The 144179-nt window shown below is 40.4% G+C and overlaps 10 protein-coding genes and 1 long non-coding RNA gene across 19 annotated transcripts in view; 7 read left to right on the top strand and 4 right to left on the bottom strand.

The window, feature by feature from the left end:
- The window catches only part of LOC311041812 (B-cell receptor CD22-like), a 10547-nt gene extending 1217 nt beyond the window's left edge, over positions 1-9330 (bottom strand). Inside the window, exons 1-13 of the mRNA XM_084052297.1 lie at positions 9126-9330; positions 7795-7842; positions 5642-5896; positions 4892-5146; positions 4140-4394; positions 3740-3988; positions 3013-3210; positions 2556-2804; positions 1899-2159; positions 1301-1564; positions 881-1171; positions 591-672; positions 95-122 (exon numbers count right to left, since the gene is read on the bottom strand). Of these exons, the coding sequence (XP_083908423.1) occupies positions 95-122; positions 591-672; positions 881-1171; positions 1301-1564; positions 1899-2159; positions 2556-2804; positions 3013-3210; positions 3740-3988; positions 4140-4394; positions 4892-5146; positions 5642-5896; positions 7795-7842; positions 9126-9180 (2490 nt within the window). The 5' untranslated portion in view covers positions 9181-9330. The remainder of the gene's footprint in view (positions 1-94; positions 123-590; positions 673-880; positions 1172-1300; positions 1565-1898; positions 2160-2555; positions 2805-3012; positions 3211-3739; positions 3989-4139; positions 4395-4891; positions 5147-5641; positions 5897-7794; positions 7843-9125) is intronic.
- Positions 9331-11960: 2630 nt separating this feature from the next.
- Positions 11961-16801, top strand: LOC311042161 (uncharacterized protein). 4 transcript variants are annotated; one of them, XM_084052719.1, is made up of 6 exons: positions 11974-12024; positions 12109-12194; positions 12591-12715; positions 13932-14291; positions 14872-14994; positions 15542-16801. In XM_084052719.1, the coding sequence occupies exons 3-6, from the start codon at positions 12622-12624 to the stop codon at positions 15595-15597; spliced, it is 633 nt and encodes a 210-aa protein (XP_083908845.1). In that variant the 5' UTR covers positions 11974-12024; positions 12109-12194; positions 12591-12621; the 3' UTR covers positions 15598-16801. The 4 variants fall into 4 exon arrangements, with proteins under 4 accessions (XP_083908844.1, XP_083908846.1, XP_083908847.1 ...); XM_084052718.1 differs by having other exon boundaries at positions 11961-12194; XM_084052720.1 differs by having other exon boundaries at positions 11961-12194; positions 15545-16801.
- Positions 16802-25501: 8700 nt separating this feature from the next.
- On the top strand, positions 25502-32212 carry LOC311042278. Its single transcript, XR_014600481.1, has 7 exons — positions 25502-25594; positions 29195-29244; positions 29521-29553; positions 30185-30199; positions 30779-30853; positions 31123-31147; positions 31612-32212. It is a non-coding gene; the product is annotated as an uncharacterized lncRNA (long non-coding RNA).
- Positions 32213-32684: 472 nt separating this feature from the next.
- On the top strand, positions 32685-47964 carry fxyd3 (FXYD domain containing ion transport regulator 3). The gene is made up of 8 exons (XM_084052107.1): positions 32685-32896; positions 43111-43167; positions 43835-43876; positions 44713-44736; positions 45165-45239; positions 46162-46198; positions 46404-46447; positions 47032-47964. The coding sequence occupies exons 2-8, from the start codon at positions 43134-43136 to the stop codon at positions 47049-47051; spliced, it is 276 nt and encodes a 91-aa protein (XP_083908233.1). The 5' UTR covers positions 32685-32896; positions 43111-43133; the 3' UTR covers positions 47052-47964.
- A 2144-nt stretch (positions 47965-50108) lies between these two features.
- LOC311042725 (uncharacterized protein) lies at positions 50109-86022 on the top strand. Of its 3 annotated transcripts, XM_084053657.1 has the most exons (4): positions 50114-50539; positions 50582-50620; positions 52239-52472; positions 81597-83203. In XM_084053657.1, exons 1-4 carry the CDS (start codon positions 50378-50380, stop codon positions 81744-81746), a joined length of 585 nt encoding a protein of 194 aa, XP_083909783.1. In that variant the 5' UTR covers positions 50114-50377; the 3' UTR covers positions 81747-83203. The 3 variants fall into 3 exon arrangements, with proteins under 3 accessions (XP_083909782.1, XP_083909783.1, XP_083909781.1); XM_084053656.1 differs by lacking the exon at positions 81597-83203 and adding an exon at positions 85516-86022 and having other exon boundaries at positions 50109-50620; XM_084053655.1 differs by having other exon boundaries at positions 50118-50620.
- Positions 86023-95010: 8988 nt separating this feature from the next.
- On the bottom strand, positions 95011-105874 carry LOC311040907 (succinate dehydrogenase [ubiquinone] flavoprotein subunit, mitochondrial). Its single transcript, XM_084051319.1, has 15 exons — positions 105775-105874; positions 104904-104984; positions 103529-103690; positions 102491-102634; positions 102109-102273; positions 101483-101631; positions 101102-101226; positions 99904-100072; positions 99264-99459; positions 98675-98846; positions 98086-98204; positions 97853-97964; positions 97532-97662; positions 96754-96867; positions 95011-95813 (listed from the first exon to the last, which is right to left on the bottom strand). The coding sequence occupies exons 1-15, from the start codon at positions 105838-105840 to the stop codon at positions 95727-95729; spliced, it is 1992 nt and encodes a 663-aa protein (XP_083907445.1). The 5' UTR covers positions 105841-105874; the 3' UTR covers positions 95011-95726.
- A 267-nt stretch (positions 105875-106141) lies between these two features.
- Positions 106142-109253, top strand: LOC311042817 (coiled-coil domain-containing protein 127-like). The gene is made up of 5 exons (XM_084053838.1): positions 106142-106212; positions 107300-107410; positions 107720-107964; positions 108545-108890; positions 109092-109253. The coding sequence occupies exons 2-4, from the start codon at positions 107305-107307 to the stop codon at positions 108872-108874; spliced, it is 681 nt and encodes a 226-aa protein (XP_083909964.1). The 5' UTR covers positions 106142-106212; positions 107300-107304; the 3' UTR covers positions 108875-108890; positions 109092-109253.
- A 1763-nt stretch (positions 109254-111016) lies between these two features.
- LOC311042061 (telethonin) lies at positions 111017-112708 on the bottom strand. Its single transcript, XM_084052600.1, has 2 exons — positions 112336-112708; positions 111017-111891 (listed from the first exon to the last, which is right to left on the bottom strand). The coding sequence occupies exons 1-2, from the start codon at positions 112467-112469 to the stop codon at positions 111483-111485; spliced, it is 543 nt and encodes a 180-aa protein (XP_083908726.1). The 5' UTR covers positions 112470-112708; the 3' UTR covers positions 111017-111482.
- A 1855-nt stretch (positions 112709-114563) lies between these two features.
- On the bottom strand, positions 114564-117966 carry mrpl32 (mitochondrial ribosomal protein L32). The gene is made up of 3 exons (XM_084051970.1): positions 117813-117966; positions 117007-117218; positions 114564-116404 (listed from the first exon to the last, which is right to left on the bottom strand). The coding sequence occupies exons 1-3, from the start codon at positions 117928-117930 to the stop codon at positions 116156-116158; spliced, it is 579 nt and encodes a 192-aa protein (XP_083908096.1). The 5' UTR covers positions 117931-117966; the 3' UTR covers positions 114564-116155.
- A 2327-nt stretch (positions 117967-120293) lies between these two features.
- LOC311042065 (proteasome subunit alpha type-2) lies at positions 120294-125316 on the top strand. Its single transcript, XM_084052605.1, has 8 exons — positions 120294-120344; positions 121213-121289; positions 121471-121603; positions 121835-121957; positions 123208-123289; positions 123707-123780; positions 124014-124071; positions 124213-125316. Exons 1-8 carry the CDS (start codon positions 120304-120306, stop codon positions 124327-124329), a joined length of 705 nt encoding a protein of 234 aa, XP_083908731.1. The 5' UTR covers positions 120294-120303; the 3' UTR covers positions 124330-125316.
- A 400-nt stretch (positions 125317-125716) lies between these two features.
- Positions 125717-144179, top strand: part of atad2 (ATPase family AAA domain containing 2) — a 20116-nt gene continuing 1653 nt past the window's right edge. For 3 of the 4 annotated variants that reach the window (XR_014600540.1, XR_014600541.1, XM_084053721.1), the window contains exons 1-27: positions 125717-126112; positions 127044-127195; positions 127945-128000; positions 128871-129060; positions 129575-129662; positions 130005-130089; positions 131251-131460; positions 131917-132037; positions 132540-132554; positions 133316-133426; positions 133888-133996; positions 134191-134306; positions 134931-135105; positions 135610-135698; positions 136550-136709; positions 137605-137695; positions 137935-138112; positions 138301-138437; positions 138539-138665; positions 138920-139106; positions 139452-139637; positions 140166-140301; positions 140789-140985; positions 141494-141653; positions 141963-142085; positions 142490-142654; positions 143124-143765. Coding sequence is in view for 2 of the 4 variants with exons in the window: in XM_084053721.1 (XP_083909847.1) it covers positions 125912-126112; positions 127044-127195; positions 127945-128000; positions 128871-129060; positions 129575-129662; positions 130005-130089; positions 131251-131460; positions 131917-132037; positions 132540-132554; positions 133316-133426; positions 133888-133996; positions 134191-134306; positions 134931-135105; positions 135610-135698; positions 136550-136709; positions 137605-137695; positions 137935-138112; positions 138301-138437; positions 138539-138665; positions 138920-139106; positions 139452-139637; positions 140166-140301; positions 140789-140985; positions 141494-141653; positions 141963-142085; positions 142490-142654; positions 143124-143765 (4207 nt within the window). In the remaining 2 variants the exon portion in view is untranslated. The remainder of the gene's footprint in view (positions 126113-127043; positions 127196-127944; positions 128001-128870; positions 129061-129574; positions 129663-130004; positions 130090-131250; positions 131461-131916; positions 132038-132539; positions 132555-133315; positions 133427-133887; positions 133997-134190; positions 134307-134930; positions 135106-135609; positions 135699-136549; positions 136710-137604; positions 137696-137934; positions 138113-138300; positions 138438-138538; positions 138666-138919; positions 139107-139451; positions 139638-140165; positions 140302-140788; positions 140986-141493; positions 141654-141962; positions 142086-142489; positions 142655-143123; positions 143766-144179) is intronic. The other variant, XM_084053722.1, reaches the window with a different exon arrangement.

Raw genomic sequence — 144179 nt, forward strand, 5'->3', positions numbered from 1 at the left:
AAAAGAAACACACATTTATAATCTTGAATAGATCATATATCAAATTCATCATTATAAAATAATTTAAAAATAATAATAATTTAGCTCTTCTCACTTCTTTGTCCGTGCCAGAGTCTTGTTTCCTTTAAAAACATGAAATATTATTTCAAAAATAAGATGTTTGCTGCAATACTGACAACAGGATATAGTTCAACAGAACAGTGGTTCTCAAAGTGGGGTTCAGGGACATTGAGGCTGTTCCAGGGGGTCCCCAGCAAAATGAGAAACAGTTTAATTTCACTATTATTCCACTGGCAAGAAGTTATCCCAAATGAGAAAATGTATAAGAATGACTATTCAGGTCATAGGTTTCTCTCCACTGTCTACACTGTAGACAGTGGAGAGAAACCTATATAATTCTACAACTTTACACTGTAGGCTCTACAGTATAAAGTTGCAGAATTGTGTACTAAATCTAATGAAACAAAAGTGTTTTCTTATGGGGGTCTGTGGTACAAAATCCTTTTTAAATAGGCATCTGCAGCCTAATAGTTATCAATTTGGGGTCCTTGACATATATTTTGAATGAGTTATGATGACATTAAACTTACCAGGTCCACAACATAACCAAAGGAAGCACCAACACTGCCAAGACCTTAACTCCAATACCAACACGAAGGATGAGACGATGAACTGCAGAGCGGTGACAGGATATTAATACAAACAGAGAAGGAAATATTTTCAGAATATTTGGTTGTTCTGAGGCATTACATATATTTTTTTAGATAAACACATCTAAAAGCTCTGTTATATGTTCTAGTAGTTTACGTTGCTTGGTTCCAGACTGTAAAGTATATCTTATTACAATCATACCTTGCGAGAAATATTTCTCTCTACTCACTGTCTGTTATGTCAATCTGCAGCAGCACCTCAGTAGAGTTGTTTTCTCCCAGTGAGTTCCTGGTCTGACAGAAGTACAGTCCAGTGTGGGAGGACTGCAAAGAGGTCAGAACCAGCATCTGTCCTGACCCTACCTGGACCAGGGAGCTGGAACCAGGAGGCCCAGTCCTCTTGTACCAGGTGTAGTTGTGTACTGGTGGGTTAGCATCACTGCTGCAGGTCAGGTTCACACTGCTGCCCTCTGCCAGACTGTCTGGTGGACTGACCTCCACCAACACACTCACTGGTGCATCTTGATATTCACATCAAAAAGACAAATAACATTTAATCAAAAACTAGATGGTATTTCAAATAATACAGTATATTCACATTAGACTATGAGTGATGGATTAAATTGCAAACATTTTGTTATTTAACTTACAGAGGACATTAATGAACTGAGGTGGTGACATTTGGGATCCATTTTTGTTTGTCACCTGACAGGTGTAGTGTCCAGAATCTGTAGAAGTCATATTCTCCTTTACCAGATGAGGACCAGAAGAGACAGAGCTGTTTCCGCTGTCTCTGTACCAGATGTAACTGTCTGCTGGTGGGTTGACATGACTGCTGCAGGTCAGAGTCACTGTGCTGCCCTCAATGACTTCTCCTGGTGGATCCATTGACACTGAGGGTATTTCTGGAGGGTCTATGGAGGAATAAATATTGAAACACTTGAATAACATTATTTGCTGAATATAATGAACAGGCAACCATAATTTTCAATAGGTTTAAAAAATAATAATGATTCATGTTTATGAATCTCTCACATGCACATGCACACACACACACACAAGCATGCACGCACGCACGCACGCTCGCTCGCTCGCTCACTCACTCACTCACTCACTCACACACACACACACACACACACACACACACACACACACACACACACACACACACACACACACACACACACACACACACACACACTAAAGTCATCAATATCATTTTTATCTAAATCAGAATTAAAAACTCACAGTGAACATCAAGAGTAAGGACTGGTGAATTGACTGTGGTAATTGTGTTCTTTGCCTGACAGTAGTATGTTCCACTATCACTGGGTTGGATGTTAAAGATGGTCTTTGTCTTCCTCCTGGCCACTAATGTGTTGCCCTTCATAATGAAGAAGCTCTGGATTGTTGGATTTGAACCACTGCTGCTGCAGGTGAAAGTGACTGAGCTTCCTTTGACAACAACTCCAGGTGGATGCATTGACAAAATTACGTTCTTGGGACCATCTGTTGGAGAAATTAATCATCATTAATCAATCACTGAAATATTTGACAAAAACACTGGGCATGATTTTGCCCAAGAATTGACATTCTTGGGCACTAAAATCATCAATAACATAAATGATCTAAAAAGCATTTCTTATCATCTCCACCTCTTTCTCTCTCTTTCAGTCTCTTTCTACACACACACACACACACACACACACGCGCGCGCGCGCGCGCGCGCACACACACACACACACACACACACACACACACACACACACACACACACACACACACACACACACACACACACACACACACACACACAATGAAGTAATCAATATAATTAGATGGAAATTATATTTAAAACTAAAGTCATCAATATCATTTTTATCTAAATCGGAATTAAAAACTCACAGTGAACATCAAGAGTGAGGTCAGGTGAATTGACTGTGGTAATTGTGTTCTTCGCCTGACAGTAGTATGTTCCACTATCACTAGGTTGGATGTTAGAGATGGTCTCGGCCACTAAAGTGTTGCCCTTCATAATGAAGTAGCTCTGGATTGTTGGATTTGAACCACTGCTGCTGCAGGTGAAAGTGACTGAGCTTCCTTTGACAACATCTCCAGGTGGATGCATTGACAAAATGACGTCCTTGGGACCATCTGTTGGAGAAATGAATCATCATTAATCAATCGCTGAAATATTTGACAAAAACACATTAAAACCCGTCCGAACAAATGATGTTGATGTTTTATTGTCTGTAAAACAGTTTAAAAAAAAGACCCCAAAACCCAAAATATTTAGTTCACTTACACAGAACATCTAAATAGTATTGTGATGATTTGAATCCACGTTTGTTTGTCACCCAACAGGTGTACTGTCCAGAGTCTGCAGGAGACACATTCCTCTTTACCAGCTGAGGACCAGTGGAGATAGATCTTCTGTCTTTGTACCAGGTGTAGCTGTGTACTGGTGGGTTAGCATCACTGCTGCAGGTCAGAGTCACTGTGCTGCCCTCAATAACGTCTCCTGGTGGATCCATTGATACTGAGGGAGTTTTTGGAGAGTCTATGGAGGAATAAAGACTGAGACACTCAAATAACAATAATTTGTGATTAATGTGGTCATTAACCATTTAAACCCTATACTTAGCTGGCCGGGGGCCCCAAGGGCTCTATACTAAGCCCCCTCCTATTTTTGCTCTACATCAATATCCTTGCTGAAAATAGCCGCTCTACGAGCTCACAACGCGTTGCACTGTGATACATTGTGAACTTGTACATCTACTATTCCTGCTGAATGTTCACCCCATGCAGAATAGGGACACTTGGGTTAATTTGGTTAACATTACACCAGCTTTGGTCAATAATAAAACACTGGGCACTAAAATCATCGATAACATAAATGATCTAGAAAGTATTTCTTCATCATCTCCACCTCTTTCTCTCTCTTTCAGTCTCTTTCTACACACACACACACACACACACACACACACACACACACACACAATGAAGTAATCAATATAATTAGATGGAAATTATATTTAAAACTAAAGTCATCAATATCATTTTTATCTAAATCGGAATTAAAAACTCACAGTGAACATCAAGAGTGAGGTCAGGTGAATTGACTGTGGTAATTGTGTTCTTCGCCTGACAGTAGTATGTTCCACTATCACTAGGTTGGATGTTAGAGATGGTCTCGGCCACTAAAGTGTTGCCCTTCATAATGAAGTAGCTCTGGATTGTTGGATTTGAACCACTGCTGCTGCAGGTGAAAGTGACTGAGCTTCCTTTGACAACATCTCCAGGTGGATGCATTGACAAAATGACGTTCTTGGGACCATCTGTTGGAGAAATGAATCATCATTAATCAATCGCTGAAATATTTGACAAAAACACATTAAAACCCGTCCGAACAAATGATGTTGATGTTTTATTGTCTGTAAAACAGTTTTAAAAAAAGACCCCAAAACCCAAAATATTTAGTTCACTTACACAGAACATCTAAATAGTATTGTGATGATTTGAATCCACGTTTGTTTGTCACCCAACAGGTGTACTGTCCAGAGTCTGCAGGAGACACATTCCTCTTTACCAGCTGAGGACCAGTGGAGATAGATCTTCTGTCTTTGTACCAGGTGTAGATGTGTACTGGTGGGTTGGCATCACTGCTGCAGGTCAGAGTCACTGTGCTGCCCTCAATAACGTCTCCTGGTGGATCCATTGATACTGAGGGAGTTTTTGGAGAGTCTATGGAGGAATAAAGACTGAGACACTCAAATAACAATAATTTGTGATTAATGTGGTCATTAACCATTTAAACCCTATACTTAGCTGGCCGGGGGCCCCAAGGGCTCTATACTAAGCCCCCTCCTATTTTTGCTCTACATCAATATCCTTGCTGAAAATAGCCGCTCTACGAGCTCACAACACGTTGCACTGTGATACATTGTGGACTTGTACATCTACTATTCCTGCTGAATGTTCACCCCATGCAGAATAGGGACACTTGGGTTAATTTGGTTAACATTACACCAGCTTTGGTCAATAATAAAACACTGGGCACTAAAATCATCGATAACATAAATGATCTAAAAAGTATTTCTTCATCATCTCCACCTCTTTCTCTCTCTTTCAGTCTCTTTCTACACACACACACACACACACACACACACACACACACACACACACACACACACACACACACACACACACACACAGAAGTAATCAATATGTTTAAAACTCACAGAGAACATTAACAGTGACTTCAGGTGAATTGTTTGAGGCTATTTCGTTCTTTGCCTGACAGTAGTATCTGCTACTAGGTTGGATGTTATATATGGTCTTTGTCTCAGACCATGCCACAGCAACTTTGTCTTTGAAAATGATGTATTTCTGGAGTGTTGGATTTGAACCACTGCTGCTGCAGGTGAAAGTGACTGAGCTTCCTTCGACAACATCTCCAAGTGGACTTACTGACAAAATGACATTCTTGGGACCATCTGTTGGAGGAAACATGATTTGTGGTGTTAAACTTCAAACTGATGGAAAAAGCTTTGTGGTGTAATATTCAAGAGTGTTGTTTAAGCAAGGCACAAGGCACAAGGCACAAGGCTACATACACACACACACACACACACACGCACGCGAGCGCACGCACGCACGCACGCACGCACGCACGCACGCACGCACACACACACACACACACACACACACACACACACACACACACACACACACACTGAAGTAACCAATAGAGAGGTTTCCTGTTAGTAAACATGAGAGGAATATGACCGCGCAGCTGCGGGGGGAAGCCTATGGGTGCGTTTGGAAATTACGCACCGGAGCACACTCGCCTATTAGTTTGTATTGGCCAGTGCGCTCACTGCCGCTCAGGGCTGTATTTTCGAACGCGCCTTCACCCGGGCATGCGCAGATTGCGCATTCTGCTCTGTGATGACGTCGCGCGGAAATCCGTCTATATGTTTAAAACTCACAGAGAACATTAACAGTGACTTCAGGTGAATTGACTGAGGCTATTTCGTTCTTTGCCTGACAGTAGTATCTGCTACTAGGTTGGATGTTATATATGGTCTTTGTCTCAGACCATGCCACAGCAACTTTGTCTTTGAAAATGATGTAGTTCTGGAGTGGTGGATTTGAATCACTGCTGCTGCAGGTGAAAGTGACTGAGCTTCCTTCGACAACATCTCCAAGTGGACTTACTGACAAAATGACATTCTTGGGACCATCTGTTGGAGGAAACATGATTTGTGATCTTAAACTTCAAACTGATGGAAAAAGCTTTGTGGTGTAATATTCAAGAGTGTTGTTTAAGCAAGGCACAAGGCACAAGGCTACACAGACGCACGCACGCACGCACGCACGCACGCACGCACACACACACACACACACACACACACACACACACACACACACACACACACACACACACACACACACACACACACACACACACACACACACACACACACAAACACATGCACACTGAGCTTCCTTTGACAACATCTCCAGGTGGATGCATTAACAAAGTAACATTCTTGGGACCATCTGTTGGAGAAATGAATCATCATTAATCAGTCGCTGAAATATTTGACAAAAACAGATTAAAACCTGTCCGAACAAAAGATCTTGTTGTTTTAATGTCTGTAAAAAAGTTAAAAAAATACCCCAAAACCTTTAGTTCACTTGCACAGAACATCTAAATAGTATTGTGATGACTTGAATCCAAGTTTGTTTGTCATCAGACAGGTGTACTGTCCAGAGTCTGCAGGAGACACATTCTCCTTTACCAGCTGAAGACCAGTGGAGATAGATCTCTACATCAATATCTTTGCTGAAAATAGCCGCTCTACGAGGTCACAACGCGTTGCACTGTGATACATTGTGAAGTTCTACATCTGCTATTTCTGCTTAATGTTCACCCCATGCAGAATAGGGACACTTGGGTTAACATTACACCAGTTTTGGTCAATAATAAAACACTGGGCACTAAAATCATCAATAACATAAATGATCTAAAAACATTTCTTCATCATCTCCACCTCTTTCTCTCTATTTCAGTCTCTTTCTAAATGTAAAACAAAGTATGATACTATGGACAATACATAAACTGTATTTATGCTCATGTCATGCAATGCTTGTTATCAGTAATCAAAGATTGAAGTTATCTGACAAAAACACTTGAAAAAACACAGGTGATTGGTATTTCCGTGCCCGATTACTGCAGTCATGGTGAGGACACTCACCATGACTGCAGTAATCTCATTCCTCATCAGTCGTTCTCAACCTGTGGGTCGGGACCAACAGGGGGGTCCCCACATGATTTTGGAGGGGTCCCCAGATGGCAGTGAAGTGACAATTTAAGGACTTTTAAGACCTTTTTAATACCTCAAAAAAAGAAAAAAAAAGAAAGGAAGAAAAGAAAAAAGACCATTACTGCATCAAAAGTAATCAACAAACTAAAAACTCGTCAAACATTGGCAAAATTGTCAAATAATATAAGAATGAGGCAAAACATTCGAAAATAGTCCATCTACAACCTCACAACGCCTCGCATTGCGAGGCGTTGTGAGCTTGTAGATCTGCTATTTTCACAATATTTATCTGTGAGTCAAACTAAATGTAATGCCTCAACTCCTACATTCCAAGTGCTTGTCAGGGTAGGGGGTCCGCAGTTCAAATATGATTGTTTGGGGGGGGGGGGGGGGTCGTGGCCTGAAAAGGTTGAGAACCACTGCCCTAAATGACCAACCTGTGTAATGTATATAAGCCCTCAATTTCTGCCCAGGGAGAGAGAGAGAAAGGAAACAGTGTGTGAGGGCCACGGGGCATTCTGAATCATGTAGAATAAGGGATCCTTACACCAGAACCGGAACTACACAGGTTATCGCTGGAAGGGTAACAACCCAGAACTAGACCACTCTCCTGTGCTTTTGTCTCCTCAGATCTATGGCTGAACCACAGAGGGACTGTCTGCCCCAGACCGGGAAGAATTTAAGTAGTTTTCTCCTGACCCCCGTGTCCAGTAAAGACATAACCTTTGTGTCATGTCCTTCATCCAGGTGAGCCTTGAAATAAAAGATTTCATTTTGATTTCATGACACCTTTAAAAAATACTCTTGTTTACCTGATACTAGACTGGTTAGGTTCTCTCCCGACCCACCTCTACAAACACCTGTAAAAGACAACAAAGAAACAGCTGTCAAAACGTTTTTATTCCCAAATATACATTTGTCATTGTGAATAAAATAAAACATAAGATAATAATTCTGATGTTCTGGTCACATCCTATTTATCAAGTTGTTGGATATAATGTAACGTGTCAAATAGCTGAATGTAGGTATTGACCTCAGGATGATAACATAAAGGAATACAACTGTCTGTCTGTCTGTCTGTCTGTCTGTCTGTCTGTCTCTCTCTGTCTCTCTCTGTCTCTCTCTCTCTCTCTCTCTCTCTCTCTCTCTCTCTCTCTCTCTCTCTCTCTCTCTCTCTACATGGTTGAATTGAAATAGGCTCTCTCCCCTCTCCCTCCCTCCTCACTCTCCCTCTCTCTCCCCCTGTCCGACTCCCTCCATCTCACTCTCTGTCTCACTCCCTCTCTGCCTCTCTCTCTATGTGACGTCAGAGACAACAGGAAACCATTTCCTAACAATGTCATATGTGCATGTCCATATTGGGGCATACTGTCTGCATTATTATTGCATTGACAACACATAGTGAATGTTTATCTGCTATAAGCGGCCACAGACAGACACGCGGATGCGCAACTTGAACTATATCAGTGGTGAAAAGTAACTAAGTACATTTACTCAAGTACTGCACTTACAATTTTGAGGCATTTTTACTTTACTGGAGTATTTCCAATTTTCAATACTTTTACTTTTACTCCACTACATCTCAGAAGCAAAGTTACTTAGTAGATTTTGATTATTATTACAAAATATACATTACCCACTTCAGCCATATACATTTCGTCCATTTGAAAATAGACGATCTACAAGCTCACAATGTGTCGCGATGCAACTCATTGTGAGCTTGTAGATCTGCTATTTTCAAAATATTTGTATTCATTTGAAAATTTGTGAAATGGGACATTCTGCATAATGAGTACTTTCTACTTTGGTACTTTAAGTACATTTTGATACCAATACTTTTGTACTTTTACTCAAATACATTTTTAATTCCCGACTTTTACTTGTATTTCCACATTGCAGTATTGATACTTTTACTTAAGTATAAAATGTGAGTACTTTTTCCACCACTGAACTATATATAGTAGATTACTTGTTTGAAATTGACACATTTGATTTTACTTTGCCATTTCAAAGGCATTTAGAAAATCTCACACACACACACACACACACACACACACACACACACACACACACACACACACACACACACACACACACACACACACACACACTCAATATGAAACTAATTTCAAACTCTCATTACCAGATGAAATCAAAATATGCAGGAGGATCACACTGATTGTCTTTAGAAGCCACATGGTGCCGTGAGGTGAAAAAATAGCCTCAACATCAAGGACCTGCAATAAAAGACACACTTCAGAACCAACAAATGTACTGTACTCTCTGTTCTGTAATAAGCTGTGAATAAATATATGAGCATGCTGAGTCTCAACAATGTTAATATAAACATTTTCATATTCAAACTACGTGTGAAAGAATGTGGTTTCATTTCAAGTTTGTGTGCATTGTATTTGGACCACTAATTCACTTTCATCTCTGAGTCTGATCTATTTGAATTGAAAGTGAAAATTGAAAGTGATGTCATGCTACAATGTCAAATATGTGTATAAGATACATTCCAGTCAATGAATATAAATAGTTAAGTTACAGTGAGGTAATCCAGTTGTACTCACTTGTCTCCGAGCTTGTCTGCATGTGTCTGTCCAGTATGAGTCATTAACAGTCAGCAAGACTTAAAGTACTGACAACCATGTCAAGAACACACAGTCACAAGTAAAAGGGAAGTAGAGGTGAGAACCGCTAGAATGTGTTGTTACCACTCTTCCTCCCTCTCTTTACCCATGTAGTTACAGAGTACAGAACAAATGCATTAATTTTAGCTTTACTGCTGACTTCCAGTCTTGAAGGACAAATAACCAAACATTTTTTGGGGGTTTACCATATACCTTAATGTAATCAAAAACAATTACACAAACAACATTAAGCCATAATGGAGCCTCTGTTGATTGTCATTCTTGGCCCAACATCTGGTGTGACTCTGCCCTGAACTGACATGAGTCCTACCTCTGTACAGATGGTATTGTTCTGGTTTTATTTTGGTGCAGTGATGGAAAGTAACTAAGTATATTTACTTAAGTACTGTACATAAGTACAATTTTGAGGTATTTTTTACTTTACTGGAGTATTTCCAATTTTCAGTAGTTTTTACTTCTACTCCACTACATCTCAGAGGCAAATATTGTACTTTTACTCCACTTCAATTACTTGAAAACTTTAGTTACTAGTTACTTTGTAGATTTTGATTACAAAACATACATAAACCACTTCAGCCCTATATATATTTCAGCCATTTGAAAATAGCCGATCTAAAAGCTCACAATGCGTCACGATGCGACGCATTGTGAGCTTCTAGATCTGCTATTTTCAAAGGATTAGTCTATCTTTTATACATTTCAAAACTTGTCATATGGGACATTCTGCATGATGAGTACTTTCTACTTTTGGTACTTTAAGTACATTTTGAAACCAATACTTTTGTACTTTTACTCAAGTCAATTTTGAATTCCGGACTTTAACTTGTAACAGAGTATTTCTACATTGCAGTATTGATACTTTTACTTAAGTAACAAATGTGAGTACCTTTTCCACCACTGTTTTGGTGTTGGCATCACTATTGCAGGTGAAAGTGATTGAAACTCTTTCAAGAACTTATGCCCCAGGGCCTTATAAGGTCGTGGGGAGGAGCATCTTCTTTAGCAGGTAGTGATGCAGCCAGTCAGGATACTTGCCAATAAAGCACCTGTAGTGGAGTCCATGCCAAACCTCTTCAGCCTGCGGAGGAAGATCGTGATGATGCCCACGGAGTGTGACCAGTCTGTAGATGAGAATAGGGGCGTGTGCTCCCTGCATCCTGCTGTAGTCAGCAATCATCTTTGTTTTGCTGACATTGAGATGGAGGCTGACGCCACAATTTAATTTTTAAGCATTTATTTGAAGAGACAGTTGAGAGAGACAGGAACGAAGAGACTGTGGCGTAACACGCAGCAAATGGTCTGTCTGGTGGGGAATTGAACCAGGGAGGTATTTGAGCCCAGGTCGGGCCAGGTCCTCTACATAGCATTCTACTGGCGAATAGTGACAAAGCCCTAAACCGGAAGTTTATGGAATGCACTGGAGTCTATGAGCATTTGTAACTATTTCCAGTTTATGAACCACGTGACCGGCGCTGTTTCTGCCCCCTCATTGGCGGAACTCTTTAATAGGCTCTGATGCACCCCAATCACTCGTCTACCGGGTCGCCCCTGGACTGTGACTCCTACACACCACATGTGCATCCACAGTATTCAGTGTTATTATACAGTACTGTTCACTTAGCCACCACTACTATAGCCACTTACATGACCACACTAATTACAAATATATATAGCCATATATGTATAGATTACAGCCTCACAAATCTATGATTGTGCAGAAATAATTTTATTTGTGTTTGAGATGTTTTGAGAGTTTGTTTCTGGAGTGTTTTGATGCATTGCCAAAGGTTATTACACATAACCTGAACTTCACTTTATTTTAAGTGGTAATGTCTGAGCCAGAATCTGATCATTTTCAGAGGGTTATTCAAATATGGCCTAAATATATATTTATATTTCCTCTATTTGCATGACACCCACTACTATAACTCTAAGATAAATGTATTTTCCCAAATATTTCAGAATCAATTAATTTATGAATTAACAACTACTGTGTAAGTGATATTTGTATTAAGCCGGCAGAAAGTTAACAAAGGTGGTGGTCCCTGGCTCAGCCTTGCATTGCATAGCCTGCTTTGGAAGTTAAATTTCTTTAGGCTCCTCATCATATAGTCAAATGGTGGACATAGAGAAGGGGAGTGGAAAAACAGAAGGAAAATAGAGAACAAACGGAGTGAGAGAAGGAGGGGAGACATAGCACTGTGGTTGGCTGTCAACTCTTTCAGAGTTATTATTGGCTCAGGTTAGGCCAGCTCAACCTGTTTATAAAGATTTTCCTTCAGTGAAATCTTACTTTCAAATCAGTTGACTGGGAAGTTCCTTGATTTGTTTGTTAATCTCCTTTCCAGAGGGTTAGAAAGAGACACACACAGAGGGACTATATTATCTGTACGTGTGTAGATAGCAAGAACGCATACATTTATTAAGTTTGGAGTGTTTCTTAAATGTGTCAAGTATTGCACATTTCCACAGATTGTAAGGTTTGTCTTGAAGTGTCACCATCAACCAGGAAACAGGACATTTTCTGGGACCAGCAGAGGAATTCCATTCACATTGTGGTCAGTTCACATGCCCATTTTTGCATCAGGGCTTTAGGATATCATCTTCATTTTTCAAGTTTTATTTGAAAAGAGATTGTGTGAACAATGCCAAAAAGTTATAATATTTTAAAGGATCACAGTTGTATGTAAGCGTTTAGATTTACATTTTAAAGAAAATATAGCACTCACAGCTGCCTCAGAAAAACAAATGTTTCTTGTTCAGTTACTCAGAAATATGTTTAAATTGACAAATGGCAGCATGATATTGATATTGAAAATGTATAAGACTCAAATGATGAAATAACATACAGTTCATTTACAACATAATGAGAGGCTGTAATTACAGCACCTGACAGCATATTATTATGTCAAGTTTAAGTAAAGTTTTATTCACCAAACCTTATCAAACTGTAGAGGAAACCTATGGAATAGGACAGGAGAGAACATGGAGAAGACGAGGAGAGGAAGGGTGACAAGCAGGTGTTCAGCTCTGTGTGTGTTGCTGATGGCTCTGCTTCCACTTCCATTACACACCTCAGGTAAGACACAAATCTACACAAAAACGTACACATGAAAGTCCTCCATTTGTAACTCTTGATAGTGTACAAATGTAACCCTTACGGATCCATTTGGTTACATGTGTACACTATCAGAGTTAAATGAACACTGAGGACTTTACTGTGTTTTTAAATGTACTGTATGTGCATACATTGCTGTAAAAATATAATATACTGCAATTACACACAACACATTAAAGCAACCGTCAAATTGGTTACTTAAATAAATGTGTTAAGAATAGAAAGGTATTACAAAATGAATTGACCAAACTATGAAGCAAAACAAGCAACTATTGCTATAATATACAATTAACTCTTAATTAGCTTTTACACATTTTGAATACATTACATTACATTACAGTCATTTAGCAGACGCTTTTATCCAAAGCGACTTAAAGTGCATTCAAATTTAACATACTAGGTAGGCAGGAAAACTATTAATCACCAGAAGTCTTAAGTGCATTCTCTTCTAAAACAAGCAACTAAGAGTATACCTAGCGCTACGGTAAAAGTGCAATATATCAGCTAGCTACTTTCTTAAACAGATGAGACAAATAGGAAAATCAAATGAGCTAGAGCTAAAAACCAATAAGTGTATCAAATAAACAAGATCCAATAAAACAAGAGCTCGTACAAATAATTGACAACAAATAGGCAAGGCTAAGGGTCAAGGTAGTGTTTCCTGAAGAAACAGGAAGAACAGGACAAACCAAGAATAGAACAATTTTAAGTATTGTGTAGCATGGTCCTCACTTTCTACAGTACATGGTCCATTACCAAAACAATGAAAACATATTATAACCTGTCCTTGTAAAGTAAAGCTTGCACTCAAATTGTTGTTTTTCCATCTACAAGTAAAATGAAGGTTAAATGACATCTCCCTTAATTACACCAATTGTGAGATTTACCCTCTTTTTCAACTATATTTTGGGTAAGAGAAAGGGAGCTACTGTAATTCTCCTGCTATCCATGATGAAAATGATCAAAGTACCCCTTCTATCTTTCCGCTCAGACAATCCAGGAGAGAATTCAATTTGAAATTGCAACAATTTTAATATAGTGTACTGTGTGCACTGTTATTTCATGTATTGATGTTTCTCTCTCCCCTCTACCCCCCACCCCCACACACTCCTACTGTATATTCTCACTCTCTCAACAAACCACATCCTCCACTATTAACAATGTATAAATTACCCAGCCCAAAACACCACCAACACATCCACTAGCATCAACCCTTCTTCAACAGGGTACAGCACCCTCCCAGGTAACCTTACCGTGGCGGCAGGGGACCCTGCAAAGTTCCGCTGTGGAGTGTCCCCGGTCCCATCCAACCTCACGCTCACCCTCTATGGCAGCCATGGAAACCACAGCCTCACCTGCCCTGGAGGGGACATAGATGACATCCCCCAGGCTCTCCACGCTAGTTGTAAGGAGGTCAATGGGGAATTGCTGGCCCTGTGGACCATCACTGGAACATCTTACTCTGACAACTCCACATGGGTTGTGTGTCAGCTGCCTGGTCACCCTGACGCACCTGCTGCCTTCCTACGTGTTTATGGTGAATACTTCTTCTGTGTCCTCGTTTTCCAATTGAAACGTATTGTAACGACATTCTATAAGATGTCTTCTGTTGACCAGAAGCATGCTGGACATCTTGAGGAAGATCAAATGAGTCATTAAACAAAATGAATAGAATACTACACAGTGAGATCCACAGAGTGTAAAGTGTACAACTGGATGATACACTTTTACATTTAATACTCCAGATTTTACAGTGTATTTAGATATTATTAGTATTTAAGTACATGAATAATTCCTTCATAGATCCTGTCTCTTTAAGCACTCATCAGAAACTAGCACTAAGCAGCCAGGCAGAGGGAGTGGATGGCCTTCACAAATCTTTCTCCACCTAAGCTCCTACTTTTATGTAAAGCAGAAGTTGAAACCATTCTACTTGAAAGACATTACTTACTGGCTAGAGTCAGTGAATGTGGAGGAATGATACCTACTATTTAGTGGAACAAAACAACAAGAAAAGCTGGGACGTAGACCCACACCACACATGTATGGTCACCATCTCACTGTTCATCCCCCTCTCTCCTGCTTCCTTACCCATAACCCCCCACTCCTTTCCCTAGAGAGTGGACGTAACTACGCCACCCTCATTGGCTGTGTGATCGGAGGATTCTTTGGTATCTTGCTGGTCTTCTACTTGGCCTACCTGATGGTTCAGAGATCTGAGACGTTGCAAAGATTGTTCGGTAAGTTGCGCTTCAGCATAAAGCAGTGCCGTATGGGATAAAGTTATAAGTTGTACTGACTCTACTGTCTTGTTAAAATGTGTTATTTTGAGTACAAAGAGAGAAAATGCCAACAACCCTCTATGACACTGTCACGCTCACGGAACCATTTTTGTGGGTCACGAGTAAATATCCCTTTTTCCCTTTCCTACAATGTTTTAATTATTGTAATTAGCAGATCTACAATCTCACAATGTGTCACGATGCGACACGTTGTGAGCTTATAGATCGGCCATTTTCACTAGTCTTGGGTCCCAAGAAGAAATGCATTTTCTCTTTTGGGTCTTGAGCTAAAAATATTGGGAACCACTGCAGTATGAGATGTCTTATGAAAGATGTTTTATGAAGTGTGTGTGTGTGTGTGTGTGTGTGTGTGTGTGTGTGTGTGTGTGTGTGTGTGTGTGTGTGTGTGTGTGTGTGTGTGTGTGTGTGTGTGTGTGTGTGTGTGTGTGTGTGTGTTGGGTAGAGATTGAACATATACTGATGTATAAACTGTGTGTGCCTGCAGCAGGAAGTGAATCTGAAGAGGATGATGATGAAGTTACAATCGTCTCAAAGGATTAGAGAAACAGGCTCAGCAGGATGTGATAGGATGAGTATAATGCTTATAGCCTACGGTATCATATGGACACTTATTGCACTTTGTATGTCGCTCTGCATAAGATTCAATCTCGATTCAATCTCTGGATTAAAAACAAACAGAATGGCAGAGAAATGCAAATGTATCTCATTAATCGAATAATAGCTTGGATATGACAAACATCTGATGCTCAAAAATGTACAATGTGTTACATTATGAAACAATCTCCTTCCTAATTTGTTTTTGACTCAATGCGTAATTTGAACCAAGGCCTGTGGGTGGCATTTTAATATTTCTGCCTGAGGCTGGGACTACAAATACAGGAAACATCTGCCTCATGCCCTATGAAGCCTGATTTATACTTCATCGTACAATGTTGTCACATGCATTGAAATAGCTTATCTACAGTACAAGCTCACAACACGTTGCATCCGGGTTGCGTTGTGAGTGTGTAGATCTGCTGTTTCTGGTGCACAACACTGTAGTACGATGGATCATAAAATAGGAATGAGGGCCCACAGTATGAAGTGCAGAAATTGTGGGCAGGAAATATTAATAAAGTGCACTACTTCTTCAAGCTTACTATCCTTGGCTGGAACATACTGACCTTGCACTGTGATCGAATGCTTTAAAACTGTACACTGAAAAGGAACATACAATATAATTTGTTTTTTAATCCTATTCCTGCCTTCCCCACTTTGGTGATTTTATCTTTCATCTGAGTCTGGATCCGTCAGATTCAGATCCCTCTATAGGCCTAAACTCATCCAAAAACAGCATTGTCTGTAATTATGTTCTGAATTCCATGAAGAATTGATAGTTACGTAAATTGAAGATTTTCATGTATGTGTAGCACTGGCCCTTTAAGGAAAGTGCATAAAGAGGGGTGGGTGGCCAGGTTTGTGGCCTCCTGTCTAGCCAGAAGCCTGGTTTGAGTGTTTGTGAGAGAGACCTGGAGGCATGAGGGGTACAGACTAATTCCCGGTAAGACAATTTGAAACGAATGACAAGGTTTTTATAACTCATTGTAACAATAGTATATATATAAGAGTTTAGATAGGCTGACAATATTAGGCCTGTTGTTAATTATACTAATATATATCTGTACTTCCAGAAGCCTCCAGGTCCTTTGAGCAGCAGTACCCTGTGGCTGTGCAGGCCTTTATCATTTGGAGCCATGAGCATATATTGACTATTTATATATATATATATATATATATATATATATATATATATATATATATATATATATATATATATATATATATATATATATATATATATATATATATATACATACATACATACATACATACATACACACATACACACATACACACATACACACATACACACATACACACATACACACATACACACATACACACACACACACACACACACACACACACAATTTAGACTGAGTGCAATAGGGTTGACTGAGGACAGAGCTATACTGGGCCATTAAGTAGCATTGCATGATTTTGGTTTTGCTTATTTGTAGTTTGTTTTGATTTGCATATTTGCGGATTTGCTTTTGGTTACTTATTTACTTTATTTTCTATTGGATTTGATTTGTTTAATTGCTGTATATTTAGTTTAGAGGCCCAAGTAGGCCCCGAAGCCCTTACCCTTATTGCCCCTTTGCCTCTTGAGTTTAGTCCCTTTTGCAGAACTCTAATACTAACCGCTTTCTTCCTTTCTGTATTTTAACCTGACTATTTTTATACCAACTGTTACCCTTATTGCCCCTTTGCCTCTTGAGTTTAGTCCCTTTTGCAGAACTCTAATACTAACCGCTTTCTTCCTTTCTGTATTTTAACCTGACTATTTTTATACCAACTGTTGAATAAACTTGACACATTTGATACATCAGCCTCTGGTTCTGTTAATTCTGAACCCGTACCTTCCTGGGGAACCTTACCTTGTTCAGTCCTATATATCTCTATATGGTTAATGTGTTTAAAGGATCCCTCACTCCTATATGTGTGGGTGGCGTAGTCATTGCTTTACATAGCCCTGCTATGTAAGATAGTTAGACTGTAGTTTCAAATAGAAGGGATGTTTGGGCATAAAGTTTTTTGTTCAATTCATTCTGTTAATTGGAACTTATTGAACTTATGGAACTTATAACACAATATTAGATGTTGACAAACTACAGCTCAGGTAAGGCCACATTATCTCAAGGAAATCTTAGAGGTCCCATTTGTAATGAAGAACTGTATACTTGCATTACTGGAAATTGAGAGAACAAGAGTTTTTGCAAGACTGGCTATTCTGTAGACTATTGCATGCATATATACTTGTGTTGAAAGATGTGCAGTTCTACACAAATAAACAATTTAAAAGCAGTCAAGAATGGACTCAATATTAAGATTTGTAATGATTACATGGTCTGTATATAGGAGATGTTCGTAAAGACCAAAGGAAACCCCCGAATCCACACAAATTAACATAATTTAGGGGGTAAGAAAGGTGTCTGTATTAACCCTGCTTGCAGCGCTCATAAAAGCAGACAGCAGTTCACTTGTTTGGCCACTAGAGGGTGGCATGTATTTGTAAAATAGTACGGCATCGAGAGAATCAAGTTATTAAACCATCATTATTGTTTTCTTTTGTATATATGACTTGTTTTTAAAGTGACTGATAGAGCTTAATTTAGTTTTCAACAAGACTGAGGTCAATCCCGTTTCTATTTAATTAACTGAAAACCTTAAGCAATGTAAATTAATGTCTTAATGTATTACTTTGATTGATTGATTGAATACTTTATTAGCAGTTTGCAAAAAAAAACACAGGAAAGTACAGTTCAATACAATGTCTGCTAAGAGTTATTTCAAAACCATTGTGGTCCTTTGTACAGACAAATATGTGACAAATATACACTACTATGCAAAATATAACATACATTCTTACAACAATATATTACAAAACTTTAACAATGAATAAATCCCCTTCCTCAAACAACTGATTTATTTTGTTGTTAATCTTTGCTTGTTTGCTTGTCTTTTACTTTTAGACCTCTATAAGTGTAATTTTCTGTTGGCCTTGCACATAATATTTGCTTGTGCAAAGAAAAGCAAAAAAACTAAATGAAGGTTTGTTGAAAATGTCTGTAATGCATATCCACAGAGCTACTGTATGTGTAGCTTATATTTACAGAAGAGGTCGCAACACTGTGTGTGTGTGTGTGTGTGTGTGTGTGTGTGTGTGTGTGTGTGTGTGTGTGTGCGCTCAAGCTGTTTGAGCAGGATCTCCTCCTTGGTCAGTAGGAATACACTGAGGACACTAGCTGAAGCGCTCATCCAATGCATGCACCTCATGGTAATCTAGCACCACAAAGGCATTAAAAACAAAGCTTCAGACCTCTCAAAACAAACTGGTCAGGTTACTACTAGGCCTCACATCTAGAACTCACCTAACCCCTGCTCATTATGCTAGGGTGGGATGGCTCAGGGTAAAGGACAGAGTAAAGCAACTCGCAATGGTCCTGGTCTTCGAGATACTCAAGAGAACAGGGATTCCCATGTACCTGTCAAACTACTTCAATAACATGAAAGACGCACACAGGCACAACACCAGAGGGAGCTCCACTGATCTCGTTCAACACAGATTCGGGGTTGGGGGGTTGAATTCATTCTATTGCTATGCCACCAAAATGTGCAATGCCTACTAACAGACATCAAAAAGTGTGACTCCCTACCCTCCTTCAAATTCAAAACTGCCATAAAAGAGCACCTGTCTGCAATTTGTAACTGGTCCTAGAAAAGTCTTCTAAGCTTAACACCAGGAATGACCCCCCAACTGTTTACTGTACATACCGGTATACGTTTATTGCTACTAGCGTTGATGATCTCTTGTATATTATTGTATGTCTTTAAATGTCTTGATGAATTGAATACACAGACAGGACCACAATGGAAACAAGCCTTTAGGGCTTTTTGTATTATCATTTTATCAAATCGTACCACTGTACTATTTGCAAACCGTTAATAAAGTATTCAATCAATCAATCAATCTGTGTGTGTGTGCGTGCGTGTGTGTGTCAGGCTTTGTTCTTTTCAGGTGTTTTACGTATGAGAGAAAACAGGACCTGCCTTCACTTTACAGCCTTGGCTGCTAGTGTATCAAAGCTTATGCCTTTCATTTACTGTACATCATTTTATCGTTGTTTTCCTATGCTTTAGTACACTGTAAAGCTCGGCTGTTTTGCCCTTGGCCTGCAAGTTCAGTGTATGAAAGGTTCTTCCTTGTATACACACTGTGTCATTGAATGTGTTCCTATGGCACAGTTAACTCTGCAAAGTAAACAGACATATGTGTGTTCAACCCCATATATCAGACTGCAGGGTCTCAGTCTACAGCTGACCACCGCCGGCAGAAATATACTGGTTATATAGGTCATCTTTTCAGATTTCCCAATCTCTAGCTTCCGCTAGCTGATTTAACTTGCCTGCTCAGTTTAGTCTAGACTCATCATCATCGCACATGAAAGGGCCATAGAGTTATCTTTCTTGTAACAGATAAAGAACCTAATTCTGGTTACTCTCAACTGAGGCCACCATGCAGGTCCAAGCCTTGCCTCACATCTTCCCAACAAGACATGACTCATGATGTATTGGTATGTTGTCTAATCATTTTTGCCCATGTTGTAGATTATGTGCAGACATAATGATTGCATAAATAATCAGGGAGTGCCTGTACCCCTACTGTACAAATATATTTTCTCACACATTCAGAGGATGATAAGTGGGAGGTGTGAATTACAGTATCCTCCTCATGTCTCTCCTGTTATTTGAGGGTCTGTGATCATCTGCCAGCAACATGAATACACAATTAATTTTGCAACCACACTGACACTAAGATTCTCCACATTCAGTTTGAATTCAATAGCCACGGTGGCAAGTAAAAACTTCACACGCCACCTGCCTGTTCCTTAGGAAACACTCACATAATGGAATAGTGGAATCTATACTGTAAATAAGTCAGCAGTAATATCACATTTAAAACTTAAGCTCACTGTGCCAGAATACACTTGTGTCTTTCGACTGATATTCATTTAGTGAAACTTAATGGCCTGATTTTGTCGACTCAATAATATCAAGAATAGAACTTCAGTCTCTTCCACACTATGGGTTACTTTTTAAAACGATTCAGCTATCAAACTGTTACTGACATATGGTGGACAACACTGTTTTTGCTGTTGCATGCTGGGCTGTTCACTACAGTCAGTCAATCAGCAGGGGAGAATTCCCTCTCGTCTCGTTGATTCAACAAAGGTGGTATGGAGCAATGTGTTGACTCAGCTGCTCAGTAACACCATAGTTCACTCCAAGGCAGTGCCCAGCCATACAATCTGCCTCATCATACATTATCTCTTTTTTTGCAATGTACAAATCAAATGTAGGGGGGGGGGGGGGTATTTCATTAGAAGGAGTAGGCCTACTGTAGCTAGTGGGAAATAACCTTACTTAAATAAAACTTTTAAATCAAACAGTCTGTGGTCTCTCTGTTGTCAGTGAAGTCACCATAGGTTTCCTACAATCAAGCCGTAACCCACTATCCCTATCCTTATTTTGGGTTAGGGTTAGGGTTGTTTTGGGCATGTCATTATAGGCGGGTCACAATGTGATGCGTACGTTGTAAGCTTGTAGATCAGGTATTTTGGCTATTCATCAATCATCATACAAAACAAGTATAAAGGGATTAAGTGGTTAATAAGTCTCATGCTGAGACTTGGTAACAATGCTGTCATGGGGGCTGGCCATCCATTGCTCCAATCTGTAGAAAGTTTGAGAAACCAGTCTTGTTGTAGTATTCAGATAAGATCAAAGTAAAATGTAGACTACACACGAGTTTGCTACCTTGAAGCGTTGTAAAGACGTCTCTTCCACCATGTGTGTGTGTGTGTGTGTGTGTGTGTGTGTGTGTGTGTGTGTGGGTAGTGTCCTTCACAGGTTCCTACTAACTGATTGGATTACACCCTGTTGCTGTGTAAGCTAACCTGTTCTCAGCCCTTTAGCGTCTGTTTAGGGACAAACACACTGAATAGCACAGCAATAGAGGTGTGTGTGTGTGTGTGTGTGTGTGTGTGTGTGTGTGTGTGTGTGTGTGTGTGTGTGTGTGCGTGCGTGCGTGCGTGCGTGCGTGCGTGCGTGCGTGCGTGCGTGCGTGCGTGCGTGCGTGCGTGTACACACACTGATAACCTGCATTGTGAGGAGTGTGCTCTTGTGATGACCTTTTGCAGCAACAGAATCAATTTGACATGCAATACCTATCAATACCTGAGGAACCAAAAGTTAAAGAATAACAAAGTTAGGATTACAAGTCAAACAAGGACAAAAGAGTTTGTAATCATTCTGAGGGCTAATTTATTTTGTGTCACAAAACGGTGTCAATCAATACAAATAACGTAATATGGCAATTAGGCTAAACTAACCCTGTTGACTGCAACTCTATAGATCAGTAAGACAAATGCTATAGCAGGCCAAACAATTATGATTCATAAATTGAAAGGATACACAGCACCTTTTCCATAGGACAAAGATATTGGATCCGACTGCATGTCTTTGTATTATTTTGCTGAAAGTTTGAGTAACTTTTGTATTTGCGCACCACACCACACCACACCACACCACACTCAGAGTCCCGAAAAAGCAGCTCTGATCTCCCCCTGAGTTGGTTTGGATGACTGGACTACTGTGGGTGCATTTATGCTTGGATTTTAGCTGACCAAAACCAATAAGCACTTTAGAAGCCAGATGTAAATAAACGTCAGTCTCTAACGATTGTCATTTGTATAAAATCCTATTGTATCACAAAACAGGACAACAGTACAACAAACTGACTTTCTGGGATGCCTGTCTAGTGACGACCAGCCACCATTTTCTTCCTCCTAATCCAATCATTCCAATCCCTGTCGCTGCTAACTCCTACTGTTGGTCTGAGGAGGGTGTGTACGCCACGTGCCTACTCCTCTACACATGGGCGTCACCAGCCATGTATTTCCATCTGTTAGTGAGACGGGAGAGCATGAGGTTCACGCTATCTTACACAGTTTCCCTCCCCACCAAACTAGGAGGAATCACTAGTGCAGCGACAAGAATCCCCTGCCAGCTTCCTACTATGGAGTCAGATCAGACTCCATATTCTACTGACAAACCACCTCTGCCAGGATTTGAAACATCCAGATGCCCACTGGAATATGTATTAAATGCTTCTAAAAATGCTTTAATGTTTCGAATGTGAATACTGCTGGTTGGTCCACGTGTAACATGAGCAGTAACAAGTAACAAGTAATGATCAGTTACTGTGCAATGAGCCTGGGTCATGTGAGTGCTGCTACAGATTTGACAATGTTTTCATTTAAACAAGCATGAGCCTACAAGTTTCTGGGAATTCTCTAGTCTGGGTCATCCTTGGACGAGCCCTCCAGTGAATTGATGTGTTAAAACTCCTTGATTGAGAAGTCTTCCTGGCATCCCAATTTTGGTCATGTCATAAGGCAGGGAAAGAAGATCAAAAAATGTAAAAATAATTCTACAAGCTCACAGCGGCTCATGGTGCGACACATTGTGATCTTGTAGATAGGCTATTTTTTAAATCATTTAGAATATATTTGTGTGTAAGTGGTTGAGTAGAAAGTGCTGCCTCTCTCTCAGTTCTAAGGCACACGCCATTAGAACAATGTGACCCTCAAATTCCATGACAGAAACAAACTCACAAACAATAGACATGCTCAAGACAAGAGCACACACTAACACTCCTTGGCTTGAACGACGTCTACAACTCCATATTGTCTCACTTCTTTGTGTTTCTGTCATCACCAGTTGCCTCTGTATTATCACTTGTCGCACACACACACACACACACACACACACACACACACACACACACACACACACACGCACACACGCACACACACACACACACACACACACACACACACACACACACACACACACACACACACACACACACACACACACACACACACACACACACACACACACACACACACACACACACACTTTAACCATGTGTGTGTCTCTTTCTCTCTGTCTCTATCTCTAGCACTAATTTGGAGGTCGGTGCATGTCTTTGCTCTGTTGCTGTGTGACTGTGCAAGGTATAAATAGTCCCTGATAGCAACACTACCTCGGTGGTTCATCATACGCGCACACACACACACACACACACACACACACACACACACACACACACACACACACACACACACACACACACACACACACACACACACACACACACACACACACACAAGTGCATGCACGTAGGCAAGCACACACATACAGATGTATGCAAATACACTCGCAAAATCACACATTAGCATGTGTTTGTACTGATTTACAATTACACAAACGGATACATTCATGTACTTTACAGGAGTAGTTCAATCAATTACACACCCTATGAAGCCTTGAATTCATGGAAATCTTTTAGTTTTTGTCGCATTCCATCAAATAATTGGCCCAGGAATGGGACAAAAAACAAAGAATCTCCATGAATTCAAGGCTTCATGTGATGTGTAATTGATAGTAAATAAGTCTTTTTTTGTGTGAACTACCCCTTTAATCAACACGACATTGCAAGGAGATTGTCCACACATGCGCACGCACGCACGCAGACACGCACGCAGGCGTTCATTTCTAAAATTCTAGATATCAGGAAGCCCTTTTCAACCAAGGTCACAACTTAGAAGTAATACTGATAGATAAATAAAACATCTCCCTCCTTCCTGGGTTTAGCAGAAAAGAGAGGCCTGTCAACCATCAGACTAACTACTCTTCTTGAGTTCAAGAGAGAGATGCCTGGAGGGACAAATAGAGAAGAGGGGATACAAAATGAGTGAAGAAAAGAGAGATGGATGGAAGAGGATGAAGCTATGAGCAGAGAGACAGACAGAGAAGGGCAGAAAAGAGAGATTGGAGTCACAGAAGTGTTTAACTCTACCTCATGTCTGTCTGTCTGTCTGTCTGTCTGTCTGTCTGTCTGTCTGTCTGTCTGTCTGTCTGTCTGTCTGTCTCTCTCTCTCTCTCTCTCTCTCTCTCTCTCTCTCTCTCTCCCCCCCCCTCTGTCTCTCTCTCTCTCTCTCTCTCTCTCCCCCCCCTCTCTCTCTCTCTCTCTCTCTCCCCCCCCCTCTCTGTCTCTCTCTCTCTCTCTCTCCCCCCCCCCTCTCTCTCTCTCTCTCTCTCTCTCTCTCTCTCTCTCTCTCTCTCTCTCTCTCTCTCTCTCTCTCTCTCTCTCTCTCTCTCTCCCCCCCTCTCTGTCTCTCTCTCTCTCTCTCTCTCTCTCTCTCTAATAATCAGATGTTTATTTCCTGTATCTGTTCAGACTCCAGCCTTCAGGGGTAGAACATTAAATCTCATTTTATCATTGTAGTTTTTGTCTTCATACTTTCTATAATAAATCCCTGCCACAAGACCTTGTTTTTAAGTCACACAACACAACACAACACAACACAACACAACACAACACAACACAACACAACACAACACAACACAACATCTTTCAGTCTTACAGAAGGGTTGAAAGATCCATTTAAAAAGGGAAATATACAATTAAACTGTCAGTCATTAAAAGGCAATCATGAAGTATTGTGTGTAATGTGTAGTTGCTATAATGAAAACAAATCTAATATCTCTATTTTCTCTCTCTCTGGTGCATGTGCTTACACACACACGCACGCACCCGCACACACACACATAGAAATGTTTGTGGAATAACATACAGTGCCACTGGTTACCTACAGTATGCACACATCCCCTCTCCAACCTGTGAGCGTGTGCACGCACACACATACACACACTCAAACACGCACATGTTTCCATCCAAAACAGAGGGGAGGGACAGATCATATCAATCCAGGTAAAAGTCTAAAAGAGATAATTTTAACTCAACAGTTTCTCAGGACTCTTTCTCTTTCATCCACACACCTCAGCACCTACATCCAAAGCTCAGGTAAGCACTGTGCAAGGTGGGATGGTTTTACCTCCATGCAAGACTAGAATCTGAGGACACTACTTATCCTTTTTCATTTACAACTTTTCTGTCTGTCAGGATTGTGGTTAACTATCAGTCCTGTCACATATAGGCATTTAAATAATGTGCTATATGGAGAAAATACGTTATTATGCTTGTTGTGATGCCACCATATTGGGTATTAGAAGATTTACTGTAGAAATCCAACTTGCTTTTCAAATGTTTTTGTGTTATTTTAAGTTTTATGTATTTGTATTTAGGGAGTGCCCATGTGGGCAGGGAACACGTTGGTTTTCAGACATATTTTTTTGCATGTCTCTGCTAAAGAGATTTTGTGTCTATTATTGTGCCTGAAGACCAGAGTAAAAGTGGCAGTTCTTTATTGTATTTTGTGAAATGAAGGTAGGCTAATAGGAGAGGGCAATGGCTGATTGGTTCAAAAGCACAGTCGTGAGATGTGAAGGACATACTGTACAATCTTTGACCTTGAATGATGTCATTATGCACTCATAGCTACATGGCCCTGCTTTTAAGGCAGGTTCCATGTTCAGTCTACTGAAATGTATTCATGTAGCACTTTCAATTGAATAACCACGCAGTAGTTGTGTTGTTGGAAATGGGTACCTGCATAATGATGTATCAAGCAAATGTCTATAGTTAAGAACAATGATAAAACTCATGTTACTAACTTTGCCAAGAGACGTAGCTACAATTGTTGTGTTTTATTCTAATTTTATGAATTGTGGTATGATGGGACAAAATCAGTGTGGATAAGGAAATGGGCAGTTTCACATTACTGGAATATTCTCCATCAATTGTGCCCCCTCTCATCCAATTGTCATTGACAAGTTAAACATTGACTGATGTCAATCACACACACACACACACACACACACACACACACACACACACACACACACACACACACACACACACACACACACACACACACACACACACACACACACACACACACACACACGCACACACAAAGGTAACAATGATGACCTTCATGTTCTTTTACCAAAGACTTAAGTAATTTGGGAAGAGGACTTTTTTTTTGTCTTTTTGGACGTGTTACAAAGCTCCATAAAGGAGAAATAATGTGAAAGACTATTTAGACATACTTTAAATACAGTACAGATACAGTACAATGTGTATCTTCTCTACAGAACAGTGTTTCAGTGTATCATGTATTTTCAGCTGCATCTGAGAGACATGCCAGGGAAGGACCTATTCCTTCAAAGTAAATCCCCTCTTTATTACAAACAGCTGGATTACAATCAGAGACAGTTAAAAGAAAAAAGACAATGTGCAGAGACAAACTGGTTGAAGCCAGAGTGATGCAGAGCAGGCCAGAGTAGACAAGCATGTGATCTCCAAACCATGCTGGCTGTTGTAACCCTGCAGGTCCTAAGCTGCTCCAAGGTCAGCTAGCGGTTACATGGAGGTTGTTTGAGTTGTGGGTCTGACATGCTGGTTTCATGCTTGTTCATTTTATTTGCATGAAGGATAATTTTCACTTTCACTTGACAAAAGTTCAGTATTTTCAATTGATATAAGTAACTTTGTGTGACAAATTATAAATGAAGCCTGAAGCTTAATTTTTAGTCCACCGCAAAACACGTTGACAGCATGCAACACTTACTACAGAGACAGAGTATAGATTAGGCATTCAAACAGGTTGGGGTCATATACAAGACCCTACATGGTCTCAAAGGGATTCTACTGTTGCGCCTCAGCCTTAAACGGCCCGTCCGGTGCGTCACAAGGGTAGGGACAATAGATGCATAAGAGAAGAACCCTGGAGCAGCACGGACAATTTAAGCCTTTTATTGATGCAGTGCAAGTAAAGTGTTGACTGGCGTTTCGGTCTTTCGACCTTCCTCACTCTGAGGAAGGTCGAAAGACCGAAACGCCAGCCCCCCTAAGTGAATTCATTAAAAGGAAGCCTGAAAGGGGAATCAGTACCAGAGCAACTTTGGTCAAAATGTCCTCTCAGTACAGGGTTGTGTAGCCTTCCTCTGCGTATAAGGGATTGTGCTACATTTCCATCTTTTAAATTAAATCAGAAAAAATGGTCGCTTGAAAACCAAAGCTGCAACCATTTGTGATCATGTTTGAGTTTTTTTCTGGTTGTATGTTTTGTGTGAGGACTGCGGATGAAAATTAGCATCTTTGCTAAATCCGGTGTATTTACGTCCATGTAACGTCCATATGCTCTGTCCTGTCCAAATAAACAAATAAAAGTTTTTAAAAAATGCCTAAGAAGCGACGGGAGACACTATTCATTTGTAAATGTACATTCTGTATTAACACATTATTCATGCACATGAATACATGTAATACAGTATATTGGTGTACATGCCTTGAGAAACTATGTTAATCCCAAATTCAGGGAACTGCAGCTACCAGCATGTTATAGATTTTGAAGATACAGTATATTCCCAATTTTAACTGTCAGTTTATAGAATTACGTCATGTAATTGTTTATTTCTTTGTTCATAAGGTTGTCTAAGAGGCAGCATAAGCATCATATCCTAATCATAGCCACTTAAGCACTATATACAGTACTTGGTTGTATGACGAATGGCAAAAATAGCCGATCTACAAGCTTATAATGTGTTGCGATGATTGTAGATGTGAGATAATTATTCACTCATTTTTTAATTGTTGAAGTGTCTTGAAACTTTTCACTTATAATGCCATGCTCAATATAGGGACACCAGTTTAAAAGTGGTTAATCAATGTGGCATGAAATAATTGCAAATAAAAAATACGTACAGATGCACTGTACGAGATTGGATCACTTATGGAAAGGTTTGTCTGCAGGCTATCTGAAGGGAGGCTAGAGTAACGTTGTCTCCATAAACAAAACAACGACCCACTGTTTATTCTCCAAACACCCTGAATGCACCCCTGCTGATGAAACACTGTCCTCCCTCACACCACAGGAACATTCCTCCTCTGTATGGGAGGAGCGAGGGAGAGATCAGATGAGAGGAGCAGAGGAAAGGAAGGAAGGGGTGGGGGGGGGCAGTGAGAGGAGGACTTGGGGGAGGGAAGAGGGATGTCAGGAGTGGAGAGAGTAAAAAAGAGAGGGATTAAATGAATGAAGGAGGGAAAGGGATGAGGAAAAGGAGACAAATACGATCAAACTCAACTCAAACTTTATTTATAAAGCACATTCACAACGACCAAATTTCCACCAAAGTGCTGTACACGGTCAGAATAAAGAACAAGACTGACAAAAGACAAGGAAAACCAAATTAAAACAAAAAAAACAAAAAAGAGGCATAACAAATAATGCATTACGAACAGAAATAAAAGGGCTAAAACAGCATTGCAGAGTTATAAAATGTACACAATCAAACAGAGGTCTGGATAAATGGATAATTGAGAGAAGTGACATAAGAGGGTCAAGAGATGGGAAGCAGGCTCAGTTCATATAAAAAAAAACAGAGGGCATGTGGTAATGCAGAGATGACTGTATGCATTTAAAACAACATCTGGACAGGACTTTATCTGCTTGAGTGTTATGTTAAAATCAATCACCCATAAACCTCTCTTCCTCTTCAGACAGGTTGTGCTGAAGATGGGACAGTTCTCTGTATTGGCTGTGCTGGCAGGTAAATTCATTGGTTATTATTACTGGCATCACGACAAGGTTTTATATCTGCAATTTGGCATTTTCTTTAGTACAACTCACCACTGTATATCAGTTATGCTGAAAATATTACACCTGGAGGCCATGAAAAAATACTAGTAGCATTGCAACATGTTTAAAAAATAAATGTCTAAAGATAAAAATCTGTTTTGTTACTGTTACTTCGGGACACTGATGCAAAGAAACGATCAGCCCCTTCAGTGAAATAACATGTATCACTTGCCTCTCTATCTTTCAGTTCTGTTTGGCTTCTTCGCTGAAACTGAAGCAAGTAAGATAAAAGTTCTCTTTTAATCAAAGTCAAAGAAGCATTTGTTGTAAGACAGGTTTGTTGAGACACCGGATACAATGTGCCTGATACTTTGAATGACTACTGTGTTTCCATAGCAATAACCCCGACCATGTAATTGCTCAAAATGAATAACTTGTTTCTCTCAAGTTGTCATGGTAGTCACAGACTAGCTTCTATGCAAGTGCCGGACCCATAGAAGATAAGCAATACTGAAAACAGAAGACAAATGTCTGCACACTGTTGATTTTAATTAAGCACCACTAAGACTGTCTAAGAGATGTCCAGACTTGTTCTACAGTCTGAAGAAGTGTGTGGTTTGTGTATTGTCCTGATGAGTCTGTCATTGTGTCTCACACACTCATTATTTGATGTTAAACCTATTCATGATCAGAACAAGAAATAAAAAGACTTATAGGTCTGAATACAGATGCTTTAAAAAGACTAAACCAGGTGGCGTTCTGGTGCTTAAGTGACAACACGTTCTATGGTTCAACAAAGAGCATTTATCTTTATACTTAATCTGTTTCCCTTCCCTCTCTTGTTTCTCTTCCCCATTTTGTCACATGACTCCTTCTCCTCTCTACCCCCATCATCTGTGTTCGCCCTTCAGGTCAATTTACTTACAGTAAGTACTCATCCATTATAGTTCATGATAAATCCTGTTCCATAAAAAACCTGTATGTGCGTGCATGCGTGCGTGCGTGCGTATGTATGTATGTATGTATGTATGTATGTATGTATGTATGTATGTATGTATGTATGTATGTATGTATGTATGTATGTATGTATGTATGTATGTATGTATGTATGTATGTATGTATGTATGTATGTATGCATGTATGTATGCATGTATGTATGCATGTATGTATGTACCTAAGTACGTATGTACTATCTATCTATGTATCTATGTATCTATGTATCTATCTATCTATCTATCTATCTATCTATCTATCTATCTATCTATCTATCTATCTATCTATCTATCTATCTATCTATCTATGGCTATGATGAAACCATTTCAGATGACAGACATAAAAACTTCTATCAGCTATTCATTCATGTTACTTTAAAGAAATGCATCAGATGCTCTGTGTGAGGTCTGCTTGAGAGCAAAATAGACAATCTACAAAACACTTTTGTTTTCACTAACTCTTCGCTAACAATGGATACAACTTTCTGTTAAAAACTTTTTCTCAATCCTCAGACTATGATAGACTGCGAATTGGAGGCCTGATCTGTGCCGGCTTGTTGGTGGCTGGAGGAATCAGTGTTATACTTTGTAAGCATTAAAAACCACACACAGCCAGACCTCTCATTTGTTTGACGACCAGCCACACGATTAAAATGTGTTACATAATACCTATCTGTTGCATCATTCTTATATAGATATCTGATTTTGAAAACTAGGCTTTGTGATCAGAGTGATAATGTTATGACTGGCACACTGCTTCTCTGCCATAACAAATGCATTAGCTAAATGTGGGGGAGATACTAAACTGTGTTGAATGGTGAGTAACCATGGTAACGCTTCCTGGTTTGTCTCCACAGATAACAAGTGCGCCAATAGGAACAAGTAAGAGACTTACTTCCCAGAATATTAATAATCGTGTGTGTGTGTGTGTGTGTGTGTGTGTGTGTGTGTGTGTGTGTGTGTGTGTGTGTGTGTGTGTGTGTGTGCGAGTGTGCGTGTGCGTGCGTGTGCGTGTGTGTGTGTGTGTGTGTGTGTGTGTGTGTGTGTGTGTGTGTGACACTGAGATTGGCTTTTCCTCCCCTCCTCTCACAACCTCTCTTGAGGCTAATTTATACTTTGCTGTACAACCGCTCACAGAAATAGCTGATTTTCTGCTTAAATAACTTACATACAATAAGACAAAGTCGTACGACAAAGTGTATATTTGCCTTTACTCTCTCTTAAATACTCTTTTGTGTTAGTTATTTCTTTCTGTTCTTTACCTTGTGCAATCCTCTGTTCTGATTTGCGCTAACTCACTTTCTTCTCTCTATCTCTCTTTCACTTGGTTTCTCCTCCCATTGTAGAAAAGGAGAGGATGACACCAGTGAAATTTGAGATGGCCGAGGGGCCACAGATGTCTGACAAACCGGTTTCTACCAAGAGGAGTAGATGACATGCAGATGGGTGGGGTGATGGTGCAGTGGGTGGGGGCTTTGACATCACACCTGTACAGGCCTGGGCAAGAAAATGTATTTGGGTAATCTGAGGTGAGATTGCTTCATCTCACCAGATGCTTGCGATGCATCATAAAATAAAAAATCTTTGCTGGCTATTTTTAATGCTCAAATGTATTTGTTTTCACCAATTTGTTCTGCATTTGTTCCAATCTGGAATGAATGGGAGATCATCCACCAAATAAACAAACAGTATTTAAACAACAAGGTTGGAGCTTAGACAATGACTTGTTAAGTCATTATTCATATTCATGCCATTTTAGTGATGTTGATGCATGTGTTATCATGGTGTGTTTCCATTGATAATGTAGGCTATGTGATGTTGATGCTGTTCGTTTTCATACCATATATAGGTTATATAGGTTATAGCCTACATGACAACCATTTCAATTTAGGGAGAGAACTGTGTGCACATCCAAAATCTGAATAAATGCTATAATTATAAACATTCTTTATTATCCTTCGGGTGTGTTTTCTTTTCTTCTCAGATATAGACAGTGAAATAATAATCACATCTTATCACAATATATTATATAGCCTACTTTGTTCACAACAAACAAACATGAATTTATTTCTCTTTGTTGGTGAATTGAATATAGGACCTCAATGGAAACAAGTCCACTGGACTTTTTGTGGTCCTTTTAGACTAAAGTGTATGACTGTACTCGTGCAGTTTGCATTTCTGTTTAAAAACATATTAAATCAATCAAAATGATTCTCCACTCCTCCTTCTATCAAAATCTGACTCAGGATCCGCTTCGACGCCCAATTGTCCATGTCTTAACCGTTATTGGTTGCATTGCAAAACCGACCGTGGATCAGATTGTGCAAACAACTTTTTAGTAGCTCCCACGGTGAAACTGCAGTAGGCCTAATAAACTCAGCCCCTTTCTAAAGGCAAGCCAACCTGTTGAACGTCACACAGACACAGTCACAGTCACACAGTGGAAGGGAAGGGTGTTGGCACACTGCTGTGAGAGGAGCTCAGACAGACAGACAGACAGTATAGAGTTGTTACTCGCGCTAGTACTTACTTACTGGTATCATTCTGTGCGTTGCAACACGCCCGAGATTTCCTCATTTCATTTCATCCCAACTCGCAGGATCTCCTGTCCGGATTCAACGCTTATCGGAGGTAATTTAAAAAGAAAAACCAGTGAATGCATAGTATGCTAAATGTCCCTCTTTTTATTCTTCTCTTGATGCTGTTGTAATGTTTTTTTTGATGTACCGTCCGTGTTAGTTTTTCCAGGGGCACGATGTTGTCTACCAAGTTTATTTCAACAAGAAAAACATTATTATTCTAATAGTGTATTTCCTGGTTTAAAATCCATCCCACTGGTTTTAGGAAAAGGAAAAGTATTTTCTAGAAGCGGTTGTTATTTTGGTTTTCTTGTGGATTCGGTACAATATTTGTCACCATAATTGAATGCAACAATGAGTGCGAACAAAAAAACAGATACAGGATCAGGATTCAAACTAGTCATCATTGATTGAGTATTGTACTGTAGGCTACACGCAGTCCAGCGGTGCTAAGCTTGCGTCGCCAGGCTTTCCACAAGGAGGAAAGCAAAGCGGTGCCAAGACAGACAATGGAAGTGCGTGCGCCAGCCAGCGTGCCAACGTGCGTAATAGAACCCGAGCCTTGAGCCTGCGCTTTGAATTATATACTAATATATGTACTAATTATACATTTAATTAATTATAAATTCATTAGATAAAGTTTGTATCGCCTTGAAGACGGTTTCCATCTCAATTGGCCTACACTTAGCAACGTGTCAGTATGTTTGAGATTCTAAGGAAGAAAGTCTCTCGCATGCTCTGAACGCAGAGTTGCCAGATTTTGGGAGAGAAATAAGAAATCAACAGGTCTAGGAAAACAAGCCCAAAAGAAGTGACATTTAGGTCACACGATAAACTATATTATACTGTATACATTGGCTATCGCGACGCGTTGTGAGTTTGTACATCTGCTACTTTCAAAAGAATCTTGGGAAAAAAGTGATACATTTAGAATATATTTATTTTTCAGAGGGGGGGGGGGGGGTCCTCGGACAATAATTTGGGGGTCCTTGACATGAAAATATGTTAGAACTACTGGTTTAAACAACTAAACAAATTAGGAAGCAAGTAAGCATGCCCAAAACAAGCAACTACACAGCCTTAAAAACTGCAATCCGAAACTACCAATATTTACAAGCAACTTCACAGAAACAGAAGCCCAAAGTTGCTTATAAGCGGACATGGCAACACTTTCTGAACGTTGTGCGGTCGGGCCAAGGAACGGAAACTGTGATATATAACCGCGTGATGTCGTGTGGCGCTGGCAGTGCCTGATGACATTGACGTGATCATTTAGATTTACACTGATGTCTTAACTTTACCATGATGACTTTCGTGACATATCAATTATAGAAAACGGAAGAAAAATACAAGTTGCCATGCATAATGGCATCATATTCACAATTTAAATGAAATACATTTGAAAAGATTTGATCTGCTCCACATTCTGAATTCTCAAATTGCTCCCAGCCCTGCCTCACCGAAAATGTCTAATACACAGTCCCTAAGAATAGCTTGAGGAACCATTCAGTGGACAGGTCACAGGTAGCGCCATCTTGAGAGGTTTTAGCTATTACTTTTAATGGGGTCACGTCACATTCTCTTTCTAGTTAGTAGGCCTATTGGCACTAGATTAAAAGAGCAACTACTACAAGTACAGTTTGAGTAAATAAACAATCTTAACGTCATTGTCAACAGCTAGTAGCTTTCATAGCTTAAGTCACTTGATAAGCACATAGCAGCTAGTTCTATGAATTCAATGCTAACATTGTAGGCCTACTTGTGTTTTAGTTTAATTTGAAGTACACGTTAACGCTGTAAACACAATTTGGTAAGAGTCCCATAACAAATATTTAACAATAACTACGAGGTTATTTGCCTGAGAGTCATAGGTAGCTAAATATTTTTGGGGGTCACATTAATGTTATAAGCTAACCTGTCAGTAATACATTTAGTAATGATACTCATCATATTAAGTTAGTAATGCTAGCCCATATATCTTCTTAACTTGTTGACTGAATCAATGCGACCAGCAGGCGACAGCAGGACAGTAACAGGTGATACAGGGACACTGTGAGATCTAACAGGGGTCATCCCTGTCCTTCGGGGTCCTACGTTCCCAGGATCCTATATTTCCCCATGTTGCGTATAGGCCCATGTCATTCCCAAGCCAATGTTTTTTTTGGGGGATTTGGGAGCGCTCGTTTTGGTTCGCTCAACAAGGCAGGTGCAGTGACAAGGAGGCCTTGAGGCTTGCCTTGTGAAGGTGCGCAGCTTGCTTGAGCTGGGCTGTTCAGTGTTTGCACTCGTTCACCTGGCGACTCGCTCGGGTACGCCTCACAAGTATCAAGATCTCCCGCGTCAATGGGCGGCACTGTCCAAGTTGGCAAGCAAGCCATGATGGACCGAATAGATTATCACATCATGAGCCCAAACGAGCACGCCCTTCGCGAGTCCTGGGGATCATAATATCCTGGGAATATAGGACCATTAAAATACTTACGATACTACATTCTGCTCAGCATAAGAGCAAAATGTTGTGGTCCCCTGCTTGACAAAGGGTAAATGATGCATTTACAGTATAGCACTTTTCTCTGAAACGTTTTATAATGTGCATTAGCCCATTCACCCATCCACGGCGGCAGCAACCATGCAAGGTACCAGCCTGCTAATCGGCCATAGTTAGTGGTTCAGTTTCTTTCTGAGGACACTTTGACATGCAGCCAGGAGGAGCTGGGAACCTTCCAATTCCCAATTGGCCACTCTCCTGAGCCACTGCTGCCCCATACAGCCTGTTGACACATTTCTATACTAATTTGGGATCCAGTGTAATGCAATAAATAGAGCACATCCTTAACACTACTGTGGATACCCCTAGCCATGGTCCATAGCGTTAGGAGTTCTCCTTAACACTATCTAACTGTATGTGTATTTTCCTCATTGAACGGGTGCATGATGTCTACACTTCAGTAAAAATAAAGAATATGCTTTCGCTACTCAGCTAAACAAAGATGGTCTTTGATTTTTAAAGCGTATTCTCCACGGTGGGGAGACTCTCAGAACCCCACCTCTTGTGTGAAATACACTTTTTGGCTAGAAAATGAACTACATCCACTGGACGAAGAAACGTTTATTCACTCAATTACGCCACCCACAGATCCGTTCAATTTTCTATTGAACGGATCTGTGGGTGCCGTAATTGAGTGAATAAACATATTTTTTTTACAACCCATGCCCAATTCTGGCACTTATGATAATGAAATCATTTGAGGGTTGGGTTAAGTTAGCAAAACCTGTGTGTGTATGTGTGTGTGTGTGTGTGTGTGTGTGTGTGTGTGTGTGTGTGTGAGAGAGAGAATAGGCCAACTGATAAGGCCTGCCCTGCAGTGATAAAAGCTACTGTGTGGCTCAAGGTCAGTAGGTTGACTTATCAGGACGAGGTCAGATAAAGATGCTGTTACATAAAACCTGCATCTATAATGTAATAGACTGGTGCTGCTGTATATTTATTTATTGATTAACATGTTGAGGCACTGTGAGGTTCTCAGCCAAGTGGCTGGTAATTGGACATTTAGATTTTACACTTGGAGTTAAATGAACTCTCGAGATTTTGTGCATAAATACATGCATTCAGTTTCAGTGTGGAGTATTTTGTTCAGTGTTGCAATAGCAGAGAGGACAAGTCCTGCCATGGCGGGCACATGTCCGCTTTAGGGGCCCCCATGTACATCTACGTAGTTGTTGGTGTTGTTGTTGTTTTTAACCAGGTGTTGTACAGTAACAGAGTACAGTGCCTGAAAGGAGATCATATTTTATGAGCCCCACGGGTCATGACACCTACAGAGAGACAACAAACAGTGTGAGAGATCTTTGCACATACTCCTCACAAAGGTGTTAAGACTCATCATCGCCTCTATACACATGATCATCACTCTTTAAAAAGAGAGAAGGTTGAGAGAGGAGAGAGAGGGTACACAGTAAAACCCTTGTGCTCATTTATCCATTTGTAACCCAGAGAGAGTACAAAATGTAATCAAATGGACCCATACGGTACATTTGATTACAAGTGTACACTCTCAGCTTTACAAATGGATAAATGAACACTGAGGATTTAACGTTGTAGAAAGACAGACAGACATGCAGAGAGAGTTGTCTTTAATTTCTCAGGTGAGAAAGGCTTACTTTTTCTCACATCCTCACATGGCCATTCCTAAAAAAAAGATAAAAGAAAAGGGAGGAAGGAGAAGTGAGAGACCTCTCAGGTGAGGCTGACACAGATTTATCTCCTCATATGACTGTGACTGTGCCACAGATTTAGAACCTGCAACAACACATGACTGATTTTGTGTCACTCTGGTGGCTGTACTTGTGATGCACTTGCTCCTTTTTCTTAACATGATATGCATAGTTAAAACTAAATGCAATAACATTTGCATTAATTGTGTCCAAATGTGTGTATTATATTCACATTAAAGAAAATGAATGCAGTAAGAGCTAGAGCTAATAGCTGATAGCAGACATTACAGTATATTATCAGATAATAGGTCGCTGTTATGTGTGGCTATTGGAAAACCCATTCATAACAAGCGGTGCAAGTATACTGTATATCTTTCAGATTTTAGTCAGCATTTGATTTAATTATTACTTTGTTTTAAATTATATTACCAATAGCATGTGCCTGCAATATAATTATAAAATGTAATAACATAGTGTATGCAACAATGTTTATATAAAGACAGCTTTTCTTAAAACGTGTACCTGACTGAATCTTTTATACAGCCAGGAGGAACCACGTTGTGGTGGGATAGGAAATGAGCACACACCCCCTTGCAAACATTATTATGAACTGCTTTCGCTTTATTTTTGAGAAACATTTGAAAGAGAACAGGGTCTCACTTCCTCTACACTTCCATTTGTGTTGTGTTGTATGCATTGGACCAATCATGCAACAGTGTTGTGATTGATCTTTGCTTTTGGCTGGATATAATGAAGGCTGTTGCTAGCTGCTCACTGTACCTTGTGGTTAGCATACATGTGTGACTCATAACTGTAGAATGCTCCACTCCTCTCTCTCGCTTTCCGAGTTCATCCCTCCATTTTACTTCTTTCCATACACGCCCTCCTTCTCTTCTGCACTTGTACTATTCACTCTCCCGCCCTCCTGCTCTCCTTTGGCCTATCCCTCACTTCATACACTTCTCCTCCTGGCCCATACACTCCCCTTCTATCCAAACATCTCTCTCTCTCTCTCTCTCTCTCTCTCTCTCTCTCTCTCTCTCTCTCTCTCTCTCTCTCTCTCTCTCTCTCTATCTCTATCTCTATCTCTATCTCTCTCTCTGTCTATCTCGGTGTAATTTAATTTAAAAATGATTCTTCTGAGATAAAACCTGTTTTATATGTATTGTACGTATATGGTGTTTTACTCTACTCACATCTGGAATATTCGGAAGATCTGACCTGTTTCCCTTGCTCTTTACTCTTTCCTTCTATCTCTATTCTTCCCTTTCCTGAAAAATACAAACGATGGCAGATTGTACTAAACCACTTTTCACACCTGTAAACATGTGATATGACAATAAAGTTGAATGCTATTCACCACAGTAGGGGGGGCTGAGCTGTTTTCTATTGCAGACGGCACAATGTCTCCTGCACTTTTCCTGTATATGTCGTTGCTTAGTCTGTGTGTATGGCTCATAAAGGATATGTTGGCTGGTTGCTGGACACAGGAATGTAGTGTTGCTAATTTAGGATCAAAACATACCACTGAGAATAGGCAGCTGCCTTTGTAGTGCAATGGAGGAACACGTGCACGTTTCTACATGCCAACGTCATAAAAAAAACTTGAATGTATCGCCACCTCTACTCCACATATTATACACAGTACAATTCTTACTAAGAATTTCTTAGTCTTAATTTAGCTCTGAGCTCTGAGAGTATGTGGGTTAAACACACACATACACTGTGTCCCACCCAGTGTATGTGGGGGGTAGTGTCACCAATTCAAGATTGGGCTAACTCACATTAAACCAAGTATTACAGAAGCCAACAAGATGAAGGGTAATTCAGGTGTCACAGCCGCTTCTGGCCACCTGCATCACATGTATGTAGCTACAATGTTGTTACTGTCCTAGCATATCTGTGATCCCATAGCATTCGAATCCCATGGCCACTTGCCCTGTTGTGGCTTGACAAAATGTTCATGGCATTTCCTCTGGCCTTGTATTTTTAAGTCACTCTGGATAAGAGTCTGAATGGTATATAGTTGTTTGTTTGTTTGTTTGTTTGTTGTTCTTGAAATGGCACTGTTTCTTTTTAGCTTGTTGTGCATCATCTTCATTGGTGAGCAGGGATGTAAGAATTGAAAGGGTCTGTGCATGAGCAGGAAATACTAGTAAGTGAACCAAGTAAATAATACTTCAGTAGAGGAAATGAACAACGATTTAGTGGGCTTTAAAGAACAGATGAGAGATGAGGAGAGGGCTGAAGAGGAAAAGAGATGGAAATGTGTCAGAAAAGAGGAGGGGAAATGTGAGGAGAGGGTAGGAGGAGGTGATGGGAGAACAAATGAGAGCTTGGCAAAAGAGGAATAGAGGAAGAGAGAAACAGGAAAGCTGATTTTAACTAAGATTCTCATAGAGGGATCATAAAGAGAGACAGAAAGAAAGTTATACTGTCGAACAAAGACACAGACAGAGAGGCAACAAGAGACGGAAAGAGAAAGAGACAGGCAGAGACAGGCAGAGGGGCATGACGGGGACGGAACAGTACCCTCTTTATCCATAGACTAAAGTGGGACCTGAGAAGTGGCACTGCTGGGAATGTGTGGTGACGCCTCAATACTGTTGGTCCAAGGGGACTGAGTTTCCTATTGGAAGAACAAAGACTACACAAAAGCGAAAAATACCTGATCTGTGAACCTGTGTAGAGCTTACATATAACCATATGAATGTAATTATTAACTTAAATATTCCATTACATTTAACAGTGACAATATTTGGACAGTGTTATCCAATAAGTAAGTAATTATAATGCTTAAGGACAGAGAACATGCCATAAACGTGACACTTGGTGAGGATCTTTTGCCTACAAACAAATGCAAACGGCCACTTTAACACTACTCCACCCTATGCTAACATTTACCTTACCATGTGATCTTCAATGAGAAGACCACGGCTCTTCTTTATTCTCTCTATTTTCTCTTTTTCTATGTTGTGCTCATCCCTCACTTCTTTCTCCTTTCCTCTGTGTGCTCTTTTGGTCTGTCATTTGGTTCACTTTGTTATCTCTGTTGTGTCCTTTCTCTCCCTCTCCCGTTTCTGCTCTTTGCCTGTCTGATTGTCTTCCCTGCCGTTTTGCCAACCTGTCCTCTCCTTTGCCTCTAGCTCGTTCTCTCCCTAAGTTAGGTTTAAACTAGAATTTAGCTGGCCTGTTTCCCATCTTCCACATTCCTCCGGGCTCCTCCTGGGTTGCTGTGTACTCCTCATGGGTTGCTGTGGAGATGCACCAGGAGGGATTTTCTTGGTCACCTATGTCCTCTCTCTCTCTCTCTCTCTCTCTCTCTCTCTCTCTCTCCCTTTATCTCTTCGCCAAACACGAAATGCCACCAACAGTGGAAACTGAAGACACCTTGTTTTAGTTACTCCTCACTTTATTATGTTCTTTCATGGACTACTTCCAAACTAAAACATACAAGTCCCTAAAGAACTTATTTAGATCTTTATGACTTATTTAGATGTGCTTTCAAAGTAAAAAGAAAATGTTTGGTGGTCACTGGGTGGTCACTGGGATCACTGTATGTTCTTGCTAAGGGCGTGGAAAGCATTAAATGGTATTTCAACACTTTAACTCATATTTGATATTGTACAGCTATGTGACTATTGTGATAATTGTTACTGGCTCAGCAAAATGCTTAGAGTTATTTTAAGTGTAAGAAATGAAAATGTTATTCTCAGAATAAAATTCAACATGCCAGTGTTTACATTCAGATTATTTCCCAACTGAATAGCTAAACGTTGAGTGGAATATTGTTGTGTAACTTGTGTAGTATTTCTCTTTAAGGAGATTGAGAAATTTAGGACAGTATTAGAATGATGTCCACCTGTCCTAAGCTGCTTTGACTAGATATTTACATATAGATATTTACATAATGCAGCTAGGGTGTGTTCATGTTACTTGTCAGATGCCTGCAGAAAGAGTTACTCCGGCCTTTGTAGTCATTTTTGGAAATGAAACACAAAGCACTTACAACATAGTAATAAGCAACAGTATCTTAGGTATAAGCATGGACCATATATACATCCTCCAATCTTTCTTCATCACTGCATCCCATATTCATTCAATGAAACACATATCCAATGATGTAGAAATGCCAGAAATGTAACATGTAAAATGTTTGTGCTGTGCTCAACTGGCTGCTAGATCTAGTAGGCAGTTGTGCCACATGCCTTTGTCATTTACACACATTAAATGATTTAATGTGTGTCAGAAAGGGTTCACGTCTGTGCACCTGAGCATTCCGTGTATCAGTGTGAAATGGGTGTGTTTGCCCTTCTATTTGTATTTCACTTAAGTGCTATAAGTGGAAAATCACTGGTCTGTTATTAAAGGCATGCTTTCCTCCCTGCGCTCATGTTACTGCGTATGCTGAAGGATACGGCGTAGCGTCTGGCATAGCATGTAGCCTGAGCAACTATTCTAGCTCTGTCAGGAACCTGAATTGGTCATATTGGAGCATGATATCAAAGAGAATGGTACTTAGTCAGTTTCAAGAGGAAACGCTGAGAAAAACATTAAGTCTTTTTTCTTTAGTAATAATATAAAAGCTAATTTTAACGTCATAAGCCACTCACATAATAGTTTCAGAGGGCAACAGCGCACAATTCCCCATTGGCTACACTTATGATAACATTAAAGACAAAAATAGCCGTGGAATGCTGAAAGCACACTAATGACATTTTCAATGATTTTACCGCCGGTTGTCCACAAATGGTTTATTGTCCTAAGGGCAGTGGAAAACAACAAAAACTCTACAGTCTCGCAGAGACAAAAAGTGTGACTGTCAAACTGAAGATTTTTTTGGTTTATCAGCAATATTACCCTTTCAACAGATAAACATTGTTCTTCCATTTAACCCCTACTAGACAAGTTCCCTCCTTTCAACTCAAGCTACGCAACATCTCAGAGAGAGAGAGAGAGACCACTTTGTGGCCATTTCTCTGCCCCGCTCTATTCAAAAATAAGAGATTTACTTTGCCCTTTCTCTTTTATATCTCTGTGACTCTGTCTATACTATGCATGCAGTGCATGTACCTGCATGAGTGTTCAGCAGAGGATGTTGCATCATGCCTCTGTTGACTCTCTTGGCTGGTACAAGCCAGCTTAGCACGCACACACACACACGCACACACACACACACACACACACACACACACACACACACACACACACACACACACACACACACACACACACACACACACACACACACACACACACACACACACACACACACACACACACACACACGCTCCTATCAATCTGTTCCACTGGGACTGGACTGGAGATAATGTTATTTTCTCCTGTGTTAATATAACCAGAGTCTTGTTTATATGGCCTGTCCATCCACCACAGTCAATATCTTAATCTGAAGTAAGCATGCATTAGTGGACACTAAAGCCATGGCTGTTTAGATATGGGGTATAAATTATATGACATCCACTCATTGTTGTACCGGTGTATTTCTATAAGTGGGGTCTTAATAGTTTGGGTCAAATTACAGGGAGAGATTAATGGTCTAGTTACAGTAATTGTAGAAACAGATATCCACTTATTTTGTTTGCAGATCCTTCCTAATTTACTGTTATAGCTGGCCTGCACATGCAAAATCACTTTTGGGTCATAAGAACAAAATAAGGTCTACTAAGGAAATAATAACTGGCCTAATCCTTATATGTTTTGCACTGTCTAATAACACAACACACAAACATAGACAAAATGTGTAAATTAGAAGGGTGATTCAGATGTTCTAGGAGTGCTGCATAAAACAATGCTAGAGTCAAAAATGCACAAAAAAATCAAACCAGGGTTTAGTATTAAAAAGCAATAGTGAGAATGGAAACAAGAGTGCAAGCAGAAACATTTAAAGTGGTGATGGACGGTTAAACAGCCTGTTGATAAAACGTTGTGCTTTCTTGATTGCAGATCACTTCTTTTATAACGTATAAGAGGATCATTGTCATTTTGTCCTTTTTTGTGTATTTATGTCATATGCCTTGTCTCTGTTTTTAGGTAAAGCAGCCTGACGTTTGAAGATGTTGAAGTTCTGTGCATTGGTGGTGATGACAGGTGAGTCCTACAAAAATGATCATAATTAAAAGAGCATTAATTAATGATTCAACAGGACAACATTGTCTTTAGACAGGAAGTTGTTATCCGTCCCCATGTAAAGGTCAGAGCACACTCCAATGTATATGTTTCCCTAGACTTAGTGCTTATATGGAGGTTTGTAGCAACATGTAGTCGCGTTGCTACGTACAAACACCAACGCTAGCTGCTCTGGGAACGCAATTACAAAGTGTGTGTGTGTGTGTGTGTGTGTGTGTGTGTGTGTGTGTGTGTGTGTGTGTGTGTGTGTGTGTGTGTGTGTGTGTGTGTGTGTGTGTGTGTGTGTGTGTGTGTGTGTGTGTGTGTGTGTGTGTGTGTGTGTGTGTGTGTGTGTGTGTGTGTGTGTGTGTGTGTGCCTGTGTGCCTGTGCGTGCTTGCGTGCGTGCACCATGCATGTAACCAGGATAATAAGTTATAGATCATTCCAGTCAGCAGAGCAAGATGTTCTACAAAGTAGAATATCATGCTTCTTTTTATTGTGTTCAAAAGTAAATAATAACCTACCTGACTTTAATCGTCAAATCTAAAGTACTTTGAAAGCACAGGAAACAACTCCAATACAAATATTTCCAGCAAATGTGTGTTTAAATCTTCTGAAGCATCTTTCTCCCTTTCTGATGTTTTGCAGTTGTGTCGCTGGTGACTGCTGCGGAGGAGCAGAACGATAAGCGTAAGGCTGTAGCTTTTCACTGGTTTCATTCATTAATAAAATGTTTTTGTTTTTAATAATGGGTCTTAGAGTGTACATGCAGAGGAAACATTTGATCATTGATCATGGAAAAAATGCCAATGTTGTCTAATATACTTTGTACAATGTTGTAATGTAATGTTTAAAATCTACACATTATCACTCTCAATTAATACTGTAGTGACTGGGTTGGGGCAACATCTGACCATCTGTCAGACGTTTGACGTGACAGGAGCTCCCATCACTTTAGAACGGTCCCAGCAGTCCCGCCCACAAGTGCCTTTCTCACTCCCAACTTGAATTTATGGTCAGGGGATAGATGGTTAAGGTTAGGGTTAGCAGTGGGAGAAGGGTTAGTCAAGGTGTGCTCGTCAACATGTTCCGTTGCGGGGTATCCCGTCATGCCAAATTCCCAACTCATCACTCATTTCCCGTAACAGGTGTGAAAATTCAAATGCCCCTTTGTTGGGGCCTACTGGTAGCTGACTGGCTACTGTGATGACACATAATCGTAACATTCCTCCAGTTTCCTGTCTCTACAATCAATAAAGACGGGGGAAAAAACTGCCTCATGAAATAAAATGCTCCTTTGTAAAAGGTAGCGTTATCTAAACAGCTCCGTTTTGACTTGGCCTGCAGTGATCAGCTGGTGGGATGCTGTCAATCATTACTTTGGGACTTTGGAAATCAAACTAGGCCATAGCTACGCATTCATCTCAGTTTGAACTGCTTGTTTCAGTCTGCATGTTTGTGCGACCTAATCGATGAATTCTTCTCCTTTATTAACGTACCCTGTTCTTGTGTTTGCATCACTACAGCGGAAGAGGATCCATTTACCTTTGGTAATTTCTTTGTTTTGTTTTCCATTTAATATTGAATTATTTAGTCATTGCACTTCAAAAACAGAAGTGTAAAAATAATGTATGCCGTTTGTGCAACTTCACACTGTAATGTTTTATACTATACCAGAAAAATTAAAAATCTCTTCATTCATCTCTCATTTGGATGTTTTCTAATGAGGCATAAATGTAGCAGTTAAACTAAGTCATAATGCCTGATTTGTATTTGGTTGCACACCATGTCGCACATCAAAAATAGCAGATCTACAAGCTAATGTGTTGCGTTGCAACACGTTGTGAGCTTGTAGATCTGCTTTTTTCAGTGCGCAACACCAGTGCGCAACTAAGTATAAATCGCCCTCTATACATGCTACACTGAAATACACAATATTGCACTTCATTTGGTAACGGTGTCCTCTTTTTGGTTGCAGACTACCACAGGCTTCGTGTTGGAGGGCTGATTCTAGCCGCAGTGCTTTGTCTCATTGGCATCACCATCCTGTTCAGTAAGGACACATACTGTACATGTCATCGCTGTTGGGCAGAAACCATGTATCTCCATATTTAACTTTTATTTTTTTCATAACGTACTGTATGACGGTGTCGCGCAAAAGTAGTGAAAGTAGCTGATGTACTGTACAAACCCAACATGTCACATTGCAATGTGTTGTGAGCTTGTAGATCTGCTATTTTCACTATTTTGCTAAATAATTGAACATTTTAGAAGATTATTTGAAATGTTTTAAAGGAGACACACCATGAATTTCACTTTTTTTTATTTTCTTTGTATTTTTTGGGCTCCCCAGTGTCTCTTGTACCCCAACATTTTTTTTTTTTTTAACATTCAGTCATTCATTCTCATTTCAGAGATTTTCAGAATGGGCGTGTCTAAACAGGCCATCTCAGAATGGCAATGTTTGCTTACGTCACGAAACTTTCTGCCCATGTATTTTGACAGACAGAATTGCTCAGTAGCACCCCTCTGCCCAACAGGACGTTTTGGTATTGCAGCTGAAAGTGCTTTATAAGCCTGAGAGAATTGACTTGGGATGAGTATATCTGAGTGTTGATTTAGGCTCAAACCTTTTGAAAATGGTTTGAGGGACATACACCATATGATATTAAATATCAAATATTTGTTTTAAATTCATGGTGTGTCTCCTTTAATTAAAAAAGCAACACAGGCAGGCAGACAGACAGACAGATTTAGAGATCACCATATAGACTATATGGTCGATTGGTCGTAAAAGGGACACAGACAGTGGTATAATTGCAAAAATAGACTGGCAATGATGTGCTGATGTGCCTACAACTGCTGCACACCAGTGCCAATATCTCACAGTACAGCACTCCCTCTTGTGTTATGCTTAATTTAGCAGAAGTTCAGTATGTTAACATAAGCTTGCATCCACTCTCCCCCTTTTCCAGGTGGTCACTGCAGGTGCAAATTCAACCAGAACAAGAGGTGAGAACTTCATACAGTCAACCAGATTTGTTTATTGAACAGTATAGAGAAATACATTCACTACTTATTTGTTTTTAATATATTTGTATGTAATCTGCAATACGTGATTAATGTTTAAACAGGTAGTTCCGAGAGAAAACTATTAGAGTTTAGACCAAAGTTACTCTCACTTCCTCACTCTCTTCTTCTTTTCCTGTCTCTACAGAAGGAGGACAGAAAGCAATGCTCAGCAGATGCTCAGTGACCAAGGTACCTTCACCTTCAATGCCAGGAAATTGATTTAAGATTGGTTCACAATAACCGCAGGCAGATGTAGCCTCCAGATGTATTCATTTATTATAACATGGAGGCGTTATACTACTTACAATTCATTATTGTCTCTTTCTTAGTAAACACACCCAAATTAGAGCTGAGTTAGGAAGCAAAAACAACGGTGCTAAGCTCTTTCTTGGGCATGTAAGAAAACTCACAGGTGACCTGGAGAGGCCATTTGCATTACGATTAACCTACCCACAAATGTATATGACACTCGTTGTTTCACTCACACACACACATACAGTAGAACGTAGAAGAAGAATAGTGCATGATGCAATTGATAACATACTGTCCCTCTGAGAATTATCCGTTGTGTCTGTTCCATAAGGTATCAAAACAACATATAGAAGGGAGAAAGGAAACATGAATTAATTAATCTAAAATCACTTCTCTTGCTTGTATCATTTGGAGTGAATTTGTTGGTATAAGTGGAGGACTACCAAAGTATTGTATACATTTTAACCCAAAAGATAAGCATTAAGTACGGTAGTAACCCTCTAAACTCTGTTTGTCTACAGCCCGTGCCAGCGAGTGCTAAGAACCCAACTAGAACCTGGCAACATACGACTTCCTGGATCCACCGCATCAAATACATGAAACTGAGAGATAGGAGCTGGATTTGTGTTTTGCAGTAAAATGTTTTTGTTCTGTGTGAGACAGGAGGTAGTCTAGTGTGTACACACAATGAGGTGTGGCGCTTTATACCTGGTTACCTAAACCACCAATCTGCCAACTGCACATCCCTATAGACACCTTCTCCCTGTACTCACTCATACATACATGTACAGTATGCACAAACACACAAATAAACACACTTGTACACTAACATGCACACAGATCTAAAGATTTGTAATCCAATGTCCATTATGTTCAAATCAGGACAGGGTTCAAATAATTTGCAAATCAGCCAATTCAAGAAGTTTTGTACAAAGTTAAAATAAATGTAATATCTTTGTTTGCACATGTTTGCATATGTTTGCTTTGATAAAGTTGCCATATCCTATTAAAAGCAATTGAGAACTGAGAATTAATAACAAAGAGAACTGCAGATTTTATATTGTTTTTGTTTTGTTTTAAGGTTAAATTTAAAGTGAGCCTGCCTAAAGCCTGATACAAACCTATTACCAAAAAATATGTACTTTGTGATGTGGCCACAACTTTGTTCCAGTGCCTCACGCACACTACTGTCTGTATCTTTGAGGAACAATTTAAATAAAACACTGATGTAGATATTAGCTGCTTACTGTGTAACCCATTGTCATTGGATCAATGTCAAAATAAAAGTCTAAACAGCCAAATATTACTAGCATATAGCAATATGATAATTAACGATAATCTGTTAGGTTAATATACTGTAACCTAAAATCATTTTACACAGTAAGGTAATTGACTGCACTGGTTAGAACTAAAGAGTCTGTTTTTGTTACTATAAAAGAACCAACTACTGGAAACATTTTGGCTTGTGGTCTGCTTCTTGAGTTACATGTCACTCTGTCAGACAGAAAGAGAATGCTTGTATTTCATTGTGCTTAACCACTTAGGGCCTATTTTATACTTTGTCATACAACAGTGTTGTGCCAAAATAGCTGATCTACAACACACATCACAACACATCACTTCACAATGTGAGTTTGCAGACTAGTCTATTTTTTTTTTATGTGACCACTTTAGTCTATAATGATGTCATTGACATACCCAAAATAGGGATGCAAGTGGTGTGTGTCTAGTTTTAATTAGTATCCAAAGGAATTCTTGAAACACATGTCTCATGTTCCACAACTGAAATATATACTATGGCTAATTTGCAGTGTAACAGAAATTCCTGGTGCACATGCAGTCTTGGCATGACAAAGGCCAACATTTCAGAAAAGCCCTGATGACATCTAGTGGATACTCCATAAAATGCAGGTGGCCCACGCCCACCCATCTACCACTTAACACAAGTGGTACACATTGATCCACTGCTCCTGGTGCAGTGTTGGGTGTGGCTGAACAGACCTATGCGGGATTTACATTCCCTTGCACACTTCACACAGGGGAAGACTGATGCTGGTCTGTCTGTCTGGCTTTGGGCCTCATTTTTTCGCCTCAGTCTCTTCGCCACGGACTGCTGGGCAAGCATCTCTTCAAACTTGAAGAGACCGTGCCCCGTGTTGTGTCAACGCTGAATAGCGAAGCTGGAGTGTCCTCTCCAGGGCGCAAACACACACACACACACAAGCCTGGGTAGGTAACACACACACACACACACACACACACACACACACACACACACACACACACACACACACACACACACACACACACACACACACACACACACACACACACACACACACACACACACACATATATATATATATATATATATATATATATATATATATATATATATATATATATATATACAGTTTTATATAACAGTTTTGTTGCAAGGAGTTGCGACTAGTTGCATTGGTGCGGTTTGGCCTATAGGTTGGCTGTTTTTTTTCTTCCGTAAAATGCAATTGGCGTAACTTCTGCTCTCACACTAGCCGTGTTTCTGGCTTCCCCCTCCCCTCGCTGCTTTGTTACATCTTGTATGGGTGTATAGGAGTAAAGTAGTTCTGGTTCCTTAGTCATTTCTATGTTTTTATAGGTGTTTCTGAAGGCTTTGTATAACGTCTACAAGCAAGCACATCAGTGCATGCAGTGCAGGTGGTTTCAGAGAGTTACAGTACTTTTCTGAAACAAGAGTTACAAGGTCCTATACATTCATTGTGAAAACATTGCAGCAATTCATTCATTGATATCAAAATTAAGAAATGTACTTCTACTTTTACTTGTACTTTAAGTATTTTTCAAAGCATGTACTTTGGAATACTTAAGTATATTTAAAAGCAATAACCTTTTTACTCTTACTTGAGTAACATTTTGACTGAGCTACTTTTACTTATAGTGGAGTAAATTTGACCAAGGAGTATCTGTACTCTTACCCAAGTACTGGGGTCGAGTACTTCGTCCAACTCTGGTTAAAAGGATTATAAACCCAAGAAAGCACTAGCTTGAACAGTAAACATCATAAAACATTACTGTAGGCCTAAACTAAAATAAGAATAGGAATATGTACAATAGGCCTAAACTAAACTAAAAATATGTACAGTGGGGGGGGGGGTCTAATGCCAGAATCCAAGTTAAATCTATATATTTTAGTTTATTTTATTAATATTGAGTTTGATGTAGGTTGGCAACTGGAGACATTCCAGAAATAGCTTTTTAAAAAAAAGGGGAAAAGGGAAAAAAAGACATCCGGAATGTTCAAATATAAACCTATTAATTCAAACATCAACAGGAGATGGCGCTACTTTCCCACTTGAGGAAGATCAGTAGGCACTAGGCATTCATGATGATACACATTAATTTGAGGCCTATTGTTTGTTTGATTTAATGATTAACTTGTTGTCCCGTCTATCTGGTTGACTGGCCGTTGAACAACTTAATGAGTGACTTGCTGAATGCTTGCAGGTACATTTATTGAATAAATGATTTGTGCTACCAACCATTAAGGTGCCAAACCTCTCCCCTCCCCTCCCTTTCCCTGCCTCTGATAGGTTAATAGCGACGAGGGAGTGAGGGAGGGAAAGAGAGAGACGCCAATTATCATCAAGCACACAACTTTTCGGTCATATTCAACTTCTACCACTTTCAAGTTTTTTGTCACGTCACAGGTTTACAGGTTTTAACAGAGTCGAGCGAGTGTGGAATTATTTTTGTACAAGCTCCAACACTTCAGCCTCAACTCATAACTTGCATTTGCTGATAATAGAAGGAAGGGATAATTAACATTTTAACTTGCTGGGAAATAAACGTTTTTGTTCAAACTCAATGGATCCCGACGGATACAACGGAAAGGCTGCCCCACCCGCAGGATGGAACCACGATGAGAAAGCTGCCATGACTCAGCCAGCCCCTCCACCCTACCAAGACCTACCCGCCGGTGGGTACCCTCAGCCCGGCCAGGGGTACCCTCCTCAGCCCGGCCAGGGGTACCCACAGCCCGGCCAGGGGTACCCGCAGCCCGGCCAGGGCTACCATCAGCCCGGGCAAGGTTACCCACCACAACCGCAGGTATAGTCCATGATCACGGGTGGATATTTTACTTTACTGAAGTATAAGTAGCAATACCACAAAAAAATACTGTGTTACAAGTAAAAGGCCTGATGTGTTCAAAAATGTTACTTGAGTAAAAGTACAAAAGTATTAGCATCAAAATATACTTAGAGTACCAAAAGTAAAAGTACAAAAATGTTTTAAAATAGCAGATCTACAAGCTCACAACATGTTGCACTGAGCTTGTAGATCGGCTATTTTCAAATAGCCTATGTATAACATGTGGGCTAAAGTGGTTAATGTATGTATCATAATATAATAATGTATATCTGCAAAGTAACTAAAGTTTAAAAATAATTGTAGTGTCATAAAAGTGCAATTTTTGTCTCTGAGATGTAGTGGAGTAGAAGTATATAATATAATTGGAAGTACTCCAGTAAAGTAAAAATACCTCAAAATTGTGTTTTTGTTAAATATTTAAAAATGTAAAAATTGTTAAATATTACCGAGCTGTTGCCAGCTTCATTATCAAACCTGATCCACTTTGTTGTTCTTAATCACAGTTGACTTAACACCAAACTTTATTTTATTTTCTACAAATATTCTGTCCCCCCACAACACGTGGCACTCAGTTTACACACACACAGTCCAATAACCACAATGGAAATAAGTTCTCGAGCTTTATTATGTTTATCCTATTCACAGAATATGGTCAAATATGTTTATATAGGCATTTTTGTCAATAAATATGCCAATCAATCAATCAGTTAACGTCAACAGTCAAGTCACTAAAGGGTAGACTATATTTATATTCTTTCTTTAGACATACAGCAGTCTTGGACACATGATCTTTGTAAAATAGTAACAATAATAGTAATAGGCCAAACTGACATTATTGTATTTGAACATATACTATCTAATATCAATGATATGCTGTAAAATATAGGCTATGGAACAAACAACCCTGATGGACAACTGCACTTAAAAACCATGCAGTTCATAAGATGCCAATCCATGATAATTGAATCTGCGACACTCAATGGAATGGAATGTACCAGACCACATTCATTTCTAGAGGAAGTAGGTTGTCTTTATGTAGTAGACAGAGTTAAGTGCTGAATGATTCTGCTGAACGAAAAGCCATCACATGTGTGCCTGTGCCTATTTCTCCTACTCTTGTATACCAGATACAGATATAAAGAAGCTGAAAGGGCCATACTTTTGGTCAGATGTAATAAAATAGCCAAACTTTTATAATGTAATCTGTATCATTGCCTTTGTGAAATGTATTTGTATTCTCTATTTTGGCAATCGAAAGCGCTGGGTCTTATAAACTACATTTTACAGAGGTTATATTCGTTTTTGATGTACATTTATTTGACAGAATGTTACAAAAGGTAAAATCAAAATGTATTCTCTCACTTAACAAAATGGTAAACCTGTCAAATCCAGTTTCTCCATATCTATATTAAGACACTACATTAGACACTCCCACTACAAATCCCACCATTACTGTGCAACCACATTCACAAACATGAATGTTTTTGTTTTTTACCATGTAGACATCTGACAGATCCAACCATACATCTTAATTGGAACTTAATTGGGAGTTACATTTCTGGTCTCTGGTACACAGGGCTATGGAAATCCACCACAGTATGGAGGTGCAGCTTATGGTCAACCATACCCTGCAAACCCAGGACAGCAGTACCAACCCCAACCAGGCGCCACTGTTACCGTACAGCCCACTGTCTATGTGAGCCGGCCCCCACTGACTCACCCAGTCAATGACTACATGGGATACTCCATCTTCACCATGTTGTGCTGCTGCCTGCCTCTCGGCATCGCTGCCCTCATCTACTCCATCTCGGTGAGTTAATGTTACACGTACACTTTCCCCAAGGACCTGACACCCTGTTACTCTTCTGCTTACATCGCTAAGTCAGCTTTAAGCAGGGTGGACCTATGCGGCCAATTTTATGATGTCACAAAAAGCGGTGAAAATAATGATTGGCCTGCCCTTAGAGGTGCAACCAGTGGTGAAAGTGGTTGACATTTCTTGCCGGAACTGCGCGCGCGTGCATGGGTCCCGTGCGCGCGCGCGACTTTTTTTTTCGGTTTCGGGTCGAAAAATGTGCGGTTTTGGGTGGGTTTGGTACTTTTTTCCTTTACTTTATTTCGGTTTTAGGTTTAGGGTTAGGGTTAGGTTAGGGTTACTTTATTTAATTTTCGTTCTCATAAATAAATCCCGTCCCTGGGCCCACCCATGGCTGCACCCCTGATACACATGATGAAAACAGAGCTATATATTGTCCAACTTGACCATACTGTACAATAAGTACATTTTCAAAAAGCCAAAGTTTAAATGGGGCTGAAGCGGTTTATGTATGTTTTGTCATAATAATTAAAATCCACAAAGTAACTAGTAGTATTAAACTAAAGTTTTCAAATAATTGAGGTGGAGTAAAAGTATAATATTTGCCTCTGAGATGTATTGGAATAGAAATAAAAATATTGCAAATTGGAAATACTCCAGTCAAGTAAAATTACCTTAAAATTATACTCAAGTACAGTATTTGAGTACATGTACTTAGTTACTTTCCACCACTATCAGCATTAGATAAGATGAATTACTCATACTCACCTTCTGAAAAGATGAAAGAAAACACACTTTTGTTCCATAGCCCCACATTGTCTTGGTTTCAGAGATCATGGTTGTAAATATGAACTTTTGCCACAAAGTCTTTATATTCCATAATGTCCCATGACCCACGTCCGTGTTATTTACATTTTTACGATGCACGTTAGTCAAGTGGAGCTGTGTTCCGTGAGCAGAAAGCTGTCAAGTGGCCTCCAGAAAATAAATCTGGTTTCCTTTCAAAACGATGTGCATTTCAGAATAAGAGTTTTTTTAAAACTCTATCCTTGTAATGTTACAATTCAACACACGTTTTATTTTGAAATAATACTACTGGAAGTAGAAGTACCCAGGTAGCCTAGTTGAAACTACTTAACTTCACGCGAAAGCAGCTGTTTATGCGGAACGGGGGGAGAAAAAAAAAAAGAAGTCAGACAAACAGTGGGGGGAAATCACAGATCTGTGAGAGTGTCCCGTCGTACGCACACATTAATGAATGGTTGTGACGCCCTGTATGTTAATCTGACGTTAGTAGATTATGTTTTATTCTTGAACATGGCCATGGGTCTGTGGCAGGTTATTTAATATGGGATTTTCACAGCTGCCTTTGACTTTTTCTTAACGGAACGGCGTTCCGGGACCGAATCTTTTACCGGAACGCCGTTCCGGACCGTTCCGGTCCACTTTCACCCCTGGGTGCAACAAAACTAACAGGAGTGCGAGGGAGCTGTCAATCAAACATAGTTTGTGCACGCCCCCACACAGCTCTGAGAAGAGGTGTAATCTGCCAGAGTAACTGAAGGCACGTATGAGTAAAATGTATTTTTGTATGGCTCCCCAGACATTGTAGCAGCATAAGAAATAGTAATTAAAAAAGGAAAATACTGAAATAACAACAATAAGAACAGAGAAAAGCAACATGTACTGTACATACGACAACACAACGTATGTACACGACGACAACAACTTAATACACAACAAGGGAATAGAAACAGTTTTGTTCAGTGTCCTAGCGCTAAGGTGCTTGAAGGTGTTGTGCGCTAAGTCCTTACTCCTATGTTATCAACATGTAAACATTATGAGCATACAGAAGCTGTATAATGACTTGTGCCAAGGATATCAACATGTAGTGTAAACACTTGTGAGCATGTGCCAGTGTCCTTGGCTTTGTTCATCACACAGTCTTGGGGGGGGGGGTCGGGGGTTATTAGTGTATCCCAAGCTTTGCTTTGGCTTTGGCTAGCTCGTTCATGCGTCTAATTAACACACCTGTATGAGTGTTCAAGGCCTCTGGGCATGGGCACAAAATACAAGGCGGACAGAGCTGACATAACCTTTTTGGGGCAAAGTCCTTTTGTACACACTTTATGTTATGGTTATTATGCAGTGGTGGACAGTAACAGAGTACATGTACTTGAGTACTGTACTTAAGTACAGATTCTGAGGATCTGTACTTTACTTGAGTATTAGATTTGTTTGATACTTATTCAGTGATGTTGCTAGGTTTTCAATGTAATGGGTCCTGGGATGCAAGGGTGGTCTTTTAGATGGGTCCCAGGGACATTTTATGAGTCCCACAAATTCACACCCTACGTGGTGCCCGGTGCTTGGACCCGGTTTTGTCAACGGGGGGGGGGGGGGGGTTCAGTGCGGACCCGTTCCTGCTTTTCAAGACCGATACCGATATATATACATATATTAAAAAATCATAAATATATTTTTTCATATCTATATGAATCTGTAGTATTAGCACACCTTATGGTAAGAAATACTAGTAGTGGACAACAGGTGGATTTAACATACCTTTGACCAATAGAATACATTTAATCATATAACCTTTTAATCGTTATATTTTATTTTGTATTATTTATGAATGTAGAATTTATTTTTACTATTGTGTAGCAATAAAAGACTGAAAACACTGGCTTACAGTGGAATTATTGGCAACTAAAGAAATAGGAATTCAAGAAATAATGAAGACAAATACTGACAATGCCTATGAACATTGGCTTGCAGTTATTGCACATAGCCAACATGCAATAATAATATTAAGCTTGTCATTGAGAAAGGAAAATAAAGTTGTCTTTTTGAGGAGAAGGAGTGGAACCTTATAAGTCACTTTAAGTTTAGCATGAGGGAGAGGGTCTACCCTCTTCAGGGAATTAATTGATATGATATCTCTAGGCTACAGAAAACATTCAGTTGGCTATTAAACATACACAAGACACAGACGATGGACAACCGGTTACTTACAGCTGCCATTAATTAGTGCTTTTGATTGCCTTTGTGGTCAAATCAGGGTCAAATGCATAGGCTCAACGAGCCATCGTTAACCTGCTAATGTTACACAGCTGATTGGCAACATTAATCCACCACATCACTCTGATGTCCAAGCAAGTTGGAGAACACTCTAAAATCGGGGATTTTACTTTGGCTGGTCAATTTAAGATGACAATAGCAACAAAGGTTAGTAGTAGACCTGTATGTATGATGATCAGTTATTATTCCAGACAGTGGTCTATCCAAGACGTTTTAACACGTTTAAGACCAGGTCTCAACCAGCTCCTCATGCCGTCTCTCTCTCTCTGTGTGTGGGGAGGGGAGGGGCTGTGCTGCTGCTGTGCGAGAGTCTCCACACAACGTCTAACCGAGTTATACTTCTCTAGTACAACGGTGTCTAACCGGAGAGTTATACTTCTCCACACACGGTGTCTAACCGAGAGTCCAGGGCTCCATGCAGATCACAGCTGACAAATATTATCGGAGCTATTATTAATGTTATCGGTTTTATCGGGATGATGTCATAAATCCTGATATCAGACCAATAATTATCGGGCTGATACTTATCGTGCACTACTAATTTTACCGCGAATTATTTTTATATTTTTCTGTGTTGTTGGTGAAAACTCTAGTGCGTCCCATGGACGCAACTGCGGTGTCACGAATGCGTCCTTTCGCAATATGGTGCGTCAGAGACGCAGGACGCAGGCCTACGAGCATCTCTGCTTATTACTCTTACTTGAGTACACTTCCAAGACAAATATTTTACTTTTACATTACATTTCTAGGAAGGCTGTAAAGTACTTTAGGTTGGCAGTTTTATTTCTTCCCTAAAATGCAATTGGACACACTTCTGCTCTCACACTAGCGTATTTCTGGCTTCCCCCTCCACTGGGGTGGAGTACTTCGTCCACCTCTGGTGTTATGGTGCATGTACTGTTTTAGTTGAATGGGGTGACCTTTATAGGCTCACAAGCTTCACAAGTTCACAAGCCACACAAGCTTTTTATCAGGCACTCCTCCGGCCATGACAACATGAAAAGGGAGCTTAATTTGCTGTAAGTAGTGGCAAAATGAAATGCATTCAGTGCACAACAGCTGCCTATACAGCCAAATAAATAAAGTCATAAATCATAAAAGTAGAGAGTGTATTAAAGTGTGTGTCCGATCAAACATTTATGGAAACATGGAGTCGATCTGAAAGAGTTTACAGTGTTTGATGTCTTGCGGTCTCCAAGAGACATCAGACAGCGCTAGCAACGTTAGCACCTCGTAGCACCTGCACTAGAGCCAGGGACAGCTAGGCGTGACACTCTGTTCTCATTGGCAATAAAGGTAATGAGCAGCCAGTAACAGCATTTTGTGGTGAAACGACTACACACACTGTTATGTGCTACACAGTAGCTCGTATCTAAACACACTGGACACACTTTCTGTTGTGTTGATGTGTGACGTATCCACGTAACTTAGACAGATATCTACATACGTCCTTGCAAATACATAGCCTTTGTTTGCAATATTATACATAACGTTTTTTATTTTTATTTTAGAGACAGTACAGAGTATAACAGACAGTACAAAAAAAAAACACCACCAAAAAGCAGACAAAACATTACAATAATAATATATTTTTTTAAAGACACCAAAAACAAACACATTGCTAGGTTTTACGCACGCAGCTGCCTTTCTAACACCTTCTAGGGTCTTGTCCTCACATCTGTCCATCCAAGAATAAGTAAGGAGTCCATATTTTATCATAAATGTCCAACTTTCCCTTCATTTTGTAATGCAAGTAATCTAGAGGTATATAACTTGATATTTCTGTCTTCCATTGAGATGAATGCAAGGTTGCTAAAAAAAATGCTAAAAAATAAAATCTTTTTATAATTATTTTAATTGCAACCCTTCACTGTCCATTTATGCTACTGTATTTAAAGACATGTCCGGCGTCTATGCGAACACAATTGGCTTGTGATCGGAGGGAAGCCGGGCGGGGAGGGTGATACTGGTCATTGCATGTTTTTAATCGCAAATTTAGTCTGGATTCAAGCCTGGCCACAGTACCGAAGCGTCTTTTAAAAGTTTTCAATTACCTACTCTTATCAGTTGACTCTGGTAATTCTGCCGTCCTAATGCTGCTACATCTGACCACAGCCTTTGACTGCCTAACAGATATTAGGGACTGGATGGACATACATTTCCTAGAACTGAATGAAAGCAAGACGGAAGTTGTGATATCCTGGGAATAATTTATAACCTATTGTTCACTCCAGTCTGGAGGGGGGTACAATACTAAGTCTGGTGACTCTGGTGAGAAAGGATATTGACATTCCCAGTTGAGTCTGTACTAATTAGAATGTTGCCTGAGCCGATTCATGTGGACTACTTTAAGCAAATAAACATACAGTGACCTGAAATACTGGAGTGGTTATTCTAGATATCATGACAGTTATGATATCACAGAAGTGATCTTCTTTGGCCCTGACTCCTCCCCCCCTCCCCCCCGCACCCTAGGCCCTCTAAGCTCAAACACCCACCCTTGCGTTAAACATCTTGGTGTCACCTTTGATGCTTTACTTTAAATTCGATAAGCAGGTCAGCTCCGTAGTAAGATCCAGTTTGCCGCTGCCCGCCTCCTCACTGGTACAAGGAAGCGTGACCATATTACTCCTGTTCTGGCCTCTCTCCATTGGCTCCCGGTCCATTTTAGAATTGATTTTAAGGTTTTAATGTTTGCTTTTAAAGGGCGAAATGGGCTTGCCCCGCGTTTTCTCACAGACCTTATCGAGGATTTACATTCCATCCCGACCAGCTGCTACTGGTTGAGCTCACGACACGACCAAAAAAAGGACTAGAGGTGATCGAGCCTTTGCTGCGGCTTCCCCGAGGCTCTGGAATAGCCTTCCATTTAATATTAGAGCCTCTCAGTCCATAGAAATTATTGAAGACATATTTCTTTTCTCTGGCCTTTGAGCACAGCTAATGTGGTTGTCCATTACCACTGACTCTACCTCACTACTTTCTGCTTTGCATTTTTTAAATCGTTTTTTTCAATTGCTGCATGTATTTTTGTATTGTATGTATTGTGAAATTGTTGTTTTCTACTGCTGTGTTGTATAGCACTTGGTTGGCTTTGGTCATTTGAATTCCTACGGGCTGGGGCGGCACCTGTCAGCAGGGAGTGTTGGGCGTGGCGGGAGGTGTGGGACGAAGGCCCTACGTCCTCCCGGTGAGGTCTCAGTAGGATACAGCAGCAGTGACAACACAGAAATGTGTGTGGGGAGGAATTAATTGGAATAGAGACTAAATTGGGGAGAAAAAGTGGGGGGAAAAATATTGGCTACTCCAAAACAAAAGGGGGGAAAAATACATGTACAAACAACACAGGATGTCTTTTATGTCTGTGTATACTCAATTGAACATTATCTGTAGATATACAGTATATCACAATTACTCAAGCCCCCAATACTCAAGCCTAGAAAGAATTACAATTGGACAAAAAATAAAAAAAATCTCCCTTATGCAAAGCTGAAGTGACAAGCAACTGAAAAGTTCTGTTTCTCCAGAAGCCCTCCAGATGCACTAAACAATTGTGTATATATGATAATCTAGCATTTCATATCACCCACCATTTGCACTCCTGTAACTTTCACTGGCAAAAAAAAAGGAAAAAGAAAGACAAAGAAATTCTAAACATGTTTCTTTCTAAATCGATGTTTTTTATAATCAATTAAATTGATTAGTTTGATTAACTATTGCAGCCCTACACTCATTTGTTCATGTGGCAGCCATCATTGCTGGCTGAGCAAGAACTGCACTAACTTGGCTCCTGTGCTGCTAGGATGTCCATGGCCTTTGGTGGTACTTGCTTTTAAAGTGCTTTGTTTGAATCTCAATAGCATTAATTCATATCTTTCGGCATTTGGGGAGCTTCCTACTTTTGCCAATTTACTTGCTAATTACTGTCAGTTCTATGACTAACGAACTTCAGAATATAGGGCACCATGGCAGTGTGATAAAAGTTACTGTTACATGCACTTACAGTATAAAGAAGTTAATGGAACATGACACCCATACACCGCAAAATACAGTGTTCATTTAACTGTAAAAATGGTCACATTTGTAAGCTCTAAGATTTTTTTTAAATGTATTATTATGTTTTTTATCCTTGAGCAGATACATACAGGCTTTGTGAAAGGCATTCAGAGAGCCTATCACTGATCCTGTGCTACTCAGGAGGAGGAATATAATATGAAACTGATGTTTGTGTGTATTTGAAAGTCCTTGAGCTTTTAGGATCACAGTCTCATGCTGATCTGTTTGTTCATTCTCGTCTTGAAGGCATGACCACTGATTGATGTTAGGGCTGTCACGATCATGAAAATTAATTGTCACTCAAATAATTGGAACATATGCTACATTAAAATTTCCTAGCGGGTGGTTGGGTGGGGTGGGCGGATGGACCGACGGTGGACAAAACAAACGTAACATTCAGACAGAGTTCTGCCATGACAATAGTCACACCAGGGGCCACACACGGCCCCCAGGGGCCACAGGCACACCATTGCTCCAAACCGCACCAAACTTGCCACAAACACAGGTCTGCCATGACAAGAGTCACACCAAGGGGCCACAGGCCCTAGTGCTGAAAACGAATCTAGTTCTTATAGTCCTAAGAACTAATCTAGTCCTTCTAGTCCTAAGAAGTAATCTTTATAGTCCTAAGAACTAATCTTTATAGTCCTAAGAACTAATCTTTATAGTCCTAAAAACGAATCTGGTTATTCTAGTGCTAAGAACTAATCTAGTCCAGGACTAGATTAGTTCTTTGGACTAGAAGGACAGTCCTTCTAGTCCAAAGAACTAATCTAGTCCTTCTAGTCCTAAAAACAAATCTAGTCATTACATTATTTTGTTAAATCATTATTTGGAATGATGTAAGGTTTGGAATAGAAAATGTGGCTAAATAGTGAGACGTGTGAACATCTGCCATTGTAAACACATCTAAAATACCCTGTACTTTTCTATTACAGTAAGTCAGCAGTTGTTGGCAAAAACATCTACAATGACTACAATGTTGAAAATGTTTCTTAAAATTAACACTATCTTATCTCACATTACTTTCAACTGTTCTAAATATCCTTTTAAAATAAAAGTTTCTGTCTAATCTTAACAAAGTCGGATTTCATGGGGGTCTGTGAAGTAGAATTAATGAGTTTGTTATTAACGTATGAGTCATGGCAGTGGAATTGTTGACGGAAAGTAAACATGGCCAAGGAGAAAAGTTTGTTGATTGAAGCCTTGCAATGAAGCCCTGCAATGGAGTAGCCTATCTGTACGCGTGAGAGTGGAAAAACACTTAGATTTCTGACAGCTTTCTTGAACAACAACATTCAAGCAGAAATTCCAAAATGTCATGGCTATTACTTCATAGATTTCTGAAGCACTTGTGTAATTTAGTAATCCACCATAGCTTGAAATAAAAGTATTTTTCATATCCTCATATCAAAAAACAGAGATAGCTCTTTAGTTATCTACATTTACGTGCAGTGTTTTATTCACTCACATGACTTTGAAATCATGTGAGAACACGAACACACACACACACACACACACACACACACACACACACACACACACACACACACACACACTGTCCTGAGCTAACGTGTGTGTGTGTGTGTGTGTGTGTGTGTGTGTGTGTGTGTGTGTGAGAGAGCAAGCGTGCGTGTGTGGGTTTGTGAGTCAGTCTAAAGAGCAAATGATAACCTGTCATTTGTTGTAACTAATCCCTGTGTTTATCTGGCTAGCTAACTAGTCAGGGCTAAAGTATTTCCTTTTTTTCCCGTTTTCTTTTTCTTTCACATTTGGCTTTGTACACATAATCTTCTATTTAATCGCTGTGATATGACGCGCTGTGAACCCGAGATCCATTTTTTGGTATGTATATAGTAGCCTATATAGCTGTGTTGAATATCTTACTGTTACTGTTCAGCCTAGCTTACTTTTTGTTTTGTATCGTTATTTTTTTATACATTGTACTGCACATAGATTGTGCCTTTGATATTTGATGTACTGTACATGTACTCAATCAATACAATACTGTAGGTCTATAAAAAAATGTTTTTAAAATACTTGGGGGACCCCCTGGGAGTCTTGGGACCCCCGCGAAACATCGCGTAGTCCTTCGGACCCCATATTAATATGTATATAATTTATATAGATCCACCATCTTGCTCCCTCTGGCTTTTGTTTTTTCATGCACCTGCTTGCTTGTTTCTGGCGCTTGTTTTTCTCCAACCTGGCATCCTGACTGACTGGTGAGCCGGTGGTGTTCGAGGCTGCGTTTACACGCTGTCGCGGGTGATAATGTATTGTTTGGGATGTGCATGCCACGAAAATGTATGCATATATTAGCGTGAGTGTGGTGGGATAGAGACATTAGCAAAGCGAAAGTTGAAGCATCAGCGGCGGTAGAAGCGATGGGCTCGCGTGTGTTTTTCTTTTGGAGCTTGACAGATTTCAATGGTGGCCGCCTCGTTTTGCGTCGGGTGTGGCCGTCGGCGCTCGGGTGTGCTCACGGTAAACGGGGCTAAAGTGTCTCCCCGTCCGGTGTGGTCGTAATGTGGTGAGTGGAATAAATTATGCCCTGAGGAGGCAAATGTGTAGTGAGCAATGAAAAGTAGCCTACGCCACCCGTAAATTCATGCCGCACGTTGTGGCTAGTGTTGTGGTGACATGACATGTTGTTGTGTTTATCCCAAAACAATGAAATCAGATATGATCTCTCACCAAGTGAACATGATGGTACCATACATTTGCTGTGTCAGTGCAGTGCATAAATCAGTGATGCTATGTGCCAAAAACTATAAAAACAAAATTTGGATAATTGTCGTTTTGCCAGTAAAGAAAGACCGAAAGTTTGTGCTCTCCTCAACTCCTTTAAAATCCAAGTCCCGTAATCTTGGTGTAAATAATATCTACAGTTTAGTTTAACTCATATACTGCCTAGAACGACTAAAACGACTTCTGTCCATAAGCCATGCCTGCCAAGAACGACTAAAACGACTTTTTAAAAAAATTAAAAAATTAAAAATATTTTTTTTAATTTTTTTTTTTTTTTTGATTTTTTTTTTTTTTTTTGACCCAAATACCAAGGAGATATGATTTTTCGAAGATATAGACTCCCATCCACTTCCTTGTTAACTTAAAACTTAAAAATTCTGTATCTCGGCTCCTGAGTACTTTTTTTTTTCAATGAAAAATATGGCAGTGTTCAAACGCGGCCAGAATAATTCTGGCAGTGAATGAGTTAATAAAATACATCTTTGAAGCCAGAAGCTCATCCAATACAGATGGTTGACCCGTTGTTGTTTAGTTGAAGTGAGTATGCTTATGAGTTTACTGGTCCTCCTCTTCCATCATTGTGAAGTTTAGGAGGTTGTAGAGAGTTATTGTTTATATGACTATGTCCTCGTACTAGAGATCATTGACCCTCTATTATAAACCGTAGTACACCATGCATTACACGACAATGACTGCTTTTATTCTTCACAAGATAGGCCTTGATTACATACACATTCAAGTACATGAAGAAAGGCATCAGTACAATGACTATGCAAGGGATAATGAACAGTCAGGTTACGCTTATTACACAGATACTTAATTTCATTGCTTACGGAAAGTCCATTAAATTAAGCCAGGTCTGTCCAACCCTCACAGTCACTCAGCTCGCAAACTTCCGGTAGGAAGTTATTGTTCAAATATGAATCAATGTTCCGCTACTGCTTGATTGACCAATCAGAATGGAACATTGAACCAATCTGTGTAATAACAAGTCATTTAACATGATCATGGGCCTATTGACTGGTCCCTGAATCCTGAGACACACGCTGTGACTGTATTGTTGTCTAGATTTGGTGTGCCAGTCAAACTAGTCTCGTGTGGCCAAACAGTTGCACCCACAATTTTCCAATGTTTCCGGTCATACAGTCTGGGACTCGGAAGCTCTGATCATGATTAAAATATAAAGCGGGTGTGAAGCCTCCTCCCCACTTCCGTTTCGTCTTTACAGTCGCACAGCTTTATCCTAATATAAATCAAAATCATCTAAGCTTATATAGCTTTCATGCTAAGCAGAATTGAAAATTAAAAATAATTTAAAAAAAATCACACTCTGTGTGAAGGTAGCGGCGCCTTTGATACATTTTGTCATTGATATGTGTTTATAATGTGTTTATAGCCATGTGTCACGTGAAGCTTGACCAATCACTTTGTTGACGGGTCTGACCAATCAGAGCGTTGACGGGTCTGACCAATCAGAGCGTTGACGGGTCTGACCAATCAGAGCGTTGACGGGTCTGACCAATTAGAGCGTTGACGGGTCTGACCAATCAGAGCGTTGACGGTGAACACGGACAAAGTCAGGTATAGAGTAGGATCCGCTCTATACCTAAAGGTATAGAGCGGCTAGCGCCGCTAAAAATAAAATATATTTTCATGAAGGGAAGTGCCAGCGGAAGTGCCAACTTTTCTTTAAACAATGGGTTTACTTACAATATATAGAAATGCGGATCATTGGGGGTGACTGCCTAGTGGCTCGGCCAGTTAGTGCACTGACCAGATGCTCCTTTAGTCACACAAGGACCCAGGTTTGAATACAACTGCTGTCATGTCTTGCATATCTCCCCTCTCTCTGGTCTAGGTTGCAGGTCCCTCTCTACACCCTTCTATCAAAATCAAGCATAACTTATTCTTGCCCCAATAATAATCTTAAAAAGATATCATACCATTTTCTTAAACCTAAGAAAATGGTATGGAGGATCCTGACTTTTTTACTCTTACTTGAGTAACATTTTGACTGAGCTACTTTTACTTATAGTGGAGTAAATTTGACCAAGGAGTATCTGTACTCTTACTCAAGTACTGGGGTCGAGTACTGCGTTCACCTCTGTCAGAGAGTGAGGTTTTATTTCCCTGCCCTGTGGCTGTGGGTCAGGGTATTGTAATGGCCCCTGTCTATGTGTGTTTCTGTGAACAAAACACCTTGAGAATGGATGTGTGGATTTCCATAACACTTGGTAGGAAAGATCAGTAGGCTGCTGCAAAGACATTATAATTTTTGGGGTGACAATGTCAAGGTTCATAGGATGGGTTCCCAGATTGCAAGGTCACAATCCAGTTCATGGTACAAATTGAATACATAACAATAGAAGACAGAACAATAGAAGACAGAACAATGTTATGATACGATTGGATTACTCCCTCACCTGCTTTCGACATGGGATTTGCACTTTGTTACCGTGCATGCCGTAGAAGCACTGACAGAGAAAAAGAGGGAAGAACTACTAGAACTAGACCAGTTAAATATTACATTTTTGGTTGAATTCATGTGTCTATATTGGCTCACCTGATGAATCCCGCTGTGGATCGAAACTTTGTCTTCATTTCCTAAATAAGTGTTTCTCAAAGTGGGGTCTGGGGACCCCCAGGGGTCCTTTTAGGGGGGTTCCAGGGGGTCCCCAGCAAAATGGGATAATCAGTTTAACCACTTAAACCCTATACACAATATTCGCGATTTGAAAATAGCTATCTACAAGTTCACAGCGTCTTTTTAACTACACAAATCTTGTATGGGGATCCCTGGCACAAAATATTTTCAGATGGGGGCCAAATACATATTAATATGGGGGTCCTTGACGTGAAGAAGTTTGAGAACCGCTGTTCTAAATGATATGTTGGAGTAGGTTACCAGGCCTGGATTTGAGCAAAGGACATGTGATTATGTGGGCGGTGTTCTCACTCCCAAGGTTTCATTTTCTTGTGTGTGTGTGTGTGTGTGTGTGTGTGTGTGTGTGTGTGTGTGTGTGTGTGTGTGTGTGTGTGTGTGTGTGTGTGTGTGTGTGTGTGTGTGTGTGTGTGTGTGTGTGTGTGAAAAAGAGACAAGTAGAGAGAATAATAGAGGAATCTTACAATCTATGTCTAATTCATGGCCAATAGAACGTAATAGTATGATAAAATGGTAGGACTTGATTCCTTGACGCCAAACAGAGTACTTCAGAGCATTAAGCAAGTGGGCCTTGGTGAGCATTCCATTCATTTTACCCTTCTTGACCTAGGATGAATACACTTTTGTATTATACTCAAGGGCACATGTTCTAAAAGGACAAGTGTAGTGTAAAATGGAAGGTCAAACAACCTAACTCAGTTGACCTGTTCTTTTATTTTTTTATTTTTTTTATGAGATATATATTGCCCACCTTCTTCTGCCAAAATAAACCTTTGTGATATTAAATTACAAACAGCAATGTGATCTGTGACAGACACACTGCTGTCATGAACGGCGGACGAAAACCAGATGTGAATTCTTGAAATTATTTTCCAAAAATTATCTCAAGATGCTTAAACCTGCCGGAGGAAGGAAAATACACCTCAGAAGAGCCTGACCAGTGTCAGAGGCATGAAGGGGTATCTGACTATCTGAGTCATAAATAGAAAGCTTGTTTGACATAAATTGAATGAAGGAAAATGATAGGACCATTGTTTCAGAGATTGAGGTTCTTTTGTTTAACTTCTAAAATTGACTCTGTGCCTAAGATTCCACCCCTAGCTTGGATCAGACCTTTTATGCAACATTCTCACTCTCCTACAGTAGAAATGGCTACAGTATGAATTCCAGGACATGCAGACTCTCCTAATAAGTGCAGGGGCATATTTTACAGTGACAAAATAATTAGTGTGGTTGCCCTAACAGGGCAACCAGACTATAGTACTCCTTATACTTTATTTGTTTATTTATTTATAGATAAACAATACTTCGGGCCGCTACTCCTCCCACAGTTTATTTTTCCCAATTTAGTGCTATATGTCAAAATGACCGGTCTGACCGGGAATCGTGCACTTGCATAAGGCTAAGAGATTGGTTGCATAGTTTAATTGATATTGATTTATTAGTGCATTAAATTTCCCCATCCACTTCAATGGAAAAGTGAAAACACTAAAATTCAAGTATTTTTTTCTCAGAAACCGTAAGAGCTACAGTTACCAGACTTTGAGGGGAGGTTCATAGTTTATTGCCAAATTATTTAAACAAATATTACACCATTCGGCCTCATGGTGGCGCTATAAGAGCCCACTTTACCTTTTGGCCTATAACTCTTGAACCGTAGGTCGTAAAATCAAAATTTATTTTTCCCTAGATTCCTTGGGTCATTACGCAACTCCCCATATAGGCCACGCCCATTTGCGTATGGATAGATTTTTTGATATTGATTTATTAGTGCATTAAATTTCCCCATTCACTTTCATGGGAATTGCAAAAACTCCCATTCAAGTATTTCTTTCTCGGAAACCGTAAGGGCTACAGTTACAAGACTTGGAGGGGAGGTTAATAGTTTATTGCTAAATTATTTAAAAAATAATCACACCAGTCGGCCACATGGTGGCGCTATAACAGCCCACTTTACGTTTTGGCCTATAACTCTTGAACCGTAGGTCGTAAAATCAAAATTTATTTTCCCCTGGATTCCTTGGTTCACGACGCAACTCCCCATATAGGCCACGCCCATTTCCGTCTGGATAGATTTTCCGCCATTTTGAATTTTCTTCAAACCACACTTTTAGCTCCTCCTCCAACATATTTTGTCCAAATGTCACAGAAATCGGTACACATGATCTCTGGGCCCATGCGGTAAACATATCCAAACGGCATTTTCATAGTCCTTACCGTTCTTCCGTAAATTGTTTCCAAAGTTAGTGGGAGGGACCCGTTTTACCAAAAATGTCAAAAATCACGAACGAAACGTCCAATCGATCCCAAATTTAAATCACATGTCGAGGGTGATTTACTCAACGACTCCCCAAAAGCATTTCCACTTTGACCCATAGGGGGCGCCACGAATGCGCAAAATGTCACCGTTTGATGCAAAAACATGATTTTTGGGGGAGTCAGTCCCTTCAAAATGAAACGCAAGCGATCTCAGGAGTGACGTGACAATGTAATTGGCGCAGTCTCCGACGGTATTCCTCCCAGCGTATTACTCGAGTCCCGACCGGCGTCGGCGCAACCACACTTTGCAATTGCCAATTGCGACGCGTCTAGTTTATACTTGTTATGGTCATATGAAAAACTGAAGAAGAAAGTAGGCATTGCATTTCAGTTAGATCAGAGAAATAGTTCTCACTGTTTTAGTTTAGTTGTCTACCTTAAGAAAATATACATTAAAATACATGAACAGTAGTACTATTATATAGTAATAGCCATACAATAACACTGTTCAGAATTGATATATCGATGAAGTGTTGTTATGAAGGGAAGGGCACAACATTTCCCCAAGAAAATACTTTTCCATTCAAATCAGTGGTCAGCCTAGTTGGGGTTGACCGAGTCGACCTGCATGGCAACATTGTTACCGGAATACTTTCAATTTGGAATTTGTACTTTGTTACTGTGTATGAAGTAGAAGGTGACAATTTGGGACATAGAAAAATAGTAAAGATGCTCCTCCTACTAGAATTAGGCCAGTTAAATATTGTTTTAATCTCATTAATTCATATGTGTCTACATCGGCTCACCTGATAAAGATCCATTTGTGAATAGAAAGTTTGTCATTGTCTTCATTGTCTATGTTGGAGTAGGTACCAGGCCTGGATGTGAGCCAGGACATTGTGAGAATGTGTTTGGTTTTCTAACTGTCAAAGTTTCGTTATCTCTGAAATTCTTTCTGTGACCTCAATGAAAAAAAGAGGAAGAGAAAGTTGAGGGATCAACCTTGAAATTGAATTAGCATTGTGTGTGAGTGCGTGCATGTGTACATGTACACACGCATTTGTGTGTGTGTGTGTGTGTGTGTGTGTGTGTGTGTGTGTGTGTGTGTGTGTGTGTGTGTGTGTGCGTGTGCGTGTGCGTGCGTGCCTGCGAAGAGAAAGAAGGACAGGCAGATAAAGAAGAAAGGTGTTATGTGGTGAGACAGGAAGTGAGCACGGCAGAGGAGAGAGAGAGCAGCTCTTATTACATGCTTATTACATATTACAGGCCGACTGGGCTGTTACAAAATAGGGTTGGAACTAACAAGTATTTAATAATTGTATCTCTGTGATTAAGTTCGACCATAGAATGATGGTAAAATAAGGTAATACACTTCACAGTGACAATAAATGGCAAGTTTTTGGACCCAAAAACATAAATCTTCATTTTACAATATGGACCAAAGACAAGTATTCACATTTTGGTGAAGTTGTAAATAGTACATATTAGAAATGTTTCCATGATACATCACAGCCTTAACTGTACAACTTTTAATATGTTAGATTTACATTTGTTGAATCTTTAATTCAGTAGATGAATGAATAGACTATGTGGTACATCCTGTTCATGTCCCCATATTGACATGAACAATATGGGGACATGAGAGAAAGAAGAAGTGAAAAAAGAAGGCACATGAAAGAGAGGAGGGGGAGAGGAGAGAGCAGCTGTTCTTGTTAACCCCCTACCAAAGCTGTTTGATGAGTGGAGCTTCTACATTGGTATTCTGCTAAGCAGTTCCTTTCTAAATGGCTCTGGTTAAGGGACAATGCAGAGCTTTGTTGTCATTGTGATGTGTGGAGAGATGAAAATATAGGGAAGAAAGAGAGAAAAGGTCAGGGCTCATGAGGGACTGAGCTAGACAAGGGAGGGAGAATGATTCAAACTTGAACGAGAGGAGAGAAGGAGAGACGAGATAGAGAGATGAGCAACCAGCAGAGAGACTGGAGGCCACAGTTGTGTTTTGTTTAGGATTTCTATCAGAATGCCCGGCATTGTGTTTGTGCGTGTGCGCGTGTTTGTGCGTGTGTGTGTGTGTGCGTGACTGTATGACTGTGTGTGTGAGCATGTTTACATGTGTGGGAGTGTGAAGCAAGAGAGCATTCATGCGGATGGAGTGCAGCTGGAAGGCCAACTAGAAAAAAGAATGTGAGTGACGATGGAAAGGAGGAGACAAACAGAGGGATGGAGAGAGAAATCGTTGAGTTTAAATAGAGAGCCATGGACAGGGACGGAAAACATTGAGTTGAAATATACAGGCATGGACAGGGAGAGAAGATGTTGAGTTTAAATAAAATGTTGACAGTAATGGCATGCCCAAAATAGGGTGTTGGGGTTGCGTGGTTGAAAGTGTTTAAGCAAAATTGATACTTGGATGCCGTTCAGTGCCGCTTTTCATATGCCTGATATATATTCAGTATAAAATAATAAACGAACAAGCACTATAAACAATGTTGCGGTTATCTGTTCTGTAGAACTAAAATGATTAGTAGACCACCTCTGACATATTATGGTAATCTCATTCTTCAGTCATTGGTGGCAAAAATGCAAGTCCTAATAGTGTGTGGGGAAAGCTTCGCAACACCACTCACTGCACTCAGAGACCATGCACAGTAAAAACATTCTTTAAAGCACTTGAACCCTAAGACCCTAGGAACATTCGCCAAAGATAGCAGCTCTACAAGCTCACAACGAGTTGCATTGCAAAGCTTAGAGCCTGTAGATTGTCTGTCTATTTTCAGCAAAGAGATATGGTGTAGACAAGAGAGAAAAACAGTGGACCAAGTACAGAGCCGACGCGGTCAGGTTTAAGTGGCTAATTCATGTAAAAATGTACCTGCAAGGGCCAGTTGCAGTGTCCCTTCAGCAAGCGGGTAAACGTTTCGCAACTTTTTATGTGGATGAGGCCCCAAGCAGATTCAAGACTCACAGAAACTAGCCTAGATTGCGGCTATTAAACAGCTAGGAACGTACTGCAGCTTTGAAAACAAAATCACACAGAGACCACTTTGAAGAGGCAGCCATGTCTAAAATAAGCTGTGGCTACGCCCATTTAGCTTATATAAACAACAACGGACACGTGCACGTGACCCCAGGATACATAAAGACGTGTGTGTGTGTGTGTGTGTGTGTGTGTGCGCGTGTGTGCGTGTGTGCGTGCGTGCGTGTGCGTGCGTGCGTGCGTGCATGCATGCGTGCACGAGCGTGCATATGTGCCGTGCATGCATGTGTTCTAGTATACCAACAGCTACTATATTGGTCTGCTGGACCCATGTTAACCACAGCACATGTAGGTCAAATGTCATGGAATGGAATGCCCCCACATCCTACTGCCACCCCCATAGCCAGTGGGGAGGGTGTCAGAGAACTTAGGGTGTCATGTAACCTCCTAAAACATACGTTAGAATATGAGCACAATATCAGAAGGGGGGCAGACATGCAGGCATTCAGGGAGATGCACGTGTAGGTGGACATGCAGGCACAGGAAGCAAATAGGTGAACAGGCAAATATCCAAACGGAATGATCATGATGTTAAGCGATATTTGTCACACTTTGAAACGCCCTTCTATAGACAGACATATCGAACATTTAAAGAAACTCAAGTGGGTGGAGAGAGAGACAACACAGATTGACTAGCAGAAATCTGCAACTTGCGTATCTGTCGATACCAAGTACCGATACGATACCAATGCGAAACAAACAAATCTAGGAATCTGTTAGATTAATAATGTAAATAGTATAGAGCATAAAACAGTAGTGCAACATCAACTGGAAAACAGGAAAGCACAATCAACAGGAAAGCACAATAGATGACATGGAAGCACAATAGATGACAGGGAAGCATAATAGATGACAGGGAAGTACCATAGGAAGCACCATAGATGACAGGGAGGCACCATAGGAAGCACCATAGATGACAGGGAAGTACCATAGGAAGCACCATAGATGACAGGTAGGCACCATAGGAAGCACCGTAGAAGACAGGGGGGAAAAGTCTAACATGACATTGCTAATGCAGAACAGAAAAAGATTATAACACCCAATCCCATACTAGGCATACTCTAAAATGTAGTTACTATGGGCAGGCTTTGGTATAGTCTTGGCAATTTTTAAAATGATAATCTATCCCTACTTTTAAGGCAATTCATGGCCTGGTCCCGAAGTATATTTTTGAGTTATTAACCCTTTCCGAGCTTGTGCGCAGTCTGAGGTTCTTGGGCAGGAACCTGCTGGTTGAGGCTGAAGACAAATAGTGACCGTGCCTTTGCTGTCAGGACTCCTTAACTCTGGAACAACCTGCCTGAGGAGTTCAGGCTTGATACATCAGTGTCTTCTTTTAAATCACTTCTTAAAATACTTACATAATTAAAATGTTGTATTTGATTTGATTATTTCTTAAATCTATGTAAAGCTTTTGTAAATGTTCTATGAGTAGTTCATTGATGCTGTTATTATTACTAGACTCGGGAATGATGCAAGTTGGGAATGCATGCCCCACCCGGTTATGCAATACCCATTGTACCATCTGTTCGCCTGTGTCCATTTTATGCCCATATGGAAATCTGTTCTAGTCCCTTTTATGCCCATATACACCATGGAGATCCCTGATATTGTCATCACTATATAGTCATCTATTGGAATATATATGGGCATATCGGTCTGATTGGTGCTTCTGGACAACTGCCGATCTGACCAACTTCACACCGGGCACGGCACTCCCTCGGGTCCTCAGTGATACGCACGCAAAATTTGAAGTTGATCGGTTACTTACTCGGTTCTTGAGATGCGCGAGGGAGAGATACACTCACACGCACCCATGCACACACATACGCAGAGATTTTGCACATTTATAATTCATTCATTCATACACTGCATTGTTTAAGCCCAGTCCACACCAGGCCCTATAGATTCCAACCAGTTATAGTAATGTAAAATAGGCTCTATCACTTCTTAAACTATATCCTGCACAGCAGAACGGTTGGGATTTTCCGCTTGTCTTATATAACACTGTATGATGAATTAATTTGTGCCTCTCATTTGCATAGTAAGATCATGTGGGTCGAGGATAATGATTATTGTAACTTTTAGCCTAATCAATGAAACAAAGTCAACCAACTTACTTCAGTGTGCAATGCAATCCAGAAGCATTTCCTTGATCGTTCACGTCATTAAAAAAGTATTCCAGTCATGATGACAAACCTTTATGTAGGCCTACTCTATAGGCCTACAGTAGGTGACAAAGGAATTATATCCCCTCATGCCTGCAACCCATACAAAATAAAACCCTGGCTGCAACAGAGAGCGCATGTGTTCCAAATGTGTGTCTGTTAAAAAAGACACACACACATACACGTGCTGATTCCGACAGCGTTTTTTTCATCGTATTCAAGTGAGATGTGTTGGTTTTAAAGACTATGGCCAAATATGAAACCTGCCAGATATCTAGAAAGGCTATGGGAGGCATCGCCGAGCAGTAGGATCGCGGTTGGATCTTCTCGCTGTACTTTTCACACACAGCGAGCAAAACCTCGGCGAGCGAAGCCCGATCTTGCGTCAGATTGGGGGATTTATCGGCGGCGAGCACTTCCCCCTCTTGAGGCGGAAGTGTGGATTTTTTGTGCGGAATTTATTGACCTCTGACGTCCCGTTAACTGACAACATTGATGCGTCATCTTAGGTCATCAGTTATCGCTGTACTTTTCGCACACAGTTGAGAAAAACCTCGGCTAGCGAAGCCTGATCTTGCGTCAGATCGGGAGATTTGTCGGCGAGCGCCAAAATAGGTCGGGAAATACCGTAGGCTGCCAAAATAGGTCCACATTTCTCCTCTTGAGGGGGAAGTGTGGAATTTTTGTGCGTAATTTATAGACCTCTACATGTCAGTCCCTTCACAAGGGACATGTACCTAAATTGAAGATTATATTGAAAGATTATATGTATAACCTTACACATTATGACTTTAAAGGCATCACACTGATTTTCTTTTTTACAAAATGATGGAATCGGCCTGGAATTTCGTCATTTTAGGGTCAAGGCCACTTGGTCTTTGGTGTTGTACATTTTTTGAGGGTACAAAGGTCAAATGCCAGGGCAGGAAGGCCATCAATCATAAAACAATGATTTTATAAGTCCACAGAAACAATGCATTTAACTTAAAGGTTAAAGGACGACTTTTTCAATCAACCATTTTCAATCTATCTTCATATAATAGGTCCTCACTAATGCTCATTATAATATGGCACCATTTTTGTCTACTCAGTCTGTATTTCAGAGTAGGGCTATGGACAGTTCAGAAACCCACCTACCAGTGACATCATCGATGGGGAATCCAAGCTAATTAGCATGCAATAATGGAAGTCATTGTTCTCGCGTTAATGAAAAAAAAAAGTAAAATTTGAAAGAAGAAAATGACCTACCTAACGATGATGTCACTGGTAGGTGGGTTTCTGAAGTGTCTGCAGCCCACCTATGAGACAAAGACCAAGTAGAAAAATGATTTTATCAGGAGCATTAGTGAGGACCAACTATATGAATATAGTTTGAAAATGGGTGAAGTTGTCCTTTAAGGATGATTACATTTTAATATAGTTGTAGTGTGAATGGCTACGTATTATGACAAATTTACTTATTATAAATGTAACTATTATGATAAATTTCCATTAAATAAATGTAATGATAATTTATCCCCAGTTTACCTCATTAATTAATAATTTTACAGATCAGTCTCATATACTCTGAAGGATTTAAATTCTTTCCATGAAGCAGGGTCAATTTATCATTCACCAACGTATAAATATGACATTAGAAGGACTTTTTCTAATCAAACAAGTTTATTACTCAATTGCACAGTGAAACATATGATATTTCTCCACAGCAGAGTGGTAAAGTAATAAAGCAACAGTTGAAAACACAGCCATGTTACAAGATGTAAATTCTGTTGGAATAGTTGATTAAATCATTTAAAAGAGAGTAAATATATTGGGAACTTTTATAACTTTCTGAGCTCTTTGTGATAAAGAAAGAGAATGAAAAGAATGAAAGTAGATAGAAATAGGAGAAGGTAGATTCAACAAGAAGTTATTTGCATCAGTTGATCAAAACAAAAGTAATTGCATTGTTCTGTTGCCATGACATCATAATCAATGAAACAGACCTTTGGCTTGGGCAATCTGATCAGGCAGTGGTAGATTTGATGTGAGATCCACTCTCTGACCCTTCTTGGTCCTGGTTGGACTGCTCTTCGAATCTACTCCTAGATTCAGCTTTGAAGCTCTTTCGCTGACCCTGGGTGGCAGTGGCAAAGTCTATGATGAAGGACTCCAGCGGCAGAAAATAGAAGAGAAAGAGAGACAGTGGGGACGTGATGTCCAGCGTTAGACTTTCTGTCTTTCTCTCTTTCTCGACTTCGATGTAGTGTTTCCCGGTTCAGGGTGGCTTTTTCGCAGGAGTGTGCTAATCTTTACGGGAGTGAAATTGTCACTTTTGATGAACGGTTCCTAGCCTTGAGTTGAGCACAGCTGCAAGGAGTTCTGTGAAGGCCTTTAGAATGCTATGAAACTAAAAGTCCAGCTTATTAGCTCTTCAGCATTATGGTATTATTTGGCCAATACTTGTATGAATGAAAACACTTAAAACATTTAAAACCCTTAGACGTGTGACAGGAGGATGTACAGACAAGGAGGGGTAGACAAACAACAAACAACTGAAGTAGCAGTTGACTGGCAAAAGGGGTATATCTGACCTCATTTGCATATTCTGAAGAGGTCTGTTTTTAAACCCTACTGCACACTTTACGTCATGTGTTAAATGTTTCAAGAAACAACCTTTAAAGGGTACAGAAAATGAGAGAGAGAGGTAGAGAAAAGATGAAGAGAAAGAACAACTGAGCTTTATGAGTTATATTAGGATATCATTAAAAATGCCCACACACTTTTAATATCTATAAGTTCACTCAATAACCACATTTTGATTATTCTACAATTATTTATTTACCATGTCTTATGTCAAAACATTCAGCATAATAAACCATTATAGAATAAAATAAAACTTCAATCATAATAGAAATATGGTTATTTGATTATAACACAATTTGCTATATTTGCTAAAAAAAAAATACAACCACACAATATAACAGATTTAAACCACCTACTAGATAAAGCAAATGAATGGCTTTCTGTTTCAAAGGACGGTGTAGATAAAACAGAGAGGGAGAGGGGAGTCTCTTTCCTTGATTCATTCTCTAGGGAATGAAAGAATTTGCTTTCTTGCGAGGTCATCAGTTTTTTAAAGTTCATGTTATTGCGTGGTACAACTCACATGATGTTGTGGTGCTGCTTGGTGTTGCTTGTCAGACTTGATGTCTCTCTTTTGTGACATTCATCAAGCTGAGATGTCGCTTACAGAGAAACAAGAAATGACTAAAGTCATAATATAGCCGCGAGCGGCAGGCTTTTGTTGCCCCAATCTGCCGTTGAAAAAAATTAATTTAAAAAAAAGAAGGAAAAAAAAAACTTTTTGAAAAAACATTTTTTTTTTTTTTTTTAAAAGAAAAACTTTTTTGAAAAAATATATGTCCTTTTGAAAGAAAACAAGAATAAATATGATTTGACAGTCATATTATTAGCAGCTGTATTGTGTGTGTGTGCCCCCCCCCAACTACTCAAGTTAAAGTATCAATACTGCAATGTAGAAGAACTCTGCCAAAAAATGGCATACCTCAATATGACATTTTGCGGCTATATTATGACTTTGTCATGTCTTGTTTTTTTATAGTGCTGTAACATGTTATGGCCTAATCACTGTCATTCAAGCATAAATGTCTTAACATTAAAATAAAAATAAGTAACTGGTATAGGACTAGCCTACCTATTACAGTACAAAACAAGTCCTTCTGCAGTGAATTGCAACATTAGAATTGTGCAGAATGCAAGAAGCTTTATTTGTTACGGACTCATAAAGATACAAGCAGCGAAATGTTGTTGGAACTTGTACCACAGATGGTTCTACATATAATTGATATAATGAAGAGAAGAAAATATTAAGCAAGAAAATAAAATGGACAATAATAACTAAATAAAAATAGCCTACAGATATATACAGTTTTGGGAATACTCTGGGACTTGTCTTAGACAGGCATGTCATCAGTGGTGTAAAGTAACTACATGTACTCAAGTACTGTATTTAAGTACAATTTTGAGGTATTTTTCACTTTACTGTTGTATTTCCAGTTTTCAGTACTTGTACTTCTACTCCACTACATCTCAGAGGCAAATATTGTACTTTTACTCCACTACAATTATTTGAAAACTTGAGTTACTAGTTACTTTGCAGATATAAATTATTACATTATAAAACATACATTAACCACTTTAGCCCTATTTTATACCAAGGCTATTTGAAAATAGCTGATCTACAAGCTCACAACGTGTCGCATCGCGACGCGTTGTGAGCTTGTAGATCTGCTATTTTCAAACATTTTTGTACTTTTACTTTTGGTACTTTAAATACATTTGGATACCAACACTTTTGTACTTTTACTCAAGTAAATTTTGAATTGCGGACTTTTACTTGTAACAGAGTACTTCTACATTGCAGTATTGATACTTTTACTCAAGTGAAACATTTGAGTACTTCCACTGCTCCTCAGAGTTAAATCAACACTGAAGGGCGCTGCACGGCTGTTGGAAATCACAGATGATTAGAAGATTCTCCGCTGGCCGACTTTTTATGACTTAATGACTTTATGACTCTCAGCCTCTCTCTGTCCTCTCACTATTACGGTTAGCATAGCATGTTGCTAACACATCAGCTGATGTGTGTGTGAGAGAGAGAGAGAGAGAGAGAGAGAGAGAGAGAGAGAGAGAGAGAGAGAGAGAGAGAGAGAGAGAGAGAGAGAGAGAGAGAGAGAGAGAGAGAGAGAGAGAGAGAGAGAGAGAGAGAGAGAGAGAGAGAGAGAGAGAGAGAGAGAGAGAGAGAGAGAGAGAGAGAGAGAGAGAGAGAGAGAGAGAGAGAGAGAGAGAGAGAGAGAGACAGATGGAGACGGAGGGGGGGTGCTGCGAGGGGAGGCGGGTGCTGCGAGTGACGTAACGGCCGTCCATTGGCTTTAAAGTAGTGTCTCCCATTGGCTGTAAAGTAGTGAAGGACAGCCAGGACAGCCAATAGACAAATAGGTGTCCCGAAAAAATGTCGAAAACATGTCGTGTTGCGAGTGACGATGTCTGAGGCTGTCTGTAGAGCCGCAGCGCTTTCAGCTCGCGGCTAAAAACGCATTCAGTGCATTCCACGATCCATTGTATGTGTGTGTATGTGCATGTTAGTGCACGTGGGTGTGTGTGTTGGTTTGCACACACAGAGCTGTGAGAGACCACCTGGGGGTCACAAAGGGTGAGGTCTTATTTCACTGTGGTGGTGAGCACAACCAGTGACTTTCTCTTTTGAGTCCAGGCATGTCTGACCAGATGTTAATGCCAGTCATTAAACATTTCTTGATCACCAGGCTATATTATAAGCCTTATTCACTACATAGTACAATTACAGTATATCTATCAGTGACATATAACCTGTTTATTTCACAAAATAATGTATTGGCAAATTATAACATTTTCTACAAAGTCATAATGGTCTCAATATTTCTCACATTCAACACTGCACTTCACTGATTGAAGTAAAGGTCACATAAATCACATGAGCATTCACAGATTCAAGGTTTTATTGTATTTTCATTTTCATTGAAGATGAATTGTGATTGGACTTGCAGTAATGACTAATGACTTTAGTAGATTGTACATGATTTAGCCTAAAATATAGTATTTATTCATTATTAAAGATATAAGATTAAGACAAACTCTATTTATCATTAATTTGGCTAGCCAAATACACATTAATGTTATCCAACAAGTTTTTCTCTCTCTCACTCTCACACACACATACACACGACATGTCCTCGGGTTGCAGAGTTTAATGGTTGTTGTGTGTGCATTACCTTCACTTGGGAAATACTCCATGATTATTACCGCAAATACGTTGGAAGTCAATTGGACGTGTTGGACCCTTGCTGCACCTTTTTTCGGGATGTTAGACAGACGTTTTTGATGGATACATATCACATAATTGTTTGGCAAGGTGGAGTTAGCCTACTGACATACGTTTGGAGCTCTCTCCCCCTCAAACATAACGTCACACTTGTGGACACTCGTGTGACACCTACATACAGGTACAGTAGCTACAGTCAAAATTCCTGGCTGTTACAATTGTTTCATTTAAGCTGGTAACGTTAAACAAACAGCAGCTATCTCTCTGTCTCGTCTTTGTCTCTCTCTCTCCCCCCCCTCTCTCCCCTCGTCAAAAGCATCAGCATTCTAAGCTGTGCGCGATTCATATCAGCCTCGAAATCAAACCTACTACTGGTTATGTACGCAGCGACGTTTCACTTGGTGTTGTCCAAAAATAATTTAGACTCTCAACCACAGACAACTGGTGCCAAAAAACATATTGACATATTGACGATAGTGCTTAGGAGAAAACAGTGAAATCTTGGCTGCTTGGCAGTGCAAGAAAAGGTCATCAAGGCCACTTTGGCTTTGGGGGCGAATTCTTTTTCGAGGGGCACACGGCCAAACAGAGGGGCAACGAGAGCCATGGCCGTCGTGGCCGCCGTGAAATTCCTGCCCTGGCATGGGATTTTAGATAGATATTAAAGAGCAGAAGCAGCTTTGAATTGACAAGCAAAACTTGAAATGGTGAAGATGACGTTTTAGGTTTAGAGAGTAGCATCAGTATAATGGGTGCAGCTCTGTAGTAGGACTTGAATCCAGGCCAGATTTTGGAGGAGGAAACGGCCTTACTGGAACAAGGACTTCTAAACAGCTGCTGGCAATCAGGAAAGGTTTTACAATGGCAGACAGCGCCTTCTCACGCCAGAAAAACAAGCTCAAGCTTGTTTTCATAGGCGGGCCAGGTTTGTGGGGGTGGAGGGCTGATTAGATTAAAACCACAGGCTAGTTTTGTAATTAAAGTCGCAGAGTACCGTTATCCAATTTCTAGATTATCAAACCAGGAGACAGGATCCTAAATGAATTAAAAAAGGATTTGTCCATTACTTAAACAGCCAATAAGGAAATATACTGTAGTACTACGCATGAGACAATGTTCAGTAGAACCCTGTGAGAGAGAGCCCAGACGAACGTACGATCTATGTCTATACTAAGGCAAAATATGACACGCCAATGGTGTGTCATATGATCACAACGTCCTGTCACATCTGCTAAATCAGTGTGACCAGTGTGAATATTGCCAGCCACAATTAGAGTGAAGTCTGCCTTTCTACCGCATGTATCGCATGCACTTGCTCATTTGTATGCATGCTCTTACACATTTGTGCACAGAATACACAGTGGAAAACAGGCCTCATAAACCAGTGGGTGAAACATATAAAGAGTAACAAAATACAGCAGTACTGCAAGTACATTAAAGGAGAATTTTGGACTAAAGTTTTATTACCTTTTCTATGATGTTATGATATCTTAGGATGAATGGTACAGTAGAAAAAATTCATAACTCCACCCCTGGTCCGCCACAGCTTAAAACCTAACCTAAGGCCTATCCGCTTCAACTGTAAGTGAGATTCCCCATTCAAGTGAATGAGGCAGCTTAGAGGGCTTTTAAGCTCTGGCAGACCAGGGGTGGAGTTATGAAATTTTTCTACTGTACCATTCATCCTAAGATATCATAACATCATAGAAAAGGTAATAAAACTTTAGTCCAAAATTCTCCTTTAAGTAAGAAGCAAAGTAAAGCCTGATTAGCTGATCTGCAAGTTCACAACGTGTCACGGAAGTGGTGGGAAGTGCAAGTTCACAACGTGTCACGGAAGTGGTGGGAAGTGTCTGCGGCGGGCGCACAGATATGCCCAGGAGGGAGGGGGAGAGGGAGATTGAGAAGGGGAGGGGATAGGGAGATTGAGAGGCGGAGGGAGAGGGAGAGAAGGGCCAGAGAGAGCCTGTTTCACCCACGCAATAACCCGGCCAGTGCTAGGTACCGGACGGAACCTGAAAAAACACTGAGCTTTGCAATGTGATGTCAGTGCAATAACCCTGGCAACACCGGGCAAGCTGATAACTGCTTAAGTATATTTTATTTTATATCTCTATAAATGCAAAGAATCTCGGTGTGTGTATCTGAACTTTGCATATCTTGAGAACCATCTGACCTCCGAACTTCAAACCTGACGTGTGTATCGGCAATGCCCCGAAGGAGTGAGGTACCCAGTGTGAAAGTTAATCAGATCAACCTTTCTTCAAAAATATCTATAAATCTACAAATCCCCATGTATGGAGAACCCTCATCTCCATACATGGTGACGGGGGCTGTTCAAATAGGTTGAGATATTTGTTGAATGAGCTGCCATGTCAGAAAGGTATTTCTGAAGTTTACATCTCAATACCTTATGAGCCAGAAGGATGACACATCTAGCATGTGCAAAGTAACAGCACCATGTGAGATGTTTGTTAGCAACACATCAGAATGCAATACATCAGAATGCAATACTATGTGTGGTGCACTAATTCCAGGTATGGCATGGCTTTATTTAACACTGCCATGGTGCAGTTAATGCATGAATCTGTGCAATTCTGTACCGGGCGTTATGTGTACCTGGAGGTATGAGGCGCACCAACTGTATGATGCGCCAACCATATTGTGGATAGCAACGGTTGCTAAGATAGCATTGGGCAAACACTATTGGCGGGTGGGGCTTACTGTAGCGATCTGTTGAATAAATATGGCTTCAAATCTTACTTTGGCTAACAATCCCAGAGGTACGGTAGCCAATCAAAGCTCATGGGCATGATGACCCATATTTACATTACTTTGTGTTGTGGTAGTTGCTTACAGTGCTGTCATGCTGGGGAGGACAACTTGCATGGCCTGCATGGTCGGCGTCACATTAAAAAATGCTTACTCTCTCTTTCCCTTCTGTGTTCTTCTTTCCCCTCTACCTATTTCCTTTTCTTCATTCCTTCCCCCGTTCCTGCCCCCGTATTTTGTCACCGACCTTATACTGATCTTTCCAACCCCATCCCTCTCTAAAATAAAAACCTCCCATCTGTACCTCCTTCCCATTCATCCTCCTGTTTCTTCTCTCCTTCCTTCTTTCCGTCCTTCCTGATACCTTTCTCTTCTTGTTTCTCCTCCCTGCTTTATCCCATCCCACCCTCACCTCTCCTTGACTCCATCCCTCTACCCTCCTCCACCCCTCCCTCCCTCCCTCCCTCAGGCCCGTGAAGCCAACCTGCAAGGAGACCAGCTAGTGGCGGAACGGAGCAGCAGGACTGCCAGAACGCTGAACCATGTGTCGCTGGGAATTGGCCTCACTGTCTTCATCCTGTCCATCATCTACATGGTCGTCATCGTATCTGCCTTCTAACTGATTCCCCCTCCCGCTTCTTTCCCATAATCCCCGTTCCCACTTCACCGCTGGCTTACCAACCCCACCAATGACCATATTCACATGGTGACCATTTTGCTCTTACTTCATACGCCACGTGAATATGGTCAATGGGAATGTCAAGAAGAATTTCATATACTGTAGTGATATCTGAAGAAAGTATCCGCCAATTGATTAACCAAATAGCCATTCTACCAGCGTGCAACTCATCTTGCTGCAACGGCTTGTGAGCTTGTTGATCTGCAATTTTGACAATTTTTTTGGGGGGGGGCTCTTGTTTCTTTCCTTTTTCTGCTTGCTGTGCAGTGTGCAGGCCTATACAGCAGTGGTTCACAAACTTTTTAGCTCGAGACCCAAAAGAGAAATTTGATGTCTTCCTGGGACCCAAGCTAGTGAAAATAGCAGATCTACAAGCTCACAACGCATTGTGAGCTTGTAGATTGGCTATTTTCCCTTCTTCTTAAAAGTTAACTTTATGGAATTTATGGAATTTATGGAATTTATTTCAATTTCTTTTATTCATGAAATTCATTTGAATTTTTTTTTAATGTATGAAAGAAATGTATATATATTTTTTAATCTTTTGAAATAATAATAATAATCTTTAAAAAGAAACAAAAATGGGGGGGTCCCGACCCACTAAACTATGGGAAACTATGCTGTGCTAGACAGTATGCATAAGCACTGTTAAAACCATGTCCCCATAGCCACCAAACAAAGTCATTCAGACTGCATCACAGTGTACCATTCGTAAATAGTTGTCAACTAAAAATCCCAATGAGCAGAAGAGAAACAATATTTTGTATATCATTGATTATTTTCCTTAATCCAAAAACCTCACACTTAGGATTTTACTGTTCATAAAAACATACTCATATCCAGTACGCATCAATGCAAATGCAAACACGTGCATGCACATATATGCACGTGCGACTGCCTTTAGAGTTGCTGAATATATTAAATTCCTAAAGGGGAAATACCAAAGTGTACCGCACTTTAACAAAAACAAATGATATTGCAGCCTTGTATGAGACAACAGAATGAATTTTGAGAGAATAAACAAATCCTATTATTTTATTACTACTGCTGATGCAAATCTTTTGATTCCATATATGTAAACCTTCTCTTCAGCATCATTTCTGTTCAGCATCTGTGTTCAACTGTATGTTAAGTTGGTTACATTTACACAGTGCATTGTATTGTATTATGCTTGTGAGAGTTTATTTTAGTATGTAATATTGCTTAGTTGAACCATTGATAAAGTTACTCTGGGGTCATGTTGCTGTCCTTTTCTACAAACCAATTCTTGTCAGCTGTTGAAAACATCTTCTGCCTGTGTGTTGTTTTTTAATATGTCTTGTTTGTTCCTTTGATATACAAGTATGAAATTATACAGTATACCAAATTGCTTGATAAATAAATCAAATATATTGAAAGAGAAACCTATTGTGCTCTATTTCTTTTTAAAATTACCTCTATTACCTGACTACTACTTAAAGTGGCACTATGTAACTTTTTTTGATGAATAAAATGTAATTTGTATGGTAGAGTAGGTTAATACAATATAACATATGCAATTGGGGTGGTTGTATTTGGTCTCCCTGCTCTTCTATTGAGACATTTAGATCCTGTGTCTAGGTGAGACATGACCTTTGACACAATCCTGTTTCAATCCTCAATTTTGACCTGAAGGTCAAGGTTTAATTGATCCCGAGCAAGCAGGCAGGCTCTATTAGCTCAATGGTAAAAATGTCAGCACTTATGCAGGAAACCCGGGTTCAAATCCTGGGTAGAAGAGGAATGTTGCATAGTGCAGCTTTAATACCAAATATTGGCCCATTATGTAGTCCAGACAACTAGCCTTTACAGGGCATATAGTGTATATATCTTGTTTGCATCTATAAACAGAGGTGGACGAAGTACTCGACCCAAGTACTTGAGTAAGAGTACAGATACTCCTTGGTCAAATGCACTGATGTGCTTGCAGAACCACTACGTTATACAAAGCCTGCAGAAACACCTATAAAAAGTTACAAATGACTGAGGAACCAGAACTAAATACTTTTAAACCTATACACCCATAGAAGATGTAACAAAGAGCCGAGCGGAGGGGGAAGCCAGAAACACGACTAGTATATTAAAAACCTTTATGAAAGGAAAAAGGACAATCAATGGTAAAAAATACAAAGAGAGAAAAAAAAGAATATATATATATATATATAGAGAGAGAGAACAGAAAAGTAAAATGAAGTAGAGTAATGCTCAAACCTAGGTAAAGGAGGAGTTTACATGTGGTTGTATGTATTTACACGTATATCATCAAAACACATCACTCTTACCAAATGTTGCCAATCAAGTTCCTTTACATGATAATATCTAGTTTTATCTCATTGGCCACATGACTCTCTGCCTTTCTCACTCTCTCAACACAAAATTTAAAGATAATAATCTACACAGACTTATGCCAAATTTATGCTCCGTCGTGCAACATTGTCGAACGACAAAGTATAAATCAGGCTTTACAACATCTTATTAGCCGTTGCCACTTGACGTAAGATGGTTAGCAAAACACTGGTGCAGGTTAGTAAAATAACAGTGCAACTGACTGGTTCAGCCAAGATATGTAATCGCACACTTTAAAGGAGAATGTATAAGAGTCAAAGTAATGGGGTTTATTTGTTCATTAGAACTCATCCTCATTAGTAGCCACCTAACTGGCAGCTAGTCTTCCTGGGGTCCAAGAAAGCTTGGGTTCCTGGGGTGTACTGTACTTTGTCCACCACTGGCTGGGACAGTCTGGCTCAGTGTTAACAAGACTGGTTGTTCTGGGCAGTTACTTACCAGGTTAAGAGTCTAATAAAGGATTTAATAGGGCTCATCAGTGATGTCTCCACTGGTGTCATGCAGAAGTGCTTTGACCCACAAAACCACTGTCAGGGCCAGGGCCCCATGAAACAAGGCTACACACACTTCAGATTGTGATGTTACTGTCTGTCCTATCCTTGGTGTTTTCATTCTAGGTGAGACTCAACCTTCCCCTCTCACAGTCCCTCCCTGACCTCATACCACTTGTCCACACTCTTCCATCCTCGCCCTCTCCTATCCCTTCTTTCATGCTTCCTGTACAGTATATCTTATACTTCCTGCTCTTGTGACATTTCTTCCACTGCCACTATCATTCCTCTGTGCCTCCTTATACACATATTTTCATTCCTTCTTGTTCACATTCTCTACATTATTTCCCTCTCCCTTCAATTAACCTTCTCACCCCCTCTCCCTCCTTCGTTTCCCTTCCCCATACAATCCCCCACTCACTTTTCTCGTCTCTTTGCTCTCTTTCCCTCCCCCCTGCTCATTCCCTTACATATTGCTTAACTCTGCCATGTTTATCTGTTCCCGCCCACCTGCCTCACTCGCTCTCTCTCTACTTTTCTAACATTTGCCATTTCTCTTTTCTTCTATTTCCCATCTGGCTTGTGTCACAACTCCCTCGTGACAGTCTCTCTCCTTACTCACTTATTTTCCTCTATTCTCAATCCCTTCCCTTCCTGGCCCCCTCTCCATACAACCTTCTTCTTAAATCTCCTTCTTTCTCTTCTCTCCCACATCTCTTCAACCCTAATCCCTTTTTCTCTCCCATTTTCTCTCCCATCTCAACTACCCTGCTCCCCGTCTCTCTCTCTCTCTCTCTCTCTCTCTCTCTCTCTCTCTCTCTCTCTCTCTCTCTCTCTCTCTCTCTCTCTCTCAGACCAGAAAAGCAGTAAAACGTGGAGACCTGGAGACTGCTTGTCGGAACAGCACAACGGCTCGGCGCTTAGGCCACGCTGCCCTTGGCATTGGGATCATCCTCATCATTTGTTTCATCCGGTATTCCTTCACATTTCTCTGGCGTCTTTAAGCATGATTCATCCCATTCCTCATCCCACAAAACACAGAAATTATCTGTGAAATAATCGGAACGTTTTTGTTGTTGTTCAAGTTTTGGGACGTAAAAGGTTTATGCATCAGTGATGTGCCCACTTTTTAAACTGTTTTAAACTTTAAACATTTTTTTTCATTTGTTGGTTTTCTATTTCTTGCTTGTTGTGTAGGAAGGTAAATAAGCTGATAGATATTGTGGATTTTTGTTCCTCAATGTATAGCCTTCGATCTTAACTTTTATTGTCTTAAACCCAAAATCTTGTCGCTCAATCGTATATTCCTTCACTTATCTGTTGGTAATCTTGTTTGTGAATTAAACAGAATTCAGTTCCGATACAGACTGTGCTTATCAAATCTATATTGAATGAATGGTTTGCATTTACAAGGACCACAACCATAATGGCATACTGCCTACTAGATTCTATTTGTGTAAGTACTAAATATTACCTCAGAATTAGCTGGCAAACATAAAGAACACACAGAGGTCCGGTCAATGTTCAGGGGAACATGAGCAGTCTTTGACACAGTCTTTACCTGTCATATTCTTCACTGTGTTGTCAGGAGTATACGTGTTTTTTTAATCCAGCTTCTAAAACCAGAAGGTGACACAGGATACACAAAAGCTGTTCCAAGAAATCATTACCACGTGGATATTTTTGACATTTTGTGCTATACATTCACTATATCGATCAAGGGACCCTTTTCACAACAGCCATTTTTGACAGGTAAATGCTGCTGAACATGACAATGTTAATTGGTGTGTATTATTTAGGTGTTTCTGTATGAAGTTAACTGTAAAGGAGCTGACAATGTTGGCACTGAGTGACTGCTACGAAGGCCCTTTAAGACTAGCCTGGTAAAACCCCCTCCCTCCGGAAATCTCTTTTGCAAAATGCAAATGAGATTTCCGGAGGGAGGGGGGTTTACCAGGCTACTTGACCACAGCGGAGTGCTAATTGATAACGCCCTCAAGTAGTAATGCAATGTTCATGATAATCAACAAGACCAGGTGTGCTGCCTCAGAGGTAAAAATCCTCATTCTGACTTTCCACGCTAAGAAAGAGGAAGCCTAAAGTTCACTCTCCGGAGATCTCCAGATCCATGCAAACAAACCTGTCCCTTTTGTGTGTGTCTATGACGATGAACCACACACACCTAAACTGTCAAGTTGCCTGTGCTACTGTGCTGCTGCATAATTTATGTACAAAATTAAACTAAAGGCTGCATCCACATGTTTTGTGAGGACACACACTGCCTACCACGAACCAGTCATACCTTACCTTCACAACCCCTATTTTACAGTGACATTTAACCACTTAAATCCTCTATCAACACTTGATAAACTAATAGTTGACCGGGGTCAGCTATGTGCTTGGTCCACCCTTGTTTTCCTTCTATACCATATTATTTTCAAAAGACGCTCCTGGCAAAGCATCAGTGATACTTTAAAAGCATTAGTGTTTATAGAAAAGAACACGCTCATTTCATTTGGACTAACTTGGCAGTTCCCAACCTGTGGGCTTCGAGGATATTGCAAAGTGGCCCCGAAATAATTAGCAAAATATTTAAGATTGTAATTACCGGTATATGAATATAATAGTAATATATATATTTTTTAAGTAAAACAAATGACATGGTCCTACTTTGTCTAGAAAAATAGGACCAAATTAGTTATACCATTATACAAGAACTTAAAGTATACTACCTATGTTGAATGCACTTATCCTATGTTGAATGCACTTATTGTAAGTCGCTTTGGATAAAAGCGTCTGCTAAATGACTGTAATGTAATGTATACTACGGTGGCTCCATTGAGCCAAGCCGGAACACAATCGAATTACTGATCATTGTGTTAGTTAAGTGGTCAGATGGGCGGGCCGCAAATGTTCAAGTGGGCCCTGATCCAGAAAAGGTTGGGAAACCACTGAACTACAGCATAATGGCCTACATTCTCACTGTACAGCCGGTGTTTCTTCTGAGCTCTCCCTTTCATCAAAGCTGACATGTAATATAAACCCATAAAACTGATACCACACATCAGGTCTGCTGGCCTGAATGCGTGTATCGTTCTTATCAAGACACAAATTATTGCATTGTGCAAACATTGTAGCCGGAGGTAAATGACTGTCTTAATGACGTCATTACTTGTAACTTATCGGAAAAATCCCCTAAATTATGTTGCTGCTTCCTCTCTGTGCCTTTTCAATACATGTCTGTCTTTATTCCAACCATCAGCTTGTCCTGTTCTCCAGTTCCACGGCTCTGCAGCCCTTATCAGAACCTTTAATTAATTGTCTATTTTTTCTCTAATCTCATCCTAGAAGGCCTATTTGACATAATTGATACATTTTTGTTCAGGTTAATTATGGTGATGTGGGGTTAGGTTTTATCTTTTTTTTTACTTTCATTGTTTTAGAAAGTTGTACTGTTTCAGAAAATACATTATTTTGCAAAGAAACCAGCTCAAGAAGCCTGCAGTTACTAACCAAAACAAGCCCACAAAGCCTCTAAAGACGGTCAACAACAAGCAGTCAAGCCCTCCAGTGTCAACTCTTCATGAGAAAGAGAGCAAAGAAAAGTATGAAATAAACACGTGTATAAGAAAGAAGGGTTGGGCTTGGGGCTATATTATTGAAAATACTGACAAGATAATTTTCCCATAACCAAAAAAACAGCTTTGATTTTGAGGTATGTAGCACTTCCACTACTGCATCAGTATTCATGAATCATCAACTAAATAAGGAACAATGGACCACTGTACTCCAAAGTCAATGTCAATTGTGTACTTAGTACTTTCTGTACCTGAATGTACCTATGCTGTAACCACATGACAAAGACTAAAGGAACTAGTTTGGTGTAACATTCATCAGTTAAAAGTTGAACATATAACCATCATCCGTGTTTAATGCAGGACTGTGATTCATGCCATGTCATCCCATCCCACTTACATACAGTATCTTCACTTTGTCGTATGAATACACACATTGAACTTTATAAATTGCAGACAGGAAAGAGATAATGCATAATTTGGTGGTAGTCAGTGGTAGTGACTATAAGGTGAATCCCTGTAGCCTATATGAAATGTTCATCTGCAATTTTCTGTATAGTGGTCCGAGCAATATTTAATACACAACCACAAGATGAGAGAGTTTTATTTGATTAGACCATCCAAATATTTCTAATTCATAATCACAAATTACATTGGCCTGCACATTAGCAAAATAACTCAATTCCACCAGTGAACATTGTTCTATTACCAGACATCCCCCATTAATAATAATCACGTCCGGATAGGGCTTTGCAATACAATGAAATTATAGAGAAACCAGGAGGAATACATCCATAGATTCCATCCATCCACATTTAGATAGCATGTTATGTAGACAGATGCCAGGTCATTGTTGACCTGGCATCCCATACTGTAAACCTGCACTCATCCATGTGTTTTTTTATTTCATTTTTAAGTATAATTTATAAAGTAGCTCTAAAGGTAACAAGACACAGGGTAGCTTGCTGTAGTTAATTGTACTTAACTACAGTATCTTTTTTGGAGTAAATTTACTTAGTTACTTTCCACCTCTGGAAACATTTTCTTCAATGTTTATTTAATTATGTGGACTTCCTTGCCAGGACTTCCAGTCTGATGGAGCACCCTGTTGATACTGAGGTACCTTTTCAGGTTGTGACCCCCCAAAATAATCATATTTGAACTGCCCCACCCTGATAAGCACTTGGAATGTAGGAGTTGAGGCATTACATTGTCAGTTTCACAGATAAATATTGTGAAAATAGCAGATCTACAATTAAGCTCACATGCGAGGCGTTGTGAGCTTGTAGATCGGCTATTTTCGAAATGTATATATTATACATTTTGAAAATATTATTTGAGAATTTGGCACATTTTTTACCAGTTTTCATAGAATAGTATATTGATTCATTTTGATGCAGTAATAGTCTTTTTTCATTTCATTTCTTTTAGGCATTAAAAAGGTCTTAAAAGTCCTTAAATTGACACTTCACTGTTATCTGGGGGCCCCCCCTGAGGGTCTGACCCACAGGTTGAGAACCACTGCTTCCAGAGGGTAGGTAAAGTGTCCAATATTCGTGAGGTGTGAGAGTCACAAGCCGATCATCTACATCAGGGGTTTTCAACAGGTGGTCCGTGGACCACTTGTGGTCCCTGAAGGTATTGCATGTTGTCCTTGACCATGTTGCAATATGTTTTTTTCTTCTTGTTCCCGTCAATGTTGTCAGTTACTTTCTGGGAAGTCGGAGGTCAAAAAAAATCACAGAAAAGGAAGTTTGAATCTCAAGAAGGGGAAGTGTACCGGATTGCCTGATGGAGTCATCATTATTAGGAAATGTGGCCATATAATTGCATGTGTCTGTGTAGCCCATGGACCACTGGTTGAGAAACAGTGGGATGTATCATGCATACAGTAGCAAGTGTTAGCAAAGCGCTAATCTTATAGTCAGGGGATATTTAAAAAATCTTGGAATAAATTCCTTACCAAAAAAAATCTTCACCAATGTGTTTGTAAAGGTGTCTAGTAACACATCTCACAAAGACTGAAATGCAGTTTCCCTAGGAGAATTTTTGACAGCTCCTTAAAGTTGGGGTACCCACCATAACCTTGGTTTTAAAAAAATCCCCCCAAAAAAATCTAAATTTAATTCTGTTTTAAGTAGCATGTGAGGTGTCAAACTAGGGTGTTTTTATGATTCGGAATCCATTGCAAGCATTTGTTTTGCACCAAAACCATGCACTCCTTGGGCTAAAAACGGCCCAATCTCAAAGGGCTTTTTACACAAAAAGTATACCTGGAAAAGGATGGCTATGGCCGTTTTTAGCCTAAGGAGTGGTTTTAAACAGAATTAAAATTTGTTTTGTTTTTAACCAAGGTTATGGTGGGTACCCCAACTTTAAGGAGCTGTCAAAACATCTCCTAGGGAAACTGCATTTCAGTCTTTGTGAGATGTGTTAGTAGACACCTTTACAAACACATTGGTGATGATTTTTTTTTTGGTAGGCTTAGGAATTTATTCCAAGATTGGAAAATATTCTGCTAATATCCCCTGATTATTAGCTCTAATCTCACCCAACACAACAGTGGTCCCCAGATTGATTCTTAGTCAGGGTGGTGGTCCCTGGTTCACATTCAGTTGAAAACCCCTGATCTACATGGAGCAAAGCTTTATGCTCCAAGTTGTGTGTGCTGTGCATGCTTCTATGGGTGAGAGCTGTTTATGATAAAGAGGTGTGAAAACAATATTCCAGTGACCTGACAAAGGACAGAGGCCAGGGGTCTTCAACAGGGGGTCCGGGACCCCTAGGGGGCCCTCAGAGTTACTACAGGGGGTCCGCCAAATCTTTGTGTGTGGTGGCGAACATTAGCCGAAAATAACAGATCTACAAGCTCACTCACAACAAGCCTCCAGTTGGCTATTTTCGGATATTTGGTGTAGAGGGGAAAAGAGCAGACCAAGTTCAGAGCCAACAGTCAAGTTGACTAAATATTGAGGGTTTAATCTGCAACACAATCTTATGCAATTTGTAGTGGGGGTCCCTGCTACATCTCTTTTTCTCAGCTAAGGGGTCCTTGGGCTGAAAAACCTTGAAGACCCCTGCATTAGGCCAACTTTCGTTGGTGGAATGGTTTTATTACTGTGTGCTGCTGACGGTAGTTAGCCTTTGCTACCCCCTGCTGGCCATTATTGTGTGTTTCTTTTTTCTTCTTTTTTAGGGTTTAAGTTAAATATAAAGTGCTTTACAGACATTCTTATATCCTTATATCTCTAAGAAAAATAAGGGATGCCCAGAAAAACTCCACTCATTGACTGCAGAGAGAGCAGCTATAGTTTGTTGATTACTTTTGAAGCTGTTATTTGTTTGAGGGGTTAAAGGGGTCTTAAAAGCCCTTAAATTGTCACTTTACACTGTCATATGGGCCTCTTAAAATCTTATCCAACGACAACATCATATTCTAAGTCTTGGGTCTGGGAGGCTAATTCTCTTCATGGTGGTCTGGCTCAAATGCCGAATAAAGAATAATAGACCTGAATGTGTAAAAGGATGAAAACTACTGACTTATACCCAACGTAAACAGGACGTGTTGTTGAATAATCATAGCCCTGAAACATGATTGTCATTCCATGACAGTAAACATGACTGTCATTCCATGACAGTCATGGTGCCAGTTCCCCCTGGGTTTTCGCGGTTTTCTATTTGTTGACATTGCCAACTCTCACATGTACATAAACGTTCAGATTTCAAATATAAAGTGCTTACCACAGAGCCACGGATGTTACCTTGCGATGCGGACCACATTAAGTACCCGTATCTCCCGTATTGTTCAATAAAAAGCATTTTAAGCCCATCGCCGGCCATTTTCTATTTTATTTTTATTTTTTTTGTAATGTATCAGAGTGCAATACACCTCCCAACCATTAGGTGTCGCATAGTTGAAAGTATCGGAGAAAATTTGGAGAAAATGGCCGGCGATCGGATTAAAATGCTTTTTATTGAACAATACGGGAGATGCGGGTACTTAATGTGGTCCGCATCGCGAGGTAACATCCGTGGCTCGGTGGTAAGCACTTTATGTTTGAAATCTGAACGTTTATGTACATGTGAGAGTTGGCAATGTCAACAAATAGAAAACCGCGAAAACCCAGGGGGAACTGGCGTGTGAAGCGTCATGTGAACCATGGCTAGAATAATCATTTTCTTTTGACAAGTAGAGGGGGGTGCACCGTTCCTGGAGGTACTGCAATACCAGGTCGATGCGTGGAGTGGACGGAGCAAGCCCCTATTCCATCTCCCAGTTCCAAAAATCAATTTAATATATGGTCCCCGGGTAGGGGACGTATCAGATATTAAACTGATAAGAACAGATACTACACTTGATCTTAGCCAAAAGGCCGAGAAGCGATACCCACATTGGGTTTGGACTAGGTTAGTGATTCCCAGCAATAACTTCTACTGTGGAGGTTTTATGTATATTTTATGCGTCACGTCACATACTCAAATGTGAGCAACGCACTTCAATAAGGAGGTATAATGACGTCGTGGAGTCGAATATCCTATTTAATGAAAGAAAATAAAAACGAGTTCAAACTGTAGTCCGATTCATACTTCGTCACACGACGGTGTCACGCGTCAAAATAGCAGACCTACAAGCCCACAACGCGTGACTTCCGCGACGTGTTGTGGGCTTGTAGGTCTGCCATTTTCGGCACGGAGCACAAATTTGCCTTTACTCGGCGCTTCCTGGTCTGTCACATGGTTCACCATGAACCAATAACAATTCTAGTAGATCAGGGACGATCAAAATGCTGTTTAAAGGAATGGCATAAAGTTGTATTTATTTTCTACTATTACAAAATGAGAAGGGATGAATTCACATGTATATTAGAGTGTAGTTACTATAATAAAATAATTCTCTGTACAGCAAAGCGTGTGTGATTAGTTTTCAACATATTTGTCAACAAAGAATCGTTTGCAGCACCGTCTGGTGGAGAATAATCGTAACATATAGCCTACTATCCATCCATCCATCCATCCATCTTCAACCGGTCACGGGGTAACAGTTCCAACAGAGATTTCCGCTTTCCAGACTTACCTCCAGAGCTCCTGGAGGATCCCGAGGCGTTCCAAGGCAATGTGGAAATATAATCCCCCCCAACTCCAGTTTTAGCTTCACTACATTGGCTCCCAGTTGGCTTCTTTTACTTGTTTATAAAGCTCTCAGCGGTCTGGCACCTTCCTTCCTACCTCTATGACTGCCTGCCCTGCCTATAGGTATGTTCCAAACCGCCCCCTCAGGTCTTCTAGTGCTGACCTGCTCGAAGTGCCTATATTATACAATAACATAAAAAACATGGTGAAGCAGCATTCTGCTTCTACAGGCCGACGGCGTGGAATAAACTCCCATTACACCTAAGACAGGCAGCCTCTGTGGATAGCTTTATAGCACAGCTCAATACCTATTTCTGCACTCTTGCTTTTCGTTGATTTTTAAATCTCTGTGTTGTTATTCATGTCCTCACTGTTTTGCCTGATTCACTATTTGTACTTTTTCTGTAATTGTATTCTTGCTCTGTAAAGCACTTTGAGCTGCATTTCATGTCATGAAAGGCGCTATACAAATAAACTATAATAAACTAAACTAAAATTATTATTATCTGGTCCTTGGTCTGCCATGGGGTCTCCTCCCAGTGGGACGTGCAGCTAGGACCTCGCTAGCGAGACGCTCGGGCGGCATCCGTACTAGATGCCCGAACCACCTAAGCTGGCTCCTTTCCAAGTCAAGGAGCAGCGGTTCTACTCCAAGTCTCTCACGGATGACTGAACTTCTCATCCTATCTCTATGGGAGAGGCCGACCACCTGTCTGAGAAAACAAATTTTGGACGATCGTATCCGCAATCTTATTCTTTCGATCATGACCCACACTTCATGACAATCGTTTAATTATTGGCTGTAGTACGGGATAATGAGCCGATGTTTAAATAATACAAATATTAATAAAGATAAAAATATTAAATATTGAACTGTACATACAAATATTGGATAACTTTATTATACACATAGTTTTCCTTATAGGCTACCATTAAGGACTTATTTTTGTCATGATTCAGTGACCAATGACAAAAAGTATTCTGCTCTCATTGTGTGCCTAAAAATTATTAAGGTAGAGAACAACTAATCAGGGGACAAAACAAAAGACTCTGCATAACACACACCTATGAGCAAGCAGGCAGATCTGGCTGCTGCTGCTCACCTGCGACTCCGTTTACTACTGCGGATTAATTTTGGACCCCAACATCCACCTGTTTGTTCTGATTTACATGTATCCCCTGCTCTCAAGTTAGCATTGTTTTACTAGCCAGAAATCCAGACTGATTCGCTCCGTACAGCCGATTGTTATACAGGCTGGTGTTTTACAGTGAGATGACAATCAGTTCAAGCAAGATGAGCCTTGGTTTCAATGTAGAGTTTATACTTTATTCAACACTCTAATATACTTTCAACTGACAAAATACAAAGAAACGTGTTACATTGTGCAAAATCATTTTACAAGTGAATACATTAGACACTGAACCGGTCCCCGTCTGATTGGAACTTAGGGTGTCATTAACATTACTCCATTAACAAGCACACCAATACATCTATTGTGTCAGGATATCTATTGAACACAAGCTGTATGATATACTATAGAGTGCTTTATGGCATAAACAATAGCTATTCTTATTCTATTGATGAATCACGGCAGTATCTAACAATAGAATGAAGGCCATGGTGAAATGATTGAGCCTCATACATTGACAATTAGACATGTTTATTGTACATTAATCCAATATTTACAGACTTATTAAATAATTCCTCCCCCTAAGGCAAAGCTTGACAGTTGTGGGTATAATTAAAGAGCACACATATTCCTGTTCCTATCACCCATTGCATTTTTACACATCCAAAGGTAGGTGGCAATCATTGTGTTGAAGATGTCAGTGTTATCACAGATAATTGGTTATCAAGTTTAACACCATGGAGTGAAGCTTAAGTGACAACATGCCATCTTTATTTTCGGCTAGTAAGTAGGAATAAAGTCCCTTTTCTGAAATGTTTTTCTGAAGTGGTTCTCCTACGTTTTTATTTCAAGGACCCCTATAACTCCCATGACTCTTACGGTTCTAAATGGTTCCATTCCAGTTACAGACCTGTAAGGGTCCTTTTGGAGAACCCAGAGGGTCCCTGGACCTCACTTTGAGAACCACTGCACTACAGTATGTACATAATGAACTCATAGAGTGAGAGGTTACATCAGTTGTGCTGGCATTTTAGCCAATGATAATCAAGCCAATAAATATATGAAGGAGAGGAGCAGAAAGAGTACAGTAAGTCCAAACAAATATAAAGCAGTATTCAGAGATCATGTTGTGTTTGTCTTGGAAGAAAAACACAGACCTATCTGCGAATAAAATGGGGTTCATTAGCTGGGCATGGTCGATGTGAGGGGAGGAGATGAGAGGTGGTCTTCTTAGTAAGAGCGGATGGCAGGAGGGATCTGGGCACAATCCTGTTCGTCAAGAGTGCCGTCAATCACTGGGCGGTACTCCAAGGTCACCTGTAATTGGCCAAGAGCAGAGACATCAGAGCACTGCTGAGCCTTAACTCCCGAGTTATACTTGATTACGCATTGTGTCTCGCACCGTAAATAGGCGATCTACAAGCTCACAATATGTCGCAGCATTACAGGTTGCGAGCTTGCGAACATTTTTGGTGAGAGACATCGGTACGCAATTAAGTATAAATCAGGTGTAATAATCAGCATTCTTAACTATAGAACACAATGTTAACAACATGGGGAGGGGAATTTACAGTATTTAAAGGAATGGTGTGGTTTTGATTTTCATCCTTACCCATAGACAAACTCATGGGTGCTTTTATTATGTCTCTGCATGCAGTTTGACGGTACTGTATGTCTAAGAGTCTGCTTAACTAGCTTATTTCAGTTCCTGATATCTATGGGGGCTCAAGTAGCAGCTCCGCTCAAAATTCGGCAAATGGATCTTCGGAGGATTTAATACTTTATACTTGTTAGCCTAGAGTCAACAATTTTCTAACATACAAAGTCCATACAAAATCCTAACAATTACTATGTAGTTTGGAACTATAAATTGCTTTGCCAATAGGGAAATAAATGACTTTATAAATACATTTACATACAGTAGTTTTGTTTGACCAGTAATAAAGGTGTGTTTCCCTAATTTCGAAAGGACCTGCTACTTGATCCCACAGACATAAAGGAATTGAGATAAACTAGATTAAGTTCACTCTGTTCAACATACCTTCAAACTGCACAGAGAGAGTAAAAAGTAAGAAGTAGGAATATGCTTAAGTAATATTAAGAACCCTTTAAGAAATTGACCAGATTTAAGATTATCTATTGTGTACGGCTTGACTATTTGTAGTGTGAATGAGTTTTTTTTATCAAGACATGTTCTTACATACACTTTCATATACTCTCACACCATATCTTGAACAAACACACAGCTATAGCATACCTTGCCAGTTTTGGGGTCAACAAAGGACAATGTGTGCTTCCTCCAGTGCTGCTCATAGGGCACCTTCTCCTGGCCTGCCAGAGGTCTAGCGTAATCATACTCATCAATGCGGTCCTGAGAGACAGCGTGTTGAAAAATACAGTTGGGAGTGAGTGACAGATAAGGTAGGTAGCATGCTGGTGAAATGCCTAAAATCAATAACATGTGGTACTGTATTAGCCTCACGTAGCCAGACTATCACTGCATGGATATGAGTCTGGTGCTTCTATGAGGACGTTTTTTTCCCAAGGGGCGGGATCAAAACAAATGGCTATGGACGCAATTGGTTAGACCTATAACCAACTACCAATTACAGTCTCCCATATTTGAACACTGGGCCCTGATTGGTCACCCCAAACTTCGGGAGCAGGAAATGGATTCACAATGGAGCGGTGCCAGACCCAATTTTTTTGTTGCACTGGCAGATTCGTCTGGTCCCAGGCTAGTACTCCATGTCTATGCTGAGTAACAAGTACATGGTAATGGATAAAATAATGAATAATATGTAATGATGGACAAAATTGGTTCACACAGTAGCCATAATCATTGATACGGTCATCTATAGATGAGGGGGAAAAGTCACAGGAAAAGGGAGACAAACGGAGAGAAACAGAGACGCACTTAAAGAAGTGAAAAAGAGGGATCTAAAAACAGAGACATAGACACATACAGTACACCTTGACACAGAGGGAGTGGGGGACACTCTGTCAAACAGAGAGAATAGTACAGTAAACCAGACCTTAAAGTCCTCTCTGGCATGGGCTCCTCTACTCTCCTTTCGCTGCTCTGCTCCGTGGATAGTCTGAACGGCATTCAACATCAAGTTCTGCAGTTCCAATGTTTCCGCCAGATCTGTGTTCCACACAATGCCTGGAGAGGAGAGGAGCTTTCAATATTTTGTGACACAGCAACAACAATGTTACTGCCTACTGGGGAATAATGTCGTATCTCTGCGAGTGACTGCATAAGAGAGCAAAGTGTGAACAACAGAGACTGAAATGAATGCGAGTCTACATGGGACAATCGTTGGGACGAGGCAGAATGTGGAACTGTACCATACCTCTGTCAAAGGTCTTGATGTCGTCCAAGGTCTGGTAGATAGCGTCCATCTTTTCACATCCCTCCTTCAGAACGTCGCCAGTACGGAACACAGCAGCATGGTTTTGCATGGTCTGCGCAGAGGGACAGATATGACTTGGGTTAGCCTACACAGCCTACACAGTACTGTACATTTTGTGGACAGACTATGCTGGAGATAATGAGTGTGTTCCTGTGCATGTTGATGTGTAATACCTTCTGCATGTTGAGTCTAATCTCCGAGGTTCTAAGGCTTCCGTTGGCGAACCTCAGCTTATCCAAGTTGGCCACAGACTCCTCTCCTGCACTGGCCTTCAGAGGGGACAGCGCCTCTCCTGAAAGAAATAATGGGACAGTGATATAGTCAGCAGTGATATCGCTTGTATACATGCTTTATTGTCGGTTTTGATAAATAAATACAGAGATACAAGAAAACGGTATGCTATGATGTTGACTGATAACGGTAACACACTTTTAATCACTATTTTCTTAATATGTTATAGTTGCAATGCAAAAAAATAGGCCTACATGATATGTAGGCCTAATTTGCCAGATAAATCTGCCTCCATAAATATCACCATAAATGTCATTCTCTTAAATATGCCTCCATAAATATTATCTCTCTCTCTCTCATATCCCGTCGTTTTTTCAGGCTCGGGCCGGTCTCTGGCCTAAAATTCTGGTAATTGGTCGGGTCCGGTTCAGTCCCAGTTCGGGCCAGACCTGACTTTTCACTCCCGTTGAGAACTCTAATATCCATGCTGCTGATAATCATGCTGACCGATGAATTACTATAGTTTCTCACCTGGTTTGTTCTCCTCGGCGATGGTGAGGGCGCAGGCTCTGCCGAACACCACCAGGTCCAGCAGGGAGTTGGCACCCAACCGGTTGGCCCCGTGGACACTGGCAGATGCCGCCTCTCCACAGGCATACAGGCCTGGCACCAACTTGTCTTCTCCGTCGCCATGGGTGATCACCTGAGCACGTGACATTATAGGCAAAATATTTCAAAAGAAATTCAAAATTTCAAAAATAGCAGATAGATAAAATAGCAAATAGCAGATCTACAAGCTCAGGTGTCGGATGCTTGTAGATCGGCTATTTTTGCTGTTTGCTGTATGACGTATATAAGGCTTAAGTGGTTATATGTGGCCTTATTGTATACTTTCACTACCAACTAGCCTACATCACACTGAGTGTATGGGCACTTGGGCAGATGATTACTGGTTGATTGATTACTGGAGTTTACAGTGTAGTGATACATTGGTAGAGGGTGCAAATGCATATACACAGTAAAACCTGGAGGATTGATTTAACTCTGTGTAAAAATGTACCCTTTTTCATTTTTACAAACTGTTTGGGTTTGTGTGTATTTTGTTATGTATTGTACACACCTGTCCCTTATAGTTGGTAGGTATTCCTCCCATGTTATAATGGACAGTAGGCAGAACAGGGATGGGCTCCTTTGTAACATCCACCCCAGCAAAGATCATGGCAGTCTCTGAGATGCCAGGCAGTCTGGTGGCCAACTGCTGAGGAGGCAGGTGGTGCAGCTGGAGGTACACATGGTCCTTTTCTGGACCAACACCCCTGAGAGACAAAAACGTAGAGAGAGAGAACAAGAAAAATACTTCAGTTCAATTGTTTGACTCTAGCTTGCTGGATAGACAGGAAGTGTCGTTGGGCAATACCCAAGATACCTTCTTTGGACCAGCACATTACATTTTAATATTTGTATATTTAAATGTATTATTATACATTTCTGAACATTTTGAGACTTTTCTCAGTTTCTTTTGAACCCGAGTAATTTATCATATTTACTTTTTAATGATAAGCAAGGGGTGGGAAATCACACCCCCGTCATGGTAATGTAATGTACTAATGGAATCAAAGTACTCAATCTTTATCTCAACAATCATGATGATCAATGTTTTAAAAGACAAATCCTAACTTAGACAATTATGAATTATTATTGCATTATTCATGCAAGTATATCCACAGACAGACATGCATGCAAATATGCACACACCCTACCTTCCCTCTCTAATCTCGATGGTCATGGAGCGGGACACAACATCCCTGGAGGCCAGGTCTTTAGCGTTGGGGGCATAGCGCTCCATGAAGCGCTCTCCCTCACTGTTGATCAGGATCCCACCCTCACCACGGCACCCCTCTGTAATCAGGCATCCAGCACCGTAGATACCTACACGAATTGACATGTTAAAGGGACAATACAAATGATTATCACAGTTGCATGTCATTGCTAAAAGTGTAAAGGCACAATTGGCATTTGTGAACACCACAACTCTTTTTGCAGGCAATAATAAGGAGGCTCTATCTGAGGGACTAATTGTAATATCTGGCCTGACAGACTGATGCATAGTCATACTTGATTGCAAGGCACATTTATATAAATATCATATAGCTCATCCCTAGCCCTACAGTAGCTGTTAGCTAGTCTCTCAGAATCAAGAATTTAATAAAAGAAAAAAAAATCCCTTGCCACAATAGTGCACCAGCACTATTGAGACGAGGCACATTTTATTTTTAAACGTTATCACCTTCAAAATAGAGGCCTGAGAGTGACCTTTACAGGTTCATATTTACAATGCCAGACTTGTCACACTGTCAGTGTTAAATCAACACTCAGGAATATACTGTACAGACAGGTTAAAGCATCAAAGGCAGACACAAGACGACACAACAAGATGAGACTAATAAAGTGCTCTGTGTTTTAGCCTTACATTGAACTGTGTTAGACCTCCTTTGGCCTCTCGGCCAGAATTACATCAGGAGCAGTCCATACATAACTAAGGAGTTACGGTGTCAGATGTCAAACAGCGGCAAAGATCAGTACTAATAACCCACCACAACCTATGACTAGAGTCAAAGATTTGCCTTATATTGAAAATCCAGGATTATGTGCAATGTTAAAAAGTAAGGGTAAACCCCACTATAAACAAATATTTGTAAATAAGGCACATTCCTGATTGGGAACGCAAATGCGCAAGCACACGCCTCCATGTTAAATTCAGGGCGTGGATAATTTGCAGCAAAACCCTTCGACTTTCCCTGATGATTCTTTTAGGCATAGATTTTCATCAGTGTGAGGGAGTTATCTGCGTCAGCTTCTTGAGCTGTGAGCTATTGACTGCAAGCAATATCAATGCCAATTCATTGGGTGGCTGAGAGGCTCTAGCATATACATTTTAAAGCAATACTTTTTTCTCACCAGTAGGGTGAAACTGTACAAACTCAAGATCCTGGCAGGGCAGACCAGCTCTTGTCACCATGGCATTACCATCTCCTGTACTGGTATGGGCAGATGTACAGCTGAAGAAGGCGCGCCCATAACCCCTGGAGGCAAAGTGAAATACAAAGTGAATTAACTTTTATTGTACACTATATAAGGTAATGTAATTGAGAATTCAAGTAAGACCAACTCCTGTTTATTCAAACGGGGTGTGTGTGTGTGTGTATGTGTGTGTGTGTGTGTGTGTGTGTGTGTGTGTGTGTGTGTGTGTGTGTGTGTGTGTGTGTGTGTGTGTGTGTGTGTGTGTGTGTGTGTGTGTGTGTGTGTGTGTGTGTGTGTGTGTGTGTGTGTGTGTCCTACCCAGTAGCAATAACCGTGTTCTTGGATCTGAAGCGGTGGATAGAACCGTCCTCCATGCAGAGAGCAATCACTCCTTTACACTCCCCATCTTCCATCAGCAGATCAAGAGCAAAATACTCCACAAAGTAGCTGGTGTCATAACGAAGTGACTGGATAGGAGACATGGAGAGACATATATGATAAATGTGTGATATATGTATGATAAATGTTTGATTTTAGTTTGTGCATGTTCCTCCCTATTTTGTCACTGCCAACTCTAGACTACCATTCGTCTGCTCCAATACATAAGGAATCACCTGCCGGAGCAGTTCAGGCTTTCTCCCCCAGTTCCCCTCCCTACTGAACAGGTGCCCTGACCAACCAGCAGGAGTTGCTTATGCTAGAACCAGGATATGTTCCCTCTCTGGCTTTACATCTGCAGTTCTGCACACACACTACCACTCTCTTTCACAGTAGACATTCTAATGGGAGAACACAGCTGGTAATAACACTAACTGTGTGCACTGGATCCATGCTGGCACATAACAACAACAAAAAAGACACACCCACTATTAACGTTACTACATTTGACTGTCTTTCCCTCAAAATGTGCGTCTGTGTCTGTGTGCCTGTGCGTCTTTCCCTACCCGTCCATACAGTGTGTGCAGCAGGGAGTGTCCTGTCCTGTCTGCCACACAGCAGCAGCGATGTGCCTGGCCTCCCTTTCCAAACTTCAAACTCTGACCGCCAAATGCCCTCTGGTAGATCTTCCCATCTTCTGTACGGCTGAACGGCATTCCAAAGTTCTCGAGCTGGGAATGAAGAGGAATTCAGATATTCAATAATTCAACATGTTCAGAAATAAGAAGAGAGTAGGAAAAGAGAAGATTAAAATGTTAGAGTGTGTGTGTGTGTGTGTGTGTGTGTGTGTGTGTGTGTGTGTGTGTGTGTGTGTGTGTGTGTGTGTGTGTGTGTGTGTGTGTGTGTGTGTGTGTGTGTGTGTGTGTGTGTGTGTGTGTGTGTGTTTACCTCCACCACTGCTGCTGGGGCCTGCTCAGTCATGTAGTGGATAGCATCCTGATCTCCCAACCAATCAGATCCCTTCACTGTGTCATAGAAGTGCCACCTCCAGTCATCTCCCTCCATGTTCCCCAGAGCTGCATTGATCCCACCCTAGACACCCAGCAAACATTAAGCCCTTCATAAAAGGTATTGACGAGAGAAATTGCACAACTCATCGTGTATACTTGGGATGAATCTTAATATCATGCATGTTTTGCTGCAAGCACCCCAGACTCGCTTTTATTAATGCTGGTACTATGGTACTATTTCTGTCAACTTGCTCTCAGAGGTGGGCTATGGACAGTTCATAAACCTTACTCTAATGACATTATTGGTTTCTTCCAATGATCATCGGTGGTCATTTCAAACAAGATTTCACACTTAAAAAATTATATATTATGCTTCTTTTTTCAGTGTGCCAACTTTCCAGGAAGAGATCGGCTGTAGATTCCAATAGCTTGGAATCCCCATCAATGACATTATTGACATTTGAAGAATTGAATAAAAAGATTTAAAGCATTGAATAGCTTCTTCTGGCTGGGCAAATCATTAATTAATATGAACCTCATTCATACATAATTTTACAATTCCTTATTATAAATATTGAAATAATAATATTGACCAGGACATTGTACCAACTGCTTTCTTACCCCCTGCCAAAACCCTAGCCAGAGTTCACTTCAATCTATCTCCATCGTATCCTGTCTGGCACACACTTTCTGCACACCTGTACTTGCTTTCCTGTTTAAATGCTAGGAATGGTGGCAACTGGAATTTATTGTCCTAGCATATCGTCATCTGTTCTCACACTTTAATCCAATTGACAAAATAATCTTATGGGATTAAAGCCTAATCTAACTCTGCACTATGGTGTCACTTGCAGACAAGAGCAGATCATCAAGCTAACAATGTCTTGCAGATCATCAAGCTAACAATGTCTTGCATCGTACTACAGGGCATTAATTAGGCTTTTAGAAAGTCACAGAGTCTATATTGTAACTGTACCTGTGCAGCAACCGTATGAGATCTGGTGGGGAACAGCTTGGTGATACAGGCTGTGTTGAATCCGGCCTCTGATAAGCCAAAAGCAGCCCTAAGTCCTGCACCTCCAGCCCCCACCACAACGGCATCAAATTCATGGTCCACGACTGGGTACTGGGTAGATATCTAAATATGTAAAAAGCAAGAGAGAGAGAGAGAGAAAGAGGGAGGGAGAGCGAGTGAGAGAAGTTCAAGAGAAATTGATCAGAAGGAATAAAAATCCAAAAGAGAAAGACAAGAAAAAAGAAAAAAATAATTATGAATTACAAGGCTAGAAATTGGTGGTTCCAGTTCAAGTCCACTACTGGGTATGGCTGAGATTGTGTTTGACACCACATTAGGCAGAAGGTAATGACAGTCATACACAACGAAGTCTTAAAGTCAATTAAGTTATCATTGTAGCTATTACTATAGAGATCCATGCAGCTAAACAGATTCATCATGATTAACTGTGTATGGTCTAAAAACACAAGGATAGGCGACAAGACCATAAGACTCTTTGTACAGTGAACCGATCTTAAGTAGATAGCTTAATTTAAGAGAGATATCTAGATATCTAGCAGGTTTGATATTTGGCTCTGTCGCCGACTGGACATCATACAGTCTGCGAGGAGATCCGTGCTACAGCCAATGAGAGCACAGTACCGGGAGGGTCGCTGCGTGCAGAGAGAGAGAGAGAGCTGTGTGTGTGTGTGTGTGTGTGTGTGTGTGTGTGTGTTTTAACAGACAGATAGATGGATAGTTTGCGGGGGGAAAAGGCACGGTGGCAAATTTATACAAAAGAATGCTAAAAAGGATAGAGAGAGAGAGAGAGAGAGAGAGAGAGAGAGAGAGAGAGAGAGAGAGAGAGAGAGAGAGAGAAAAAAGATAATTATTTAAAATTAAAAAACAAATGTATGTATCGGGTCTGGATCGCATCCTCCTAGTTAACTCTTGCAGTGTGTGATCCCTTGTGTAGTGTGAAATGCTTAACGATCAGATGACTCCCCGACCTCTTTAAAAGTCCTACAGTGTGTACCTGCTCTTAGTGTCCAAGTGTCCTTGAGAAAGACACTGAAGCCCTAATTGCGCCTGATGAGCAGGTTAGTGCCTGGTTTCCTCCGCCATCGGTGTGTGTGTGTGTGTGTGTGTGTGTGTGTGTGTGTGTGTGTGTGTGTGTGTGTGTGTGTGTGTGTGTGTGTGTGTGTGTGTGTGTGTGTGTGTGTGTGTGTGTGTGAATGTGTGGAATGTAATGCACATTGTAAAGCGCCTTGGATAAAGGCGCTATATAAATGCACCATTTATCATGTATATATATATTCACACAAGTGTTTAACTGAAAGCTATTGTTGTATCTCACCTCATCTGAGACTTTGGCATCCTTCTTGCCATAGATGGAGAAATGGAAGTTCTTGGAACCCTGAGCAGCAGCAACAGGGACCTGTGAGAAAGGAGACATTACTCACTTCATTGTACACTGCAATTAGTGACAGACATCAGGTAGTTTAACATAAATGTATTTAAAACGGTTAATATCGCAATAAGGCTTTGCTGTGCATGGCTCATCCTGGCAGCACCTATAGCTCCTTCACTCAATAATAAAAGTACAGTTCAATACAAAAGGATGCTAAAAGGATTAAACCCAAGAAAGCACTATGGCTTGTTTGTTTCCATTGGGGTCCAGTGTATTCAATTCATCGAAGACAATATGTACAGTAAAACGTTCGGGGGGGGGGGGGGGGGGGGGATTCTTTCTTTATGTAATTCATAACTGAGTATTAGGGATTGGGACCATTGATTGAGACATAAAGCCAGACCATAGGGCTATGTTATTAATTAACTAGCACGGGGCAATTAAGCAGTGGTTGCAGTTCTTCCCCCGTTGTTGTGTACACATTGTACACATTGTTCACGACATGATCACGACTACTTTATTACCAATTACCGATACTTTATTACTAACTTAATGTGATGGTTTAGTCTATGCATACATATAATGTCACAGCAATAACTAGAAAGACTCTTTGTCTTTAAGTCACGTTTCCATTATGTCACAGCAGCCACATTCAAACCTAGTACAGTATGTGGCGTTGGCAGTCAAAGTGTTAATGTCAGGGGCTTAGTTACGAAACCTGAACAGACAGCACAATTCACCCTTTTCAACAAAGACAAGTAGTCGTGAGGACAAACATACATATAGATAATGTATAAACAATGTAATTGAAACTCACAGATTGCGATTTGGAGTATAGTATCCTTTTGGAGAGGATCCGGGATGCTACGCGAACACTAGCCATGGCGTCGATACGAGAGGCGTTCTGTCGGGTCTGACCCTGAACTGAGGGAACAAGGGGAACGCATTTCTGTGGCACAGTCTGGAGCAAACCATGTCGTATATCCGGGGGGGGTGAACCAAATATAACGACTAACATTGTCGTTGTTTTAAACACATGCCACATTATTATATAGTAAAACGTACATGTAATATTTCCCATAATACAATAAGTACACGCGTACTTCATACCATTTGGATTTAAAGGGGCAACGCCCAACTTTACATTCTCTCACCCCCCTGAAGGAATACAGGTGGGCTGTTTTCGGTTGTCTAACAATATTGCGTAAAATATTGTGTAAGGATACGCATAAAGTGACCTAGGCTTTCATTCAAGGTGAGATAGAGATAGCCATGTTGATCACATAAATAGATACGTTTTATGTACCATAAAACAATGCGATTGTGCTGCTATTAAGCTGCTGTGCTCAGAAAATATAACAAGCAAACTGTCTTTGCAAGCTTCTTAGCTCACGGCTAACTAGCCTAGCATCCACGGATGCTAGTGTTGTTGTTTAGGGGCTGGTTGTGTGATAGGCTGACACCTTGTGTTTATTGCTGGCTTGATAAATTAAGCTAGTTGTCTAGCCTGCATGCCTGCTTTTCAGTGGTGTAAAGTAACTAAGTACATGTACTCAAGTACTGTACTTATGTACAATGTTGAGCTATTTTTTGCTTTCTTCAGTATTGACAATTTACAATACTTTTACTTCTACCCACATACATCTCAGGGAAAATCTTATACATTTGCTATTTTCAAAATATTTTTAAACATTTGAAAACTTGTGAAATGGGACATTCTGCATAATGAGTACTTTCTACGTTTGGTACTTTAAGTACATTTTGATACCAATACTTTTGTAATTTTACTCAAGTCAATTCTGAATTCCGGACTTTTACTTGTAACAGAGTATTTCTACATTTCTTTTTCCACCACTGCATTGTCACGCACACCCTGTTATTTAACATGTTTGCCCCTATAGCCCTACCCTTGGGAACCCAGATAGAGGGCTATCATCCCAACAAAGTCATCAATTTACATTTCAGCTCTAACTGTATAAGTGTATCCTGGAACAATCTGTTCCAGCCATTAATAAAGAATGACCATGGCATTGGCTGCACTAATTCTTCACTTTTTTTGTATTTCTTATCAGTTAGCTAGGTTAAGCTACTGTTAGTAATCATTGTTGTTAGCTAGTACCACAGATGGTATTACTCTGTGTGTGTGTGTGTGTGTGTGTGTGTGTGTGTGTGTGTGTGTGTGTGTGTGTGTGTGTGTGTGTGTGTGTGTGTGTGTGTGAGAGCGAGAGTATGAGTGAGACAGACAGACAGACAGACAGATAGACCAGTTTCAATTAACAAGCCAAGTAGCCAACATGTTAAAGTGTGAATCCAATAATAAAAACACCAATTGCTTCTTGCAGACTTCATGAACAACTTGAACATCCCCTTTGGGAATAATGAGCCAGAACCAAGAGGAGGAAACCAATGGAACTATGCCTTACTGGTCCCCATGCTGGGACTGGCTGCATTCCGTAAGTCTGTCTTCCGTAAGGTGTGTGAGAGTGAGTGAGTTGAGATCTAGCAACTGTTTGGAGCAGTATCAAATGTAGTCGGATTGACGTGATAATGTGTCATCCACATAATCATTACACTTTGTGTAACATGTTTTTTGTTGTTGTTGTTGTAATATTGCAAATTATTGAACCCAAAGTATGGTGGAAAAGTTGATTACTCATATTGTTTTACATACATTTTACATCCTACAATCTACAATTTACCATGGAAGACTGTCCATTGATTTTCTGCTAATTCATTTTCTGAATTTGTCCAAAACCCTTCAGGTTGGATCTGGAGCAGGGAGTCTCAGAAAGAGATCCGTAACTTTAAGGAACAGTACGGCAAGGAAATGCTGACAGAGATCGGTGAGATGGAGGTACGGTACCGGGAGACCCTGACAGCGGAGCGTAAAAAGATGGCCACGCTGGAACTGGAGCTGGAGAAGGAGAGGCAGAGAGTTGAAGGCTACAAGAAGGCACTAGTCTCCCAGAGCCAAAAGCTGATAGAAGAAAGGAAACAATTACAGCAGGTGAAAAGTGTGTGTATTTGTGTGTGTCTGAAAGAGAGTGAGCGAGAGGGAAAGTCTGGTAGTTTCTTGCACTCTGCATAGCTCCAAAGCAATAATATAGTGTTTTACAACTAAATCGGGTCTTTAGACATAGCATTTCGAGGATCCAGGTTTGACACAGGCCACGCACATGCCGAACGCCAATCAGGGCCTCATTTAAGACATGCATGATATGCATGATGGTTCCTGTTTATAAATTACACGTACTGTATGCAGGAAACCGAGTGAAACAAAACTAGCGCTATTCCGTCCCTGACAGATTCTCCAAAAAGATCTATAAATCCACAAATATCCCATGTATGAAGAGACTCTGTCCGGTGACATTTCTCTTTTCTTAGCACTCTGATTCCTTTACCACTTATTGCCCTATTATTGTTGGTTCACTCACTCTGACCTTTCTCTCTGTAAACAGTATAATCCTTAGTATTAATTTAACTCAGTGTACATAATGTTCAGTATGGGTCCATTTGGTTACATACATGGAGTGTAAAAGTTGCCCTGGATAAGAGTATGAGTAATGCTTATTGTTCTCCACTGTAAGGAACGAGAAAAGGAGTGGCAACATCGGGCCACAGCCACTTTGAAGGAGCTGGAGGATCAGCTGATGCAACGACAGGACGCCTATTGCTCCCCCTTCCTTCCTCGAACGATCCGGCTGGAAATAGAGAAGAAAATGCTGCTTAAGGCCATCAGGGAGCCCATCGAGGGAGTCCCGGATCTGGAGGCAGGTCTGAGGAATATTTTTGAGAATGACAAGTATTGTGCAAAAAATGGAAATGTGGACCAGAGGAAGAATGGTAACCTCATGTGGGTATATCTCAAATACTGGCAGGAGCAGGTCAATCCTCAAAAACATGATACGGCGAAGTAGGTCATATCATGTGGAGGTCAGTCTCAAGTAGACTGAAAGAACGAGCCCAATCGATGGTCTTGAAGGGCGGAGCCAAACCCAGGCGCTGGATACCAGCGCCTGGGTTTGGAGCACTCTGATCGGTTAGGAGATAACAAGGTCCTAAGACCAGCGTTCCTGCAAGGTTCTCCCAGGCTTTTTTTCTTTTGAAACAAAAAAAAAGGCATGGGTTTCCGAGGCTAGTCTCAAGTGACCTTAGGAAAAAAAGCTGGTATTAGTGAGAAGGAAGAGTTCATGGAAAAATGTGCATCACCATCACTGCACCCACCATTCCCAATCTACATGGAATACTTACAGAAGCATTGAATGGGGCCGTTATATGTATACTGTATCTGATCTTATCTTCTTTTAAATAAAGGGACATTTCTTCATTCAGCCATTTTGTTTGCAGGTTTTTGTCAATCCTATAGCACCTTTGCAGATTTTTGTCAATCATATAGCACCTCATGCCCCTTGCTATGATGAATCTTGCACCGACAAGTACCTATATGACTTGAAGTGTTAGTTGTTAAATTATTATGATGTTCTTTTTCAATGTCCTACTGTCTTTTTTTTCTTCACAATATGCTGTTTTTACACTGCATTAAAATATCAACACTTGACATCAGCGTATTGATGTAACTGTGTGGGCCAAGGAGATTATTGTTATAATTTATTTTGTTGTTAATTCCCCCCCCCCCCCCCCCCCCCCCCCCCCCCCCAGTTCTACTCTGTCCAAGTAGAACTTCTCTCGTGGCGCCTGCATTGCACTGCACTCCAGACGACAATGTCAAACAGCCAGTTGAATGGTGTCTGACACTGTTCACACACAAGTCAATTGTTATTTGCTGTAGCTACTAATGCATGTGCACTGTATGCATGCTTCATAAGTGGTGTGAGGTCAACAGTAATTTAACTAACGTGAACTGTATGTTGACTTTGATAAGAGTTTAGAAATACAGAACAGAGAGAACAGTCAAATACTGTTATCATGATTTGTTTCATGCTCATTCGTGCACTTACTTCCCATGTTATATTTCCTTTTGTTCTACATGATGTATACCATGATTTGGATTGCCCAAATCAATGTCTTGCCATATGTATCACAGTTACTGTGAAGTCCGTGTGATGTGTACTCCCACTTTATGTTGTATCTGTATTACTATTTGGATGCACACCTTGTCTCATCTGTATGTAGAATATACAGTCTTGCCTTGACAGCAATGTCATACATACAGAAAATAATGGATTAAGAACCATACAATTGAGATGATATATAGACAGAGAAACCAATTGGTTAATAAATTGTTTCAAAACATTATTGTTGGTGTTTTTATGGAGTACACATTTTTTGTGAATGTAAATGATGCCACTCATAATTAAGTCACACATTCATATTTATGTAATGAAAAATGTACTATAAATTTCAACTGCACTCGACAGTTTTTAAACATACAGTATTTCCGTAGCTAGTTGACTTTGGATGGTTACAAACCTTCTTGCAATACTAAAAGAAAATCCCCAAATCCTTCATAGCTCATAAATTATATATTATAAGGCAGGATTTAGGTTTTATCTTACATAATGCATGAATGAATAACATTGTATTTGAAAGAACCTTCACATTTACATCTTATGTTTCACATTCATTACAGTGTCATCAAATGAGTATACATTGAGTCCAGATGAAAGATTTTATTGATTGATTACCTAGAAGCACATACTGTAAGGTTGCGTGTGTGGGTGCATGTTTTCTTTGTTAGCAACTTAAGAACAAATGGGAAGATTTTCATGAATGGTAGTTTTGTGTCTCAAAGTCATGGAAACAATAGTAAATAGTACAATAGTAAATATTTACGTTTTTCCTTTATTATTTCTCTCCCTTCCTTCTACGTTATATCCATATACCATGATTGGATTGGATCTCTTGCCATATCACAGCTACTGTGAACTAATCAAACAGCATGATATCTAATGTGATGAAACTCCTTTATATTTTATCAAACTAATACTGTTAGGATGTACACATCATCTCATATATTATGTTCAATATTGGTTCTTGCCCATTGAATCATAATACATTTAGATGATATAGAGGGGGAAAGAATCTCAGAGTCCAATGTGTTAATTGTTTTAAAACTTTATTGTTGATGTTTTGTGCATGTGAAGGACACCACACTTGATTTATTTGCCATTGCAATGCTGTTGTCATAACATAAGTTTGTGTTAGCACACAAAGCAGCCTGTTCAATTTGGTGAACTAAGCATGCTGCACATAATCAGTACACATATAGTACTTAAAGTTTTATGTAAAGCACATTGAATTGCTTTGCTGTTGAAATGTGCTATACAAATAAACATGGGATTTGCTGGAACTCCATACTATGAGTTTTACAATTAATAACATTATCTGAAAATGGGTGGTTAATGTATAGGAAATTCTACTTGTTCTAAAGTTCAACTGCAGTTGACAATGTGAGAAAGTATTTTTGTATTATAGTCACTGGACTGGATGTTTAACATTTAAAATTCTTAATGTCTTCGCTTGTAAGATTTGCGATATGCATAGATAAATTATATATTTTATTCATTACATAATTGTAATTGTCTCCCTTGGAGATGACATGAGGCTGGAGGAGGCTCTGAAATTCACTCTGATTGGCTTGGTGAGGTTTTTCTTTAGGTCTTTAGTAATGGTTGAGACCTCCTGTTTGTCCACACACACACCATTAGTCACATGGTCCTGATCCTCAATGGGCCAGCAGGGGGAGATGGCTCGCAGTGCGTTCCAGATCTTCCAGGGGGATTCTGCCCTTTGGGGCTCAATGACTGGCATAAGAGGGGACGTTTCCAGTGGCAGGTGGTGGTGGTCTTTCATGACTCCTCCCTGGATGCCAAGCCTCATTATCTGGCTGGGACTTCTGTAAGCCAGGAAGTGGATGACCTGTTGCTGCTCATAGCTTTCTCTGCGAGAGACATCTTTCTCAGACAGTGTCAGCCTGACACACACACACGCACACACACACGCACACGCACACGCACACACACACACACACACACACACACACACACACACACACACACAATTTATTCATTTTTGATTGAGTGTTCACAGTGATGCTTCACAAGATTACGTTCATACTTGTGCTCAAAGTTGAGTCTGATAATATATAGATATAGAGCATAGATATGTACATAGCCTACCAGTTCTACCTTCTTTCCTTTCTCAGTGTTATACTGTGACTGAAGAAACAAAAACTAATCCAAATGCTTGTGGAATGATAAATCAACGCCACTGTAACCATAAATTACAAACCACATTACATTGGCGTGTATTGAATAGAACACAATAGACAGTGATAGTACAAGACACAACAGGATATGACAGAGTGACATAATACCTAATAATGTACCTAATAATACAAAATTAGGCTTCCACCTACTGGTGCTGTGGTCTTGTCTCCATTACCAGATTTAGCCAATCGGCTTTGTAGCTTTCAATCTTCAACTGGTCAGCTTCTTGAACATCAGAATGGGAGTTCAGCAGGTAGCTGCCTCCTCTGCTCACACAATGCATGGCGAGTTATGTTTGTGGGTAGGCCAATGTGTAAAAATACAAATGGTCTGATTCCTTATTCTTGTCCAGAATTAAGAGTCCACAGTAATATGGTGGTTCAGGATTCAGGATGCGTGTTTTCCTAAATCACTGAGATTTACTGATCTACTGTATGTGTGTGAGAGACTGATCTAAGGTACTAAGTTACGATTGTGTGCGTTTGAGTCTGTTGTGCCTAAGGGTCTGAGATTTTGTGTGTGTTGTGCAACCCCTTAAATATAAAGTTCTGGCTTCTATTTTTAGTCTTCCGCATGATCGCATCACACTGTAATCAACTCTGTGAATGTCCCCACTTCATCCATCCTGAAGGTTAGCAGTTTTAGTGGAAGTGTGTGTGTGTGTGTGTGTGTGTGTGTGTGTGTGTGTGTGTGTGTGTGTGTGTGTGTGTGTGTGTGCGTGTGCGTGTGCGTGTGCGTGTGTGTGTGTGTGTGTGTGTTCCCAGCTCTGGTGTCAAATATGACAACATTAATCTGCTATTTGATTCAGAAATAATCTATTGCTAACCCCACCAGATCAGATTCCTAAACTCCTCAGATTTGTCTCACATTGATCAGAATGATCACTTGTTGCAGGATGAATATAGGTGAAAGCAATCTGATCACAACTCACTGTACATTTTGACCTAGAAATATACTTTGTCACCTACATGTGTGCAAATTTAACTTGACTGATGATACTGTGCTATGCAGTGTAGGCTATATTGTATTTCTTACATTTGTTAACTACTTATACCACCTCGTTGACCCAAGTCCCCCAGGGGTCTAAGCCAAGTTCCCTCCTTTTTCCCGCTACTGTACTAAATCTTCTATCCTCAATAGCCGGACTGGTATAAGCTTGTGTTGTAAGCTTGTAGAATGTTCTCCCAGAATAGGGAGGCTCACTGAGGTTCGATCTTGTGGTTAAATTGTCTACTACTTTGTTCATGAAGATATTATAAACTACAGCCATGAGCCCAGAAAATCTGAATGCTCTGCATGGACCAAAATATTACTCCATGGCCTTGAACATATAGGCATTGATGACTGCAGAGAATTGTAGACGTCTGTCTGGCTTGTTGTTAATCATCACAAGACAGTAAAACAGATATTGCCCAAAATTCTTCCTCCAATTGCTAAGGGAGCTACTCAACATCTGTCGAACATTACAGTATATTATTTTCCTACATGAAAATATAACTATTAATAGCTTGCACTGCACTGTATTTGTGAAAAGCAGAGCAGTATGTATTGTCAGTTAGCCTACCAGTAACTTAAAGGGATAGTTCATAGTATTTTTTTGTTTTTAAGCATTTGATGACCAGCGGACCGGTAGGCAGCGGTTCCGGTAGGAGACACAAAAGAGACTCTTTGTGTCTCCTACCGGAACCGCTTCCGGTCATCAAATTATTGGCTTAGGAATGCAACAAAAACGTATCCATGAATTCAAGTCTCCATGGGGTGACTAATCGATAGAAAACAAGTTTTTGGGGGGGTGAACTATCCCTTTAAGGTACACTACATAAAACCATTAGACCATTAATTAGTGTCAGGCGTAATGGGGTCTCTATAAGAATGAAGTGTTCATAGCAGACATTTAGGCGGCAGTGTCAGGTTTCATTATTGCAGCCAAATCATTACACTTTGACACAGCTGTGAGGTGGTGACTGATATCTATCTCATGATATTTTGTTAAGAGTTCTCAAACTGGGGAACTAGAGAAAGCTGACTTTTTACTTACCATACCTCCAACTAATTAACGTTCAGCTGTTGCATGCAGTCAGTCAACAAGGGTCATGTTCAGTATCACCAGAAATCCATCCCACACGTAAATCCTTGCATCGTCTTCACGGTCCTTGATACTGATCTTAATCTATTTGCACAGGAGCATCTACTGTGTGCCCAGACTTTCTCCTCCACAAGGCAGACATGGATGAGGGTCTCGCACAATCCACACACAAATAACATTGATAAATGGGGAGAATTTGTCCATTATTTTATTCAGTATTGTTTTATTTGTATGTAGTGATTACAGAATTCACACAAGGCTTATAATGAAAATGACCCACTTAACCACTTATTTCCCCCTCTATACAAAATCTCTTTGCTGAAATGAGCTGATCTACAAGATCACTATGCACAGGTTGTAGATCAGATATTTTCACTCCAGAATAGGGATGTTAAGGTTCATATGCTTAAACTGCTACCGCAATGGTTCCTAACACTTTGTTAATGGTGGTTATACTGTACAGTATATAACATCAAGTGAGATGAGTCACTTTGGTGAAACATTTTCATGTTTCTTTATGATTACCAAGTGTGGTTGCACTTGTCAAACCTCTATTATGTAGCCACCAGGAATGTGTCTTATACAGTAATGTAATGTAATGTAATAATGTAATGTAATGTATGTGTATTGCCATCTACATTTACACAAATGTGTCCTCTGTATACAACCCATCCTAATCAATAGGCACATAAAATACTGAAAATTCTCTTTTCAAACACTTTGAAATATGAATTGAAAGCTGCCAGAAGTAAAACAACTACTTAACATCACTTTTGCATGTGACTGGGGACACATTAGGTAATGACGATAATAATTCTACCATAATTTAATGTAACTTCAAACTTTGATACCATGTTTTTATTGGGCAGTGCCCAGCTGGATCCAATCTGTAAGAGTGAAACAGAGTAAGATGGACAAGATGATGTTGAGCAATGGAAGGCATGCAAAACTGATCCAGGACGCAGCCCGTTCCAGGGAATACACAGACCAATACTTCATGGGTTCATGACATGGCAACTGACTCTAGAAACAAAATCTAAATTCATAGTTGCCATAGCAACAGTTGAATTTACAAATACAAAGGAAATGGCCATCCATCCAAGTTTAGAAACGGCAAATGACTTTTCCACCATGTACGAAATAGTAGTCATCACTAAAGTATCTCCTGTAATCATTTTCACTAAGTGTAACCACATTCATTTATATTTTGGATTTGTCTCATTTTGCATTTACTAAATCAGATTTCATATGGTAACATGAAATAAGGTAGTTAAAAATAGACACCCTATTTAAAGCTGGTCTGTCATAAGACCCTGACAACACCCCTTGTATAGTATGTTGGAACTCAATGGCAATGTTCTCCAGGTTTCCAGAGGAAGAAACTTGAAAGAGTGAATAAAGACCACTTGTAGACTAATTCCTTTAGTGTTTGTTGAATTCTGCTGTGAGTAATCACCTACATTGACCATAAAATATTGATGGATTGACTGTTGACTGAATAACCTTTTCCACCAATAAAAAGTAAAAACATTTTCTATGTTTGCATCTGAAGAGCCTCTCCATGGGTTTTGACAATGTGCAGAATTTGTACTCTTAAATTGGTACATGTACAGTATGTTGGCACCTGACCAACGTTTTGATTATCTTTTATTCAAAACTGAAAACTTGCTCCATTACTGTCTTCTACTCCAAAGACATGGAGTAGATGAGAGCAAGAACGATGGACTCTTTACTCTTTAAGTTAAAAATAAATCACAGTTATAAAAGAGTTATACCTGCACTGTAGAGTCATTTATTATCAAATACATGTTTTTTATTGTCAAACAAATAATATAACAGTCACAGCGTTACTGTTATATTGCTAACGAGGATAATGTTCTGCATTAGCTGAACCAAGCAGGCCGTTTCCTGGTCAGCTCCACAATCCGCTTGCCTTTGTCCTGGTCCTGTGGCACCTCGCCCTCATATAAGACCACGGTGTCGGTGGCGGGGGCCCTCAGTGGACCACCTTCCATGGCGTTGATCTGCGCGCGAATCTTTCCCGTCTCCTTACGCACCTTCTCGTAGCAGAACGTGCACAAGGTATGCTTCTGCTTCAGGTGGCCACATTCTGGACAAGGCTCTATATTGGTCTGGGAAGGAAGGGAGGAACAAAGACTCGAACATCATAACCAGAGCTGCCGTTCTCAACCTGCAGTTGAGAGTTGGGAGCCTGTTTCCCTTTGAAAATATTCAATCTTCTAAAGGTTATACGTACAATTAAATGAACCAAAAAAAGGGCTAAACATACGGTATTAAGTATATGACCTAGTGGTGCCCCAATTTTATACTGTGCCACATTCTCAAAATGGTATTACAAACACTGATCCCAGATCCACAATTGCACATAATGCGCTTCCAACCTTGAACACTTACAAAAATAATCACCTGCACAGAATTTATTGACAGAAATTAGCTCATAACATATCTGCAGTGGAATTTTATGAAACAAAAACTTGATAGATACAAAAGGATAATCCAAGCTTTACTTACAGCTGCAATATTGGTGAGTTTAACGTAGTTTAATACAATCAGATAGGACTTTTGTGTTTGGATGAATGGGGGGTCAAGGGTTGGTTGGTATTGCAACTCTAGATGCCAGATACCATTATAGCATCTGAGTTGCTTGCGGCTAGTTACAGTCTATGTAACTGTGACATATAGAGAGTATTGCTGAGGCTTCCACAACATGTACCTTGACTTTTAGGAGTTTGGTCTCTGATCTCCTCCTGGTACGATTGACCTCTATAGTTCGTCTCTTCTTGGGTACTGCCATCCAGAAGATGCTGTCCAGCAGATCAGGGGGCTGATCTGGTGTGTGCTGGTCCCCCTCCTCAAGCATCTCCTCTTCCTGCTGGGGCAACAGCTGAGGCAGGACATGGGCTCCATTCACAACCAGCGCTGGAGCTAGAGAGACACAACAGGGCAAATCATGAGCATTGGTGGAAAAAGTACTTCTTTTTTTTTTTTTACTTAAGTAAAAGTATCAATACTGCAATGTAGAAATACTCTGTTACTATGGTAATCAAAATTTACTTGAGTAAAAGTATAAGTATTGGCATCAAAATATACTTAAAGTACCAAAAGGTAAAAGTACTCATTATGCAGAATGTCGTGTTTCACAAGGTATCATATGTATACAATGTATTAAAATCTTTGTATGTTTTGTAATAATAAAATCTGCAAAGTAACTAGTAACTAAACTTTTCAAAGAATTGTAGTGGAGTAAAAGTCCAATATTTGCCTCTGATCAGTGGAGTAGTAAAAGCTGAAAATTGGAAATACTCCAGTAAAGTAGTAATACCTCAAAATTGTACTTAAGTACAGTACGTAAATGTACATAGTTACTTTACACCACTGCAAATCATGGGTGCCATTTTTAAGGTATGTGACAGGAACTTAGACATTAATTAAATAATATAAATGGAATGGAAAGATAAATTGAACCAGAGAGAGAAATTGATCAGCACGTGTTTAAAACGGACATTAATTCCGACTCACCCAAATGTCTCTCAAGCCCTGCTGCTTGTAGCAGTCTGCTTTCTATTTGTAAGAGTGACCGTTTGAGGTTCACTATATAATAACCTGCTAAACTCATCATATTATGTGATCGCTGCATGTTTGTTTCCTTTCTGTCAGCTGCCACGGTCAATGACGTTGTGCGTCATCGATCCGCGACAGGCAGTGTTGCCAGATTTGATGAGAGAAGTAAGCAACCGGGTCTATGAACACAAGTCCAAAAGAAGCATCTGGCCACACTTGATTGATTGATTGATGGATTGATTGATTGATTGAATACTTTCTTAGCAGTTTGCCAAAAAAATAAGCACAGGAAAGTACAGTGAGCTTGTAGATCTGCTATTTTCAAAAGAATTTTGGAAACAATTGAACAATGTGGAATATTTTAACAGCACAAATCTGGTACACGGGTCTCTGGCACAAAATATTTTCAGTCCGTGGACAAACACATATTAATTTGAGGGTCCTTGACATGAAAATGTTTGAGAACCACTGGTTTAAACAGCATTTAGGAAACAAGCACAAATAAGTAACTACACTTGCAAAAAACTGCAACCCGCAACTAGATTGATTGATTGATTGATTGATGTACTTTATTTAGTAAGACATGAGAACAGTACATGGCAGTACATAACAGTACATGGAAGTACAAATTCGCAATACAAGGTCTACTAAACTGGATAGCTCAGTTAAGCACGTAGCTTGTTTAAGATGAGATCCCCATGCACACAAATCATGTTGACATATAAGAGACAGACAGATATACACACTACTATACAGAATGTCATACAATCAGTTTACAGGTTACTGGTATGAAGTATGAAGGGTGAAAAATATGTACAAAAAGAAAGAGAGGGGGGGGGGGGGTAGGTTAGGTTAGGACATGGGGTAGGTTAGGTTAGGACATGGGGTAGGTTAGGACTTGGACAGGGGCCATTTTTGAATTGCAGCCTCCTGAAGGTGTATCTTTAGGGCATTTTTGAAAGTGAGTAGGGTTTTACACTCCTTTACTCCTTTTGGTAGGGCATTCCACATTTTAGATGAATAGCATGAGAAAGAGTTCATTCCCTTTGTTGTGCCAAATCTGGGTTGAACATGGTTTGTGGAGCTGCCTCTGGTGTTATGATCATGGACTTGATTAACATTTTGGAAGTATTTTGACAAATACAGGGGGATCCCAATGTTGTGGTGTATCTTGAAGACCAGGCCCATAGCAAGTTGCTGTACTCTGTCCTCAACCCTAAGCCATCCAAGCCTAGCAAAATGGGCATGGGTTAGATGGGCTTTGTAATTGAGGCCAAGAAGTAGCCTTACAAGTTTGTTTTGGGATGTTTGGAGCCTTGTTTTTAGGGCCTTGGAGGTGTTGTGATACCATGAAGTGCATGCATAATCATAATGACCTTGTATGAGGGCCCCTACAAGAATCTTCAGAGTATTCTTACTGACTTTACGAACAAGCCTCCACATCCTCCGTGTTATTTTGTGGACCTTTTTGATCGTCTTTTCAGCGTTTTTGTCACCTGAGAGGTTTGCCTCCAAGATGGAACCCAGGTAGGTAATTTCCTCCTTTCTTGTGATAACATTTTCACCCACTTTGATCGAGAAACTCTCAGCCTTTCTAAGGTTAGGGTTGGACCCAAAGAGGATGGATTCAGTTTTACCCAGGTGTAATGAGAGTTTGTTGTCGGAGAGCCAGATGCAGATCTTGTTGAGTTCAGTGCTGAGAGTTTTCTCAACCTGCAGCCTGTCCCTGTCCGAGACCAGCAGAGCCGAGTCATCTGCGAACAGGAACAGTTTGCAGTCGCAAGCTGAGGACATATCATTCACATATATCAGGAACAGTAGTGGTCCTAGTATGCTTCCTTGAGGAACACCACAAGTCACTGGGAGGGGAGGGGACTGGGTGCCGTTTACTTCCACCACTTGCTCCCTCCCTTCCAGGTAGGATCTCATCCAGTTCACCGACGTGTCATCAAAGCCTATTGCTTTGAGCTTATTGATCATAATTGGGTGATTAACGGTGTCAAAAGCCTTCTGGAGGTCCAGCATGACCATGCCGCAATATTTGACAATATTTTATAAGCAACTTGACCTTGTTGACCTTGTATTTTCAACTGTACTTCCATGTGCTTTTTTATCTGCAAACTTCTAAATAAAGTATTCAATCAAACTTTGCAGAAAAACAATCCCAAATCCGCTTATAATAAGCGTACATGGCAACACTGGCGACAGAAGCACGAATAATTTCAGAATGAAAAGCGTTTATTTTATTATATTACATAATTATATACAACAACAAGGGTAGACAAACTGATGGTTTGTTAATTTATTAAAACGTAAAAAAAAAAGAGAAAAATATTTGACCCAAGTGTAAATTCCACCAATCATATCTATTGTTACTGCCTGCAGCTCGTAGCCAATCATACATTTTGACACTGCGTTACGTCACAATCACTTCACTAGCACAGCAAAGATGGCGGAACGCGGATACAGTTTTTCTCTCACCACATTCAGGTAAAAACTTTGATTAAAATCATATGAAATGAGCACACACAGCTGCAGACTTGTGCCGTTTAAAGCAGGGCTTTATAATAGGCTTTGACACGAGAGCAGGTTGTTACTGCGGTCACAAATAAAGGCTTTAAGTGCAGGTTGTTCACGATGCACTGTCATTGTACAGGAGGCGCTGTTCAATGAGCTAGCTGTTAGCATGGCATGCTAGTGTGTGCTTCTAATGCTCTGCTGAGGTACACTCACTGTTAAGATTATGTAATCATCATTATTATTAAACACTAATGATGCTTATGTACGTAAAAAATAATACTAAAAAGTCTCATTGGCCATCGTGGCCAGTTATGCAGGCTACAATATGTTGGCCGTGTTGACAATAATCGGTTCAACTTTTGGTTTCAGTTTTATTACATTGTTGCTTTAAGGCTTTTGATCAATTTTCTGCTTCACGCTTATTGTCTGAACGGTCAACCTATCACAACTAGTTTACCGGTGTAAAAGAGTGGGACGAATTATTTTATTTATGGCAATTACAAAATCACAAATGTAGAGCTAAACAATTAAGAAAAAGTCACATTAACACTAAACATGACAAAATATCAACATCCCAATATAAGTGAGGTGCATGAAGAGCTCCTACAACATCGACTTTCCCCTCCCAACGCCATGCTACTAATTAATTGTCAATTGAGTTGTTTCTCTCAAATATTTATAAGGGAATACTCTTGATTTATCTGGCCTCCCCGTTTGAATGCCCTCAAGTCTGTCAACGCGAAATTAGTTCAACTTAATTAGTTTTAATTGGATATCACTGCATTCTATCTATATTCTGCACATCATCTCACAGTAAACTCTCCTGTTCCCTCTCCAGTCCTTCAGGTAAACTGGTCCAGATTGAATATGCCCTGGCAGCAGTAGCAGCTGGAGCCCCATCAGTGGGAATCAAAGGTAAATAAGAATCAGACTCAGCATTATGAGTTTAAGGGAGTTAAGTGCCAAATCATTTATGCTTTTCTTGATTTTAATAATTTCTCTGCTTCAGCATGCCTGAGTGTAGTTAAATATTAGTCAAGTGAAACGTTTATTTGTGTTTTTTGTTGAATTAATTGTAACACTGTATTTCTTTCAGCCTCAAATGGCGTTGTCCTAGCAACAGAGAAGAAACAGAAGTCCATCCTGTATGATGAGCAAAGTGTTCACAAGGTGGAGCCTATCACCAAACACATAGGCATGGTTTACAGTGGCATGGGACCTGACTACAGGTAAGAACTGGTATCGGTCTCATCTCTCATTCTGTGCATGTTTGAAAAGGGAGAGGGAGGAATGACATCCAAATAGAAGTGGCATATAACTTGGCTGCCAAGCTAAGTCAACCCGCATACAGGATTGTTGTGAATTGTATATGTACAAGTTGTGGGAAGTGCTGGAATATAACTCGGATGGATGTATACATGCACTCAAACACTTTTTGATGAGTTGTGCTCTTCTTACAGGGTTTTAGTGCGTAGAGCCAGGAAGTTGGCTCAGCAGTATTTCTTGGTTTACCAGGAGCCAATTCCTACTGGCCAGCTGGTCCAGAGAGTGGCGTCTGTTATGCAAGAGTACACACAGTCTGGGTGGGTACACACGCATACACACACACACACACACACACACACACACACACACACACACACACACACACACACACACACACACACACACACACACACACACACAGAGCACATATGCTGTATAAAGACCTTGAATTTTATGTTTGAATTTCTTGAAAGATCAGCCAGTGCAATGTACATAGTCTTTCTAATGGTCTTACTTAGTAATTGGTTTAATACATTGGTTTTGTTAACAGAGACTTCTGTACCCAATCGTACAGCCTTTCATATGCATTAACTTTTTCTTTTCTATATTTCTGTGTCTGTGCTTATTGTAATGTGTGTGTACTGTGTAGTACGGCTGTCAGAACAAATTTCATAATTCAAATGTGATTTTTGTATTACATTAGAATTCTAAAATTACCATTCAAATGTAGTTTTTAAAAATAAAGTTTTACATTATTTTATTTTTTTTAAATGTTTTAATTTCCTGACCTACCAATGCAAAAAGAAATGCTCTCATCATGTCACGCATGATCAACAATAAAGTTTGAGTGCATGTACTGCACACAGAAAGTTAAGAACGTCGTTGCTGCCACACCACCCCTGTCTGTGTTGTGCACGCTCGGCCTGTGTGTGTCAGACTCTGGTCACGCTGAGACACACCACGTTGATTCAGCCCTTAAAGTTTCCCCTCATAAACTTCACTTGAAAGTTACATTTAAAGAAACTTTAATAATTATGACACATTGTCCGTCTGTAATGTAGAGGAGCTCAGCTCTGCTTCTCTCTGTCCGTGTGCGACATGCAGTTAAGCTGTAGCTCCGCCTCAGCTGATCTGTAAGCCCACAACAACGCATCGCTGACATATATGTATGTGTGCACATGGGTGTTTGTTATTGTACAACCATAAATTATTTTGTATAATTGTATATTATATAAAATATTCGAATATTAAAAATAATAAAGCATTGAAATGCGATTATAGAGGAAAACTGACAGCCCTAGTGTGTAGATGACAACAAACTAAGTCATACTCCTTTTTGTGTAGATTTACCTGACCATTCAAATATTATTCTGATTGTTATACTTTATCCCAAAAGTATTAGAATCCGAATCCATTTTAATTACTGTTTGACTACTCTTATGTACTACTCCTGGGTCTACCAAACGTAGATCTGTGACCCATTTCAGTCCCTCCTGACCTACCGTATATGTAAATCAACAATATGCCAATGAAATTTGACACTGAGTTTGTGTTATTTCCCCTCCAGTGGAGTGCGTCCCTTTGGGGTATCGCTGCTCATCGCAGGATGGGATGAAGGCCACCCGTACTTGTTCCAGTCAGACCCATCTGTAAGATTTTGTTACTCATACTTATTGCAAAAGCCTCAATGGAAGTTGGGACGGAAGTAGGAAGTTAATTATTTGTTAAAGGCAAATGCAAAGAACAGGAAATTCAGCTGATCATAAATAATACTGATGTTTTAAATTTGGCGAAAAGAACAGGAAATTCATCTGTAAAGCAATAATTCTAAAGTTATCAATTTCTCTATTCCTATACTCTCTTCCGCACTCTGGTAATTAAGTAGCAGTTTACTATTACTGTCACATTGAAATAATATTAATCCCTGTTTTCTTATCCTGCTTTTTTGGTATTATACTTTTTAGTATCATAGCCCGATGGCACCAATATTAATTCATTCCATTTAAACAGTTGTTACTCACAGCATGTTTTATTATGTTAGTAAAAAATGTTTCTGATATTCACAGGGTGCGTACTTTGCATGGAAAGCCACAGCCATGGGAAAGAATTATGTCAATGGAAAAACATTCCTTGAAAAAAGGTATTTTTGCTTTTGGGATCATTATTATAATGTGTTTGTACCTTGCCATGTCAGATAAGATACTCAACAAGTAGAACTTATTCTTTACTTTGTATTTTAACACGAGCATGTGATGAAATATAAGAATTATCCACCAAAGTGTGTAACAAACATATAATATATTAGATAATTAATTATTTAGATTGACTGAAATACAGAATAAAATGACTGACCATCTCATCCATTCTCTCTAGGTATAACAATGATCTGGAACTGGAAGATGCCATCCACACAGCCATCCTGACTTTGAAGGTTTGCCTTTTTGTTTTAAAGATACAACTTGTGTGAATTTGTAAGAAATAGATTTTCCCACTTGATGACTACGACCATACACCAGCTCTCACCAGTATCAATAATTCATGGCATCTATTATGTTTCCCTGTGTGTTTTTAGGAGAGTTTCGAAGGCCAGATGACAGAGGAGAACATAGAGGTGGGAATCTGTAATGAGGCCGGCTTCAGACGATTAAGCCCAGCGGAGGTGAAAGACTACCTGGCTGCCATTGCCTAAGTGCACCACGCCTGGTGCAAGCGTCTCTGGTTTCGTTCCAAGTTAAAGACATAACGGAGCAGCAGCCAATATGATGTATGACACATTATTTGGAAGGCACAGAGTTGTTGGTAATAGTTTGACCAGATTTTTACTGTGGGCACCAACCATGTTGCTAAGAAATATAGCAAATAACAGATAATGCCCTCTATAATGTTGCAATGACCAACAAAACATCAGCTTGGATATCCACAAAGTACTTGGTTATGGACTGGGAGCCAGCCTATGGGGCTGACATGGTTGCCATTAAAACTGACTTTCTGACACCCAGATGTCTATCAAGTCCTGCTGCTTGCAGAAATCTGCTTTCTATCTGTAAAAATGACTGAGGTTAAATACTAAACCAGCTAAACACAATGTTTGATTGCTGCATGTTTCCCTTCTGTCATGCACGTCAAGACAGCAGCCACCCAATGTCAATGATGTATGTCATTGACATTGAATGGCAATGTTTAAACTCCTACCAATGGCTCTAGGATCATAAAATGATGTGTCATATATTGAATTGGCTTTTGTATCAAAATATCTGTCCTGGTACTGGTGAAATCTGGCAGCTTTAAATTGGAATGTGGATTCTGATTTGGATTAAATCTATATGCTTTTGTTGAATACTTTGATTTGATTTTACCATTCCCAAACCTTGAATAGTATGCCAGTGTTGGCTGAAGCTATTAAAAGAGAGATTCAGTATAACAAAGCTGACAAATGATGTGACAGTTTCCATCATAACCATTCATAGATCTACATCAAGTTGCCCCCATTGTACTTAAATTAGCTGCTCAGAATACACTTGAACTCTTATCAGGATACAGCTTGTGTGGGATCAATTGAACTAGATTTCACCTAGTTTTACAAAATGTACCAGTTTCTTTTTTCAGTTTTCCAACATTTCTATACTTTGTATTTTCTCCTTGGCTATCTGTGGACTTAATAAACATGTTGATAGATGACTCTTGTCTTGTATGTCTTTTGGGGTAAACGGTTAACCCTATTTATAAATTGTGACCTCTGCATGCTAGTGGAGAAGACATATAAAAAGTACATTGTCTTGGTACATGTGGACATGACCTGTTTACATAATTAGACCGCGCAGAGCTGCAGTTGGAGCGCGCCATAAAAATACCCGGAACCTCTTCCTGGAATAATCCCTGTATCCCTCCGCTTGTCGGATGTGAGAAGAAATGCAGCCGCAGAGCCGCTCATTTTCCGTTCTTTCCAAACAATATTTAGTGTTTTTTTAATTGCTTTGCAGCAGTTGATGACATAAGTACAATTTGACCCCGCATACACTGTTTTGTTGACAGATCTATATTTCCAGTCGGAAGCTCACTATAGCTCTGCCACTCATTTTGTGATGACGTTTGTGGCGCCAGAAATCAAGGGGCTGGCGGAATAAGGGTGCTAGACAGCTGCTGGGTGTTTACTGTTATTATCGGTTATGTTAGCGCCGTCGATAAGCTAGTCCTGTACTGTACAAGCAGCTGGCCGTTGGGACAGTTTTGATCGTTTCGCTCAGGTCAGGACGGTTTGTTGTGGAGTCAAGATGGTGATCCTACGCAGCAGCGGCAGCCACAGTGCCGAGGCTGCGACTCCTAAAAGGAGGGCGGTAGATTTGGATACGAGCTCCGAGTTTCTGTCACTGCTTCCCGCGTCGCAGAAAAGGTCCTCCCGGCTCACCCGCTCCTCCCGGAGCCTCAGCCAGGACGACAGCTTCAGTAGCCTCGAAAACAACAACGCCGAGAACGTGAGTGTAAAACGGGCTGTTGCAATGTATCATACCGATTGACCGATTTAAGAGCAACTTTATGGGGCTATTTCCTTGCTAACTTGCTAAGCTAACTAGGGGCTAGCCAAATCCCCAGTGATATGGCAAACACATCAGACTGAACGCCTGACAGAATACACTGAATCGTCTCTACCGATCTGAAATTTACACTATGATCTGTTGGACATTTACCCCCCATGCCCCATCAGAGGAAGTTGTAGGCTACTTTACAAATGTTTTGTTTCTTCTTTAGTGTAGTGTTTCTGCTCAGTGTAGTGTAGACTAGAGCAGGGGTCTTCAACGCTTTTCAGGTCAAGGACCCCTTGAAAGAGAGAGAGAGATTAATCAGGGACCCCCACTACATATAGTATAACATTATGTTGCAGATTAAACCTTTTCATAGATAGCTCCAGAGTCCATAGACCTTTTTGTCAGCACTGTCATCAGTGTTGGATTCATGTTAATGTGTATTTTCATACACTTAACCACTTAAACATTCAATACTTACAAAACCTGTACTTGGTCTGCTCTCCCCCCCTACACTAAACCTCTTTGTCGAAAATAGCAGATCTACGAGCTTGCTGTGAGCTTGTAGATTTCCTAGTTTTGGCTAATGTTCCCCTCAGAAAAAAAATTCTAGGGTTCAAGTGGTTAATAAAAAGTTAAAGTGGTTAATAAAAGTTCCTATCACACAAACATTTGGTGGCCCCCCTGTAGTAACTCTGAGGACCCCCTAGGGGTTGAAGACCCCTGGACTAGAGCATAGCAAATTAGCAATGAATGCAACTTTGAACTTGTATTGTAACGTTACATTGATTAGAGATTCAAGTATTGTGCCTTGGAAGTATTAAGAGCTAGAGCTAGTTAAACAAATCCTAACCCACCAATTAAAACTATTCATCTGCTTCAGGACCATGCTGATATGAAGGAGGAGGACAGTGGTGTTCGTCATTCTCTGAGGAACAGAGTGCGGCGAGTGCGGCTGGAGGTCTCCTTCTCTGACATGAATGGCACGACCAGCTCCCCCAAGACCGAAGATGAGCCTGAAGGATTCTGCACTAGGTAGCAATGACCTGTTGCTTTACCATGTTATGTAATGTTTTAACATTACATTTCTCACTATAGCTAGGCCCTACAAAAATGGCGAGATGATGTAGTCTAATCCTTAGTATCCAGATCATCATTATCCTCACAAAGGCTACTACATGCACCACATCACATCAGTGATTCTCAACCTTTCACGTAGCCTACCCCCAGTTTTAGGTGTGACCTAAAGAATACAAAACCACCATTTCAATTTGATACGATTTTCATCTCTGGGATCCCAATCTACACTGTGAAATGTGTTAAAAAGTGTTAATTTAACACTGAGAGTGTACAAAATGAATGTTACCAAATGGACCGTATGGGTCCATTTTGTTTCCAACTCTCTGAGTTATAGACCTCTATATAAGACCTCTAGATAAGCTATCAATAATTGAGCCCCTGGAACCCCCTTTAATTGTCATACAAATAATTGCGAATTGAATGAATAAAAAGAAAATTACATTTCTGTTTGTCTTTTAGGCTCTGTAAACACACATTGCACAGGCAGATATGACAAATAACTTAAATATATTAAGAAATTACTTGATATATTTAATTATTTTATTCTAAAAATAGTGGAAACGGCCGATCTACACGCTCAAGTTTCTAGATTCCGCTATTTTTGGAAAATGTTTGAAAATGCATGACGAGCATTTTTCAACATGGAAGGCGACTATGACATAATTGCGATTATCTCAAATAATTGCCTCTTTGTTTTTCTACAGGAAATCCCCCAGGCTGCAGGGAGAGGGGAAAGCATCCCGTGGCAAGCAGCAAGCAGGTAGATGATGGACATTTTTCTTTTCTCAAGGAGTGGGTAGCTTGATTTATACTCTGCTACGCGTTGTTAGCTTGCAAATCAGTTCCTGTCAGCAAGCGACACCGTCATAATATGGAGTATGAATTAGTAGGGGTGTCACAACATATTGTGCCACGATAAGAAAACGTGACAATATGCATCGTTGTGACTGCACTGTATCGCGATATAAGAGGCCATGAGGCCCTTTTTGTTACTATCATGTTTCCTGGTGAAAGTTAGAGCAGTTATTATTGTATGGTGTTTGTGTGTATGAAATGTAAGCTTACCATAAACACAGTAATCATTATCATGTCTTCCATCATATTCAAGGGCTTTTGGAGAGAAACTAAACTGTCTCCAGTCACTTTGAGTTTAGCACAGCTGAGTTGAGGGAAGTTTACCTACCTACTTCTCTATGTGGTAAAATCCCCACAGCTGATGCTTGTTGATGCTCGTTAATGTTACATTTATCAAACCAATTATGATTCTGTACGATCAAGTAGGCCTACGTCTAATCTAAGATGGCATCAAAGCCAAGGATGTTTACAAGCGACCCTCTATGGTATTATAGATTTTCTTGTTCGAGCTGTAAATAACTAGGCTATATACTTGGTTGGTAAAGTCCAGATGACAACATTATGGTTGAGGTAGTGGAATTTGTATGGTAAACTGCAGATAACTGGCAACAAATAAGTCCCAAGGGTGCACAAAAAATGCTCATTTCCACCTTACATGTACATTTTTATAATTGCATAGATATTAAACAGTTGTTACTGGTATTGAAAGGAGCAAATGGGCTCAGTCCTAGCCATGGTTAAATATAGGTACCATAACAAATATTTTATTTCCCAGATGTATTGGATGCGGTGGAAGGCTCATCCACTCACAAGAGGAGTCGTCTCAGTATGAAAAGCCGAGCGATGGAAGAGGAGGAAGAAGAAGAAGAGGAGGACCACTCAGTGCGACGTAGCTCCAGAAGCACTAGATACAAAGTGCCCTCCCGCCGCAACCAGTCAGTTCTGTATGACAGACTCATTACCAAGTGAGTCCAGGAAAGATAATTCCACTTTGCTACGTTTACTTTTGAGTCAATTGAGTGAGATCTTTCATACAATGACAAGCATCAACTCAAAAGCAAGAGGAAATGTTTTTAAAGAGCAATGCACAAAAAAGAATAAATATGACATGTTTAATGTGAAATATAATATGATACTGGACATACTCTCACTGTTTGAGAGTAAATCCAGTGTTGGTTCTTAATGCAGTAAATGTGTCTTAACTTTGTACGTAGTTCACCTTTATTGTACCAGATACTGTACATTTCATAGGCTGTAATAATGAGTAGTATTGTTGTATATAGTATAGCAAGCATTGACCCCAACTTTAAATCTTTATCAGAGAGGAGGGGTCACTGACACAAATGTGGAAAGCCATTATCCTCCTACTGTGTTACATATTATGGTGATTAATGCATCTGTCGGCTCCCCTCTGTATCGCAGACATTCCAATAGATATGGATGATGGTTTATCATTCTGGTTCTCTGCCTCTCTCTCAGCACGGCTGAGGCTGTTCTCCAGAAGATGGACGACATGCAGAAGATGAGACGCAGACTGAGGAGCAGAGACAGGGACACTAAAGAGGAAGTAAGATCAAATCGGTTGTCTCTGTGGTTCATACGATTCTTCAACCTCATAGAAACGTTTATATTTCACTTCTTAAAGTGACTGGTAGGCTGTTGCCATGCAGGTATAGTTACAGTACAGGCTCTATCAATCAGTTTGATCCCAACCTATAGATATGTGTTGCTACAGATCAGTATTCATTTCCCAGTTGTGTTATAAAGTTACATTAGTCAGTCCATTGTACATGTCTTCTACTCCAGCACCTGTTTTCATACTGTTGAACTGTGTACAGTATGTATGAGTGTATTCATAGGAATAATCAAACCGATGCACTAAAAATGACCAATAATGTTCTTCCTGAAGTTGGGGATGTACACCAGAGGCAGGAGGCTTAGATCAGCGACGACCGATGAGGAGAGCGAAGAGACCCAGGAGAAGGAGAACCAAGGTGAGATTGAACTAGATAAAGTGCTCCTCGGAGCACAGGTCTCCGCCAGGTCAGATACGTTATTGTGGCCTCCTGGTGGCGCTATAATAGGCCAATGTGAAAAGGGTGCCATTTATTCTTAGGTCGTTCACGGCAATTGGACACTGCATTCATGATTTGAAGCATTTTGTTCCAAAAATGTGTTTTGCTAAATTAGACCTGCTGGTGGCGCTATAACAGGCCAATGTGAAAAGGGTGGCATTTCTTCCTCGGCCTAGTGGGAATGTGCGTGTGAAATTTCACGGAAATCGCACGCTGCGTTCATGGTTTGAGGCAGTTTGTTCAAAACGGACCAATCCTGCAAACTTTGGATGGCAACCTTAACCAATAAGGATGGAATATGGGAAATCGGACAGATCAGGGTTGATCACATGACTATAGAGATACTGTGTACCGATTTGCATGACGTTTGGTTAAAAACTGTAGGAATAATGTGAAAAAAATGGGTTTTGCACAAATCGGCCTCCTGGTGGCGCTATAACAGGCCCATGTGAAAAATTTGAGGCAGAGGTTCTGAATTGGCATCCAGGGAGTGTGTGTGCACAGTTTCGCAGCGACCGGGCCAACGGTGCCGGAGATTTGGTGGTAACACACGGACAGACGGACGGACACACGGACGGACACACGGACGGAGGGTAAAACATACTCTCTCGCCATGCCTTACGGCCTGGCGGAGACAATAACTCCAAATGATCATATTCATACAGTGGAAACATAAGGGTAAAATGGCCGCTGTGTGAATGGTCCATAGAAAGTTTGACATTCTATCGCTTTACGCTTAGTAAAAGAAAACGTGACGTATGCCATTGCTTCTTGATCCAATTTTAAGGGATAGTATTGGGAGTTTTGATCAGACTAGTTCCTTTTCCCTTGATAATAAATGGTTTACTCATATGTGCCTAGGCAAAAACAAGAACTACTGTACTAATTTTCATGAAACGTAAAACCAATTAAAACTCACTATGAAAGCTAAATTCACTGAGCATCAATCTAAAAGTATTTGTTGTTGGAGAGAGGAAAGATTAATTCAATAGCAGCTCTCAATATTGCAAATGCTTAACTTGTAAGTACTGGTATCACTCCTCATGTTGGTATTGGATGTTTTTTTCTTTTCTTCCAAAGGTGGGGATGAACATGATGAAGATAAGGTGCAGGAGGAAGGAGAACATCATGAGGAGGAGGAGGAGGAGGGAGACGAAGAAGGAGAAGAAGAAGAAGAAGAGGAAGATGATGAAGAAGACGAAGATGGAGAGGATGAAGAAGAAGACCACCAGAAACGATATGACTTCAGACAGAGGAAGGCTGTGGTGCGCTACCAGGCCCCTCAGGAAGGTATGACTGCCTTATTATCTTTCTGATACTATAAAATACTAATATGTACTAAAACAAATGTTTATACTACTAATAAAAATAGTGAAAATGGCCATTGGCTATCTCCACTATTTTAAAATGTTTTTCAAAAGTATTAAAAATGCCTAAGATGATTAGGGATAAGGCGCCACGCAAGATAGGGCCCTTATATGCCTCAGCACAAGCTAAGTTGAACGTCCTGTTTTATAGAAGCCCTCAATTTAACCCTTCCTTCTCTATCCTACTCTCGGGGGATAGAGAATCCTATTTAAATCCTTTCCAAATCGTTTTAAAGGTTTTATTTATTTTACTATGTGTAAAACAAACCCTGAACCATCCCTAGTATGGCTTAGATTTGACATTGTTTGTCTAAACCGTCCCTGGTATGGTTCATATTGGTTGCAAAGGGTCGGTAATAATGTATGTCTCCCCTCTCAGAGCCCAGAGAGCCGAGGAAGAGCCGCATGTACCTCAAGGGCCACCCGTCCCCAACCAGACGGAGATTTAGCTTCAGCTCCACTGCCCCTAGGAGCCCCTACAACAGAAGGAGAAGCAACCGGTTAGTATAATAGCCCATCCTTTGTCATCAACTCTTGGGCCACAATGCCTACCCAGCCTGTACCACAATGAAGCACTACACTATGAAATGGTGCGTTCGTTCTTTGATATTCAAAATAGGTTTTGAATACCAACTTTTTCCCTGTCTGAATTCATATCTTGTTCTTATTTCCTAGTCAAAATAAAATTTGTATGCAAAGGAAGTCTTTGCTTCACTGTTTAAGAAAGAAAAATGATGTGTTACAAATTAACTGTATCAAACAATATGCTATCTAGGACAATGAAGTAATCAACATAAATGGGATCTATCTCAATAAGTTCAGACGTGTTTATTAATAACTAACCAACTAGTGAACCACTGCACCCCCCCCCCCCCCCCAAATAAAGAAATAATAAAACATTATAGGCTGTATGTCTACTGTAAGACATCATTGCATGTCCATTCCTTCATTTCTTTATTCTCTGTCCTTTTTCTGATTTTCTTCCCCTCCCTGCATCCTCAGGAGTAGCTCTGAGAGGTAAGACCGCTGTCCCTACTGCTGTTTAAGTTGGTCATTGGGATCACTGTGTACCTCTTTTGGGTGCTGTCTGTCTGTCTGTACTCACACTTTACTTAAACTGGCGTACAGTTATGGCACACTTGAAAAATAGTAAATATTCTATTTTCTTTTAGTACAGTGAACATAGACAGTCTGGCCTTTTCCCTCATGCATTTCTCCTGAAAATCCTCAATATGCTCTAGATTCATTTCTAGATTCATCATTTCTTTTTCTGCATACGTTTTAAAATATTCCCCCTATGTAATAATGTATGGACAACTGGGGTGCCTTATTTATTTATTATTATTATACTTGAAGTGTGTTTGATTGGTATTGCCAAGTTATCACATCACCTACAGTCGGAGATGCGATCAAGTCAGAGTTGCCATTTTGCTCAGATCTCATGCATGGTGTGATTTCTTTTTCTTTTTTTGGGGGGGGGGGATCACTCCTGTGATGGTGATAACTGATTCCCTCTGTGTGAATGCAATTATTCTTTAGTTGTGTGTGTGACAATCGATTTGATGTATTTGAGCAATAATCAGCAGAATGTTTCGGTCATTTGAATTTAGAGTGTGAGCCTAGAATTTAAAAGTATTGGTACTTGTTTTGTTCTTGCCCTCTTTAGTCAGTTCACCCTGTTTGTGGAGTTGTAGATTAAAACAGATAAGCCAACAGAATGCTTAATTTCGTTTTTCAAGAAATTATGCCATTATAACTTTGGTGTTTTATTCTTTCAGAAGGAGGCATGCCATCCACAGCAGTGACTCCACCTCCTCTTCCTCATCCTCTTCAGACGAGGAGAAGTTCCAGAGACGGAGGAGTAAAAACAGGAGTAGACCTGTCAACAGGTTAGGACTGTTCTATAATACCTACCACACACACACACACACACACACACACACACACACACACACACACACACACACACACACACACACACACACACACACACACACACTGTCAAGGTTCGGTGGCTTGAAGATGAAGCTCTTTATTTTGCTTCGAAAATTTGTATCCAAATGTGTACAGTGTTAATATGCACTTGCAATAATTAGAATGCTGCTACATTGGATTAAATTTGGGGTACATTTGACTACATTAGCCAGCACAAATTAAATGAAAGAAATGACATGCACCACAGGATTCACAGCAGATTCCCATACATACTGTGCTAGTTCATAGCAACTAGTGTTTTGTCCAAAATGGGCTCTTCTCTGAATATGTTGTCGGTTACAAAGAATTACAGTTGTCTGTAAAATTCTTATATCTTTTGACCATTCAAATTATTTGGATTGATGTTTTCCCCCAGATGTCTACCTATGAATCTGGTGAAAGAGGACCTGCTCGGCATCCACAAGGACAGGATGAAAATAGGAGCCAGCCTTGCTGATGTTGACCCCATGCAAATAGACAAGACGGTAGGTAGCATGACATATGAGAGAATTGAGCTAATCGGGGAACCCATATGAATAGGGAAACATGATAGACATGTTACTGATCGATGGATGCATTGGACCAGAGATAAATGATGTCATGCTGTAACTGTGTTATCTGCTTTATTATAGCCGTGTTAAGGCTGTGAGTAGAAGTGATGGTGTATTTGTGCTTCTAGGTGTGTTTTGACAGCATCGGTGGTCTGAGCAGACACATCTCGTCATTGAAGGAGATGGTGGTCTTTCCTCTCCTCTACCCAGAAGTCTTTGAGAGGTTCAGGATACAACCACCCAGGTAAATAACTTGTGTGCAACAAGTGGGTGTTTGTGTGTTTGCATAATGATGAGCATTATGTGTTTGTTCTTTGAAAGCTTTGCCATGCAACCATCAAAGTAATCCGTGTGTGTGTGTGTGTGTGTGTGTGTGTGTGTGTGTGTGTGTGTGTGTGTGTGTGTGTGTGTGTGTGTGTGTGTGTGTGTGTGTGTGTGTGTGTGTGTGTGTGTGTGTGTGTGTGTGTGTGTGTGTGTGTGTGTGTGTGTGTGTGTGTGTGTGTGTGTGTGTGTGTATGGCAATGATATAATCGTGTTCTAGCCAACTAAGTCGGTTTGTAATCTACCAGAATATTTTGATTGCATGTCTGTCCTCTATCATCCTCTTACACAAGGACCTGTTTAATCAAGAGTTCCACATTTACAGTACCTTCTGTCTCCTATCTTCTTCTCTCATGTATTAATTGAGCCATGCAAAGAATGCCTGAAACTATTGTATTGAGCGTCTGTGTAAGCATGTCACTGCACACCTCTGTTGCCTTGTTCTTCAGTCCTGAAGCCAGCTATCTAGTCTGTGGGCTGCATAATACAGTAGCTATGATTTGATTTTCTAACTAAGATCGGTCCAAACATTTGTCTTCACCTCCAGGGGCTGTCTATTCTACGGTCCTCCGGGGACAGGGAAGACCCTGGTGGCCAGAGCCCTGTCTAATGAGTGCAGTCAAGGACAGAGGAAGGTGTCGTTCTTCATGAGGAAAGGAGCTGACTGCCTCAGTAAATGGGTTGGGGAGTCAGAGAGACAGTTGCGCCTATTGTTTGACCAGGTAAATCATCATTCTTGAAACGTACACCATGCTAACAAAGGATGTTGACACACACACACACACACACACACACACACACACACACACACACACACACACACACACACACACACACACACACACACACACACACACACACACACACACACACACACACACACACACACACACACACGGATTACGGAATTTGCAGTTCTTTCCACACCTGTTTGATTCTATAACACATTCATGTTGTACTGCTTCCTCACTACTTCCTACTGCCTTATTTTAGGTTGCCTCCCTGACAACATCCCTAACTTGCTCAATAATTAACTTAACAGCAACCATAAATAACGATTATATAGATCATGAAACCTAATATGTATACCTCTATGTGTTCACCAACTCGCATGCCTTTGATTCCATGAGGAATCCTCCTTTTCCGCTGTAGAATATATAATAATATAACAATAAATCTGTGGAAGACATTTGAATTTGGTTTAATTTGTGTTTAATTCCTCTCAGGCATACCAGATGCGTCCATCCATTATCTTCTTTGATGAGATTGATGGTTTGGCTCCAGTCAGGTCCAGTCGACAGGACCAGATCCACAGGTGAGCAGGGCTGGCCCTGAAGCCATTTATTAGGGGATGGACGTTCTGTGGTGTTTTCGAACAAATGTTCGAACCTTCTTGTAGCCCTGCCCTGTCATTAGCAACACTGCTGGCGATGCTAAGCTACGAACTAGCACCACCTGCATTCTGTGCTAAATCGTACTATGACGTTCAATTATTCCATGTTCAGTTATTCCATCTCTGTACTTCATCGATTTCATCTGCCAACCACTCCCAAGATATATACCTGAACATGAAACTTAAACTTGGTGAGGGTATACCAGAGAGTCCATTAAGGGCAATAAGTCATATTATGTTATGCTGTTTCTGTCAGATTTTGTGTTAGGATACCACAAATTATAATCGTATAGAAAACACTGGGTCAGGCTTTTTACATTGTTCATATACATTGGACTTAATTAATTATCTCTGAAGTCAGACCAAATAACATTAATCTGTGGCTAATATGGATGGTATATTCTGTAATCTAGAGATACACTGCCTGGGGTGCTGAAAAGTGGTGCTTTAGCAGCCTGTCAAATTCAGTGTGTCCTTTTCAGTGGGCATCACTGGCCAAAAGGGCTGCCACAGGAACTGTAGTTCATGGGCCCCACCTCCTGTCATGATGGACACTGGGGATAAAATGCACTACAGACAACATTGTGTATAAAAAAGACAAGATCCATGAGAAGGAAATGTAATATGTTGTTTTTCTGGGATATTAAAAAAAATGGTAGCAAGAGAAGTGACAGCAACATGGTGCGTTTGGTTGAGGATGTTATAATGATCAGCTCATGAACAAGATTTATGTTGCTAATGTCATGTCGTTTTCTGTGTTTGTGTCTATTTAGCTCTATCGTGTCTACTCTCCTGGCTCTTATGGACGGTCTAGACAGTAGAGGAGAGGTTGTGGTGATAGGAGCCACTAACCGACTCGACTCCATCGATCCAGCTCTTCGACGACCAGGGCGCTTTGACAGAGAGTTCCTCTTTGGCCTGCCTGACAGAGAGGTCAGTTCCAAGCTAGGAATGCTAACTGATAGGTGTTAATCTTATCAAACCTAGGCCCAAAACTGCTCCAGTGGTGCTGCTCAGTGGCCAACAGTATAACTATGGCTGTACTGGGAAGCTCCCAGGTATGAACGTATGCAACTCTGTGAGTATGTATAAAGGATTAAACTATTATTATAGCAATTAAATGTTAACATCCCTAATTCCAAGCAAATGCTGTTTGACACTATAGTCTTTATAGCAGAGACCAAACCTTCCCTTTTTACAGAGTTCAGCCAGGGGGACACATTTCAGCTATGATGATGTTACGCCTCTGCATTGCAATGGAAATTCAGATTTGACGAGCATTATTGCATAGTATTTATATTTAGCACCTTTTAGTAGTAGCAATCTGTTAACTATCTGGATATAGGGCCACATAACAGACTTTTAATCTGTGTCCTCTAGCTTGTTTTAGGTTAGGTCAAGTTATTCTTGAATTGAAACATGGCTATGGATGGTATATTCTGTAATCTAGATAAACTGCCTGGGGTGCTGAAAAGTGGTGCTTTAGCAGCTTGTCAAATTCAGTGTGTCCTTTTCAGTGGGCATCACTGGCCAAAAGGGCTGCCACAGGAACTGTAGTTCATGGGCTCCACCTCCTGTCATGGTGGACACTGGGGATAAAATGCACTACAGACAACATTATGTATAAAAAAGACAAGATCCATGTGAAGGAATTTTTTTCTGGGATATTGAAATAAAAATAGTAGCTAGAGAAGTGACAGCAACATGGTACGTTTGGTTGAGGATGTTAATGATCAGCTCATGAGCAAGATTTATGTTGCTAATGTCGTGACTTATGATAAATGTTCTTACATTATTTAACCAATGGAAACACTGTGTTGCCTTTTAGGCAAGGAAGGACATTCTGATAATCCACACCAGACAGTGGACTCCTCAACCCTCTGATGCTTTCTTGGAGGAATTGGCAGACAAGTGTGTTGGTATGCACACCTGCACCTGAAGACGCATACAAACATTCATATTTCATACAGTACATGTTAAAGACCTTGTAGTATTAGTATTTGTATAAATTAGTAGTATTTATTATTTACATTGTGTGTGTGTGTGTGTGTGTGTGTGTGTGTGTGTGTGTGTGTGTGCGCGCGCGCATCACTTGGAAGTAGAAAAGACAAATCCTCACACCTGGTAAAAGTAACCTGTGTCAATCCTCTCTTGTAAGGTTATTGTGGGGCTGACATCAAGGCAGTGTGTTCTGAGGCTGCTCTGTGTGCCCTGCGACGTCGATACCCCCAGATCTATTCCTCCTCAGAGAAACTAGTTCTGGACGTTAACTCCATTGCCATTGGCAGCAGAGACTTCATGTGTGCTATGGCCAAGATGGTGCCTGCAGCCCAGAGGTACGACCAACAACTATTAATAATTAGTTAATCTGAATATTTTTGCCCCTCACTTTTTTTTTATCCCATCTAATGTCTACGTAAAATTGTTTTAGGTCCTGTACTCCTGATCCATGTGTGTTTGTAGCAAATGCATGCGATTCTATGTAATCCTAATTAACATGCATATTGTTTCTTTTGATTCGTAGAGCTGTGGTGTCCCCAGCCAAGGCCCTCATACCTGCCATTCGTCCTCTGCTCAGCACAGCTCTGCAGAACCTTCTAGACACAGTGAGAAGACTGTTCCCACATGCTGAGCAGGGGTTAAAGACTAAGAGGGACCCAGGTAGGGTACAGTTCATTCTATTCCTTTCCCTCTCTCCCTTAGTTTAGCCTGAGTTATACTTATTTGAGTGCAGGTGTTGAAAGTTGTGTATGCATTTCCAGATTTGCCTCGTGGTGTATTTGAGGATGATCTGATGTTCAGTGAAGATGAAGATTCAGTGGTTTGCACCAATGGCCTCCCTTCTCAGCCCAAAGCGCATGGTTCAGGAGGACTCCTCAATTTCAACAGGTTGGTTCATATGGCTTCATATCAAAGGATATATTAGCCAAACATTTTTATGGTTTTGACAGTTCCTCTTTTTAGACATAGATTTTCTTTTACCCGTGTCTGTATTTGTCTTGCAAGTTCTCCATCTTGATCTTTCACCTCACTTTTCCCCCTCTCCTTCATTTACCTTCGCCCCAGTACTGTCCTGACCAGCAGGCTCCTAATTACACCTCCTCAACCTGTCCCACTCTCTATATGTCCTCTCCCTCCTCCAGGAGTGTGTTGAGTCAGCCCACCTCCTACCGTCCCCGCTTGTTGTTGGAAGGCACACCAGGCTCTGGGCAGAGCTCCCACCTGGCCCCTGCTCTGCTGCACGTCCTGGAGAAATTCACTGTTTACACTCTGGACATGGCTGTGCTGTTTGGAGCCAGTGCCACTGCACCAGAGGAGACCTGCGCTCAGGTAAAAGACTGTTCCTCTGTGTAAGATAAGCGGGGAATCTGTGTCCCTGTAATCTAGATGAACTGCCTGGTGTTGCTGAAAATATGGTGCTTAGCAGCCTTGTCAAATTCAGTGTGTCCTTTACAGTGGGCGTCACTGGCCAAAAGGGCTGCCACAGGAACTGTAGTTCATGGGCCCCACCTCCTGTCATGGTGGATGCTGGGGATAAAATGTACTACAGACAACATTGTGTATAAAAAAAGACAAGATCCATGAGAAGGACAAGTAATATGTTGTTTTTCTGGGATATTAAAATGAAGAAGCAATTGGACGTAACCTCACACAAAATCTTGTGTCCCATTGTAGGTGTTTGTTGAAGCCAAGCGTACCTCTCCCAGTATCCTATACATCCCTCATGTTGGACAGTGGTGGGAGACAGTGGGTTCTACACTGAGAGCCACCTTCCTCAGCTTGCTCAACTCAATCCCTGCCTTCTCTCCCATACTACTCCTGGCTACCTGTAACCTGCCTTATGACCAACTCAGTGTAGAGGTACGCAGACTATGCGTGTGTGTGTGTGTGCGCGCACACACACACACACACACACACACACACACACACACACACACACACACACACACACACACACACACACACACACACACACACACACACACACACACACACACACAATTGAAGTGGTCTGGACTGACCAGTTGCAGACGTGGTGCTTAGCAGCTTATCAAATTCAGTGTGTCCTTTTCAGTGGGCGTCACTGGCCAAAGGGCTGCCACAGGAACTGTAGTTCATGGGCCCCACCTCCTGTCATGGTGGACACTGGGGATAAAATGTACTACAGACAACATTGTGTATATAAAAGACAAGATCCATGAGAAGGAAAAATAATGTTGTTTTTCTGGGATATTAAAATAAAACTGAGAGCCACCTTCAAAATGATTACTATCAGAATATAGAGCTTTAACCTTTTACAAAATACTTTTTGTTGTAACCAAAAATATCACTTAACCTACCCTGAAGATTTCTAATCATCGTCAATGTTTGTGACACCACTGTCCCCAGGTGCAGGAGCTGTTCCGTGTGGAGTACGGGGAAGTGTTTCATGTCCAGGTTCCTACCAGCAGAGAGAGGAGGAACTTTTTTGAAGACCTGATCCTAAACCAGGCTGCCAAGGCCCCCGTCTCTAAGAAGAAAGCTGGTGAGAATTAAACTACCCATGTGAAATTGGTGTGGATGGATAGATGTTGCAGTGTGCCTTGTTGGAACGGGGTCTTTGATTCCAGTGTCAAAGGAAGGAGCTAATTTACACCAATAGTATTGAATCATTGAATATTCCCTCTCAAGGCTCAATGTTACAGCATCCCCTTGTTTGTCAATTTTCACTCCTTTGCGTGTCCCTGGGGAATGTAAACAAAGGAGTGTGAGAGGAAACGAATCCACGAAAATCAGGGAATCAAGCCTAGTGTCAACTCCTCATGTTAACAGTTGATAAATCCTATACACTGACTATCCATTCACCCACTGATGCACCCTGTTTGTGTTCTTATGGCGTGGCTCTGCAGAAGGCTGGCCATCTACGTATAAGAGGCTAGGGGTGTCTGTCTGTCCGTCTGTCCAGAGCTCATCTCGCAAACCGCTAGACCGAACAGCGTCAAATCTTTAACTATACTCTTCTCCTGCCGTAGTGATTCAAGCATTGGAGGTGCTCCCTGTGGCCCCACCAGCGCCTCCCCGTCAACTGACAGAGACGGAGGTACAACGCCTGGAGGAGCAGGAGGAAGACACTCTCAGGGAGCTCCGCCTCTTTTTGCGTGACGTCACCAACCGCCTGTCCCAGGACAAGCGCTTCAAGGCCTTTACAAAACCTGTAGCTCTGGAAGAGGTACAATTCTGTTCCATTTGATCTGCCCATGAGCCACTGTCTTCGCTGTAGGGCTGGGCAATATATTGATGTTATATTGATATTGTGATATAAGACTGGATATCTGGGATATCATATCTCTGCGGGCAGAAACTACAAAATGTTAATTTTTCAGGAAATGGAAAAAAAACTAAAAACTAAACAGAAAGTGGAGTTAGGAGGTTTTGTTCATCATTGATTAGAACAGCTGAATGGACCTCCAATGACATTGGAGTTTTTAAAGAATGCTTTACAGAGTAGAGTGATGTAAAGACATTGCTGATGATTATTTATAAAAACACATCTCATGCGTACATATTTTGGGAAAGCACCAATGGTTATCCCCACAATATCGATATTCTCTTAAAAATATTGACAGTGATATTTGATTTTCTCCATCTGAAAACCTTTTTCAGATGGCACACAGCTTTCGGTCTTTTTTTGTTGTTTTCAAGTCACTGTGACAAAGATATATATTTGCTGTCTTTAGGTCCCAGACTATGCTGTGGTGATTAAGCAGCCTATGGACCTGTCAACCGTAATGGCCCGGATAGACCTCCATCAGTATGGGACGGCTAATGAGTACCGCCATGATGTTGATCTCATCTGGCAGAATGCCCTTGAGTACAACCCTGACAGAGACCCCTCAGGTAAACTAATACACATATACACACCTTTTGAGCTATTTATTACCTAGAGAGGGCACAGAAAATCCCCCCCACACACACACACACACACACACACACACACACACACACACACACACACACACACACTCTGATCACCAACAGTTAGAACTTATAGGTCAGGCATTGTTTTCGTTCATTTCTGGATGGTGAAATGAATATTAAAAGGACATAAAATAACCTTGGCGTGTGTTTTAACCCACACTGAAGGATAAAGGAATACAGAACCTTATTTCATTGCATCTTATCTCTGTGTTTGTGTGTTCTCTCTAGATCGTCAGATCCGCCACAGGGCGTGTGCTTTAAAGGACACAGTCCACGCCATCATCAGAGATGAGCTGGATGAAGATTTTGAGAAGATCTGTGTGGAAATTAAGGAGTCACGTAGCAAAAGAGGTACGTTTGTGTGTTTTAAACAAAACCGTGTATAAGTAACTTAAGAAAAGGATGTATTGAGACAGTGGTGAAATTCAGCAACTCACAACTTATGTCTATACTGTTGAGGATGACAATTTGCAAACACTATATTCAACAAAAGCATTTTCTGCTCCCTTCCCTTGATACCATTATTTTTAATACAAGGTTGTCCACATGATACTCATTCTAATTACATTTTGTTTTACAATTTTTTTTTTTTTAAATGTGATTCTGTCCAATATATTAACAAAGACAGAGTGGTCCCTGCATTAGTACTACAATTTCTTATTATACAAGGTATCTTCAGGCAAGCAAAGAAGCAGGCTCATCGCCTACAGTTGTGAGTTCACACGGTTAAGTTTGTCCCTCTGTCTGTCTGTCAGGTGGTTGCTCCACCTTGCGGTATGCTCCTTCCTTTTACCACGTCCTTCCCAAGCAACCTGCTGCTGAGGCTAAAACCAGCAATGTTGCCCCTTCAAAAGAGTCCACTGGAGCCACTACTACAGCTCTACCTGCTGCACCTGCTGTGCATACACCCAAGCATTCAGGTTTGTATTATAGCACTGATTGGGACATGTCATATTTAACCACTTAAGCCCTAATTTACTTAGTCGTACAATGCTGTGCGATGCAACGTGTTGTGAAGTTGCTATTCTTGAAAGGTTTTACATATAATGACATGCCCAAAATAGGGACACCAGGTTGAAAGTGTTTAATGGAGGTTTTGTATTTTATATTTCCTTGCCTTTTAGTGTTATGTTCCGACTAAATGTGTTTAGCTACATTGGGCTGTCATCTTACCAGCTCTCTCCTTTGCCCTGATGTTGTACAGATCATTGATTGTTGGTAGCTGACAACAGTACTAAGTAACCTGCTATAGACTCTACTTCTTCTGCCAGTACAGTCTGAAATTCACAGACCATATCAAATCACGATTTGGGAAGGGACCCATGAAATCTCTCTTAAATCTTTCCCTTAGAGTTTCCTTTAACTTTCCTTTCCTCTTTTTCCATCCAGCCCAGAAGAAGAGGAGACGAAAGAGTCGTTGGGCCACCGGCCTCTGTCCTAGGAAAAAGACTTGCTCCTCTCCTCAAGTCTCCAAAGACGAATCGCACTTACTTGAGTCTGACGAGAAAGAGGAGGAGACTGAACATGAGGAGGAGGGTGGGAAGGGAGGAGTAGACACTGCAGAGGGGACTGGAGGAGATGAGAAGCAGTCAGGACTTGACACAGCTCAGGACGTTTGTGGAAGTGCTCAGGAAGAACAGGGCAACAAGGAAGAACCTGCAGGAAAGGAGATGAGGCAAGTTGGTGAGGAGGGCATTGAACAGAACGACGACACCAGATCCAAAAATGATGCCCAGGTGAATGCTGCTATAGAACCGGCAGATGAAGCCAGCTCGTACCCACCAGAGGAGTCAAACCCAAACGTCAAGCCCCCAGCAGAAGGAGGGGCACAAGACGGCGGAGAATTTGTTGGCAGGAGCACTGAAGCAACAACCGCTGTCGAGGTGTCGGAGCAGAACAGCCAGGAGGAGGTTATGGAGGTGGAAGGAGCTGAGAGCCGCGGTTCACCTCAGGCTAAGAGCAAGGAGTCTGGACAGACCTGCAACAAAGACCCCCATGAAGCTGAACAAATGGACGAGGGCACCGGGCCAGGTTAGTGTTACACACAAGATGAAAGCTGTAAATGCATCCATGTTGTCATGTTCAAATTTCATAATTGGCAAAAGAGTACAAGTTGGTGGTGGTACTAATCGACTCGTTGAGTGATTGATTTTCTGTTGATCCCTGGTTGATGGTGTGGTGTAACAAAAAAAAGTAAGTTGGACGCTTGCAAGCGAAGCATGTACGTTCTCTGGACAATTCTCTGGATTTGTATTTAAACCATTATATTACATAAGCTTATTAAACTGAGAATAAGATATAAGTATGAGTCATTCATTGGATCTGGCAAGAGAGTGCATTTCTCAGCAACAACCAAGAAGGATACAGAAAGAAAAGAGATGTCTGAATTAAGTTTGTTAAATTAAAAATAGATATATTTTCAAAATTCCATATATTTGAATGGTA

Source organism: Gymnoscopelus microlampas (genome assembly GCF_963454915.1).
Source record: "Gymnoscopelus microlampas genome assembly, chromosome: 3".
Classification (NCBI taxonomy): domain Eukaryota; kingdom Metazoa; phylum Chordata; class Actinopteri; order Myctophiformes; family Myctophidae; genus Gymnoscopelus; species Gymnoscopelus microlampas.

Bases quoted from the DNA above. Each gene is read 5' to 3' on its own strand.
- LOC311042161 (XM_084052718.1), top strand. From the start codon at position 12,622: ATGGAGAAGACGAGGAGAGGAAGGGTGACAAGCAGGTGTTCAGCTCTG. The intron at 12,716-13,931 runs GTAAGACACAAA...TAAATTACCCAG, and splicing joins ACTTCCATTACACACCTCAG to CCCAAAACACCACCAACACA. The intron at 14,995-15,541 runs GTAAGTTGCGCT...GTGTGCCTGCAG, and splicing joins GACGTTGCAAAGATTGTTCG to CAGGAAGTGAATCTGAAGAG.
- fxyd3 (XM_084052107.1), top strand. From the start codon at position 43,134: ATGTTGAAGTTCTGTGCATTGGTGGTGATGACAG. The intron at 43,168-43,834 runs GTGAGTCCTACA...GATGTTTTGCAG, and splicing joins TGCATTGGTGGTGATGACAG to TTGTGTCGCTGGTGACTGCT. The intron at 46,448-47,031 runs GTACCTTCACCT...GTTTGTCTACAG, and splicing joins GCAGATGCTCAGTGACCAAG to CCCGTGCCAGCGAGTGCTAA.
- LOC311042725 (XM_084053656.1), top strand. From the start codon at position 50,378: ATGGATCCCGACGGATACAACGGAAAGGCTGCCCCACCCGCAGGATGG. The intron at 50,621-52,238 runs GTATAGTCCATG...TCTGGTACACAG, and splicing joins GTTACCCACCACAACCGCAG to GGCTATGGAAATCCACCACA. The intron at 52,473-85,515 runs GTGAGTTAATGT...TCTCTCTCTCAG, and splicing joins CCCTCATCTACTCCATCTCG to ACCAGAAAAGCAGTAAAACG.
- LOC311040907 (XM_084051319.1), bottom strand. From the start codon at position 105,840: ATGGCTAGTGTTCGCGTAGCATCCCGGATCCTCTCCAAAAGGATACTA. The intron at 98,847-99,263 runs GTGTGTACAATA...TCACGTGCTCAG, and splicing joins CTACCAACTATAAGGGACAG to GTGATCACCCATGGCGACGG. The intron at 97,663-97,852 runs GTATGGTACAGT...TCTCCTCTCCAG, and splicing joins CATCAAGACCTTTGACAGAG to GCATTGTGTGGAACACAGAT.
- LOC311042817 (XM_084053838.1), top strand. From the start codon at position 107,305: ATGAACAACTTGAACATCCCCTTTGGGAATAATGAGCCAGAACCAAGA. The intron at 107,411-107,719 runs GTAAGTCTGTCT...AAAACCCTTCAG, and splicing joins GCTGGGACTGGCTGCATTCC to GTTGGATCTGGAGCAGGGAG. The intron at 107,965-108,544 runs GTGAAAAGTGTG...CTCCACTGTAAG, and splicing joins AAAGGAAACAATTACAGCAG to GAACGAGAAAAGGAGTGGCA.
- LOC311042061 (XM_084052600.1), bottom strand. From the start codon at position 112,469: ATGCATTGTGTGAGCAGAGGAGGCAGCTACCTGCTGAACTCCCATTCT. The intron at 111,892-112,335 runs GTAGGTGGAAGC...TGTGTGTGTCAG, and splicing joins GAGACAAGACCACAGCACCA to GCTGACACTGTCTGAGAAAG.
- mrpl32 (XM_084051970.1), bottom strand. From the start codon at position 117,930: ATGCAGCGATCACATAATATGATGAGTTTAGCAGGTTATTATATAGTG. The intron at 117,219-117,812 runs GTGAGTCGGAAT...GTGTCTCTCTAG, and splicing joins AGGGCTTGAGAGACATTTGG to CTCCAGCGCTGGTTGTGAAT. The intron at 116,405-117,006 runs GTACATGTTGTG...CTTCCTTCCCAG, and splicing joins CCAAACTCCTAAAAGTCAAG to ACCAATATAGAGCCTTGTCC.
- LOC311042065 (XM_084052605.1), top strand. From the start codon at position 120,304: ATGGCGGAACGCGGATACAGTTTTTCTCTCACCACATTCAG. The intron at 121,958-123,207 runs GTGGGTACACAC...TTTCCCCTCCAG, and splicing joins CAAGAGTACACACAGTCTGG to TGGAGTGCGTCCCTTTGGGG. The intron at 123,290-123,706 runs GTAAGATTTTGT...TGATATTCACAG, and splicing joins TGTTCCAGTCAGACCCATCT to GGTGCGTACTTTGCATGGAA.